Here is a 131,012-nt window from a genome sequence, read left to right on the forward strand (position 1 = left end):
CATCCTAAGACTAAACCACGTTTAACGTCATACAACTAAGATAAAGACCTTTTATGTGTGTGTTTTGTACCTTGTTCAAACTGAAATACTGTAACATAGTGGCTAGTTCCATTTAAATTGAAAGCATGCAGTGTCTAAACACTTAAATATATGCAAACAGTGAGACTCAGTTAGAATTCCAGACAGCCATACTCATTCCACATAAATCTCTCAACTTTACGGAAATTCCTTATGAATACATCGCGATAGAAAAAAACCTCTTTTGTAGGTCCAGGTACTGGGCAAGTTTATATTGCAGTCATTTCTACAGTTTTCAGAGACATGAAAAATTTCTAAAACAAGACACTACTGCAGGACTATGCTGGATTCACAACTGTTGCTTTATTAGTTAAGTGGATGCTCAAGCTGCTGATTGTTAGCATGACCATCTGTTTAAGAACTTATTCAGTGCAGCCTGACAGCCAGCTTCTGAAGACAGCTGTAATTTCTCATTTCCAGAGTAAACATTCTTTCCCTTCTCCATTGCGAGCAACCCCAGTTCAACAATGCCTTTATTGGTTTAGATGAGCATCGGTTTGAAGTCTTGGCTCCCTAAAACAACTACTCTAGAATTAAACTTGTCAGCTACTTCGCAGAAAGGAGACTGGCAACCACCACTTTTAGACAATCTCTAGTCTGTTCAAGAGCAGCTCTGAAGCTCTTAAAATTGCCAGACTTCTGCTAACACAGTGACTACACTTTCTTGTTAGCTAATAATGCTGAAGACAGACATCATTCTGAAAATGAACAAGAATGGAGGAATTAAAGGATTCAGTAGAGAAGTACAATCTATTTTATTATAAAAGTAGTTACAGATACTTTAAAGCAGTTTGGATAGACTTTCTCTTCCCACCTACACATTTATGTTGCGAACACTTCAAGCTAGATGAGAATCTAGTTGGCTTGTTCTGCAAACCCACAATGACTGCACAGGTACAAGGAAGAAATTAAGCAGCTAGCGAAAGACAGAGAACAGTGGAGTTTGTTTCCATAAGCATAAACTTTGTTTGAGATTATAGACATACAAGCCTGGCATATCAACTGTTGGGTGTCAAAATTCCTGATTTTTAAAATTTTTCCCTTTTTTTCTCCACATATTGAACTGTAACAGAGTACGTTTTCTGTTCTGCTCATGTACAGAAGTCTGAGCACAGGTTTAAGACTTCAGTAGGAGCTGGCCTTCTCATCCAGAAGCACACATTCTAACTTGTGGTAGAATGTTTGAGGGCATATTTTTTCCCCTGAAATAATGAAATAAAATATTTTCTGTTATTCAGTTATTTGAAACACTTTCACATTCTTACCTTGGAGAAAATGAGAAAGACAGTATATAAAAACACAAGGTTGTGTTTTGCTATTGGCAAGTACTGGCTGTGTTGCAGGGTGAAAAGAACTGCTCCTATCAAAGTCACCTTCACAGGGCTGGAAATCAAACAAACAATGTCAATTTCTTTTCTCTACAGTGAAAGATGCCATGACCTGGAAAGCAATAAATGTTCTTAGCATGCAAAATAATTATTTCTGAATAGAACTAAGGACAAATTGTGGTAACAGTGACAAGGTCCAAAACCTAGCTACAATTAAACTAAGACTTTCACTTTATATACTATTATTATGCTTTCTGTCCATAACATGGACAAGCGTCAAGTTCAGCACTAGTTTACATAACCAGCAATTTCATATTTGACAAATCTTCCTCAAATAAATGCCTCTATCCAGACTCTATAGGTCAGCTTGCCTCCCTTCTTCATCTCCCAATACTTACTGAAGAGTTAAATCACAAAGCTTGCACTATTCAGACTAGACTTAAAAACAGGTTCCTCTTCTATACTCCAGGTGTTAGTTACTCCAAGGAATTGCTTAAAGTGTTGAAGAACAACATAGTCTCAGTCCACTGTGACACTTCAGCAGCAATAGGGTTGTAGTCTGCTTATACGTGACTTGAGCTAGGCCTATGTTACCCAGGTTTTGCCAACATAGCTGTGTTGACTTCTGACACATGCAGAGATTTACAACTTTTAGCTATCTTCATTGTGGTGGTAAATCCCTTGCTAGGTATGCAGTCAGAAAACAAGAGAACATTGGTCAGTTATCTATAGTCATCTGAAGAAACAGCAATAATGTTCTGGGAGAAAAACTGTGCATTTTTTAATCTGCATCTACATGTGACGTGTACAGGTTGCATTCCTGTTATCACAGAGCATCTAGTGCTCTTCACCATCTTTTGAGTAACTCAGAGATGTGCTGCATCAATATCCTGCTTAGGAAGTCCAAAAAACAACTTTGTTTATACAGGCACTTCATTCATTTGCAGAATGTTTTATCCATTTAACTCTGTAACTATCTTCTATTTAATATTCTTAAGCTTTATATATTAAACAAAATTTTCAAAATAGTTTTTGAGTTACTTTGAACCACATCCACCATGGAAAAAGAGAATATATGCAAGCATTGCCACAGTCAGTAAGCGCTGCTCTAGTGTTGTACCTGTAAGTGCAGTGTTATTTCAGTTTACAGTGCTATTATTGACAGTGACCTCATCCTTTTGGAAGTCTGCTTTCAACACTACCACTTAGGCACTGACAGAGATATTCTACATACCCAGACTTTCAGAAAAAGCCAACAACTGACAAGAGCCACAAAAAGTTGAAATATTGCCAAAGGAAAGGCTAATTTCTCTTCCGTTATTCTGCTGCTAAGAGTGGCTGCAGAAAAGGAAGATAACTTTTTAAAAAATAATATTATTTATAAGGGCCTGAGAGTAACACAGAAAAGATCAAATTAATTTTAGGAAATTAGCATGGTGAGCTTATCTTGACTTACAATAATAGCTTGACTTTTTAGCCTGTCTTAATTCTTATTTGCTGTACAGACTGAACTGGGAGCCATGTAATAGTCCCATTCTTTCCTTCTGCAAGAGAAGTAATGTTTCCTGTCGTGTAATACATTTTTGCTATACTGAACAACCAATTCGCACCTTCTCAAATAATTGATATCTATGGAGGAAAACAGTACTGGCAGAGAAAGTATGAATGGCAATGCTCAAAGGAAGTCATCTTAGTGATGCTCAGAACATGCACCAAAAATGCAAATTTCGCTTGTATACTTCTAGTACCTCTGTTTATTCATTTTGGATAAAAGACAAGTCCTTGTAAGACAAACTGAGCCAATACTGCTTTCCAGCAACTTCCTACTGACTCAGTACTGCTTTCTGAGAAATAATTTTTGTTGACTCATCTTCCCACTTGGTGTTCTTGTGCTGTGAACCTAAATGATTAAAACGTCTGCTGAAATTACCAAAGATCATCACAAGATACACATCCAAACATTGAATACAAACCTGTCCTATTGTTTGTTTGGCTTTTTTTTTTTTAATCTGAACCACTAAAAGTGAGTTTCAACACAAGGAGATAGCAAACCAAAAGTTATCATTTTGCAGCCTTTTTCTAAAACTTACTAGGACATCTTCAGTAGTTCATTGGTTTCAGGTTTCCACACTCCTCTCACCAGCTGCTCAAAGTTGGAAATTAGGCCACCACCAGCTCCTGAAATGACAGAGATTTACAATAAGCCTTCGGTGATTGCTACCACTACTGCACAACCTATTATTGCTCCAAACAAAACCAATTATACCAGGTATCGAGTGTGGTATCCAAAACTCAGACTTAAACAGCCTAATCCAATCTTTTATACATGCGCGACTTGAGCAACCAACATGAAACCTAGAGGTTTAGCTACTTAGAAAGAACCTCATGTTCACCTTTTGTCATAGCATCTGAACTGATGTACTCATCACTACAAACACCTGAATTGCCAAAGTATAATAAATCTCCAGAGAGGCTTGTATCAATCCATTCTTAATGTCATCATGTATGTACACAGAGAGAGTCTCTATAAACTACAAGGACTCTGCGTAAGTGAAGTGGATATATATTTTCACATTAAAAGAATACAAAACGTAAGGAGGTATTAGATACTTTGGCCAGTGAGACTGGTCTGTATTGTAACCTGGGAAAACAATGTTAGATCATCACATTAACATCTGTTGTTTCCCAAAGCAGAACAGAATCAAGCAAATAGAAACAAGAGCTGCACTACTACTTCCCAAAGTGGTTCTAACATTGTGACTACAAATGCAGCTGTAGTTTCCAGAGTCATGCTCCAAACAGCAGGCAGGCCAGAAGGTTTGTTTCTGTGTTTTACGTCAGCTAATAGTTACAACCCAAAAAGCTCAGGAAACAAGTTCTCTTCTTCAGTCATGTAAGGAAAACAGCTTTGAGCAAATATGCTGTTGGAAAGTTTAGTAATAGCACTGACGCTACATGATTGCCATCAACCGCCCCTCCTGCAATTCCTCACAAGACCTTCTGAAGAGATAAAATGAATTTTCCCCAAAGTCATGCAGTGTCACCCTTAATCCAGGCAGGAAAACTGCTGCACAGGCTTTGCCCTTGAGGGGACAACAGACTGTACGAGAACTATCATATCCAGTACAGCAAGCAATGGAGCTACACTTATGCAGAAGGGCCAGCCATTTAAATACCACTCCAAAACATCACAATCCATCAGAACAAGATGTTATGCATGTTACCTCTGGCCCAGCCCACAGCTACCATGACAAGCCAGGCATCTTTGAAGTGACTGTCTGCATGTGCAACGCCAGCTGTTATCTTCCAAGTTCTAGTCACTTCTTTCATTCCTGCAACCAGAAGCCGAAGAGGCAGAAAGGCAAAGCACCGATAGAACAAGTCTTGTGGGCAGTAAAAGAAAAGATACCTGAAAATCATGAGAAAACCCATCAGCAGCATTCAAAAGTTTTTGCTATGGAATAAACTTTCTAATAACCTTTAAAGATATTCTTGGAATATGACTAGCACTGCATGATATCCTACTGATAACTCACTGTCTTGTGTGGCAGACATAATGGAACAAATCTGAAATGCTTTTGAGCATGCTTGAGCTCTTGCACCAAAAACATCAAACATTATTTGAAATTGTTCTTACTGGGCACTGTTCAAGAAAAGAATCCATTAAAGCACATGAGAAACAGCTTTACATTTTACCATCTTTTCTATAGCTTACCTACCATGTTTTTGTAATTCAAATTATTAAATTAGTGTCTGACCAACTTTGTGTGGTTTGTTTTTTCTGTTTTATTTTTGTGGGTTTTGTTGGTGTGGGGGTTTCGTTTGTTTGTTTGGGTTTTGATTTTTAGGGGGATGACTTTAGGTGGTAAATTACATGCTGACACCATGCTTTCATACTGATAGGTACACGGAATTATACAACTTCAGCAGGAATGCCTCCCCTAGTTAGTGTCATGCCAGACAAAATACACAGCTATTTTTAAACACATTTCACGTCTTAGTAACCACTAGTTCTAGCTTTTCCACCTTGCCAATTACAATCACATTTGTTCTTTCAAAGTGTTGAAAGCACAGTACTCAAAATTTAATAGTATCTTTTCTCAACTTGCTTTTAAAACAAAGTAAAGATGGCTAACAATGAAATCATAAGATGACGGTAGATTTTTTGAAAAATAGATTATGTGGTAGTTTATTGCATCTTTTCAACCATAAACAAAATTAAATTCTTACCGAGACATTCAAGGTGTCAAAACAAATAATCAAGACTAAGTACCTAGATTATTTCAGCACTGGAATAAGAGAGCAACAATTAAGTATGAGCAGAAAAAGCCTTTAAAAAATTGGAAGGGTGCTTTTTCATTTTCTAATAAAAAGATACTTGCCTGTTGGTTTAGGCTTCTGAGCTCAACCCTCTCTAACAAGAATTTCTAAAGCTGCATCTTCTTCTTGTTTACTCAGGCTGCAATGCAGAGATGCACCTCTCGTATCTGTTTACTTCATTAAAAATACTAGCAGATACCACAACTGGGAAGGGTCATGCTTCACAGTTAGAGATTAGGAAGAGATTAGAAATCAGGACAACTTTCAGTGTTTGGAGCTTTTTTTTTTAAAGTGCTTTTCCTTTATAACAGAATGCTAGGAAGCTTCCTTCCAAGAAAGGCCAAGTTCAGCTGGAGTCCTGTCCTAGTTATATATTTTCTTTTTCTGTAATGGATATAGTACTGTGTCACTGCAAACTTCTAAAGCTCTTCTGTTCAAGAGCTCCCAGAGTAGAGTATGCAATAGCCTATTTCTCACCTAGAAGAAAGTTATTGGAATTTACATTAGTAGCTAACTGCTGCTCTGGTGTTTAGTTTTAGATTTACTTTTGAACTGCTTCTATTATTCCTTTTTTTTTCCTATTGTAAAGTCACATGCCTTCGTATGTAACCAAGGTCCAGTTGATATGAAGTCAAAGATATGTAGAGAGCATATTTTTTAATGGCTACTGCAAACACCGATTTTAGCCACGTACCCAACAAACAACACTAACCAGAATTAATTTACAATTGCAAAATGTGGGTTTAGGACCCTGAAGCACAGGTAACTGTATTGAAATTACACTACAGTCCCTCCACAGCATTTTTTACTGTAATTTCTGCTAGCAACACCTGCTAACAGCAGATGTCGCTATCCTACAGACTATTTAGGAGTATTTCTCAAACATACACAACTCCTTTTATTTCCAGTTTTACATACAGCTCAGGGAACTTTGTTTCACATAACTTCGGACTGAGGATTAAAGTCATTATACCTATGAAAAAATAAAATAGTAAAACTAGAAGCTTAAAAGGCTTCATAATATTCATAGCTCCTCATTAAAACCTCATTTTCTTTGTGTACAGCAAATCATATGTTAAGTTCAAATCACATTTTATTTATGTGTGCTCCTAGCTTGTGCCATTTATTAAAAGAAACAGTCACGTTGCCCACATCAGATTAATATGAAGTATAAGCAGATTCTATAAGCTTTGTTAATATTGTACTATTTATTGCACATTATTCATTTCACCAAACTGCCTAAGTGAAATCTGTCATCTTCCCTTACAACATGAAGGCCAGAATACTCATACACAGATATACACAGACAGATAAAAACAATTACTTTCATTTTAAAGAATTTCCAGTTATAAAACCTTCTGGGCTAGAAGGAACAGATACTAAAAGATTCCATGCAGATAACACTCTTCTAAGATAGGAATTGATATTTTTAAATTCAAAAACCCACTGCTGCTCACAAGTTTTAAGTTAGAGGGTTTCTTCAAACACTTTCTGGAACAAACAAACTCTACTGGAAGGCTACATTTATATAAAAATAACTCCAGTGCTTTTGCAAGTTCCAAAGCAAGCCAAATTGCTGCCTTGTTCACATACCTGACTTCCTAGTCAGCTCGTTACTGTCTTCTACTACAACACCCATCCATTTGGAAAAGAGCAAAATCTATATTTAAAAAAATGTCAGAAAGCAAAAACTAAAGAAGAAATAAGATCTGTGTAACAGATGTCCAGTTACAGAAAAAATTAAAATTTTTACATCAGAGCTCCTGCTGAAAAACTAGACTGCATTTATTACATATTTATATCCATAAAAGCAGTAACTCAAGTCCACTTCATTCCAAAATAATGTTTTCAGACGACTGACCAGGAATACTATTAAAATCTAAGGCAAGTCTGTTCTAGTGACTGAGCATTTTTGTTATACAACAGCCATTAAGAGCTACTCTCTTACAAGCATAATATTCATATACAACAGGACCATAACACCTGTTTTGTTGCAGTGACTTTCTGGATGAAGAGACAGCCTCCAAATCGATAATTTTTTAAAGTTAGCTTCTAATCAACATGGAAGCTAGATGGTATAATCTCAGATTACAAAGCATAGCATGTTCAGAACCAATACTACACATCTAACTCAATTGTGGCTGCTTACCAGACTGAAGATGCCAGTAGAATATTTGTGCCCTTTGCCAGAAATGCTACTGGAGGTTCTGCAAGCATCAACGAAGACAAAACTGAGCCACCAAAGCAATAAAGCATAGCACTAAACCAACAGGCAATAGGACTTCGGACTGACACTTCCACAGCTCCTGAAACAAAGGAAAAAAAAAAAAAATAACACCAAAAAACAGAAATAAACATTTGAGAATCACAACATGTTTAAAAGTCAGTATTTTTCAAATCATTCAGTCCAACATTTTTCCTTTAGGTAATGAAAAATTTCACTGGACAAGTCTTCAGAAATACAAACTTCAGAGTACACCAACTTAAGCATATGCTATCTAAATAAAAGTGAAACACTGACACTGTGTTCTCTGAACATCTTTGGTGGGTTTTTTTATTATGACTATCTGTCTACAAAGAAAAAAAAGCTTTCAGACCATTGCTAATAATCTGGCATAGATATACAGTTGCTTTCAAATTTGTATTAAAATATAGAAGTGGTTTCCTGACCTAGACAGGATTGATACTGGTAACTTTTGGGGGATTATTCTACAAATTTCATTTCTGCTTTTGAGTGCTCATGAATTCATGGTCACTGTTCTCCTTTTTCCTTATAAAGTCCTGCTAACTGTGCCTGCTGACCAAAACAAAAGCAGTGCTCAAAACAATTGTTAAGAGTTTCACCTGCAAACCTGAACAGAGAAAAAAAGGTTACCTAATGCCATAGTAATAAATGTAAGTTTTCTTTGTTATAAAAATGTTCAGTTTGGTGTATTTTGTTTAGTTTTAAATGAATTATCCCTTTTAAATTGCAATTGAATGATGCCAAAAGAGTATTCAATATTAGATTATGCTGGAGGTAATGGGTAGTCTTAACCAGTTTCATGGTGAAATGACACCTTATTAAAGCCCGAAATCTCATGAGGTAGTTGTTTTGACTACTTCCTTCTACTTCAAGAGTCTGGTATTATCAAAGCTTCCCCTTTACTTGTGCAGAACTCTGTTTGCCCGAACTAGTTACATTTTCCATAGTCCAAAGGCTGAAGTCCACAAAAGTAGAGAATAAACATAGTATCTACCCCAAAATGAAATTTGACATACGTTTCCAATTCAGAGGAGAAGCTTTTGGGTTTTCAGGCATTTCTGTCAGAACACAAACTTCTTACCCAAGATGAGAAGGTCAAATACACCAAAGAGAACAGAGCACTCTCAATTCAATTTACTTCATACAATAGTACTAAGAAGATTGTTACAGTTTCAGTGCTGGCAGAGCTATGGCGTATTGCAGCACTATGTAAATCCCTATGTAACAACGAATTTATAAAAAAGAGTGCTCCTAGGCATTATAGAACATTTGACTATTAAATGAAAAAAACTACCTATTGTGTAATTTATTCTCCATAGAGCAGTACCTGGTGTTCCAAGCTGGTTATGCTCAGCTTTGTTAAAGCATATTATCACTTCTCCAAAGTAGCTATCAATTATGTTCATGTGCATAAAAGTAGCCCGCTAATGTTACTTTACAGTAAAAGTAAAAATAGGAAGTGGGCCACTACATCCAAATCCCATATAACTGAACATGGACCTGTTTTCACTAATGTATTTGAAAAGGGTAAGACACTTGCAGAATATTAATGGTTTATACTTACTACGTTAAGGTTTCCTCAATTTAAAATAAACAAATAAATAAATAAATCTAAAAATGCTGATAGCCACTGCATTCAGGAAAAAAGAAACAAAAACCAAAAAACAAACCAGAATTATATTAAGCAGACACTCACTGGTCCAAAAGAAGTACAGTACCTTCCTTCTCATGTGTAATTATTCTCTTGTTTGATGACACAGTCACATTACAAGCACTACTATATACTTATTTTATTAGTGTTAAAGCATTAGCATTAAGTATTAATTAAACTCTTAGCATTAAAGGACTGAATACTTTTTCTTGCAAAAATAAGACAATATCCTACCCCCACATTTGGCAGTACTCTCTCTGTGGAGTAACTCCGCTAAATGCTGCTGCGGCATTACAGCACGAAGTGACCATGTAGAGAAGAAGTATCCCAAACTTTACAGAACAATGAGAAAAGCCAGCTAACAGAGGCCGCCAGTGCAAATCACAAATCACAAGGGAACATGTGCTGGGAACTGGCATGCACGGCTAATAGATCAGCTGTTGCATTATGCACGAGCTTTAACTCCTGGACAGATGTAATATAGGATGTCATTTGCACAGTAATCGGGTTCTGGAACGAGACTGGTAACCAGATCACGACAGAAGGTTCCACCTCCAGGAACTGTCAACATCCATACCAGGTTAAAAAAAAATCTTACATCCATTGTGAGATCAGTATGCACCAACCTATCTTTCATTAGCATGAAGCTTCTCATCACCTTGCATTATCAGGGAAGTAATCATCTTAACATCTTACTGGCAGCCTTCATCAGAATATAGAAGTAGCTCCTCCCTCCACACAAAATGAAATATGACTGAGAGGTAGAAAACTCAGCTGCTTCTTCACTTCACCGGCTCTTTGGTCGGATTACCAGTATAACACAAGGACACCATTCCAGGTGCTGTGTCTTTGAACTTAACACACTGTATTTTATTTATCGCACACATGGATGTTCACTGCAATTAATGAAACACAGTTAGTGAGAACTAGTTCTACAGAAAAAATGCAAGATTCTCATTTATCAGGTTTTTAAAAGTTGAAATTGATTTCTACTGTACGTTTGACACTGTTTCTAGTCCAACTTGCCTTCTCTCCTACATCCTTTGTGAAAATATTTTCATAATTTTTCACTTCCTATACTAAAGGTCAGATTATTAAAAAAAAAAAAAAAAAATCAATTAAATGTTGGAGTTGTTTTTAAATTAGTCAGCTCTCTGTTCTCTTCCCAAATCCATTACCCTGCCTTTCAGCAATCACCATTTCTCTGCTCTTCCTTTCCCCCACGACTAGCAGCAAGTGGCTTCCCATTTTGAGGACATGTATAGGAATTACCCTTATCATTCCCAGATTGCCCTTTATGAGCAAGCTCCACAACAAAGCATGTAAATTTCTCCATTAAGATATTACGTGTAAAAGCATAAGAGACTGGAAACTCTACTGGACTTCCAAGATTTTTCTTTTGATCAACATTAGAATGTTTTCAACTCAGACACCAGTATTTAGCAATTCATACCTGCTTTCTAACAAGGAATACACCAAACATAGAAGGCAAAAAATGCTGATGTACATTTAAAGCCTATCTTAGTGTTGCTACCTAAATTGTGACTAGGATGTAACCTTTCAGAAAACAAACTCAACTTTAAGCAGGTCACATGTTTTCAAACAAGTGGTCATTTATATTTGTCCTCTGATGCATCCTGCAAAACTAATGAGGCATCATACAACCATGCAAAATATGATCCACCAAGGGGCCACTAGTCCTGCAAATAGTATACTTCAGAAAGTAAAGACAAGGTTTCAAAATGCAAAGACTGTTGTTGAATAGGGTTTTAAATGCTGTTTCCACACAACAGCAAAAAAAAAAAAAACCAAACCCTTGCAGTAAACTCTTTCTGTCAGCAGAACAGGATCTGCTTTAACCTTTTCAACATGTTCCAAGTAGGCAATCAGGAATACACACTTAAGGACCAAAGCAGAAGAATTTGTAGAAGTTTTTCTAACACCCCTATTCAACATAAATCAAGCTAAAGGACTTACAGAGTCAGACTTAATTCAGCAACTAAGCAAAAATTTGAAATCACTGGAAACATGCCAAAGAAAACTTGCAAGGACAAAACTACCACATTCCTTCCAAATACAGCACATCCTCAACCCTCAACACCTTTTGCTGTTCTTCCATCCCAAAAAAAAAGAAAATTGCCAGTTCTACAACTGACTGGAGTTACAAAGGAGCAACTACTAAGCGATCCCAAATGCGATAACCAAGAACACTTAGTTTAAAATACCTGGAAAGCAACACTTGAGTTTTCACTACTGTAGTTCACTCGCACTCACAACTGAGTAAAATCTAGCTGGGACTGGAAAAGTAGCAGTTTAGCATGAGGCCATCCCTGTTACAAATACCCACATGAATATGATTTTAAGCAGCGTGAGGGGGTTGGTATTTTACTGAGACAGTAATCAGAGAGAAAACAAAAATGGCTCCAACTTGACCACATACTTCTTGCATCACCAGACAGTTAAGGTCACCGAGTTATTCCCCTGTGAATATATAAAAAAGAATATATAGTAATGCCTAGAGAATATTCATCAATTATAATATACCCATTCTGAGTATTTCATAATTACTTCTGTTTCAGTTATGATTTAATATCCAGCTCAAATGGCTTCCAAGTGAGCAACAGACCAGCAAGCAGTCACCTGAATTACAGTTATTAATTCAAAGTATTAGAGGTTGCTGAAGAGTTCTGAACTTTCCAGCTACTAAGCTGAGCAGAAAAAAAATACCAGCATGGATCTGATCAGACTTCTTACACCACTTCTACTGTTCAGCAGTGCTGTCCCACTAAAGCTATGCAGATGCTAGGAAAGCAGAGAGACTCCTCTCATGCTGCTCTTTACATATGTCCATTCCAGAGGAAAGTTTAAAGATATTGCATGGTAGTGTCAAATGTGTTCAGACAGAAAGTCCCTTTTTGAATGGAACGGTTATATTACACAATGCCACAAGTCAGCACCCAGAAACAACTCCGGTAGCAGAAAAAAAATTTGGTGAAGACACTTGCACACGTAAGCATTTTATATCAGCCTGCACAGTCTGTGAAAAGTCACTAACACACAGCCTGCCCACTGGATTCCCAAGCTATGTTTCCTACAAGACAGAATTGCCTTAACAGCTTCCTGCATAACCAAGGCGTGTGGAGGATATAAACTCATGAGTTGAGCAGCTGTCGTCTCAGATCTAATACCCGACAGCAAGTCATTAGCCTGTGATCTGCAGTCCTTCTCTGCATGCATAAACCTAACTTCAGAGGGTCCAGCCCTTTTGTTCTTGGGACTTTCCAAATCTTAAACTACAAACAGATTTTCAACAATAATCCTGGTTAATTTCATCAATGCCTCTAGTTCTGAGAAAGCAAGAAATGTTCAGCTGGGTGCTTCCTATGCAGTTCCTGCAGTCAATTAGACATTATTTATCGACAGACTAATGAAGACTGCAGACAATCTTATTTGCAGTCTTAGGGACTAACAGAGAACACCTGGACTCTGCCGCCAGCAAAGTGGGGAGAGACAGGCCGGCCTCCAGCACAGCCCCAGCGCTGCCCCGGCTCCGCTCTGCACAACGTTCGGCATCAAAGCTCAAACTTCTGCTCGCGGAGTTAGTTCTTGCTTCAGAGCCTGGAGGAGCGCTGGCAAACCTCTCCCTCCACCAAACGAAGCACAAGCCACCTGAGATTTTGTGGGAGTAAGCACAGGAACTGAGGTCTAGCCACTCGCCGTCATTAAAAACAAATAAAATCCAAAACCAGTTTTTTTAAAAAAAAAACAACCAACACTGTCTAGCGTTTTGCGGGCTGGACAGGCCCCGAGGCCATGAGGTGCTCTAACACCCCACCCCGGGCGGGACACTTGCAGGTCTCGCAGATTCCAGCGACAAAGCCCGAACAGACTCAGGGCACCGCCCGGCATCCCCCCGCCCAGCCCCGCTCCCGCAGGCCGCCCCGCTGCGGCACCCGAGCTCCCCTCGGGCTGCCCCCCGCCATCCTGTCCAGCCGGGGCTGGGGCAGCCGGCGGCAGGGGGCTTCTCGGCCCCCGCCTGTGGCCTGGCCAGCCCGGCTGGGGGACACGGCAGGCCACGGCGAGAAACACGGGGCAGGGACGGGGAAGCGCAGGGAGACAACAGGGGAACACGGTGGGGACGGGCGAGAGCTCCGTCCCGCCCCACCAACCAGCGCCGCTCACCCCGCTGCTCCTTCAGCGCCATGACGGAGGCCACATAGTGCGCCAGGTCGAAGAAGGGGAACATGGGCAGGCGCGAGAAGAGCAGCGGCACCTGCCACAGCTCCATGGCCGGGCGGCGGCGGGACGGAGGAGCCGGGAACGTCCGCTCAGCGCGCTGGCAGCGGCCGCCCAGCGAGGTGGCAGCGGCCGCCCCGCCCCGAGGATGCTTGGCCCCTGTCGGCCGCCGTCCGCCTCACGCGTTCACGCAGCCGCGGGCCGATGGAGGCAGTGGAGCGGCGGGCGCCCTGTAGGCGGTGGCGGGGGCGTGCGGCCGCTGTGTCTGGCGGCGGTAGCTCGCAGGCCTCGGTGCGCTGGGCTTGTGTCTGTCCGGATCTGTTAGTCCGGCAGAGCTCGGCCAGGCCCTCCCCAGGGCCTGAAGGATGTTCCGCCGCGCTGCCAGCTCGGCGGCAGTTCGGGGTGACCCCTGCGATGGCCGCTGGGAGCTTGTGCAGGCATCGCCTGCAGCTCTTTGTCCCACCCGCCCGGGACCGCAGCCGTGCGGTCCCGCTGGGCCGGAGGCCTGTGTCTGTGTCTGCAGGCTCCCGGGAGGATCGGCACCGAATGCTGCGAGGTGTTCCCCCGAACACTCTGCCCTGCACCTTGTGCCGGCAGCCTTGAACACGGCACCTGGCTGGTTGGCCTTGCCTTTTATAGCCGTATTTCGCCTACGTGAACACTTGATATCTGTACTGGGTCTTCTGTTTGCCTTGTTTTAGAACATCTTGGTAGTCCTTATTCATGATCAGCTCCAGGTTGGTTGTGGGCCCCTTTTCTACGTTTCCCACTTCTTCCCTGTCATACTTGGCTGCAGCTACCTGTTCTAATGGACAGGTCACTAGACTTACCAGGCATGTGATACCTCCTCTTTATCCTTCTTTTCTTCCTTTTCCTTTGCCTTTGGCTTTTCGTTTTTCTTTTCATCCCTGTAGAATGTTCCTTCAGTTCATCAAGAGTGTTTAAGATTATTGGCATGGGTGCTCAAACATGTGGTCTTTCCCTGGTTGATTTAACCTGTTTGTCACCTGATTGCATTTATGTGTACCATTTATGTATCCTGGTCAGACCTCACTAGAAACCCTTTTAATACATCTTTACATCCATTTTGATAGTGAAGGCCATTCATTGTTAACTGTTTTGTCTTCAAAAAGCAGATCTCTAACCAGTTTTGCATCAGTCCTACAGTATCTCAAACAAAACTAGTTTGCTCATGAGCACTCTCCCAAGTGAAACATCAAAGATCTGTATGCTCCGAGATACATAACATCTGAGTTTCCTTTATCCGCCAGACTGGCTAACTTGAGATAAAAGGAAATTATGTTGATAAATTATGTTGATATGATACATGTAAGTGATTGCTGGTCTCATTTTTTTCAGCATATTAACTTTTTTTTTTTTTTCCCCTGGGGATGGAAATTAAGTTTGCTGTTTTGTGAGTCCTGTTTTTCCTAATAAGGGAAGGTATAATTTTTGCCTTTTCCGTTCAATTTCCACAAGCTGGTGAAAAGAATAGCTAATGGCTCTAAGATTTGAACAGTGTGGTAAAGTTAATCAAGGTAAGCAGTCTGAAAACATAACTTCCACAGGTACGTTTGAACTTGTTTGCCTACCAAGAACTAATTTCAGGAAATAACTGGAATTACTGTAAAATTAGTTGGTGAGGGGGAAGGGTTTATGCAGGGAAAGATGGCAAATACCTCAACTTATCCCAGAATAATTTTACCTTGCCTTGAATAGATAGCCACCTTTTCAGTTATTTTCCTCTTATCATTACCATATTCACAAAATAAGTTTTCCTTATTCTCAACACCTATTCCTTTCTGTTTGTCCAGTGACGCATTTTCTCCTTAACACTTGCAACATGTGTTTGTACCTGGTTTCTGTTTTCTGGACATTTCCATCCTGCACTTCATCTGCATGAAGAGCTCAGGATTTAGCCAGAGTGATCTCTTACTGTCACAGTTTGATTGCAGGGTGACAATAAACCGTGGCAATTGCTTTGTTAACCCCCTCTTCCCCCCAGCCCCCTTCATCCCCTGGCTCCCCACTAAGGACAGGTGATAGGAAGGCAAAGAAGGACAAAGAGAGAGAAAGTTGGGAAAAAATAAAAATGTTTTTCTAATACTACTAATAAAATAAATAAAATAATGCAAAATATACAAAACCAATCTTGAAAATCCTGGCAACTGCTCCAGCAGCTGTATAGCAGGCACCTGGAAGTCCTGGTCTGGACTCTGCAGCCAACCAGAACTGAATTTAGTCTGTCACTAGACCTCAGTTTGCAGGGATGAGTCGCAAGATCCTCTCCTAATGTTGGCCATAGTCCAAGAGAAAAAGGGACAGGCCCTTGTGATCTCCCACTTTTATATGAAGTATCACATGAATGGGATGGAATACTTAGTTGGTCAGTTTTAGGCACCTGTTCAGTTTGCTCCTCCTTGGCCCTCTCACAGGATGTGCATCCTTATCAGCGACCTTGCATTCCATTGCTGTGTCTACCAATGTATCCAACTTCAGAAAAGTGCAGTTACTAAGAAGACTTTAGTTGAAAGGAGAATTCGCTAAAAGAGAAACTTGTCTTGTTTTTAACAAAACCAGGGCACTTACCCATCTTATTGTTAGCATTTCTAATCTATATTCCCTGTTGTGCTTATGTGCAGATATGGAAATCACAGTTTGTTTTCTATACCAGAATATTGTTTTGCCACAATTGGTAGATGGTAAGATGTAATAAGTTAGTAGCTGTGTTTTCTGGCAGAAATCAGTTCAGCATCATTTTGTTTCCCACTAAACAGATGCAGCTGCAGCAACAGAGTAGTTACTGACAGTTTTATGCAATGTAGCCATCCTCTATGCATAGGTTGTAGAAATGCAGACTGTTTCTTCTCCCTGCAGTACTGTTTTATTCCCACTGAGTGGCGTCAGGTTCATTGCTAAAAAGTGAAAACTCTTCAGACTATGTTGTGTATGAACATAGAAGCAGAGGGAGAGAGATGAAAATAGCAACGACCACAACGAATCTATAGTGACACAAAAGAAAATCATAATTTGAGCAAGCAACTTGTGCATGATGGCAATGTCTGCACTATAGCTACCACCGTGCCTGCAACTCATGTAAATATGCCAAAGTTCTAAAATGCCAGCAATGCTACTGCTACCAGTGCTATCATGTAGCAGATTGACAATGGCTACCTGAACCTTTAGTCGGGTCTTGTTTCAGGGAGTCTTCACTGCACCCGAAGCATTGCTTTGCAAAGTAGAGATATCTAGTGTGAAGGTGGATCTCAAGCCACCTTCACTGCACTTATGTTGGAAATGTGTGGTAACTGACACAAGTAAACTAGAAAGAAGTTCTGGTGGGTTTTCTGCCTCCAGCACCAGCAGGAAATAAGAATAGCATTTCCTCTATGTTTGCTGATAACTGAGGAGAGATTCCTGAGATTTCTGCGTGTTCAGGGTAGCATCGTAGCAAAGCATAGGACAGAGGAACCCACCAAAGAGAAATCAGATCAAGGAACGTAGTCTGTGCGGTAAAAGTAGAATAACAAATAAGAAAACTTAAAATTGACCATTGATTTTCCAGCTGTCCCAGATATTTCAGGAATAAAGATAACAAAGGATAAGCACATCTGAAATAATACTGTTCAGCCTTGGACCAAATGTGCTGATTCTGAGAATCACAGAAAGTTGTAAGCTGGAAAAGACCCAAAAGGATTATCAAGTCCAACTCCTGTCACTGCACAGGACAATCCCACAGTTCACACCATGTGTCTAGGGGCATTGTCCAGGCTCTTCTTGAACACTATCAGGCTTGGGGCTGTGACACCTCATTGGGGAGCCTGTTCCAGTGCTCCACCACCCTCTGAGTAAAGAACCTTTTCCTAATGTGCAATCTAAACCTCCCTGATGCATCTTCCTGACATTCCCTTGGGTTGTGTCATTGGTCACCAAAGAGAAGAGATCAATCTCTGCCCCCCCTCTCCTTGTGAGGAAGCTGTAGCCGCCATGAGGTCTTCCCTCAGTCTCCTCCAGGCTGAACAAACCAAGTGACTTTAGCCACTCCTCATACGGCTTTCTCTCCAAACCCTTCACCAACTTTGTAGCCCTCTTTTGGACACCTTAATATCTTTTTTTATAGTGTGGCATGCAGAACTGCACACAGTGCTCCAGGTGAGGCCGCACCAGTGCAGAGCAGAGCGGGACAATCACCTCCCTCGCCCGGCTGGCAATGCTGTGCTTGATGCACCCCAGGACCCGGGTGGCCCTCTTGGCTGCCAGGGCACTGTTGGCTCATGTTCAACTTGCCATTGACCAGAACCGCCAGATCCCTCTCTGCAGAGCTGCTCTCCAGCATCTCGTCCCCCAGTCTGTATGTACAGCCTGAGTTGCCGTGTCCCAGGTGCAAAATTCAACACTTGCTCTTGTTGAATTTCATGCGGTTGTTGATTGCCCAGTTCTCCAATTTGTCCAGATCTCTCTGCAAGGCCTCTCTGCCCTCGAGAGTGTCAACAGCTCCTCCCAATTTTGTGTCATTGGTGAACTTACTTCGTATTCCGTCAAGTCCTGTGTCTAAGTCATTTACAAAGACATTGAAGACTGCTGGCCCTAAGATGGATCCCTGCAAAACCCCACTAGTGACTGGTCGCCAGCTCCACGTAACCACATGTACTAGAACTCTTTGAGCCCAGCCCATCAGCCAATTGCTCACCCACTGCATTGTGTGTTGATCCAGCTGTATGCTGGACATCTTGTCCAGGAGGATACTGTGAGAGACAGTATCAAAGGCTCTACTGAAATCCAAAAAGATCACATCGACAGGCTTCCCTTCGTCAACTAGGTGGGTAATGTGGTTGTAGAGAGAAATTAAGTTTGTTAAGCAGGACTTTGCCCTCATGAACCCATGCTGGCTGAGACTAATGGTTACATTGTCATTCAGTTCCCAGAACAATCTTCTCCATGATTTTGCCAGGAACCCAAGTGAGGCTGACAGGCCTGCAGTTGCCAGGGTCATCCCTGTTGCCCTTCTTGTAGGATGGGACAACGTTTGCCAGCTTCCAGTCATCCCAGACGTCTCCAGATTCCCAGGAGCACTGAAAAATTGCAGAGAGTGGTCTTGCTATGACATCAGCCAGCTCTTTAAGCACCCTTGGATGAATCCCATCAGGGCCCATCGACTTGTAGGGATCTAGCTGGAGTAGCAAATCTGGTACAAATTCCAGATTGATTGGGAGTTTGTTGTTCACACAGCTGTGGTTTTCCAGCCCAAGGCTATGGGGGCCCCCAAATCCATCTTCAGTTTTGAAGACTGAGACGAAGAAAGCGTTAAACATCTTGATTTGGTCTATGTCCATGTTAATAAGGTGACCATGTTCATCGAGTAATGGGCCAATGTTATTTCTAGTTTGCCTTTTGCCATTAAGATATTTTTAAAGGCCTTTTTTATTGTTCTTTGCAGTATTGGCCAAGTTCAATTCTAATTGAGCTTTGGCCATGCAAGTTTCCTCCCTACAATGGCAAGCAGCATCTCTGTAGTGGTCCCATGTTGCCTGACCTTGCTGACACTGACCATGTAATTTCTTTTTTCACCACATTTCAGGAAGATCCCTGCTCAACCAAGCTGACTTTTTGCCTCACCTGCTAGATTTTCATCATTTTGGAATTGCCTGGTCTCCTGCTTTTAGTAGATGGTACTTAAAAAACAACCAACACTGATGGAGCCCAGCTATTCCCAGGGAATCTTACTAAGTAGTTCTCTGTGCAACCTGCAGTCTGGTCTCCTCATATCTAGTGTTAAAGTCTTGCTGGCAGTTTTCCTCCCATTAGCATAGATTTTAAACCTGACTTCTCCATGATCACTGTGGCCAAGGGAGACACCAGTCACCACTTCTCCCATGAGACCCTCTCTGTTAGTAAGTATCAAATCTAGGAAGGAACCTTTTCTGGTCGGCTCCCTTAGTACCTGCACCAAGAAGTTATTGTGCAGATGCTTCAAGAATCTTCTGGACCTGTTGGTCCCAGCTCTGTGATATTCCCAGCTGACATCTGGCAAGTTGAAGTCCTCCATAAGGACAAGGGCAAATGACTTGGAGGCTTTGCTCAGTTCCTTAAAGAAAAACTCATCAGTGTCATCATCCTGGCTGGGTGGCCTGTAGTAGACACGCATGACAACATCTGCTTTATTTGTCTGACCCATAATCCTTACCCAGAGACTCTCAACTTTGCCATCACCAACTGCCAGATCCATGCACTCCAGCCCCTCTGCTACATACAGTGCCACCCCCACACCTCTCCTGCCCTGACTGTCCCTTCTGAACAGCCTGTAGCCATCTGTCATGGTGCATCAGTCACAGGATTCACTCCACCAGGTTTCGCTAATGTCAATAATATCATATCCCCGGGACCAGGCCAAGGCTTCTAGTTCATCTTGTTTGTTCCTCATGCTGTGCGCATTAGTGTAGAAGAACTTCAAGTGTGGTTGATTGTGCCCTTCACCTTGTGGTGCAGACTGAGGAATCTCTCTGTCATGCATCTCCTCAAGCTTTGGTGTGCCATCCCAGTGCTCACCACTGATCTGCATCCTCCCCCCTTTCAACCCTATCAATCAGCCTTGCTATCCCCTGAGCAAACACCCTTTTCCCCTTCTGTGGGAGGTGCATCCCATTGGATCTCAGAAGACCTGGCGAAGAACTGACCATCCCATGGTTGAAAAATCCAAAGTTCTATCAGTGACACCAGTCACAGAGCCACGTGTTTATTAGTTGGGCCTGCCTGTTCCATTTTGTATTCCTGCCTGCTACTGAAAGGATAGAGGAGAAAACCACCTGAGCACCTGAGCCATTGATCAACCACCCCAAAGCTCAGAATTTCCTTTTGATTGCATGAAGGCTTCTTTTTCTTAACTCTTCCCTGCCAACATTAAAAACCAATAGACAGTAATAGTCAGAGGACCTTACCAGCCTGGGGAGTTGTTAAGCCCCATCTTTTATACTGGTTCCAGGGAGGCAGCAGACTTCCCTGTGGGTTGGGCCAGGTTGGGATATCAGGCCCTCTGTTCCCTTAAGAAGGCAGTCACCTATGACAATTACCCTTCTTTTTCTCTTGACATGTGAGATTTTAATGTGTTTGCTGGGTTTCATGCAGGGCGTTAGGTTGCTTAGAGGACCCCTCCTTCCCAGAAGGGTTTTCATCAGCAGCATCAGCTGCTTGCCCATCCAGTTCCAGGGCTTCATACCAAAAATGGTGCCTTAGGAAAAAAAAGAGAAAGGAGGACTTCTTTAGTCATCAGTGTGCCTCAAAAATCATATATCTGTAATATTAATACTACTTCCCAAAATAAGGAAATTAGAAATATACCTGTTTTATGGATAATTAAAAAAACATTTATTTACCTTTCTTAGAATATCTCTCAAACTCAAGTCTGCATAAGAATCAAGTCAGATGAGAACAGTAATCTCTGCCACATGTGAACATGGACACTCCTATTGTCTGCTGTCATCCTGCCATGTTTGTAATTTTCAGTCATCTGCCACTCTGCTGTCTGTTTACTTCCAATCCAGTTCCTGCACTGCTCTGTAGTTTTCTGCCTCACTCATATTTCCCCATTTTCAAAGTTTCTTATCCCCCTCAAGCTGCTTACTTTCATCTTTTAGTACATTTTCTTCTATTTTCTCTCTAGCACCATGTATTAATCAATATTGCCTACTTTTCAGTGTCAGTCTTCACTGTTATTATCACATTCCCAGTTTTCTTGATTTACTTGCTTTCTCCATACCATCCTCAGCATTTAGTCACGGCTTAGTACACCTCTCAGTCTCCTGTCTCTCTCAGAGAATCTGCCTGTTCATCTCACTGTTGTCACCTTACTCTGGTGTATGCTTTCAGTGCTTATGTACTCAGGCCTCACCTTTACCTCTTCATACCTTCCAACTTCATGTTTCACTACTGTTACACTCTTTGTTTTCCACAGTCTTCCTTCAGCAGGTCACTTTCTCCTGTCTCCTTTCAGTTTTTTATATGAACTTGTTTGCTAAAGTGCTTTGAAAAATACTAGCTGACAAAAAAAAAATCATAGGAAGTTCGTATGGCCATTTATCTTCTACAACAACATTGGTTTATTTTCCTTATTTGTTAGTTGATGCCAATCTAGATTGCAAGTGGAGAAATGGAAGTGTATTTTAAACTGAGCAGTAGCATTGCTAAGACTTACATCCACCTCAGATTCCTCTTCTCTCACACCAGATTAGATTCTCAGAAATATGTAAGAATCCATTTAAAATTTATCTTCTTCTCAAGCTTTAAAGTGGCAGCATTGTGTTGATTCCTAGGTGAAGCCTGGGTTTGGGGACCAGAGCAGCTTGTTGCCAATGCTGCCAGGAGCTCCCTAAGCACATATCCTTAGGTTATGTTCACACAATTAGGCAAAGCATGTGCTTCAGGCTCTTGAGTTACATCCTCCATGTATTTTTTATCTTTATTGTAGCATATTTTTTATCTTTATTGCACCATACCCTTTATATGTTTCCTCTCAGGACTCTTTCCTGACCAATTACAGCGGTAGCCAAGCTGACATTGGTAAAATCATGTTGGGGACACTGTCAGCTTCTGTGGAGGTAGGGTCCATATTTAGAGTTGTGAGTGTGTGTCTGCAAAGTCACTGCCCATTATTTGGTAAATCTCAAGTGCAGTGTCAATCTAGCTGGACAGATGAGGTTGTATGTGCTCAAAAGCTGTCTAGTGCCATAGCTACCATCTGATGAACAATTTGCAAACCATACTTCAACTACTAGATTCTGGGAAGGATTAGTTAAGGAGAAAGAAAAGCAACCTTCAACAGGAAACAGACTTCTCATTGTGCACCTTCATTGTATATTCTCCGTGCTCCCTTTCCTGCTCAGTAGTGCAGACCAGTTTGGGACACTCTAAATTGCCAAAAGCAGCAAGGAGTTACCCAGAGTGTGCTTTGTTTGACAATACAGACGGCTTTTTTTCTTAACTGACTTGAATCCATTGTCTGTGTTCCCCTCACCCATACCCTCTTTCCTGTCCTCACCATCCTTGCCCCCAGCCCAGCAGCTCACCCTCCACAGATCCCGTTACAGTCTTTGGGTTTATGAAGTACAAATTAGCATAATCAGATTAGCTGCATCGGGTTGTTCAGCATGGAGCTGAAGAGGAAGAAAAAGAAAAAGTGGTTCACAAAGAGAGGCCCTGAGGAGGGCAGAAGGGGGTGGTATTGCTGTTGTGCTGTGGTGCTGAAAACTTGCACCTGCATAGCAAGCAGATCCTCTTCTTACTAAGGACTCTTAGGTGGCATTAAAGCATAGGAATTAATTGAGAGGAGGGTAAGGAGGCAGAGAAAGGATGACAGAGGAGCTGGGATGGAGAGGAGAGTTTCTATTAATTGAATTATCTGGTCTGGAAACGTATGATTTGTTAACAGTGGAAAACATTGTTTGATTCCTATTCACCATGGAGAAGAGATCAGTTTGGTAATCTGGCCTATCAAGATAACAGTTTTAGAGTCTCTGCAGGAAACTGATAAGAAACATAGTAGAAAATAGGAAACTAGCTAGGGGCAGGTGGGATGTGGTTTTTGTTGTGGGGTTTGTTTGTTTGTTTGCGGGGGGCGAGTTGGGTGGTTTGGTCTTTTTGGTTTGGTTAGGGTTTTTTGTTTTGTTTAGTTTTACCCTGGGGATTTTCTGTGGTGAGCTTGCATCCCGGAGAGTAGTAAACAATCTGTTTGACTGCCTTAGTGCCTGCCCTCATTTTCTCCTTTCTGCCCTTGCTGGGAGATGTCCTCCCAGACGACTCAAGAGCCAAATCCATAGTGACAAGAGGTTTTAGAAGCAGCTAGGGGCTTTATATGCTTATGTGTTCAGGAAAATGAGGTGACATGACTTGAAGGTGCCTGTTTAAAAAAAAAATAAAATCTTCAGATAGCATCAAAGGCTACTTCCAGGTTGCCAACTCTTGCAGCAGAATTCTCTGACCAGTCACCTTCATCTTTCTGAGATATCTTAGAAACACGCGTGGACAGAAATTACAAGAAAAGGACACTGAAAGCAGTCATGACAACCCTAAAATGTTTTAAATTGTCCCCTCAAGATGAAGAGTCTTACTGACAGCCTTTAGTCCTATACTTTTCAGTACTTCACAGGGTCAGGAAAAAGCAAACATAAATGTCACGATAAGTCAGGCTTTGAGGCAGTATTTATGGCAAGCTCCTGGCTGACTGGAATCTGCAGTTTTCAAGAACACAAACTGTCTTTGGTTTGATTTACCTTAACAGCACTTAGCAGAGAACTACTGCAAGTATTTAACTGATGAAGTTGTGATAAAAAGTGAAGGAATTATTTTTTATTATTATTTTATCAGCATTTTCATTAATTTGACTTTAAGGCAATTATTTACAACTATATTGTTAAGGAAAATATAAAACATTCAGATAATCAAAAACATCATCAATGTCTGTATTGGTTCAGCCACCTATGCTCTTGGGAAAAGTTTGAAATTAACAGGGGCCACCATATCAGGGCTTTAAGAATTACCTAACTAGCAGATTGTTAGAAGTAACAGAAACAAGGTTCTGGTGTTATTTTCTGTAGATGATATATAGAGAAGTAATACAGAACAAGTCGATTCCCCAACAACAAGAGTAGTGTCAGTATGTCAGACATTGGAGAACCATGCTATTTGCTTTCTTCCACTTCCGCTATCACTGACAATTTGTCTTGTTTTTGTTCTTGTCATTTTTCTTTTTCCTTAGTCTGAAAGGAGAAAAATTTTGATTGTAAAGGCAAAATGTATGGTTTTCCCTTTCATGTGACCTTAAGTGGACTTCAACATGGACTTCAAGGAGATGATAAGGGTAAGACAGACAAACAGATAGATAGATAGATAAATAGAAAGGAAGACATACAGACATATGTATACATATATATATGTTTTCTAATCTGCTCAGCTTTTTGGTTCCAAATTGGCAGGTAAGATTATGCTGCTGAAGTTACATTTGCATCGAAATCTGAGAGCTGGGGAACACTTGTTTGCATTCCACGTGTCTGTGCAAAAATGTGGCCTTTTGACACTGGCTGTCCTGTGCCAAACACAGTGTCTGGGCATGTTCACCAGACAGCAAATGGCTGCTCTTCTGTGCCTGAAAATTTAGGGAAAATTTTTGCAGCATAGCTCAGGAGGAAGAGCCAGAGTGGGCAGCTCCCTTCAGCATTATTTCAGTTCCTGTTCAAGTGGTGGGAACATTTCCCACCCAAGTGGACTGTGCCAATACTGAGTGCTTTTGGCAAGTCCAACCTGCCAGGCCCACTTGCCCTGTCAGGGACTCTCAACAGACTTTTTACCATTCAGTCCCATAGACATCACTGCAGAACCAGATACTTCCTTCTGAAACACCTTTTAACAGGCAGGCAGTAAAACTCTTAAGTCACAGCTGGCCTGAGCTTCTGTGGTTAGCTAGGTCTACTAGCCTCCGCTCAAGGTGCTTTTAGACATTGTATTTTCCTCTCTAGAGTCCTCAGGTCTTTCCAGTAACTCTAAGGCTTTTTAAAGCTTGAGTTTAATATGATGTAGGCTTGCACTGGGGGAATTTATAGGTTATATTTTGGTTGGTTGTATCAGAGCACAGTAATTCTGCTGTGATTTGAAAGGAAATTTAATATTGGCTGCTCGTAGACTTTCTCAGCTCTAAGACTGAGCGCTGCTGTCTACTGCACTTTCCCAAATACAGTCTCCAAGAGAATATCAATGCTAAATGTTATCTATACCCAAGGCTGGAGGCAGAACACCTCCCTGGAGACTTGTTGACTGCAGGGCATCATCCTTTAGCTTTCCATTAAGGTTTTAGCCTATCTGAGAAAGAGTTCGTCTTTCAAGGTGCAGAGCAGGGAATTTCAAAGAAAGTGAGAGATCTTCCCCAAGTCTGAGATATTCAGAGTTGTTCACTGTGAGCCCTGCCAGCTGTAATGGGACAAAAGGTGGGTGCATGGGAAATGTCTCCTGCCCTGTGCACCTGCCCTCTGCATCGATTCGTCTGCAGCCCAGTGCAGTCCATGCTGAGATCCACAGGAGTCTCACTGACTTCTTTTTGCCCTTCATCCTGAGTCTCTTCTGTGCTATTTTGTGACAATGATGCTTGGTAGGAGAGATGTACCCATGGAAAGGCTGGTGGCTTTTGGCCTCTATTTTGGCTTTCAGTGTCTGGGGGTTCCCTTTTACAAAAGATGGTCCCAAAAATGGCTTATTGCAGGGCCCTCAGTTGTGCACTGTTGGATTTGTAATCTGTAGATGGATGGGATGTGCTTTCATTTGCACACATGGCAAGGGGGAGAATATATGGGATGAGACTAAGTCTTTTCCTTAAAGGGAAGAGCTGGACAAGCTCAGAGTGCAATGAAAATGATACCTATGGCTTACGGACACAACAATAATGAGTAAAGTCAACTAGATACATGTATCAAGCAGATACAGGGCAATCTGTTTTCTCTAATCCAAATAGTTATTTGATCTGCTTCTTCCACCCACCTTCTCCCCTCTGGTTCTCTCAGCATCTGCTGTATTAAAAAATACAATTACACCCCTGAAAAGTGATGAATTTAAACTCTGTCACTTTGTCAATGACCTTTAGATTTAAGACTGGCTCCCAAGTGACCCCTGCCCCACAGGTCAGTAGTTAAGTCTCCCATTCTCTCTACCTCCTTTCATCATCCAGCTTTCAAAGAACAAAAGTCAGATCTGCCTTGTTCACACTGCTTCAGCCATGATCACTGGCTATCATTCCCTAGCAGCAAAGAAATTTGTAGGAGACAGTTTGATACTGGAAGATAAATTTCTAAATGGCTCATAAATCTTATGCCTCTGAAACACACCAGTCCTGCAGCTTCCACTTGTTGCTCAGAGCAAGATGCTGAGATGGATCTTAGTGTCCTAAAACAACTCTGTTTTGCCATTTGGCTGGCTCAGGAGTCCTGAGAATCTCCCTCTACTATGCTCATCGTACCCTCCTCTCTCTGATTTAGACTCAGTACAACAGGTCTGCTGAGTACATGCCTCACCACAAAGTCTTCTTTGGCATGGACAAAACTCCAGAAAAAACAAGGCACCATGCAGATCTAGCATTTCTCTGCACAATGTTCAGTGCTAGATGCAGTGTGTTCACATCAGTCAGAATTTGAATCCACTGAATCTCAGGCCAAAACCTGACCTTCCTCCAACCACAGGCTGGCCATCACTAGAACTGATGCACAAGACTAGAGCGTCCTTGCAAGACACAGTTTCAATCTATTTCTTTCCTTAACTAACCTTCAATTACACTCCATAGCCACAAAGGAGATACTGAGAAAGTAGACATGATGAAAAGCAGTTTGCAAAGCAGGCTTGTTCCTGGTGATACATGGATTATTTTTAAGGACAGTGTGCATTGCACCTGTCCTGGCATCAGTTCTCATAGGTTCTGTGATAGCTGGTGAGTGGCACTTTTCTCCTAGCACCCAGGCTCTGAAGAAAATAATCCTTATTTGACCTGGAATGTGGAGCTATATTCTTCCATTGGTCCTAGTGGAAAATGCTCGCTGGGATTTTTGCATCACAAAGGCACATGAGGAGAACTGCACCCTCTGTGCAAGTGTCGTGGTTTAACCCGAGCTAGCAATACAAACACAATAGCCACTCATTCACCCTCTTCCCCACACCCGCCACGCCCCCAACAGGAGAGAGAATAAAAAGGGAAGGGAGAAACTTAGATTGAGATAAACATAGTTTAATAAAATAACAAAATACTAATACACTACTAGTAAATAGATATATAAAAAATAGAAATAAAAGATACTCAAGGCAATTCTTCATGAACTCTGTTCACAACTGAGCAGCCAATCCCAGCAAGCCATACCTGGCCCTAAAGCCAATCCTAGAGAGAGAAAGGAGAGGAAAAAGGCAAAAAAGCCCAGAGGCCTCTGCAAAATGGCAAAAGGCCAGACTAAACATCCCGACTGAAAACTCTGCTGATTCCAACAGAAAGACCAAAGAAGAAGTGTGAGAAACCAGAAGGCCCCACTTTTAAATCTGGAACATGACGCTAATGGGATGGAATATTCTCATTGATCAGTCTGGATGTCAGTCAAGCTCTGCCCCATTTCTGCCCCCCTTCCTTGATGCCTCACACCTGTGGGCAGAGCACTCAGAGTGTCCCGGGCTCTCAGATCACAGCAATTAAAAACATTAACTCTGTACTGGGGTGTTATGTCTTGTTCTCAAACTAAATCAAAATAATGACCATGCTAGCTATAAAAAAGAAAGGTTTCTAACTGCATGAAGAAAATTAACCCATTTTCAGTCAAACCAGGACAGCAGGTTAAGCGTAGCATGGGTTGGAGTGAGCTATGACTCTCTTAACTTTGCATCATGCCTTTCTGTACCAGGAGATACCAAAGATGCTTTTAGAATATATTACCTTAGCTGGTCTTCTTTGCAATGTTGACAGCCATATCCTCATCAACAAAATTATAAAATAAAAAAGAAAAAAAAAGTACTATTCACACAACACTATTTAGCGCCACAGTTTACAACTGTGAGGCTCATTAAGGACCATAAGAATGGGGACATTTTTTGCAATTTATACAAAGATTTTGCCACTGCTGCAACATATGTGAGACATTTTCAGTCAGTTCCAAATGGCTTGGTACATCTCCATGCCACAGGCTCCATTATCACATTAGCACAGCACCAAGTTAACATGGCTATACTATGCCCACTTCCAGAGCAGGTATTGCCACATGATCCTGAGTGTACTAACTAATTTGGCATTACCTGTTGTAAACAGAGGGTCCTCTCTAAGGTGGCATTGTCCTGCTTAGTATAAACACACATTTTGAACTCACATTTTCTGATTTCATAGTTTTTCTTTATAAAATCTTGACACAATACCTTTCTCAGGCGCGTATTGTGCAGAAATCCCTCTCTTCATGTACCACAGAGCAGCTTTAGGTCTGTGAAATACCCAGTTGAAGCGTGAAACTGAAATTTGCCCTGTGTCCCAGTGATTTCCCATCTTTTCATCACAACTTCTGCAGCTGTTATCCCAGTGATTCCTCTCCCTATCCCAGCTTCATATTCAGTTGGGGGATTGCTCCCACCTGATGTTAACTAGAAAGAGCAGCTTTGCATTCTAAGCTCCCCTCAACTTTGGTTGTTTTTATTTATCTGAACCTAGACTCCAGTCCAAGTCTGTAGGTTGTGCCTATCTGATCATCTCCAGATATAATGACAGACTCAAATCACCGTATAAATCAGTTACTTAGCATGATTTCTCTTTTAAAATTGAATTGATTAAATCTTTTGAATTGTGAATATTTGGAAGACAAACACAACAGTGTTGCACAGCCAAATTTTGTACTTTTCAAGCACTGGTCGTAAATCTTCTTAGCATGTAGATTGAAATACAATTCAACCAAAAAGTGTAGGAAATTGTAATAAACAAAGAATTCCTGTCATTCTTCATCATCTGAGAATGTTGTTTCTAACATCAAGACTCTTGTATAAGTGCTAAACAGCAAAACAACCCTCTACTGGAAAATACATTGTAATGTTTTTGGCATGTAAAAAGATATTTTAGAGAAGTTTAAAAAGACAAAGATTAGTTCCTTAAATAATTTATTTGGAATATATTAAACATCAAATAACATCATATTGTACAAAATGTGATTGGGTACACTGTGTTCATGATCATGCAGATAAGAAATCCACAAAATGTGAAGAAGAAACCTGACCCAAACAAAAATCTTTGGTAGATAGATCTAGTCAAATACATGCTGAACATGAGAGTAGACAACTTCTAAATGGAAAGAAGAACAAACAAAGCATTGATATTATCCAAAGCTATAACAAGAAGGGAAGATTTTTATGATAGAAAATATAAAAAGCATGTAATGTTAGAAAATGTCAAGGCTTTCTTCTCCTTCCCTGGACAATAACTCTGCTCACAAGATGTTTGGGCTTGCCTTGCTGACATGTGTTTCTTAGGATAGCAAGTGGCTGATAGACCAAATAGCACTTACCACACCTTGCCAGTAAGTGCTCTCATCTACTTCAGCTGATTTATCCTGCTGTAACTCCCAGTAAGTCAACAGAAAGCAGGGAGGAGGACTTGGCTCATTACCCTGGAGGTGCTCTGCAGAAGTGTCTGTGACTCCATTTAGTAACATGAAAGCAGGCAGAGGTGGGGAGAAAATAGCACTGATTTTATGGACCATGAAAAAAACATTCAGTGTATTTCCATTTAGCTGTTCTCCAGTGGAGTCTCAAGCCCTGACAGCTCAGAAATGCAGGGGTAAGCAAACTGAAGGTTATCAATGTTCGGAAACAAAATGAAATCACCATGAACAATTTTGGGTTTTCCTTTTCTTTTTCCTTTGGTCAAAATCTGTACACTGGCAAACCTGTGCTTTACAGCACCAGCCCTGGATGAGGTAAGCTTTATTCCTGTCGAACACCCAATACATGCTTAGCAGGAGCCAGCCTTGGCTTCTTTTGTCACCTGATGGTTGGTGAGGCTTTGAAAGGCAGCTCAGCTTTGGGTGCCAAATCCCCTCACACAGAAGTGCTATTTGTGTTACATGCACAAACCCTATCTCTGCTTCCTGAAGGCGGCTCATTGTCTCAGGGATAAACCGAAACAGCCCAGGGATGTGCCTTCGCACATGGCAGCTCCATTTCTTCACCAGTGGTGGATAGTTGTCTTTTCTAAGCATTGACATATACCTTGGTCCACATGGAGATCAACAGGACCTGTGTCAGTAGGAGCAGGATCTGACTAGGAAGCACTTCTACTTAAACCTGGTGTCAGGTTTTCTGCTGGTCTGGGCAACTTTATGACATGCATGAGTAGTCCAGACCTCTGTTGGCACAGGTTATAACTTAATCAGGAAATTAAATAATTTCTGGTCAACAATCCACAATGGTCACCTTCATGAGACCTCTCTTCATCTTGCTTGGCATCTAAACACCTGCAGCATGATGGCTGGAATATCCTGTGGGGAGGTGACCCAGTGAATCAAGTGGAAGCCCATGTAGGATAGTGTCCAGATGCAGAAACCTCAAGCACAGCAGGTGAAAGCAAAAAGTTTAAAGGTAGCCAGCTGGGTATGCAAGCAGCATACCCCTAGTCTTGTCTGTGGTCTTGGTACCCTGCCTGGGCCAGACATCAACCCAGCTTCACTTAGCCCAGCATCACAGCACCAGGGTGTTACAGGTGACAGCAAAGCTGAGTGCAGCAGCAAAAGCAGAGCTGTTCAGCAGGTTAATGCTGAAGGGGCACTGCAGTCCAGCAGCGGTGAATGCCCAGCAATCTTCTGCCAGGCCCAGACATGCTGCAGCTCCTTCTGCACTCTGACATAGGAGGGGGCACTGCTCACTGACATTTCATGAAGGTTTTCACAGTGCCTCATTAATGCCTTTCACCTAGGACCTCCCTCCCAAAAGAAGACCTACACCCATAGCTATAGCTGTTGAAGAACAAAGATATTTAGCTACCAATCTGTTTGACAATATTTAAGGCAGCTGGAACATAGCTGATCAACTTTCTTGCCTTGCACACTGTCACTGCTACAGAGGAGGTTTACCACGGAAACTCATCTATGACTATGTCTACTCTTATTGTAAATTGACATTTTTCTTTCAACCTTATGTTTAAACTTTTTAATAGCATTTTGCTCTCACACTAAGGATCTCTCCAGTATGATGGAGAAAGATGCAGCCAGGTTCAAGGGCTAGGGCTTGTATTTAAAAAAAAAGAGCTGGAAATAAGATCCACAGTCTGAAGAGTCAGTGCAGTCAGCCCCTGGAACCACTGTTGGAGAACTGTGGCAAACGTTGCATCTCTCAAAATCTTTCACTACTGAGGCCAGATGTCTGTCTTGGACAAATTTTGTGGTGCAGTCGTCATTCTTGAGCTCAGCAGAGTTTCCTCATGAAAGAATAAACTGCTTCCATGCCAGAAACACTGGATGAATTTCTATGGCCTGATTTATGGAGGACCTCAGGGCAGAAGGCCCTTCTGTGTTGGACTCTGCTGTAGCAGCAGTAAGTCATTCCAAGGGCTGCAAGTTCTCTGTCCAGTCTTGCAGGTTGTTGGCTGACCAAGGATTTTCTTTCCTATTAGATAAAAATATACCAAATAAGCCAGTAATAAATAATCACCGTAACTAGAGAAGAAACCCATAGATTCTGCAGAAAGAACAGGTCTATCAGACTAACACCAAGTCTGCTAGGGAAATGATGTCTCTGACCAACACTCTACGATGTTGCTGCTCACGCCAGGAGATGAGACTCCACAGTTCTCTATCAGAGTCAGCTCCTCCATGCTTTGCAAGTGTGGGGCTTGCTGGAAGAACTCCAGGATGCTGCCCCGTGCTGCTACTGCTGTCTGCTGCAGGCCAGGCTCCCCCAGGATCTTGACAAGGAAGTTGATGTATCTCATAGCTAACCGGAGTGTCTCATTCTTGCTCAGTTTTTTGTCTGGTGGGTGGGTGGGAATGAGTTTCCTCAGCTTGGCGAAGGCGCTGTTAACATTTTGCTGCCTCCATCGCTCCCTGGTGTTGGTGATGATCTTCCTTGTCATCCTCAAAGTGCTGCAAAGTGAAGGAGATGGGGAGTGAATGCTTGATACCCCTGGCTTTAACACAGTCTGCTGCTATGGGGACACTGTAACATCTGGGCCAGCAGTGAGCACACGTTAGTGGTGCCAGGCATTTCTAATTTTTGCCCTCTGTGGCTGATGCCCTTGTCCTGCATGTCCTGCACAGACTCACCCTAATCTCTAAAGTCATGTGCCCATTCACAGCCATGATCATAAGCACTGCAGCTACAACCACATGCAAGAGTCCAGTAGGGACTTCACAAAGGAGAAAACAGAGTTTAATTTCCTCATACAAATATTTGGTACTGCTATGAGCCCAGCTTCTTCAGGATCCTGAGAGCTCTGCTGCATCAGAATTCCCAACAACCAATGCACTAGTCATCCTACCAGGCTGCGTGAGGGACACCTGGGCACTTTTTGTGGGGGAAGACAGGCAGGCCCAGGGCAGAACTCATCCATGCTTTCCCAGGCCCAGTTCACACTTTCTAGGGGTCTGCTCCCAACTACCCCAAGCTTGGTGACCCATGGCTGGAGCTATGCCAGGGGAACCTTCATCATGAGTCTTCAGTGAGCAGACAGCCAGCACTACAGACATATGTGATTATGGTTATTTCAGGAGACTTATCCAGGGAAGCAAGTCTGGTTCCCTGCCCAGCCCACACTGACTGCTTACTGCTGGTGGCAGAGGCTCTTCAGTCAGATCCATCCAGGTTTCTGCTTTAGCCTTTGAGGGCTGCCAAGACTAAGCCACAAGTGTCATGAGTGCAGGCTGCAGAGGGAAAGTGCGATTCCAACAAACTTGCAGGCATCCTGACCAGAAGAGTGCTGTACAAGGGGTGCACAGTAATTTTAAATGCCATTTACCAGAAAGGTCACTAAAAGCTCCTGGGGTTGCCCTAACCCTGCTGCCACCACCATTGGAAAGGTCTTCCTTTCTCTCTTGCAGCCCTGCTGGAGACATTTCTCCATTTCTGAAGCTGCTTTTTTTATGCTAATGGCACACACACAGTTAGAGCAGGGAAGCCAAGAGACTAAAGGACAAATGTTTCCACTTACCCTCTTATGCATGTGAAAACCTCAGCTTTTCATATTCATTGGCAAACCCATTCTTACAGCAGTGTCGTAGGGGACTGGAGAACTGGGGGATAGCACCCTTTGCCCCTAGAAAGAGGAAACTTTAGGGTGACAGCTGAGCTGTGATCCTATGTCCATATGAAGCAGTCTCGCACCATGCAAGACACTCAGAGTTCACCCAAGTATGTGGTAATAGCCTGGGTGAATAAAGAAATCCCACCGTGACTCAGAAGTTAATTGTTGTGCCCTGGCAGGGAGACAAGACACAGCAGACAGAGAAGTTCCCTCCCAGATCCTTCAAGTGCCAGTCCAGCACTGATTACAAATCACCAGGGAAACACAGTTACGGTGTCGTAAATCGTGTTGGGGCTGTGTTCAGAGACCTCAGTCAGAGATGCAGGTAATACAGGTGCACCCATGTATACTATATATGGCTCCGCCCATGCCATCCATACCTCATAGGCTCCTCTCAGCCATAGCCTTTACAGAGCTAACATATTTCTATTTTGGTAGATATCTCAAATTACGGTCAGGCCCAGTTGTCTACTCTGCCTTTAGGGGACAAGAAAACTGTCTCATCAAAATGTTCTTGCTTCATGAGAGGCTCATTTGAAAAACAAACCCTCATATTTCAGGTTACTGAGAGTTTTTCATATTGCTGTAGACTTACAATGAGACCCATTGATAGATCCAGATGGGTATTGTATGTCTCCTTTTTTTTTTTTTTTATTGTTATTGTTCTCCTAGTCTGTGTATTTCTTTTAGTTCGTGCTATGGGAACAAATTCACTTGGTGCTTTGCACCTAAAACAGCTATCATGTACCCTTATGGCAAGAATGCTGCTGCATCAGTGATATGGATTATAAACACTGTTTTCCAGTGATCCTCTGTACTGCAGCATGTTCACTCCCCGGGGCAAAACTTTTGCTTTTTACAGTTTTATTCTTCCAAGCAGGTGCTTGGATCCATGTGAAATTCAGAGTGACACCTGCTTCTCTCTGTTCTGTTTTTGGTGTTTGTTGGGGTTTTTTTGTCTGGTTGGTTGCCTGATTGGCTTGTTGCTTTTAAGACAAATTTATCCATGCACAAAGGCAGTTATTTTTTACAACATAGGGAAAGTTATTTGGCCTTCCTTTTTTCTTCTAATGAGTTGAGGGGACTGCATTTTGCCAGGCCTTTCAGTCTCTGCATTGTACTTCTGGTATATGGGTCTGGGTTTGCTGGATGTCTCTTTTATCTCGGCTACAAATACCAACAGACAGTCAGCTCCTTTCCTTTCTCCTGCTGCAGACAGTCCCCAGTGCAGCACTTCAGGAAATCGGGTTATCATCCAGCCCTGATGCTGTGAACATGTCATCTTGTGCTGTTAGCAGTATTATTGGTGGAAAAATAACCCCAGCCTACTTCATATCACGCTTTCTTTGTCTCTCTCCTCTTGCCTTTGTAAAGGACAATACTACATTTGTGGTCACAAGCCTTGTTGGCAAACAGATGCCTTTGTGAGACCAGCTCCTGCTTTACACTTCAAAAATGTGTGTTTGAATTTCTGACATTTATGCAAGATCAGTAAACAACAGCTCCTTCCCCAGTGCCTATTCTTGTGCTGGTAGCTCTATGGGAGCTTCGTTTCAGGCATAATCCACCTCCGTACAGCTCTCCACCTTAAATTCCTTTCTCTTTTTTCCCTTTGCTGTTGTGGGTTTCCCGTTGTTGTCCTCAGAGTTTCAGACAGAAACATAAGAGAAAAACGAGCCCAGTCTAATCCTGCAGTAACTGTAATATTTAAGAACAGCTTCTTTTCTCTGTCACCTAGACATCCTTCAAGTTCTCTGTAACCACAGCACCTTACAGTTAAATTACAGTCAGTTTACTGACAAGGGATCTGATTTCCATTCCTTTTGTCTAATTCCCTTCCTCCTCTTCCCCCTTCCTGTTCTCTCCAACCCTCCCCACCAAGCTTGACTTTCGAGAAGATGTAACTTGCAGCTTCAGGTCTTTGCTAATGTTGCACATATGAGCAATGTATTCTTTAGCTTTCTCTGGTGCACTGTGCAAAATATGTATGGTCTAGTGGCTGTGTGCAGCTTACATCCCACTGTTGCATTTTAAATCTGTGCAGAAATCAGCTGGGTTTATATATCACAGACAGATAAATTGCATTAACTTGCAAGCCTGGATTTTATGCTTTCTGGTCACCTCCCCTAACCACAGGTTAACAGCCCCACATTTAGCTGGCAATAAAAGAACCCCAGGAAGACAGCAGTTTAAATTATAATTCTTAAATTCAGCTTTTAGGAATGTAAATCCAGAAAGTTACAACATTTTCACTGAGGCAATTACTCTGCAGAGCAAAATGTCGCCACTGAGGGCAGGATTTAGCTTAGATCAAGAAGATACATCGAGAAGTAGTGGGTAAGTACGGTTTCATGAGCTAAGATTCACATCGGCAGCGTGTAAAGAGAATTGTGCAAGGAAATGACCCCAGCCCAGCAGTGAATCTGCTTCAACAGCCAGAATAAGAAAAAAACAAATCACCACCACCTACCAAACAGATAACTGAAGCTCTTTACACCCCCATGCCTCCCACTTTGGAAAAAAAAAAAAAAAAAAAAAGCCTGGCTAGGGTTAATGCAGCTGCAGACGGCAGGGGGCAGGAGGGCTGGAAATACTGGTTGTGGTTAATGTAGTCACAAGTGTCACCAGACAAAAGACTAAACAATAGAAAAGATGAAGATCTCTCCCTCGGTAGCAGCAGTTCTCACAGCCTCTCTATGCAAAAGCAATTCAGGCAGCAGCAGAGCAGCTTAGACACAAAGCACCATCTCTGCTAGGACATTCCCTGGCAAACGGTGCGAGTCAGCAGTTAATGTCCGAGGGCCTCACCAGAAGACCAGCACTCAGTCATAATTATCAGGCTGCTATTAAATAAAGAGCTTGAATGAGAAGGTTCCTCCCTCAAGTTATACCTTTGACCTCAGTGAAATTAAATTCATGTTGAAACTGGCCACTGGAGACCTACTCCTGCAAATCTTAATCAGACTGCAGATGTTTGCTGCCAGCAAGAATTGGAGTGTTTCTAGTAAACCTGCAGTGGCCACACTGTTGCTCCACGGGTGAAACTTGGTGCTTGCTAAAATTGGTTATTTAACACATTACCTTGGATTTTAAGTCCCCTCAACTCTTAAATAAATGGCAACAGAAGAGCAGATGGTGCCTGTTTCCCATATCAGGCAGGTGCTTGTGAGCCTGATCTGCCACAGGGAGCAAAGATTCCCCAGCTATCACTCCTCACTGTCGTGCTTTGCTCACTTTGCATCAGTGTGATCTGGAGAAGAGGAAAAAGAGGAAGCTCATAGTTTCTCTCTTCAGTTTCATGTGAGCCTCGGAGCATGGGACTCAGCTCCACACAGAGGGTAAGATGGAGCACGGTTGTCACATGGTGTTACACTGCCTATTTGTAATGTGTGAGGGTTGTTTTTTATTTTTCTTTTCCACCATTCCCAAGAAGGAATAAAAATCCAAGGACTTCCTTTGATTTGGGAAGGGAAGGAAGGGGAGTGAACAATACATCCCAGCTTGACAGCTTGCAAGCGAGCACCGCATCTCTAGACACCGGCTCTTCCCTCCCAGCTTTCCTCAGCCACCTCTCACCATCAACACATCCCTGTATCTCGACACTATACTCCTCTCCAAGTGCCTCCCACCTGAAATCCCACAGGTGCACTGGTGGACAAGGGCAGGGAGTGAGTGCAGTGCAGTGAGCTGAATGCTGGGCTGGCAATCAGGGGATTGATCTTCTGTCCTCACTTCTGCTGTTCCTTTGCCTCAGGCAAATTATTTGTGTGTGTATGTGTTTGGTTTTTGTTGTTGCACTTCCATGTCCCTTCTGCCTGTAATTAGTTTATCTCAGCTGTGTGTGTGTGTAAACATCTCAGGCTTAAGTCAGCCTTCGTGTTTGGGAATACTAGTCTATGTGTGATCACGGTTACAAAAGACAAGTCTTTTGCCTGACCCATTGTTGCCCCTGGGTTGCTTAACTTTGTAATTTTGTTGCCTTCCTAGACCGTGCAGATTTCCACCTGTGAAGAGAGCTTGCTGCTTTCTGAGAAATCAGCCTGGCCTGCAGGCTAGATAACCTGGAGACCCTGGAATCATGCCCCCTAAGGCTGCCTTGGGAAAGGTAGGTCCATAAATGTGCTACCACACAGCAGGCATTTGGGGGAGCACAAAATGTGCGGTTAAGAACTTGCCAATAGTGATGAGAAGGTCTACTCAAGGAAGGGCTTCCTCTGCACATGGGAGTGATTTGGGGTTTGGGAGAGGGTTGTTGCTGTTGTTTGTTTTATTTTCTTTTTGCCTGTGACTGCCCTCTTGTGAATGCTTTTCATGTTCTTTTGCAATTATGTCAAATTATACCATAGCTCTGCACAAAACAAAGAGCCCACGCATGGACTGCAACATCTTATGCTAAATGGAGGTCCAGTATATTGATATGGACATGGCAGCTTGCAAAGCTGAGAAAGGAACACTCTTCCAGGAGGTTTAGCCTTTATTGGCTAAACTTGCACTTGTGTTACTTTCTGTTCAAGAAAATCCAAGAGTCTTTCTTGGAAAAGCACTTCTCTGTTCTCTTTGTCCCATCTCCAGTGAGGAACTCTTGTTTCAAGGTCTGAACTACAGTTCCAGTGTGTTTCCTTTAAATACAGTCTCTGTCAAATTAACTCACCAAATACCACATACAAATACTACCCTTGTGTTTCAGGTTAATACAGAGAAGAAAAACAGCTTGGTGGTCTTCTGGGAGTTCTTCAGGGACTCATTTTTTCCAGACCCAGTGAGCAAAACCCTATTCCACAAAGATACTTGCTCCCACCTCATTACAGCACTTCCTTCAGCATGCCTCTTCTCTGCATCTGCCACTACGAGGCAGTAAGGTAGCTGTTAATAGCAGAAACATGTCCATTTGCCTTAACTTCCTTGCCTTGCCTGCATATGTAGGAAAGTCCACATCCCTCTTGCTCAAAGTCTGTCATGTAAAGGGGTGACCAGATGCTGCATGACTTAAAAGACCGTCTGCAGCAACTCGTGCTGCTACATGAGTTGCTAGGAGCAGAGAGAGGAAAATAAGTGCTGTAAGGATATTAGCATCAGGGGGAAGGTTGATCTTGTATTATGTTTGGATATGACACCCAGCAAATATTTGCTTTTGCTTTTTATCCAGGTCTGCTCTGAGGCTGATAGCAAATCTCTCTGTGACAACAAAAGCAAGACTGTAAGTTCGACAGCATCGCGATAGCTGTATGCAGTGCAGTTCCTACCAAACAGAAGTTAAAACCAATCTACTAACCAACATGGTATCGCTATAGGAAATACTTTGACCCGCTGTGCATAAGACGAGAGGTCACCATAAGCCCAGAAAAACAGAACTACCATGGCAAATGTTAATTTCCAAAAGTGTGATACAAACCACTGCAAGGCAAGGACCACAACCCTGTTTTCCCCTAAATGTCATGCTGTTAACCTCTGTGGGGCTACGCCTGATAGAAAGATCAATAGAAAGATCATCCCTGCCTCAACCACACTCTCAAGGGCACCTGCATTTAGTCCCCAAGCCTCCTATTTGGCATGTTGAGTCTGTGAGCACCTGATTTCTTGGATCAGCTGCTCATATCACAACTTCTTTAATGATTTATGTAAATAGGCAATAAAAACAAGCTGCATTTATTTTAGTTATTTTTTGTGAAATGATACAAAAACACATGGTGGAAAAAGGTTCTAGAAATCCTATATCATTCTATACTGTTATATGGAAATCAGGAAGCGTAGAGACAGCTGCTTCAGAAAAATGTTTGTTTTATTTTTTTATTAACTTGCTTGGGCAAATGCAGCTTTATGCACGTTACTCCTGGAAATAAAACATGTTCTAGATTGGCAGTTTCAACTTTTTTTTTTTTTTTTTTTTTTACGCTTCTGAGAATTATTAATATTTACCATCAGAAATGCAATGAATAAAATTTCTAATCTTTTCCTCCTAAGTGAACTACTGAACTGAGCAAAATTCAAAAGCCTATGTATTTTACACACACATCAGCTGTAAGACAGACAACCAATAAAGTAGTGGGGATATTTTTAAATCTTTGAGGACTGAAATTTAAAACTCATTCTTTACATCTTCACCTTTTGACACTGTAATAAGATTTCCACACAGTCTAGTGCATAAGCATACAGTAAAGTCCAGCGAATGCATTATTACGTCTGGTTTTGCGAATAATTTGTTTAAAGTATCAAGCACCGTTGGAGAATTCTGTTAAGTTTTAGTTCTCAAAGTATATGATGCTTCGTGTAATCATTTTGTACCAGTGCAATAACTCTGATTTACAGCAATTTGCAGTACTATAAATGAGTTTGCCTACTGCGTAATTAAACAATTATGATGTAAGAAAATCTGGTAATAGTAGGAACAGTGATTTTAAAATCCCATTAGTTTACTCCATGATGACAATGTAAACATCAACATTTCTTTCAAAAGTAGTAAAACTGATTAATAATTTCTCCTGGCATAAGGTCTGATTCACAGAGTCTCTGAGGATACTGAAATTTTGAAAAGTCCATGCACAAAAATGAGGCAACATGGTTACCTTGCTTGATTAAATGTAGCTACCTGTAAGTGGCTCTTTCTGTAACTATTCTGTTTGCTAGATGAGGTGACTCACCATTAACTTTTTGATTACAAGGTCCAGAGATGCCGTGATAAGAAAGAAAAATCCAATTGATGGTAAAAGGCTATTGCAGAAATTCTTTCTTTTAAGAATATTCCCTGCTCCCAGAGGAAACTGGGGCATTATTAAGAAAGTCGCAAGATACACCCAAACAGGGTGAGGCAACACTATAAAGAGGATGTTGTCACTTACTTTTCTGGTCACGGGTACTTGCAGCTCTTGAAACCTGCACCAATGGACAGTAAAATCGGACGCTTCCTATTTTTCTTTCCCGACTGCTTTCGCAGTGCCCGGCCACAGAGCTCGCTCTCCCTGGAGTCAGCCTAGCACCAGTCCTGGCTGCCTCATTTATAGAGTAGCACGTCCTTTGTCTGGCGCGTGTCACCACTAGTCCTGGCAATCCAAGGAGCTTGTTTTGCATCTCCCAGGAGATTCTCTCTATCCTGCCTTTTCTTTTCTCACCATATGCCCTCTGCCCTTTTCTGGGGCTGGTATGGGGTGGTAGCTGAGACTGTGTTTACTAGCCTTAGAGCAGCTCCGGCTGGGTCAGGTGCACTTTGTGGGCAGGGATGGAAGCTGCTTGTGGCAAGAATCTTAATCTTTTTGTCGTCTTCTTTTTTTTCAGGGGATTTTTTAACGAATTTATTAGTCAGCTCTGAGCTTGTAAGTGTTTCCAGAAACAGAGACGCAGTGCTCATTCAAAAACCAGCTTTAACATAACTCAGTACTGAGAAACAGGCTAGTGTATTTCCTGTACTCCTAAGCAGGAGATTGCTTCTCTGCTCTGGCAGTAAGTGTGGTGAGGTTGTGGGGGTGACCATGCACAGGCAAATTGATCCTGCACTGCCTTTTTTGGGGAAGGCTCCGTGTGCTTAGGGTCACAGCTAGCACCTTCTGCAGCCTGGAGGAAAGCTAGAGCTGCTGCAGTCTCAGAGCTGCCCCAAAGTCTGCCTAAGTCTGCATGACAACAGAAGGCTGCAGGTATGAATTTGCACATCTGTCAGCTTGTCCTTCACTTTGGGGCCCACCCAGTGCACTAAGGGTAGGTTTATTTCATGCTTTTACAGCAAAGATGAGCCAACTCCATACCACTGTGTCTAGGATGCAGGGTCAGTGAAACAGACTTCTTTCTGCACTACTGGGGTGGCCCCAAAACTTCCTCTCTGCTCAGGGACAACAGACAACCAAGCTGGCATCTGATTGGGGGAGAAGAAAAGAAATTAAAAAAAAAAAAGAAGGCTAACATTATCTCCATCAGCTGAGCACACACCTCTTCATCCATGACAGAGACTGGACCATCCATCCTCACGCTTCCTCTGGATGACAACTGTCTCCACAGGAAAATAGTCACAAAATTGTCCCAGGCACAAGCCAATAAGGGCATAACTTTCTTACAAACATAAAAATACTTTGGGACCTATAGGACCTCATCTGCACCTCCAACCACTTTTTCCTCAGGTGCTGGAAGTTTGCCTTGGGTGGAGGTAAGAGTAAATAGGGACAACCAGAACAAGATACTGATTTACACACTGGGAGCAACAGGATACTAAAGGAGAGGAAGGAATGGGGAAGGAGGAGCCCCAGCTAATCACCCCACTAAAATCACAGGGCAGTAAAATGCCTACATCCAGGATAAGGCAGCTTTAAGCACACTCCACCACTTTCCTCTGCCAAACCTCAATAATGTTCAGCTCTTGTCCGTACTACCCTATCCAGAACAGTAAGCTGGCTAGGTAGGGCTCATCTACCAGATTTTTAAAAGCACGGCGAATGTTTTGTTTAACAGGATTTTCCCCATAAATACTAACTAACCAGTGGTGGAATGATGTGGCTGCTCTCTGGAGAGAATGAGCCCCAGGTCCCTGCCGGGGCAAGTCATTCCCCACAGAGCTTGACTGGAGGTTCAGTGCTTTTGCACAGTAAATTAAGAGCAGCACTACTGCCTGAAAGCTGTGTCAACTGCTCCATTTACCACAAGTGTTATGTTAACTAAAGGCCCTATTCCGGAGGGGCCTTTGGCCTCACAAAAGCCTAATTTCCATGTAATTTACATTGGAAAGTTGCAGAGTGCTTCTTCTCCCTGTCACACAAACCCATTATTTAACCACAATTTGCCCTCAGACAACAGTAGGGAAGGGGGCTTGCCAGTCCAGAAATGGGAGGGAGCTACAGCTCTTTATTGCTTACTGCTTGAATATTTCACTGCTTAGGGTTTTCAAAACCTGGCCAGATGAAGGACTATAAAATATGCAGCCAGGGAAGTGTCTGTCCTTGCAGGGAGAGAGGCTGGATGGGCTGCTGTGCACTCTCACTCACGTACCATAGAAGAAAGCTGGATCCTGCCCCTGTTGCTGTCAGATATGGGTTTCACCCATGCCTTTTCCAGAGGCAGGTTCATGGCGAGAAACCTGTCTCACTGGGAAAACAAGGGACATCATAGCCCCCCCCAAGTACTTTGGAAAAGACCCACCACATTGCATGTGCTGAAATACAAGCTGGCAGGGAAGAAGGCTGGCCTGGCTGAATAGAGAGCTGTGGCTGGAACTTAGGAATGAAAAGAGAATTTATAACCTTTGGAAGGAGGAGTAGGCTGCTGAAGAGGAATACAAGAATACCATGAAGTTATGCAGGAAGAAAATTAGAAGGGCCAAAGCCCCACTAGATGTGAGCCTGGCTACTACTGTAAAAGGTAGCAAGAAAAATGTTTCTATAAATATATCAGCAACAAAAGGAGGGCTAAGGAGAGTCTTCATCCCCTGATGAATGCAGGGGGAAACATAGTGACGGAAGATGAGGAAAAGGCTGGGGTACTAAATGCCTTCTTTGCCTCAGTCTTTAATAGAACAGTTATGCTCCAGATAACCAGCTGCCTAAGCGACAAGGACAGGGAATAAAAGGAAGCCCAAATAATCCAAGGGGAAATGGTTAGTGACCTGCTACACCACTTAGACACCCATAGGTCTATGGGGCCAGATGGGATACAAGGGTGCTGATGGAGCTGGTAGAGGTGATCACTGAGCCAATTTCTATTATCTATCAGCAATCCTGGCTAACTGAGCGATCAGGCCCAGTCAGCATGGGTTTGTGAAAGGCAGGTCCTTTGACCAACCTGATCTCCTTCTATGACAAGATGACCGACTTAGTGGATGAAGGAAAGGCTGCAGATGTTGTCCACCTAGACTTCAGTAAAGCCTTTGACACGGTATCTCACAGCATTCTCCTGGAGAAACTGGCAGCTCATGGAATGGACAGGTGTATTCTTCACTGGATAAAGAACTGGTCGAATGGCCGGGACCAAAGAGTTGTGGTGGATGGAGTCAAATCCAGTTGGTGGCCAGTCATGAGTGGTGTTCCCCGGGGCTCAGCACTGGGGCCAGTTCTGTTTAATCTCTTTATCAATGACAAGGGGATCAAATGCACCCTCAGTGAGATTGCAGACGACACCAAGTTAGGTGGGAATGTAGATCTGCTTGAGGGCAGGAAGGCCATATAGAGGGATCTGGACTGGCTGGATCACTGGGCTGAGGCCAATTGCATGAGGTTCAACAAGGCCAAGTGCTGGTGCTGGGTCGTGCACTTGGGTCACAACAACCCCAGGCAGCGCTACAGGTTTGGGGAAGAGTGGCTGAAAAGCTGCCTGGATGAAAGGCATTTGGGGTGTCGATTGACAGCTGACCAAACATGAGCCAGCAGTGTGCCCAGGTGGCTAAAAAGGCCAACAGAATCGCGGCTTGTATCAGAAATAGTATGGACAGCAGGACTAGGGAAGTGATCATCACCCTGTACTCAGTGCTGGTGAGGCCCCACCTTGAATACTGTGTTCAGTTTTGGGCTCCTCACTATAGGAAAGACATTGAGGTACTAGAAAGAGTTCACAGGAGGGCGATGTAGCTGGTGAAGGGTCTGGAGCACAAGTCTTCTGAGTACCAGTTGAGGGAAATGGAACTGTTTAGGCTGGTGGAAAGAAGGCTGAGGGGAGACCTTATTGCTCTCTACAACTACCTGAAAGGAGGTTGTAGCATGGACGGTGTTGGTCTCTTCTCCAAAGTAACAAGTGATAGGACAAGAGGAAATAGCTTCAAGTTGCACCAGGGAAAGTTCAAATTGGATATTAGGAAAAAATTCTTCACAGAAAGGATTGTGAAGCACTGGAACAGGCTGCCCAGGGAAGTGGTGAAGTCACCATCCCTGGAGGTGTCTAAAAGGCACATAGACTAGGTTCTTAGGGATGTGGTTTAGTTCTAGAGTTAGGTTATGGCTGGACTTGATGATTTTGAGTGTCTCTTCCAACCAAAATGATTCTATGATTCTTCAGTGGTACAGCCCCATTCGAAGGTCTCCTCATCAACCTCCTGTTGCATGAGGGAAATATTCCTCTTGAACACCTATGCCAGCCCAGCTGAGGCTCTGCAACCTGCAGCACCTGGGAGGTTCTCACCTTCCCCTCGCTCTCCTGCTCCCCACTGTCCCTTGGCACCCTGCAAGCCCAACTTCTTACCTCCTCTGAGAGGCCACCACAACAAAACTTGCATCTGCTGCAAGTACAGTGGCACTTTCTCCTGCACTGATGGGACACACCAACCCACTGTCAGGCCCTATGCAGGTGGGCCCAAGTACTGAGCCAGCATTGGTGTTAAGTCATTGAGAATACTGATGGCACAGGGATGCTGACTTTTACACCTACTTTAAGGGTCTTTTCCACCCTTTCAAATTGCTCCAAAGGGGTCCTGCATGAGTGTCTGCTTCACTGTCTCTTTATTAAACTTCCTATTGAACTGTGACTCTTGACAGTGATGAAGCACAACAGTCTCATTCAGCTTCCCCTACATATGTGGCAGTGGCATGGCAGCAGGGGGAAGACACTATCAATCCATCCCTGCAGTCCTGGGATTACTTTTGCCTAGAACAATTCATAGCTGCCAAGATAGTATAGCTTAGTCAGGGGCAAAGAGAGGGGAATAAGAGCTGTAAAAGCAATATTGCACCCTGGGCACGCTCTTCCTCACAGAAATTTCTGCCACAATCCATCCTGACAGTTTCCTTGGAGTGTGGGAGAATTCTTTACCTGCAACCAGTCTGGTTTTTAGCAGCCACCCATTATCCGTTAATGAAAAGTCAAGGGGGAACAGAATATGTTTTGCAGTTTGCACTCTGCCTCCAGACTGCAGCTGAAATTAATATGTTTGCTGGTATAATATAGCCACTTCCCTCAGAAAGTAGATTTCCAGTGCCCTTACAGCACCAACGAGGAGTGTGGGGAACATTCAATCTGCAAACAGAGTAACTAGGGACATGCTACAACTGTTGTGTCTGCAGTTTCAGAAACTGCTGTTTTATTCAGGCAGTGCTCATGGGCCCTTACTGAAGTGCAGACCCACTCTGCCAGGCAGGTACTCATTCTTCCTAGAAGAGAGAGATTCCACGGCAAGTTTGATGAAACAAGAGCAGGGAGAGACAAGAAAATGTAGTCTCAGCCCTGTCATGGGTAAGAACTGAGGCTGGAGAGGAGAATGGGTGTGGACCTCCTCCAGACGACATGTTTTTTCCCTATTTCTGCTATCACCACAGGCATGCTTTCCCACCAGAGGCAGTGCCGAACTCATATTTAGTGCATTCACTTTCTGAAGAGACACACTAGAGTCAGCATATCAACTTATTTCACTACCAAAGATACCAGTAACATCTAAACCTGGATGAAGCAACAGACTGCCTTCATTGTCAGTCATTAACACAACAGCATTTACACACGTGCACCTGCAAAGCAGAAGATGTGACACTTGGCCACTTTGAAGATGTCAAGAGCATGTGGGTGTTTGCAACGTGTGAACATCCTCAAAACAGGGTTTCCCATTTCCCTTTCTGAAATTTGGCATGCCAGGATTTAAATTCCAGCCTCTGAAATATCCTAGGGGAGTTAGCCTAGTTATTCCTCTTTCCAAAAGGAGCAAAGCTGTTCCTGGCATATGTGACTGTGTGGTATGCAAGTGGGAGAAAAAGGTTTTATCCTGCTGCTACACAGCTTCCAGGGACAACAGAAGCCTCTCCAAGACAGCATAATGCTCAGATGGGGAAAAAAAAAAAAAAAAAAAGGTTTGTTTTTCACTTCGTACCATGTCTTTCTCCAGCAAAATTGTTAGTGCAGATGAGCAGGAAATCAAAGAGAATCCTGCTCAAATATGGACAGAGATTTCAGAAGATGGGCCTGAGTTCAAATTATTTTTCCCCTTTGTGGGGTGACCCCATTCAGTTTAATGAAAGCAGCACACAGAAATTGATGGACAGAAAAAGGACAGCAGGAGGCTGCAAACACACAGCCACATTCTCAATGTGAATTCAGAGCCACGCTCTGCAGATGGGAACAATAAGAATCAATTATACACATCTGGGCTCTTTCCCTTTAAAATAAAAATTTAGATCAATAGATTTTGGATATAGTGAACTGGAAGAGGCTGCTTGAGGTTCAGAACAGCAGCTGCATGCAGACTGCTGAAATATTCAATTTCCATCATACGAAGCTTTTTGAAACATTTTGAATGTCTCAATAGTGATAACAAAACACTCACATCAGGGGGTGCTTCGAATTCTGGCCACACTTTTCAACTTAATTCCAGAAGCCAAGAATCTTCTCCTTTTTAATGCTGAAACTTGCTGATAACCTTGAAGAAAATGTTTAGCCACAGGAGAAACTGAAAACCTAATATTTCTGTAAACCTTCCTCTGGCAGCAAGAGAGAAGAAACAACAGCTCACTTTCACTCTGCCACAGACATATCTAGACATTAGAAGTTCTTTGGAAATCACTTAAACCGGAAAAAAAAACAAGGCAGTCATCTCAGAGAATCAGCAGCTGCCATTTTCACTGGCACACAGTACTGACCTCAATCAGGTTGCATGCAGCAATAAGGCCACCACATAAGCACCACTCAAAGCAAGGATTCAAAGAACCGCAGAGTCAAATATAAGAAAACCTTCCTTGGCAGATTATAAGCCCTGAAGTGTCTTTACCACAGGTGTGTTTGTGCCTCCTACAACAGCCCTTAAACTAATGACAAAAAGCAGGAACTGAGAGATTAAATTTCCAGTATGACTTCAAGCAAAACACTCAACGCCCAGTCATGTTCATTCAATGCATTGGGAGTTGCCAGGATTTTGCATAGTCTGGCAAGTTCTCTTTCTTCATATGAAACCATGCGGCTTGCTTTATGAGGTGACCTCTTGCAAAGAACAAGGGAATTTGCTCTCAATCTCCCTAACATATCTTCATAGTACAGATTGCTGCTTGGGAATGCCTGAGGTTGAAATCCATATTTAGCGCCAGAGACTGCTTCACTTGGAAGACCAGCAGGGCATGTATGTGCAAATTGAAACTTAAGAAGCCCAGCCTCTCAGTGATTCATTATGATCATATAGGCTATTTCACATAAAAACCCCAGACCTGCTCACTATTCTGACTCTGAAAGGTAGCTTTCTTCCTCTGCTTTTAAAGTTCTGCCATCCTATCTTTTCTCAGTCATGAATATATGCCCTTATTGCTGCCTTGATGGTAGAGAGATGGTACAATTAATTTCAAACTTCATTTTCAATTGCTCTGTTTCCATTGTTTTTAAATACATGCCCATGTTTCAGATGCTCAGCTGTTGTAAACTGATGTACTTTCATTGGTTACTGTAGAACAGCACTGAGCCATAAAATGCAGAAATCACTCCTTTACTCTTTCAATTCACCTGTATTCCATCATATGACTGTGCTATACATTTATTTACTTTCCTTTGGCTCTACAAAACCAAAGGAGACAGAGGAAGATAAATTTCTGGCAAAATTTCTCAAGGTGACAACTGTGCAATCTGTATATTTGACCACTGCATTTTCAAATAATTTTGCAAGGTCAGCCAGAAGCTCCCAACTGTTTGGACCAGGGTGTCCATTCCCTGCCTGACGATAAGTATTATTCCCACAGAGCTGATGTCCTAGCCTCTCACATCACAACACAGGGAAGCAGTTCTATTAACACCAGTAAAGTCCTTCGTGTACACGTTAGCAAGTTTTCAGCCTCACTGTGTCACCTGAGTTTATCAAACCACGACATGCCCCATGATTAGCTTGATCCATCAGAGCAGCAGGCTCTGAAATCTGTATGTGCAATGTTTTTAGTAGCCTGTAAGTAGTCCTTCAGACAGGTTTGCCTACCCACTGTGAACAAGATGTAAATATGAGGATTCAACAGTGTAGAGAAGGACTTGGGAACAAATTCACTTGATGATCAGTGAATATCAAAAGGCCAGTGGAAAACCCTATCTTGGGCGTAAAACCTCATCTCCAGTGCGTTGCATCTGCCATGAGAGAGGCAGCCCCATCTTTGTCACAAACAAAAGGAATTGCCAAATAAATAAACTCTCAGCTCCTCTGTTTCAGTTGTAATTGACCTCTCTCACATTCCTCAGCTTTCTATTCCAGTTTGTAAAACAAAGCAAAACAAACCACACACACAAAACAAATAAATAAAACAAACAAAACACACACACACACCCCCCAAAAAAAAAAAAAAAAAAAAAGAAGAAAAGGAAAAACCAACACACAGACACACAAAACCAACAACCACCAGTCCTAGCTAGATGAAAATGCAGTAACCTCAGAGACAAATTAAGTGCCACGAGCTACATTTTGAGTACTGGTGAAACTTGAGTAAGATGCTGTTGTGATTGCCTGGGCTTTTGGCAAGTGCTTCAGGAAGATGTAATCCTGTATGAAACCCAGAGTCAGAGGATGTTATTACCTTGCATGTGCTGAAGCACAGATACAGGTTTTAGGTGACAGAGTGCCTGCATGTACAGGCTTTGCAGACACAGCTTCCATGGCCATTTTTGATAATCCGTCCTTTCGTTCAGTTTGGTCACTGCAGTCAGTGACTAAGGCCAGAATGCTGACAGAATGCCTCTCAACCCTAACCTTGTTTGGGGTGCTGAGCTTTACACTATGAATGAACAAACTCGTAACACATCATGAGTGCAAAAGAAAGGGTGGAAAGTCACTTTTCTGCAACGAGGTCAGGGATGCTCTTTCAGTGTACCAGAAGTAATATCCCAGGACAATGCACTGGCCTCTGGGAACGTATCAGCATTGCCCTCCTCAACCCATTTGGTTGGAGACACCATTAATACACTGGCAGTGCCTACTCCTGACCTTTGGTTTGCGGGTGTCGCCCGCTGTTTTGCAGAGCAGGAACGCCTATGCCTGTCTGCAGAGAAACAAAGCCTGGCTCTGCTGCTCCTTGTCTCAACACCCTCTGCCCAACCTCTTTCAGCAGTGCTGCCTTTTTGCAGTTTAGATGTTCCTTCTTAGAGTGCCTTTTATTTTGGGCTTGGAGAGCAGGGAGACAAGAGATGGGATAGGGATGCTGAAGTAGTAATTTACATAATCTGATTAAAAGAGGATTATCCAATGGCTGCTGAACAGCCTTAGTGTGCTTGAGCTAAAAACCTTATTATTCATTGCTCTCACCACCCTGCAGGATAGCTGCACCTGCAGCACCAGCTAATTCTCTCCTGGGGACTTCAAGGAAGGAGAAAAGCAGGGACATATTCTATATAATGATCTGGGGGAGGGTTGAGGAGCTGCAGCTTCTTGTGTGCAGTCCCTAACTGATTTGCCTGCGTTAGTCTTCAGGAAGCTGAAAAGAAAGCTGAGCCGGTTTGACATTATCAGGAACAATCATCACCCTTGAAAAGGGCCAGCCTGTGTGGGTCCTGCCAGTTTCCTTGAGGGTAGTTCAGTGGGATTCACCCAGACTTGCCACAGAAAGGATCTCGGTAGAAGGGTCCTGCACATGTAAGAACCAAAAGTGCAGTTTCCTCTGTGCTCACCAGTACCCTGCTCAGATGGGAGCAAATCAGACCCAAGTCTTCTTCTAACATCACTAGGGAGCTTCTCAGGGTGTAGCCCACACCTTTGCCTTCAGGAAAAACGCAGTAACATGTTATCTTTTTATTGCCCACACACTGCCACATGGTCCAGTTATCCAGGGACTTGGCTGAGGTGCCATCTGTGGGACGGGCAGCAGGACCAACCAGATGAACCCAGCTGTAGACTTAGGAGAGAAGGAATAAGCCCACAAAACAGCTCTCCCACAAACACAGTCCACAGCCTCCTATACAGGAAGTGGGCCAGCTAAAAAAAAAGCTGAAGAGAAGGGAAGGCAAATGCCATAGCTCCTTGGACATACTACAAAACCTAGCAGCAAATACGGGCATCAACTTGGGCTGAGTCAAGATCTCCCAGAAGAAGATGGGGAGAGTGAAGTTCAGGCCCTGGCAAGACAAGAAAATTTCAGCTGCTGGTTTCAACAGAACCAGACCTATGTCCCAAATGCCCACCCATGATGAAGGGGTTAGACTCCAAGCTGAGAAACATGTTAACTGGAGAATGAAAGGAACTGGGGACACAGATGCCCAGATTAGGGGAATTACCAGGTAGCATGAGCTGGACCCTCCAGCAGACATTCACATCAAAGCTAGAGAAAGAGGAAGACTTTGGACATTTTTTCCGTTCTACAGAGGGACATCTGTAAGTCTAGGCACCCGTAAGAGGTTTTTGAGACTTGCAAGGAAACACCAACTGGACCTTTTGAGCAGAAAAACACTCAAAAGGGAAAGAGGTAAAACAGAAGTGAGGAAACTTGCACATGTTGGTGGATAAAATTCTGTCTCATTCTTCACTGTTGTCACTTTAGTACGGGCTTCTTCTATATTTTGGAATTAAAAGGCTAGGACCTGGTGCAGATCATGTGGCATCTCATGGTGTCCCACCACAGAAAAACCAGCAGCATCTGTTTTCTCCATCATGCATTCCCAGGGATGAACTTTTATATATATGGCCAATAGCTTGACAGCCAGAACAACAAATCTTCCTCACAGCTGTTATTACTTTTTCCATGCTTCTGTTCCCGGAAAAGACAACAGAGCTATTTAGCTGCCATCCATTTCTCATGTATACAAACTTGACTCAAAGGAGTTACAGAAAGTACATATACAGCATGAACAGAATTAAGAATAAACCTTCTCCCGAGCAGCAGGCAGACTTCTCACCATAAATCTTCAACTTACAGATAGTGGCAGCTTCTCCCCAGCACACAGCAGGCAAAGTTATGGAGAAAAAGCATGCCAAGGAAACATATTCAAATGTCAGGGACAGGCTCTGCTGACAATCATTAAAGGAAGGGATGCATCTGTGCATGTGAGGAGATTCCACTATCTCTAGCATTAAGAGGTGGCTTAAACTTAGACTGTTCTTCTCACAAAGATGCAACAAAACAGGGACTTCTTCGTTTTTTACTTTCCCATCCCTGCTATCCTACCTCTATGCCCCTCCCAGCCCACTCAGGCCCCCTGCACAGCTGAACTGTTTCTAAACACATGGCAGTTCAGCTATAAACCCCCTCGTTATTTATCAGTTTGGAAATCAGAGCCATTCAGTTCACTGCCAGTAAATGGCAATGATTGGAAGGAGGGAGGGGTCAGCTTGTGTGCAGCTCTTCATTCTCTATTCATCATGAAAAGGGGATCACTCCAGCTAACTGGCTCGTGGAGATAAGGATTACAGACTATCTGCATTAGACTGATAAGCCAGGTTTGCATTGCATAAAGATTATTTGTTAAGAACCTCAGTAAAATCAAATACACTCAGAAGGCTTATCAGCACAACTCATTTCCACTCACACCCCTCTGCATGCCCATGATGACAATTTTTTTCCCCCTATAAAGAACAGTCTCTGCTTGAGTCCCAACTCTGAGGCAGACTGAGGATGAGAATTACTGGAGGAGGGCCAGAGAGGACAAGGAAGAGTAGCCTGAAACATCCCAGCTGCAACTGGTCACTGTTAGAGTCATGGTCCTCATCTGCCCTATGTGGGAGGACAGCAATTCCCACCTGGTGGGTGGTTTGGATTTGCCACTTCTGGTGTAAACTGTGACAGCTGGGCTGACATCAGCAGCCCTTACTCTTTGTACTAACTAAGCATCAGATCAGCAAGGAGGAGTTTATACGTGTTTCCCTCTACTTCATGTTTTCCTCTTTCCTCACATAGGCCCCTGGCATGCGAAGTACTGGGGAATCCCAAACTCCTGGCAGCCTTCCCTCTACAAAATGGCCTAAGTCAGGCATTTTTCTGTAAGCTAGACTTGCTGAATAATGGAAGACTATTAGAAAAGCCCCTTGTACTCCCCCTTTCCCCTTTTTCTTCACAGCAATTTCAGCATTAGCAGGGAATGTACCAGATCCAGGACTGTTCCATTTGGATAGTGCTGCCTTTCCAGGTGGTAGATGCCCATTTCTGCTCAGATCCTGGGTGTTATTCAGGTATCACATAGCAATTCAGGTTAAATCCCTCTCCAGTCCACCCTGGATCCTGAGATCAAATATGGCTCCATATTAGCTAGAAACATCTTACAACAAAGCAAGGTGGTTTTGTTCTTGTTGTTTGGTTCAGTTTTTTTTTTTTCTTCCTTATGACTCCAGCAATTGTAGAATGTTCTGAGATGGAAGGGAACCACAAGAATTACCAAGTCCAACTCCTATCCCTTCACAGGACAATCCCACAGTTCACATCATGTGTCTGAGGGCATTGTCCATTCACTTCTGGAACACTGTCAGGCTTAGGGTCGTGACATCCCCCTGGGGAGCCTGTTCCAGTGCTCCACCACCCTTTTGGGGGAAGAACCATTTGCTAATGTCCAACCTAAACCTTCCTGGCACATCTTCCTGACATTCCCTTGGGTTGTGTCATTGGTCACCAAAAAGAAGAGATCAGCACCTGCCCCTTCTCCTCCCCTTGTGAGGAAGCTGCAGGTACCGTGAGGTCTCCCCTCAGTCTCCTCCAGGCTGAACAAACCAGGTGACTTTAGCCACTCCTTGTACAGCTTCCTCTCTAAACCCTTCACCGGCTTCATGTCCCTCCTCTGGACACTCCCCAGTAGCTTTATATCTTTTTTATCCTGTGTTTCCCAGAACTGCACACAGTGCTCCAGGTGAGGCTGCACCAGTGCAGAGCAGAGTGGGACAATCCCCTCCAAAATCCAGTGTTCAGCAAGCAATTCAACTAGAGCAGAAGTAATAATTCCAGAGTTGTGAAAGGCTGAAATGCAAAACAGATGAACAGATTGTTCCTTCCACTTGCCAACCTTGGGAGAAAAAAAAAATCAGCAAACTCTTGTAGCTCGAAGGGACCTTTTCTCTCTCCCAAAGCCATGAAGGACAGTCCAGTGGAAAGCGTCACATAGTGCACTTCAGAGTCAAATCTTCAGCTAGCGTGTTGTTTATTTCTGATATCCAACCTGTGGGCTTTGTCTTGCAGCCTCCCAGGGAGGCACAAGGTGTCACTGAGTGAATTCTCTTGCCTTATGGGCATGGAGATGCCTGTTCCAGCCAGAGTGACCTGACCAAGCCCTGGGAAGGCACGGCCAAAGCTTCGGTGACTGGTGTGAAACACTGATGCTGAGCACAAGACAAGAGATGCGGAGATGGAGTGGGCAGTGGCTCTGTGGCAACCCCAGACACGTGTGCTGGGGCCTCAGTGTTGCTGGGTGAGTGCTGTGGGCAAGGATGGTCTGTCATAGTGTCCCCAAGTGATGGATAGTGATGCCCCTCAGTGGTGGGTTCTGATGTCACCTAGTGATGGACTATGACATTCCGGAGCAATCAATTGTGACCAGGCGCCCCTCACTGCTTATATCCGGGGCGTTGAGTCTCACCCAGCCGTCTTGTGACTGCACTCCAGCCGAGCGAGTCTGCAAGGTTTGGAGTGTTGAGCGAGGCTGTTGTCGGTGCTGGTGCTGTGCTTGGGCAGTTGTTCTTGCAGCTCTCAGTGCACAACCCCAGAGCCACTGGAGGATTTTCCCCGGCCCTGCCAGGTTGAGGCAGCCGGGGCACCCAGGAGACAGCTCGCAGCAGCAGAGGTGAGCTGGGCAGGGACACCTCACCCTGGGGAGCTGGGAGGGTTTCCTTCTGGAGGCACCTGGGCATTCCTTCCACCCCTCATCGGGCCAGCCAGTGACCGTGGCCTCTCTTCCTTTTCCAGCACAACACCGGCTGCTGCAGCACCGGTGCGAGGGAGCAGCTCCACATCCCCAGCTCCCCCCAGCCCACCGCAGCAAGTGGACAGCATGGCCATGGAGTTGCACAACCAGTGTCCCATCTGCCTGGACAGCTGGGAGGAGGCCAGCTACGTGATGCCATGCCTCCACCAATTCTGTTACGCGTGCATCCTGCGGTGGGCACAGAGCAAGCCTGAGTGTCCCCTCTGCAAGAGGAGGATCCACTCCATCATACACTCAGTGCAAGGGGACGACAACTTTCAGGAGCACGTCATCTCTCCACCTGCAGCACCATCCCTTGTCACCCACTTGACAGGAGCTCCTGGACATCGAGACGCCCACAATCTCCATGGTCCTGCAGCATCCCAGCCATCAGCTGTGAGGCCGGTACCCAGGGCCCCTGTGGGCGGCCTCCACCCCCACGTCTGGGCGTTGCTCTTCCGACAGCACCCGGTTCTGTTCCGGCACCTGGTGCTCTGGCTGCGATACCAGCTGCGGCGGATCTTCGAGGGTGCCCGCCGGGAAGCAGCATCGGTGCAGAGGCTGGTCGTGTCCAGCCTGAGCCTCTTTGGCCCAGACGAGGAAGCCCTGTGCCAGCTGCTGTGGGCTGCCATGGGCCTGCACACGGTCAGCTTTGTGCGCTGGCTGATTGACACCGTGGTGGCGCGGTGCACCAACGAGGCCCAACGCTGGATGGGCCTGAGGGACAACTGGGCTGCCGAGGAGCGGGAAGGCAGCCCTGAGGCTGCCCCCGGCCCTGTTGCCTCCCAAAGGGGCTCTCCTGCCCCCAGTCCAGCCCCCTCCAGCAGCCCTGACAGATCTGAGGCAGAAGAGCTCCCCAGCACCTCCTCGGCTGCCCTTCATGGGGGTCCCAGCAGCACCCGCTCTGTCCCCGGCCATGCTGCCTCCCAGAGGGACTCTCCTGCCCCCAGTCCAGCCCCCTCCAGCAACCCTAAGAGATCTGCGGCAGAAGAGCTCCCCAGCACCTCCTCAGCTGCCCTTCGTGGGGGTCCCACCAGCACCCGCTCTGTCCCCGGCCCCACCCACAGGGACCCAGAGGAGCCACGGGAGAACCCAGAGGAGCCACGGGAGGATGCAGAGGAGGCTGGGCCCATGGCCTCCACTCCCATCCAGGGCAGCCAGTGCTCCCCTGAGAGGGCCCGGCGAGCCCCGAAGAGGAAGGCCAGCAGCCCCGAGGAGTCTTCTCCAGCCATCAAGAGGCCACGCCACCAGCAGCACTAGTGTGGCCCAGGCTCTGCCAAAACCAGGGCTGGGCCCGCAGCTGGGGCTTGTGCCGGCCCCCAAGGGGACTGAGAGACTAATGATCAAATAATACAATACATATATGAAAACTACAGAAATAGGCTTGGTGTTTCTAACAATGCGGTTGGCGTTGCTGTGTGTTTCTAACAATGCGGTTGGCATTGCTGTCACCACTTGTATTGGTTTCTCATGTGGCCAGAAATGGCCACCAAGAGGACTTGGTCCATACCTTCCCCGGGAGCAGAAGTGTGGATGACTGTCCTGCAGCCATGCCAGCCTCCTGAGCTATCTGTTGTGTATTCTTTTTGAGCACAAAGGACTCCACTTGTGTTTGGAGATTATCTCTAAAGGCCTGATAGTCCTTTTGATCTCCTTTCCTCTTCATCTGGGCTCCCACAAGAACTGCCTCCTGAATCAGCCACAGGTTTCCCTCATGAGGTCCAGGGCTATTCACCTTTCTAACCCCCACCAAGATCTTGGACTTCTCTGTATCACAGTCGTTACAGTCATGGCTCCTATTCACTATCACAGCCCTGACCAGTTCTTCCTTGTTCCTAAGTAGCACATTCAGGACAGTGTGCTGGGTCAACTGGGATAGGGTTAATTTTCAAAGGAGGCTGGGAGGGGACACAGCCAGGACAGTTGACCCAAACTCACCAAAGGGATATTCAATCCCCTATGAGGTCATGCTCAGTATAAAACTGGGGGGCCAGCCGGGAAGAGAACTCACTGCTTGGGGAGTCAAAGTGTGATCCAGTTTCCTTTTCTTTTTCTGCAGTGGCAGAGCACGTGATTGTATTTGAGTGTGAGCTGCTGTCTGGATCTCTGTTTATCTGGGGTGGGGGTTTTGGTGTGTGTTCAAGCATGAGCTGCAGTCTAGTGTGCGCAATTGCTGCTCAGGGGATTGTTACTGTCTCACACAACATCCTTGTCTCTAAATGGGAGAGATACAGATTTGATGGGTGGATGCTCTGGTAGCTGAGGAACTGGCTGGATGGTCACACTCAAACAGTTGTGGTCAGCTGCTCAATGTCTGGGTGGAGACCACTGATGATTGGTGTCCCTCGGAGGCCTTTATTGGGACCCGTATTATTTCATGTCTTTGTTGGGAACACGGACAGTGGGATTGTGTAAACCCAATGAAGTTCAACAAGACCAAGAGCAAGGTACTGCACATGGGTCAGGGTAATACCAAACATGGACACTGGCTGGGCAATGAGTGGATTAAGAGCAGCCCTGCAGAGAAGGACTCGAGGGTAGTAGTGAAGGAAAAGCTGGACATGAGCCAGCAATATGCGCTTCCAGCCTCAAAAACCAACTATATGCTGGGCTGCATAAAAAGTGTGACCAGCAGGTTCATGGCAGTAATTCTACTCCTCTACTTTGCCCTTGTGAGACCCCACCTGGAGCACTATGTTCAGCTCCAGAGTGCTCAACATAAGGAAGATATGGGTCTGCTGAAGAGGGTCCAGAGTAGGGCCATGAAGATGAGCTGGAACACCTCTGCTATGAGAACAGGTTGAGAGAGTTGGTGGTGTTCAGCCTGGAGATGAGAAGGTTCCAGGGAGACCCTATAGCAACTTTCCAGTATATACAGGAAAGATGGGGAGTGATGCATTATCAGGGAGAGTAGTGATAGGAGGAAGGGTAACAGTTTCAAACTAAAAGAGAGTACATTAGATATTTGGAAGAAATTTGGGTGGTGAGGTACTGTAACAGGTTATCTAGAGAAGTTGTGGATGCCCCATCCCTGGAAGTCTTTAAGGCCAGGCTGGATGAGTTTTGAGCCATCTGCTCTAGTGGAAGGCGTCCCTGCCTATGGCAGGGGAGCTGGAACTAGATGATCTTTAAGATCCCTTCAAATCATTCTATAGTTCTATGATTTATCAGGGTGGCCAGAATGTTTTCTTCAGCCTCCCTTTTCTGACCAAAGGCTCACCAATGTATACAAATACTTGAAGGGAGGGTGCAAAACAGAAGGATTCAGGTTCTTCTGAGTGTTGTTCATTGACAGGACAAGAGGCAACAGGCAAAACCTGAAACACAGGAGGTTCCTTATCATCAGGACACACTTCCTCATTGTGAGGATGACTGAGCATCAGTAAAGGCTGCCCAGATCCAGAGGAGCTGTGGATTCTTTATCCTTGGAAATATATATAAGCCACCTGGACACAGTCCTAAGTAAGCAGCTGTATGTGGCCCTGTTGGAAAACAAGGGTTAGGCCAGATGACCTCCAGAGGCCCCACCACTCTCTGATTCTGGGATTCTGTCTCAAGTCAGAGATCCATACATATCCATAACATTTTTACCCTGATGCTACCTGGCAAACCTGGACTTTCTGAAATATGCACTATAAATCACTCTTAGGATTGCAATCTAATCTTCAGAGAATAGCACCCCTAGCCTGCTAATACTACCTCTTATTTCTTGAGATAAAGCTATTCCACCAGCTCCCTCAGGAGGCTGAATTGTACAGGCCAAATATTGAAATATTGTTTAGATCACACACACACACACACAAATTAGAAAACAAACAAAAAACCACCAAACCAACCAACCAACCAACCACAACAAAACTCAAACACAACAAAGAAAGAAATAACAAAAAAACTTCCTAAATTCAGTCAGGCCCTCTTCCAGGTGACAGCAAGAAGACACACAATCAGTTTCTTTCAGACATTTATGGACCAACAACATTCTTGAAGGTCTCCAAGGATAGAGATACTATGTCCTTCCCCAAGCTATTAACCCCTCCTTAAATTCCAAAACTTTCCCTACAGTCCAGTCTGAGCTTCCTTGGTGAAATTTAGGGTTCTTCATCCTTGCATTGTCAACCAAGTGAACAGGATGTAGTACCTGCTACATCCTTCTCAGCCTAAACAACCACACTTCTTTCAACATTTCCTTCTAGGTGGTTTTCTGTAGCCCACTATTTTCCTCTAAACACTCCCCAACTGATCCACCACCTTAATAGGCAAGGCTGCACTGATCTTCACACACTAGCTGAAATGCTGAACATAATTACAGAAGTGTCATTTCACTCTTCTGCAGATGCCAGTGCTCTTCCCCACATCGATTTCATTTGGTTACATCCTGTGTAACTATGTATTCAGCTTGCTATCAACCACGGGTCTAAATTGCTTTCTGTTTCAGAACTAACCTGAATCTTTGCACATAGAGTACTGTCTCCGACCTACTACTGCCCTGAGTGATACCAATGTTTCATGTTCCTGCAGTCTGAAATACAGGAACATTGTACCCACCATGTTCAAGCTAATTATTTTGATAAAAGAAGGTATTCAGAAGTTTTAGGGCTGGAAGAGGAACGCTATGAGCTTGCATATGTGTAAAGCATCAGGCATAATATTTCACCTAGTAAATTCTGGATAAAATATGTGACTTCTCCAGTAACCTGCAGTAAAGTTTAATTTTTCAGGACAACAGGCCCAACCACAACAGGGTTAGTTTCCCTTCTTTAAGAACAAAACTTTCATTGTCCCTTATTTAAAGTGAAAGCTCTCACCCATGCCCCTTAATTACAGCAGTGACTTGGATTTCAAAAGACTAATTCAACTCAAAACTCATGTGCTCTGCTGCAGCCTAAATCAATAGCACATCTACTTATAACACAAGCATCAGTAGAGAATTTACCATTAGGCAATCTAATGCTATTAAACAAGATTTTCAGCTGACGTAAATCAGTTGCTGGTGCCTATTTACTGAAACAGAGGATGTAGATATTAGATACAAGTGCTAGTCTTTGAAGGGTTTGTGTGCAGTTTTCCAAGTTACTGCATTTTGTTCTGCAATAATGTGATAGAATTACATGGAGAGAAAGAAAACATGCCTTAACAGTGAGGTAGCTGCCCCTGAACTTCTTGAACTGCTGGGTGAACTCAAGAGAATTCTATCAGTAAGAAAGCACAGATCTAAGCTCCTGGAAGTCACTGCATCATTATGGGAGGAAAGGGAAAAGTGGAAAGAAGACTCTTCATGGTCCCTTCTCTTCAGGCAACACTGTTTCTTCAAACTTTGTAGTTATTTCAGAGCTTTGAACATCTTGCTACCCTCTTCTCAACCCATGGGCATTGCTTGAATAGGCTCTCTTGTCTTTAGCAGTTACACATACGGAATGTGCTTTGTTTGTCACCTGAAAGTCAAGGTACTTTGCGTGTTGTTGCTTAAGACCATAAATGCACGCCGTTAAATTTAGAAATTGCCCTGTACTCCAGAGCACTTTCAAAATGAAGGTATTTAGTGTTTAGGAACATAACACAGAATTAAGAATCCACTTCAGATGTGGAAATCCAGGAGAGCCTAACAGGAAACAAATGCCTAAATCTGTGTATTTCTGTGGGCAATTGTAAGGTTTCAGCCTCAGAGCGTGCCTTCAAAGAGCACCAGTTCCGCAATGTTTACACCGCTCCTTAGGATGCAATCCTCAAGCAGAAAATGTGCAGCCAGGGCACTGCACAAGGCATGACAGGTGACATGCAGAAGCTGCAATGTGTTCATGCAATTCAAGGATCCTTTTTTCTACATATGGGCACCTGCTTTATTTGAAGTATCTTTGTTGTTTTTTAATAGAGATGCTTGGACACAAGTGCTCAAGACAGACAGTCAATAAACAGTGTAAAAAACAATTCGAAATTTTTCTCTGCGTGTTATGTCACAGTAACTGGAATGAAGTGTGTTAATTGCTGCCCAAGATTACTGAACAAAGGATGAAACAACATCTTGAGTTGCAAATTAGACTCTTCTTCTTAATCAGTGTTAAATATCCACTTGTATGTTCTGAAGAGAAAATATTTTAACCTGAAGAATAACTTACAGGTATAATCAAATATTTAAGACACCCTCCCTTTCAGGGACATGCATTTTTTTCCATTAGTCTTTCTATCTACAAAGTCAACAATTTGACAGGATTATAATTTTCTGATAGTAGCTTTTCTTTCACTCTTAAACATCTATCACATTTGAAAAACTTACAGGCTTACTGTACATTACTAAACAAAAAAGTTCACAAGAACAGAGTTATGAACACAAAAACCAGAAGGACATAAGCCTTCTTTTATTTTAAGGAAAAGGACAAAAGAATTCTACCTGAAAAATTATTCCTTATGATGTAATGTTTACCAAGTAAACTGCATTAGCAGGATTTCACATCTCCCTCTTCTCAACTGGGCAAAGTTAAAGTTACCACACCAACAGAAGAGCCAACATGACAAGTTGTTGCCAGAAGTATAACCATTTACTTTAGGGCTTCAGTGACAGGAGACTGTTGAACTGGGAGGACTGGCAGCAAGCAGCACACTCCAGGACAAAAACAGCAGGGAAGCCCCGGAGTGTACCTGGAATTATACAGTAGTAAAACCACCACATGGTAGCCATTTCATCTCTCCAGAACTGCACACATTTGAACAGACAGCTGAAAACTGCAAATCAACAAACACCACAAACCACAGACTCAACCTACCTCTACCCAGCGAAAGGTAGAAAAGCCCCGATCCACAGATAACCCTTCTGCTTGAGCAAGGAAAGAACAGATACAGGTTTGATGCAAGTCAAGATGTGCTCTGTTCAGTACCTTGGAACTGGTTCACAAGTACTCCTCGGTCTGTACCATGTAGTACAGCAATAGTAACTAGTAGCTCTAGCGCCCTTGTTTTCCCTGCACAGCAGAATTGGAATAAACTCAGACACACATGTTCATATGAAAGTTATTATCCCTCTACACAGCATTGAAGCAAGCTTGCTTCTTTGACACACAAAGCACAAGCAGAAGCAAAAGGAAAGAGCTGTCAAGCTTCCACCTTCTTCTCATCCATAGCCTAATGTTACACTAACACTTCATTTGCAATTATGCTACTGAAAATTTGATAGAATAGTTGGTATTTGTACATGCTTCTACTTACACTTAGAGAAAAGAGCTGTGATTCCCTGAGATCTCTGTTCTGTGAGCCCATGTTAAACAGAAAACTATGCATACCCCCATTTCTATCTACCTGCAAGAAAGCAAGGATAGCTATAATTTTCTAAAATTGAAATATCAAAACCAGAATATTTGTTTTTTCATGGGAAAGACATCCCTGTGGCATGTACCTTCCTGCTCTTAAAAAAAAAAAAAAAACAGGAAAAAGAAAAAGAAGATAACATTCCCTGCCATAATTGCCTGCAGTGGTTAGTTCACAAAAAACCCAACTGTTTTTGGAAGATCTCTGACATGGACAGTTTCTCTTTTCATTCATTTACTATTATACCATTACCTCCTCCGCATAAAGCAGGTTAGTCACACAGGTTCTGTGTAACAGAAAAGCTCCACTCCCAACAGCAACATGGTACCTATTGTAGGGATGGATGTATCAGTCTCAAGCATGTTTGAGGTACTCATAACTCTGGTCTTTAAAAGTTAAATATTCACAGGATCTCCTCTGAAAAAAAGAGGGATTTTCTCTGGGATTTTTCCATCCTATCCCTGTCTTCAGCTTGAGAAGTGAACAGTCTCAAGGTTTTGATGATACCAGGAAAGTCTAAGCCACCTGGACACTGTTTACATTTAAAAGGTCAATGGCCCATAAGTTCACTACAACATTTCTTCTCTAGTCCCTTGGTTAAGCTTTTCTTTCAGCTTCCCTTCTCTTCAGTTGCCACATCCTGCCTTTAATCTTTTCCTTTAGCTAACAGGAAAATGGACAACGAAGATGAAAAAAATACCTCTTAAGCAAATAAAGGTAAACGATTCCTAAGGAAACAGATGAGAAGTTACAAAAGGAACAGATCTTGACGCTTCTGGGAAATTACAAACTGACAGTTTCAAGGACAGCAGGCATGTTCTATTAGCAGGTAGGTGGTCAGTAGATTTGAATTACATCGTCCCATTCATCAACAGGCCAGACACCATTGTACTGCACGTTGGACGGTGAGCTCTTCCAGTCCCACATCTTCACAGGAACCTTCCAGTCTGGGCCATAGTTGGCTTCAACATACTGACGGGTTTCACAGGGCACATGTACCTTGAGTTCTACAAATTCAGTCCAACACAGAGTAAACTTTGGGAAGAGATACCTGTGTCACAACAAAAGAACACGGTCACTGGCAGAAGACTGAATTGCACCCCTAAATAAGTTCCTGGAGAAAGCAAGAAACTGCAGCGAGTAGCCATGTTACATTTATAATATTTTTTCTTATTGCATAGCTTCCTATCTATGAAATATTATTTACATGCTGGACTGGGGGGGTTCTTATCAATAGTAACCGGATAGCATTTGCCACATGTTCTTATGAAGGAGCATTTCTAATTCTTCTCCTGCTTAGTCTCATATCATTCTGCTACCTACAAGAAATCACTTAGTTTCTGTCTCTACTTCTCCACTTAACCGGATTTAACAGTTACCTCATTTAGAAGGGTGTCAAGAGGATGATCGATGTTATTTGGTAGCGGAGATTTTGAGAAAAGCAGCATTAAATACTTTACTACAAATCAGGCCTTTCTACTTTTCTTCAATCTTACCAAACAAAGGCATGCAATTCCCCTTCAGTACTGTTCTTTAAACATGGTGCCAGGCTTGCAGCAGATGCATAATTAAGATACAGCTGCCACCCTGTACTTTCTGAAATAATTTCTGCCCATTCAAATTTCAGAAATAATTTATTCTATCAAACTGACCTTGTTCTTTATCTGTTTGTTTTCTGTAGAAGTGCCAACACAAGCTCTACCTATAAGTATGCTTACACCAGTAGAACTTCACAGGTAATTTTACAGTTTGATCAGAATGACATCCTACAGGAGCCCAGTGTCAGAGCTGATGTTTTAAACAGATAAATACCAAAAGACTGTGTGGTGTTTCTGCAGAGGATCACTCACACTTCTGAAGCTGTGAATTCTTCCACTAAAAAAAGTAATGTTAAAATTCCTTTTTGCAGGTTAAATGAAACCATGAGTACTTACACTTTTCAAAAAATAAGGTTGAAACATTTGTGCATTTGCATGAAGTAGAAACCTCAATTGTTCCTCTAAGAATCAAGTTAATTTTATTTCTAAGCACTGCGCAAACACTTTCAGAAAATAAAACAACCTTGCTTTTATGCCTTAAATGGAAGAAGTAAAAGATTTGGATCAAGCACTTCTGGATATATATGCAGAGACTACTGATTAGCTCTAAACTAAACCAAAAAGTAAATTTTAAAAAGCCAGTTACCAAGGGGAAAAAAGGTAAACGAACTTTAAAACTGAAATAATATAGCCACTGGAGAATGAACTCTGAATAAGAATTCTAAGGCGAACCAACAGATAATTTATATAAACTAATCTGGAAATCAAAAAGTCAGTTGGAAATTTCACCAAAATAATAATGTGTTATTAAAATCAAACGTTCACATTCACTGATGAAAAAATGTAGCTTTCAGTGACGCTTCACACTCCTGGAATCCTTGCTTATGGTTTGCTCCTTCCAAGTGGCTGGGATAAGGCTGCATACTGCTTGTACACAGACACTGCTCATCATTTTTCCTTTCAATTTTAGTCTCATCAGTCTTTGGACACAAAAGTACTGAAAAGGTTTTATGCTTATGCAAAGTCCTCTATGTTAAGAACCTACAGAATTAACAGATTTTAAGGATTAGTATAGATTTGATTCCCAGATTCAGTTTTTGTAAATACTTATTCTCTGCAGAAGAATGCAACATGCAACTGTCTAGCATTAATTTTGTAAACAAACAGAAAGTCTCGATTTCTGTAACTCCAAGACAAAATAAGGAGGATTTACATGCTTGCTTGTGTATGCAATGCTGACCAAGTATTTAATTTAGATGAAAATTCAGTCCATACAGTCAGACTTGTAAGGTTTAGAAACCAGATCTCAAAGGAAACGGAGACTAATGAAAAGTATTTTAAAGACTAAATGAGAAATACTTTCACTCTTCACTACTTTTATTTAGCAAGATGTATAGAAAATATGCCTGTGAAAATATTTAGCTTTCTGAAGAAACTGTCTTTTACCCTTTATTTTTAAAAGACATACATATCTCGGAATAGATATCTACGATGATCTAGTAGCAACCAATATATCTTCTGATACACATAAACAGCTGGTGAGATTCCTTTAAAATTGTTAAAGTGGATTTAGGATTCTGCATAATCAAATGATCATTTCTGTTTTGACTGCCCTCCTCATTTTACCTTCCCCCAAAATTTTGGAAGGGTGGAAGACTAAGAAAAATTGAGGGTCATTCTGGTGTTGCAGGCATTCAGATCAAGCACGCTAAATCATCACATCTCACAGATAAAAAGCTGTGATCTTTTTTCCTCTTTCTCAGAAGGTATTTGGGATAATACATATATTGAATTATTCGGCTAAGCATTCTGAAAAGCATGTTCTGTCAGGATTTGGGGCCTTTATAATAATAAACAAGCAGTTCCCTTGCTCCATTTCTGTATATATTAAGTACAGTAAACTATGCCTAAGAAACACCAGTTCAGAATCAGAGGCTTCCTTATGTTACTATGTCTAAGAAAATTAGTTCTTATTGAACTAGAAAGACATGTTTGTAAACCCTGAAAAAAATTACCACCAAAAGTAAGTACTAGGCTACAAGAAAAGGAAAGTGGTTTATCAAAGCTGGAGTTCCCAAAGACCTGTGATATCCTAGAATACAGGAGCTGGAGCATAGCACTGTTTCACATCTGCCTTCTATTCTCATGCATTGGACCAGTAATATCTAAAAGGAGAAAAAAACAGGTCTCAAGTACCCAAGATCTGATGCTACAACAGAATTTTGAAAGAGCATGTCAGCTCCACAGGCATGGAAACATACAGCAATTTAGACAAAAGAGAAGCACAAAGAAAAGGAAAGGAATTAATTGGTCAGCTTCTTCCTCCGAATGCATTATACAAGATCCTCTAAAATCTTATATGGAAAAAAAAGACATTAAGCCCACTTTGGGAAACTATAAATTGTTGCTGCATTCTAAGAAAAACACTCCGCAACATACCACATTTTCTGGGGGTATATTTCAAGGATTGTTCCTTCTGTCTACTTTAAGAGTGCCTTTTGAGTCTGGTCATCAAAATATCTTCCCCAATCTTTGTTTAACCTTTCAGAAGAAAGATAACTAAGACAAGGGCTCAGACATTATCACCGTCTGGATGACAGTGTTTGCTAAGTTCCCATTAGCTAAATATAGGCACACACTGTTCAGGCAAAATATCAACAATCATTAAATCCTACAGAAGTCAACAAGGTTTTCAACTAGCCTGCAACTATCTGAGTTAAGGTGGGTGACAGAAATAAATCTAATTTTCAAAACCTACATGCAGTTTGGTGAGCAGATCAGGAAGCTGTTGTACTTATTTGTTGATTTAACACAGAAAGGTATGAGGCAAGAAATGTGGGATCCTATTTAAAATTCAGTTTTCAGAACATGAATAACAACAAGGTCTGCAGTAGTCTTCTGCATTGCTGTCACAACATTACACTTAATAAAGTATTCCAAATCATCACCACAAAATCCTAAACTATGGAGTTTACTTTGCAAGGATAGTTGACACTTTCTGCCATCATGCTCTGTCATCAAAACAGATGTCTAAAAATTCATTTTTTACTGCAAAATTAGTCTATGTAACAAATACAGTTTCAGAGACTTCCTTCTCATCTTAGCTGTTTATTTAACTCACAGCTTGTCACAGCCCACATAAGATCTGCTTGATATATGACATATCAGGTTTGCTTTATATTTCACAAGACAACTGACATTTGACAAACCCAGTATATATATCTAGTAAAGCACAGTACTGTTCTTCTACTTCTCTGGTCTCAAAGTGCAAAATCTCCACTGATTCTCTTCTGTTAACTGTCTTCCCCACAAAGAGCATGGCCTTTGCCAGGCAACAACATACAATGCATAAAATGCCAACACTAAGCACTAACTTGTTCCATTTCTTTGCTATTAGAGGTACAAATCCAGTTCATACTTAAATTTCTTGCCCGATTTGGCCTGAGTTCCTCCATTCCATATGTGGTCATCCTCTTCATAGAAGAAAAAAATATCAAGTTTCACATCATCATCTCCCTGGAAAGAGAGTTCCAAGCTGTCTTCTACCTGTAAGACAAAAACACATACTGTATATACTCAGAAAAATACAAGGCCACTTGTTAGCAGGTTTCAGAAAGCAATTTTTTTTTTTTATCAGGTATGCAGAGTGACTCCTATCCTAACTGAAGAAAATACACCAATTCTGCAATTCTCGTGTTTTTTTGATGCCTTGAGAACACTGGAAATCTGCATCTCCGTGGGACTACCTTATCTTTCCTCTCTTTAGCCCCAAAAGCTTCAGCACCATCTCCTTGTCCTCTGCCACAAGCAAAATAATCTCAGTGAATAAATACATTAGTAGGTGTCTTCATTTAACAGATTTCCTCTATGATAAAACACTCCATAGCACCAGTAATGAGGTATCACTTGAACTATTACTGAACTTTCATGCTCCTGTAATTTTGCCTCCTCTCTCTACCATTCTGCAGCCCACACTCTGAAAAAGCTATCATAAATAAAGATCCACATAAGCTAATGATGAACAAGCTCAGCACCCACCTCAAGCCAACCTTTCCTTTCTGCTAGTTCTACAAACAGGGCTTCAGATAATCTGAAAGCTATCACCAGTCCTCCCATATGATGAGGCCCATCCAATCTCAAACACTAAATTCTACTTTGATTTTGAAGCTTCCCTAGCACCACTCTCACAGATCATACCTCTTATAAACTTAAGAAAAATTTATTCTGAAGTGGAATTCGCACTCCCTAAACAGGGCTAAACCTAATAAGAAAAGTATTTCCTCACACAGTGTCCAACATACAAAAATCAGTAAAATTGTATGTTTAGGTAAAACCCTAGTAAGTAAATGTCTACTGAGGAGACTCAAGATACCACTTCTACATAAGTAATCTGCAGTTGTACTCCAACTTGTGAATCTACACAAAGCCAAATGAAATAAATTGTTCATGATTTACGTACCTTGCCAAATTTGTGCTTCAGTGGTAATCCTGCTTTCTGAAAGGCCGGAACGATATCTGCTTTGTAGTCCCTTATGAAGACTCCTAAATCCACATCTTTGCTGTGAGGAATGACATTGCACTGTCTATACCAGCCTGAGTTTAGAAAAACAACCCAAAACAAACCTAGTTAATTTAGGAACATAATACATACATAAACAGAACAAAAGCAATATAAAAATGAACTGCCTTAAGGTCATTAGGCAAAGATCTTTGAATGAGGCCATAAACAAGACTTCTGCCTTTCTCTAGTACGAAATAAACCACATCAATGAAAACTAATATTACTGCACTTACAGTTAGCTCTTTCCTCAAGAAAGTCAAGAATGAGAGAAAAAAACCCTAACTCTTTGAATGATAAAATATCTTCAGTTTCCTAATCTAAATGTCTTTAAAGAAAACGTATTCTTTATTTGGGTCCAAATCTGATCAGCAATGAACAGTTAGAGGGCTACAGATGTGCTTTTCATTTGAAACTATTATTTAAATAGTATCTGAGATGTTAATCATCCTTCAAGCACTACTGCAAAACAGTAAGACAAGAAGTGGGACATCATTTTGCCTGTTTCATCAAAGCAGCTTTTAATAGCCATTCATTCAGAAAATTAATTATATTCTCTAGGACGAAACAAATACAAGTCAAATGCACACACATGAGCTTCCAAAACCTATTTCAATAACATAAGAATCTTCACCAGTGATAACATTCTACTTCCATCTTCAGCAGAACTGAAAATTTGCAGTAATTCCTCTAACAGGCTGCTATTTTATTAAAATGACATGGTTTAAAATAAATAAATGTGAATTATATCTTAAAAGTCAGTGATAAGCACCAAACTGGATGGGAAGAAAAATCACATGAGAGACTACATGGACAGCAGAAGTATGTGCCCATCACTGTGCTTTCCAACTAGCATTTCAGTAAACCTAAGCCACACAATTTAGATTACTGAATACTTTCTAAGCAGTGATCAGCACTACACAGATAATTGCTAATAACATTAAATGCTTCACTGGAGATTTCCTCCACATCTCCAAGGTTCAAACTTCTAAAGAAAGACAACTTTGTCTGGAGCAAAAAGGTATATTTCAATAGCGCCAATGCCACATTATTACTTTGCAATCTGGTACATTTAGTTGCTAACATCAGCTGACATCACAAGCACTAGAGGATGAAAAGTTTAAAACTTCAGATGGGTTTAAAAATGCAACATAACACAAATGTCTTACCAAGGCATGTTCCACTGCTCAGCCAGAACTTTACTCCTAAGTTATTCAGTGTCAGGGCAGCCAGATGGAGCAAGGATTTTGCTTTTTTTCTGAACTCCACTGCATCAAGAGAGGCATCATCAGGATACAGCTGGAAGGCAAAGGAAGAATAAGAGAGCTGTTGTCTGAGAGCAAACTCATCCCTTAATTTTTCAGTGTCCTAAGAAAAAATGATCTTTAAAATTTTACTTAACTGATATCTGGGCAGTATCTGTTTTCACCTATAAAGACCAGTTTGAGAATATGTACTAGAATGACAAGTTAAAATTTTAACTCTGAAACATCAATCTTCAGTTTTTTCAAACTGGCAGAATGTAAAGTCACAGTAAAATAGAGTAAGAAATATGTATTAGACACTGATTCTCAGCACTCCGCAAAAACACAGATGAACCCCAGTTCTGAACACGGTGAAGCCAATACCCAGAGCCCATGGGGAGAAGGGGGATAGAATCAGTTTCTTGCAGCACATCAGTTTACTTGGCGCCACCACGTGTTACAACTGGATCTCGACAAGTTCTGCTCTATAGCAGAAACAAAGTGAACAGAAAATCGTGCCAATCTTCCAGGTAAAACTGTGGCAAAATCTGCAATGCAAAGCCAAAACCAACATGGCAGTCTGGGCAAAAATTACTGAATCAAACACTGGAGCAATGCATCATTCAGTTTGACAACTGATTTCATTAAGAGCTCTCAGGTAACAAGCAGCTGAAATGAATACTTCATTTTCAAAACAGATGCCAGCTGCTCATTTCAATATTAGAGCCCCTCAAGCATCTGAAGAATGGAAACTCTAGTGTCCTCTTTTTTCCCCTTTCATGAAATCAAGAGATGGCTGAAATTCAGTGACTTGATTATGACTCCACAATCTTAATGGTGGTAACACTTAAGCACTTTGTATCTCAGTCATTTTCAAGTTAGGACAAAATGCTCCCCATACTGCAGAAGAAAGTCTTCCACCATCTGCTAAATCAGGTACCAATATTCTAAAAATAATGCTTTGAATAGTGGTGAAAACATTAGCTTGGTCAAAAAGCAATGAAATAAGTCATTTCAGAATTAATATACCATTTCAAATAAAACAAACTGGAAATGTGGAAGAGCAGTGCACAGTTCAAAAGAACATAAAATAAATTATTACTCAGAAATCTAAGAATTGCCAAAAGGAAAAATTTCAGCCACAAACACACAGAAGATCTTAATCTTAGTTACACAGAATCTATTTAAAAGTAAAAATGTGTGATAACTATGGACATGTTGGCTACCTCTTCTTTTTCAAAGTTTTGGAAAGTGGCAAAAAATGTCCTTACAAGTAAGAAAGACAGACCATGATATTCAGTTCAGTTTCAGTTTTATTACCACTTACTAAACTCTGTGGATTGAGTCTCAGAGGCTGTATTTAGCCTTATGTATGTGAACAGTCCCATCTAGGTAAAAAACAATGAACTGGTCAATCAGTGAAAAAGTATGTTACATCTCAGAGACACTACCTCATTACAACTAACCTGAAAGAAAGACCGAGCTTCTCTGTACCTACATTCAAGAAATCTAGAGTGTAACATCTCCTCTAGAAAACTGGATGGATTTTTTGGAATTTGAACTTTTAAGTCATCAATGGAAACAAGGAGAAGTTCTGGCCTGCAAGGAAAGAAAGATGATACATTACCCCATTCAAATCCTTTACAAACTACAAGACACTTTTTCCTCTAGCTCAGGTTAAAATCTTAATATATAATGCTGGCAGTGATTCTTCTATCCAAATACACCCAAACATCATAAAAGAAGAGCAACAAGAACGTAAACAAATTCCCCGTGTACTTCCAAATTTTGTTCAAAAAGAAATTTGATGCCTTTAAGTCTATAGTTAGTTTGTCAGATCACAGATTCCCTTACTGACTCATGACTTGCACTGTATTTGTTCAGAGCTGTTGTTTGGTGTATTTGAAAATTTAGACTATTTATTTGGTTGTCTAACGTATGGTATGCATTTAAGAACCAAATTTTACCCTGTACTTTCAAGGCTATTTGCATTTAAAATTTAGAAACTGTTCAGCCTTCACAATGAATGAAATGTGACATTCAACAGCTTACACAACCAATTTCAAATGTTTAGGCACACAACTGGTACAGATTCCACATTTTAAAAGGAAGAAAGAATGGTGCCATTTTAAAAGAAAAAGTTAAACAGATTTATCTTGACCTGTATACACACATCCTACAGGAATACTGTTCTCAGAGCCTATTGGCATGTGCGTGGTTTCAAAAACAGTGTCAAGATTTGCAATGACCTCTATTTCCTGAAATACTGCCATTGAAAGCATTGCAAGAAAAAGACTTTTACAGTAATTTTACCAATGTAATGCCAAGTTTAAGCATAAGACTATGGAAAAGTAACATCACCATTTCAAACATTTATGCAAGAAAGGAGTCTCCTCAACATGTTAGCAGTATGGATTAGATGCAATGGTTGGCACATGTCTTTATGGTACAAATTTCACTACTCTTCATTTGAGTTAACACTGATTATTTGGACAATTACTGAAAGGATTTTTGTTGCTTCCCCTTTTCATCTAATGTTCCATACCTGTATTCAACTTTTGTGTACATATCCTTAGAGAAAGAACACCAAATACATACCAGGTAGTACCAAATCTCCTGCCACTTTCACTTCACCCGTGTTGATAGCACAGATGGCTACCAACAGATTTCAAACTTTTAAATATATTAACAGTAAACCACAGACTCCAGCAGGAGATCCTCTGGTACACTCAACTGCAGTCATGACTTCTTCTCTCAGCTTCCCACCTGTTCCAATCTAGCTACACAGCAACTTCAACTAAATCATAGTTCCTAACGTATAACTGGTGGGAAGCTCTTGTTTTCAGATAGCAGAATTGGACATACCTTCATACCTTAATCTACCAGCACTTTGAGGTCTGAACTATACATGAGCTACATTTTACAACTTCACTTTAGAAAAGCGATTAATTTTATATAGAGGATGAATAAGTTATTCTGGAAGTGCCATAATGACTTTTTGCCTCCTCTGTTTTGAACTCACTTTTCATATGCTCCAGAGTAGCGACCAAAGTGGAGTTTCCGGAAAGGCACAAAGTTTCTGTCCATGTGTTGCTTGAGCCTCAGAGGGCCATGCCAGAGATAATTGCCACTCCTCTCATAGAAGACCACCAGGTGAATGGCATGAGATGCCAGTTTAAATATGTAGTGCAAGGGTATTTCAATCCCAGATAGGTCATCCATCCCATCCAAGCGGGGGTCCTTGTTTATAATCTTTAGCCACTGGAACCCCATTTTCTCAGCAGTTTTAAAAAGTCCCGCCTAACAATGGGAGAAAGGGAGAGATGGAAAGAGAGAGAGAAGCTAAAGATTAGAGAAACCAAAACTGAATGCTAAATGCTTGTTATTAACTGACTTTATTCTCAATTTTCGTTTAATAATCAGACTTAAGCACAAAATACTCCAAAGTTTCTAAGACCTTAAAGATCAGCAACCACAAACAATTTTGTCCCTCAAACTACTCAATAAAACAACAAATAAACGTTGTAAGCCATGCCTGGACTAAGTTTTCGCCTTCCCACAGCACCCTTCTCTGCACTCTCAAATGGTTCTCTAAAGTTATTCTTGTGCTGAACTTGGTGTCTGTAAATCCCTGAATAATTATATCACTAATACAAAAACAACTACTGTAAAATCTTATTTTATTAAGTACATAAACATTCATCTAAATCTCACCGAACTCTGAATACGGCACTAGGTATCACGTTTGTTTATATAGAAAAGGGGAACGAAATTCTGGCTGACAAGAAAAGAATCAATCAGCATTTGAAGATGCTTTCAATTACCCCCCCGAAGTGTCTTATGCAGACATACCAGCTTCTCCTGTGCATGCTACAGATATTGTCTAGGAGCCATAAAGGAACGTAGTGTGCTGCCACAAAACCTTATGCTCAGTTTCTTCAATTCCTTTACAGTTATGGGTGAAACAACTGCCTGATCAGATCGAGAATGCCACCACTCTTCACTTGAGTGGGACTCTCTCAGTAAAACAGTCACAGATCATTTTAATGTCTTGTGATTTTTCTTAAAAAAAGAAAAATATAAAAAAAAAAGCTGTTTGTCACTGGTACCTTTAGTCTGTATAAATTAATCTAAAAAATATTTCCAGATGACATTTAATTGAGGAAATAATCTTGTATTCTATTTTGTCCTTTAACACACACTACATCTCTATTTTTAATACATCCATTTAAAAATCTCAGAACTCTCAAGAAAAGCAGAGATACCAATACACTAAGTGACAAAAATAAAACTATAGTAAGTACAAGGACATACTAAAAGAAATGTCCACCAGATATTATAATCTATCTAGCCTTGCCACATCAATACCTACATTTCCGCTCTGACAGATACCCAAGCTTTCAATTTATTATGGCTGTACTTCCATTGCAGGTTTAAGGTTTTCCTTCTTTCTTTCTAATAGGCCACTTTCTTTTCTTGTCCCGGTTTTGTTAAAAACAAGGCCGGTTCTCTTTCAGTGGTTTTTCTTTTAGCTAAGTTGTTCTAGGTGGCAGTACTTTTCTGAGTTTTAGCCTGCATACTTTTTTCCTAGGACGCTGTACTCAGTGCTGATAAGAAGAACAACGGAATGCTGAAGAAGCTCATGTTTAGATTTATTACTATGGTAGCCAAGAAAGACTGGTAAGTTTGCCCACGTTTCATTGTGAGAGGGGCGTGTTTGAGGGGTGAACAGAACAGGTGACTAGAACTGACCAACTGAGGACCAATTAAGTATTCCATCCCATAATCATCATACCCCCTACATAAGAGGGTGATCACAAGGGTCACGCTCTCTTCAACCATGGTCGGCACCTGGAGAGGACCCTGCCTGTCTGCCTATGATCTACAGGCCTCAGGCCCTGCATCCCTGCAACCAGGTTCCGGTTTGCTGTGCAGTCCTGCCCATGACTTCCGGGGCCCTGAGTTGCAGCTGCTGGAGTGACGCCAGCTCCACATCGAGCATTCAAGATTGGTTTTGTGTATTTTGTATATATATTCTCTATTTATTAGTAGTATTAGTAAACCCTTTAAAACTCTCCAACTTGAAGTCTAAGTCTCTTTTCCTTCCCTATCATCTTTCCAATAAAAAGGAAAACGGGTGGTGGGAAGCAAGAGGGTAACAGGGAGCACCTGCCACGGTTTATTGCCGCCTTGCCTTAAACCTTGACATTTCTCTTTTTGGTATGACCTCTTACTACAAGCATTTATTAATATTGCAGACAGCTTCTAAAAACTACTGGTTATCTGTAAATGACTCTCAAGTTTCCTTCACCAATACCTTTAGGAGACTTCCACACAATGAATGCAGAGTCCTTAATACAAACATGAAAGCATCATGTCACAAAATCATTGAACAGATGAACGCACTACAACACACAAATGTGAGCTGAATAAAAGGCACTTACTTCATGTTTCCATGTTTTGTCCAGTAGTGCAAATGTAGTAAAGTCTCTTGGAGCACAAAAGTACTTGCATTCCGGACTAGGACCTTCAGGAGAACTTCTGATCTGTTCAATGTCTTTAGCAACCAGTCCCAGAATGAAAGGATCGATCAAATACACTGGTATATTGTAACTGGCTGCTAAGGCTAGGAATTTCCTAACCACATGCTGTTTGACAGAGGATAAAATCACAAGTTAGAAACACCATGGCTTACTGCCCAAGCTACCTGCTCAGCAAGCTGACCCTGGCTTTCCAATTGAAGCTCTAACCTTTCTCCTGACCAGCAATGAGTCTGTTCAACAAGGTTCCACAAGGTCAACCTCCAGTTCTGGCATGGGGCTTTGGCTTCAGAGAGGCACAAAACATGAATTAAGACAGAATGTGGATCAACAAACAATTTAGGCAGCAACACTACAAGTGCTGTACATGCAGAGACAAGACAACCATCTTAGTGATTTCAAGTGGATGCGGAAAGGTAAGCATCTAGCATTATTTGTGATTAAAACCAGCAGAACAGACTAATAAACAGGAAGCAAATCTGTGCAAAAAATGTGCTTCCTTCTCCAGCCTCATCACTTCTCCAGGGGAACAGGTGCTTTTAGCTAAAACTTAAATAATTGGTAGAAAGAGATTGTCATGATGTCAAGCAGCTAACAGAAATGCATTCAAATAGAGTATTCTGGATGGATCACAAAGGGACTCTGAAGAAAGCTTGGAGCGCAACAGGTCCCTGGCAGGATTGTGGAGCATTTTGTTTTGTTACTAGTGATCCTGTAAGATCAATTTAAAGCTTAATGAAAACTCTGTCCACAGACTGGCATATCAGAAGCCCACTTTGACCATGTCACCTAACACCTAGTAGGTAGGTCCAAGGGGCACCACCTCCAATTATAGTGACACGTTCCTAGAGCAACCAAGCAGCCCACAGAGCAGTTGATTTGGATTATGCCCCAAAACAACTCTTAACCACAGCACCTTTCCTCTTGCTAAGCAAGAACAAGGCATTAAACAGCTGTTTTGCTAACTAGAAACATTATCATATTGCATCTACAGAGAACGGCAGCCAGCTCCCAAGGCATTGTTCTCTTTAACCATCTGTGCTGTTCTTTTGCTGGGTGATCTGTTAAATACTTCTGTAAAACTGTTTTCAAACAAATGCTAACTACAAATATCATAACTGAGCTTCTGATTCCCTGAGGACAACATGATATTTTGTTTGTATCCCATCTTGCAAACCCTAAGTGAGACAACAAAAACCACCCAATTTCAACTATCTAATGGCACTCCTAAAGCTGCTCCTGAACACTGGAATACAGCAACTGTTGAATGCTGAAATGTAACATTTTCCTGCTTGTGAAGAGCTTTATGACCCAGCAGAACCAAACAGGTATTCTGTGATCTGAGACCTGCAGCCAATTCTTTCACCATGGTACTGACTATCAAATTAGCTGCATGTCAAATAAGTCAATCTTTTCTGTATCCAGTCTGAAAGAACACAGAAGCCCAGATTAAATCTTCTGTATCAGAAAGAACAACTTTTTCTGTTTAAAATACTAATAACAAAGGCTGCTAAGCTGTAACTGCTTCTCTATTTTAAACTCATGTTTTGAAACACTTCATAACTTTATTCAGTGAGGAGAGTATCTCTTCGTTCTTAATACCAGAAAATTCCCAGTGCAGAGGAAAGAGAACTGGACCCCAAGTTTGCAATTCCGAGAGTTCTCTGAGACTTGCAGAAGAACTGTATGAAGCAATGACATTGTACATACCCATCTAGCGATATCTTGGCCTGACTGGCTTCCTCTGACTTTGGAAAAAACAGTTCCATTCTATCAAAACCAAAAAATGAGAGGGAAAAAAGAAGAAATAAAATTTAAAAAAAGTAAATTTCAGTTGAATCCCCACTCAGGACTTCTTAAGAGGACATTCAGGGGCATTTATCCAGATAGCACTTTATAGTTCAGGCTTTAGTTATATGCCTCTGGTCACTCAACACACTGAATGCGAAGCCATAAACAGCTACTCTAGCTTAGTGTATTTAGGACAAAACAAGCATTGGGAACTTAGAGACATGCAAATACTGCATGATCGGGCCTCAGGTTTCTAAGTCAATGTCCCAGCAAATGTAAAATAGGAAGGTGACAAAAACAGTTCGGCAAATACCCCGTGGGAAAGACAGCAGGACTCAGTCTCTCCAGATGTAATCTTAGAGAATTAAATGTGAAATAGAGTATATCCCTATCATAATGCCAAGGTAGCTGGTGGCTCAGCTTTTAGCTTTTCAAGAGTATGCAGAATTTCTCATTCACAGCCTTGTCATTTACAATACAAAACTATAAGAAAGAAGTAATGGGTTGTGGTACCACCCAGCACAAAGGCTACCTGCATTTATTAAGAATGTCCTCACCAAAAGAAAACAAATTCAGGAAATATGATACCTACATGGTTCTTCTGTAAAAATAAAATGAACACTTACAGTTGCAAGGAGTTCCTTTGTTGAATCAGCATTGCAACTGTGAACTGTGAAGCCACCAAAAACCAGTGCATTTCACTTGTAGTAACATTTACCGCTGCTACAGAAAAATCACACTCAGCTAAATATTCCACGGGTGGTATAAAAGCAGGATTTGATATATAACTTTTAGAGAAGTGTGAAAGCTGAATCACAAAGCACTAAGACAACTGCAGAAAAAGCACGAATTTATTTTGAAAACGCCACTTTTGAAAAACATGCAACCAATAAATGCTGCTTTCCTTGTTTCTTCAGAAGAGCCCTAAGATAATGCTTGGTTTGACCTTACTATCAATAAAAGTCACTTATCAGCACAAGTAGGAAGCATTGCACGCCTGCCACCAGAAGCTTGCCCGGGCAACATGCCAATATTATAGGAATCGCCACCTATATGAGGGAAATTCGGGCATAGTATTAACGCTGTTAAAGGGTCGGAAAAGAGTAAGCATTATACTCGGCCATCCCACAAAGCAAGCCTACACAGGACAACTCTCTCATACCTTCTGCGACAGGTAGAACTTGTAATAGTACAGCTGGAAGAGGAGGAAAACCAGGCTGGTCAGAGAAAGGAGCGCCAGGACCACGTTCTTATTGATTTTCTGCATCAGTCTTCGGGGCGCTCACCGCCTAGAAGCAGCGCGGCGTCGCTCATCTTCTCCGGTTCCGCAGCTCCTCCCCGCGCGCTGGCAGAGCACGAGACGCTGAGCAGGCCGCGGCGTCAGCTGCAGCCCCAGGCCCGCCACCGGACGCCGGGCGGCCCACGGGAGCCCTGCGGACCCGCCGCGGGGGATCCTCACTCGTACCGCCGATCCTCTCCGCGCTCACACCCACCGGCCGCGGCGCCAGGGCAACGCGGCCTCCTCTCCGCCTGCCCGCCTTCACCCGCGATGCGGTGCCCCACCAACCGACAGCGCTCCGCAGCGGCCCTAAAGCACCGCCCTCCCCCACGGGCGCATGCGCGGCGGGGCCCGAGCCCCCCCCGGTCTTAGGGCTGCGCCGGAGCTCGGGCTCAGGGCGGCCGGCAGCGAAGGTCTCTCGGCCCCGCCCCACCGGGACCTTCCTGCTTCCCCCCGCCGTCGAACCTTCCCCGGAAGAAGATAAAAGGAGGAAAACTCAGGCACGTCAGGTTTCAAATTTCTCTATTAATACAAAAAGCTCGCGTCACACACAAGTCAAAGACATGAAAACAGCGCGCGGGCACTAAGGCCGTTCCGCCGCTTCCTGCGAGCAGTGAGAGGCCCCGTCCTCGGGTGCGCTCCGCAGAGGCGAGGGGCGACGCGCTGGCGGCGAATACCTGAGGTGTGGCCGGGGGAGGATAGGGTACCCCCGCAGCAGACCCCAGCGGGTGGTGCAGCGGCGTGGGTAGGCGGTGCAGAACTCTGGACGACGGCGGTGGGGCAGCACGCAACGGAGCATCACCCTGCTGGGCCCAGCACCGAGCCTTCGCCCCGGGAGGGAAAACCCCAGCCAGGCTTCCCCTCCTACCAGGGCATTTACAATATTCGAATTCAAGCGAGGCTCAGGCAGGGGGGAGATGATCAACAGAACTTCTTACCAGTGTATGTCAAACTATGCATCACGTTCATAACTCGTGATCCTTATCAGGGTAAGAGATATTGCTGAGTCAGATGTTCTTCCTGAGGCAACCTGTTAAGTTTCCTCAGTCTGTCTTTGAGTGTGAGAGGGCATGGAAACAGGAATTGTACATTAGCCTCTACTTTTTCTGCTCAGAGGATGGCTAAAGAAATAAACCTGTCACCCTCTACCATCCATATTTGATATTTGGAGAAGCACCAATCAGCAGGATGCTTTTAAAGCATCCTTTCTGAAATTAACACCTCTAGCTGCAGTTCATACAGCTTCCCACAGAAACAATGAAAGCTACAGTTTTCTGATGTACTAAGAACTGAAGGGAAGCCTTCTGTTCCTTACAAGTTAGTCTGAAGTTATTTTAACTCTGAAAGACTACCAGTAATCAATTTAAAAAAAAAAAAAAACAACACACAACTCATTTTGGTCATGAAGAAGATTACTCCTGTCTAGCCACTAAACAGGATCAACTTCAGAGCAGAGAGGCTCCAGGAGTATAAGAAATAGTGTTAACAACTGGGCAAAATCACAGACCCTCAAAAGGTCAAATCCATTGCCAAAGAACAACCCTTCCAACCCCTGAAGTGGATTCCCCTAGGAAAAAGTAACTTCACAGGCTTGCACATATCCCTTTCTAGCTGCAGGTATAAAGAGTGCACCACCTGCAACAAAATATCATTGGTACTGGACAAATATAGCTCAGAAAAAGAGTCTAAAAAAATCTAAAGTGCTTAAGGCAATTCTTCATATCCCCATTTACTAACAGAAAAAAAAAAAAAGGACTAGCTGTTAGCAGCTGAAAAACTGACATCTGTGCAAACTATTACAAATTTATCCTTTAAGGGTAAAAAGTCACAAGCTTATCTAGAACATCAGTTAAACTAAAACTTGTAAGTCACAAGTCACATTATGAAATACTCCAAAATTTCTTCAAAGTGTTAAAGAAAAATTACATTTTTACACTGTGCATATCAGATTATCTCACAGGTTGCACTACATCTTGCTAACACACTTCATAATTTAAATGCTTTTATGTAGAGTTGGAGATTACTCATGTTTTTTTCTCACTACACATTACCTTATTGTAAACATTCCCTTTCTCTCCAAACAGGGAAATTTAAATACAAACTGTAGCTGAACAGCCAAGATCAAGCTGATGACTGGACAGTGTAAACAGGCACTACCCTATTTAGATGTCTGCTTACCCCTATCCTTCAATAGAACAAGTCCCAAAACAAGCAGCATCCACCTTAACCCTTCTCTCTCTAAATACCACCAGGTTCCAAGCACGCAGGTCTCACTCTCTCACATAGAACTGAACTTCAGTAGCTGAGCCCCTAGAACTGCCAGAGATGTTCACTGCAGTACAAAGGGAAGAAGTGAGGAAGAAAAAATTAAGATTACTACACAGACTGCTTGGATAATAACATTCCATAAATTATCTGTGAAACAGATTCAGATGCTGTTCATTGAAAAAACATGCCACCTTCCAGTATCTTTGTTTCAAGACCCAAAACACTAAACTGGCCAAGGAAGGCACAGTTAAACTGGGAAAGGCTTTGCACTTTCCTCTGCAAAACAGATTACAGCTACTGTTGTTCACAATGCAAATATTTAAAGATGCTTAAGTTCCAATATTAAATGAACATTAAGGGCTAACCATCCTGTCAACTTCACAATTTCTCAAGAGAAACAAAACTTTCTAGAGCACGTACTGAAATTATGAAAAAAATTTAAGTTTTCCACTGAACATCATAACCAGTTTATTATGAGTTGTTTCAAGGAATTTCGCCTTCTCTTGAGAAATCTTGATGGAGACAAAGGACCCACTGATACTAACAAGATTTAACATGATGAGATGGTCATGTCTTTACAGACTAAGAGATGTACAGAAGAAAAAGTACCTTGGTGCTGTAGGAAAGGCGCCAATTCATGATAGGGTCTATCAGTGTGAATTTGAAACAGTTTTCAGGTGATACTAGGAAAAAAATCCTCAGTTAAGAAACAGTTGATTCAAGTATTATCTGAAAATTACTTCTAGGCTCCTGGAGTTCATTAGAAGAGAGAAAGCAGATTTCAACAGTCTATAATACACAAGTAAGTCCCACTGAAAAGTAAGATTTTTCCATAAAGAATATAACATGATTTTTTTTTAGCTCTCCCAATAATTTGAGTCATTAAACGATTACTACTAAGCTTCCAACTAGGAGCTGAGATGAAGGAACAGCCAGGCTCAACATTTCATTAGATTTGTGAACGAAAATGTATAACCACAGATCCAAAAGTAAACTGTATGTTACCTGGCAAACCATTTTTTCACTTTCTACTTTTTCCTTGCCCTTAAAAAGGGGAAAGGGTTAAGTTGGAACCCATAAAGAGATCCTTTAGAATATAATCTGCTGAACAGTAGTCTCATAGCTACATATACATGGCATACGGTACAAGGCTACCAAGTTAAAAGTGGATGCTCTATATATAAGCTACATTTCTGCTGGATACAGAAATCATGCAATTTTTTGACTTCTCTGGTTATCCAGAAATTTCCAGGAATCCTCACTAGGCTAGTCAAAACAACTAGAAAAAATGTGTGCCTGGGCTCAGACGGTACCACCTTATCACCAGGAATTAAGTGCTGCTTCTGCTCAAAGCCAGCTTAGATATTGACACAGATGTTTGAGAAGTCTTAGCCAGCTCTGAAGCTAGCTTAAGAAAAAGCAATAGCAATAGCTCCCCCACCCCCACATCTTCTCCAGGGAGATGCATCTGAACTGAAGCTCTCATACACTTGTTCCCAGCTTCAACTGCATTGCAACTTTTCTACTTGCAGACAAAGATTCAATTTCTCATTCACATTTGTCATTCAAATCTGATGAACAATGTGAATTGCTGATTATAAGAATCCAATTAATGCCACAAAACTGAAAACCTGGTATTCTAGGATTCTATGAAATGATTTACTCATCAGAAATGGGATGATTTTGTATCAGAAGAAAAATCAGACTGTTTTTAGTATTTCTTTATATCAGGACTAAAACTTCTTATGAAATTCTTTCAAAATCATATATGCTCTGATATTTCGCAAGGCTAGGTGAGCAAATCAATATTATTCTGAAATGCACATTTGATACCACAAGTTCTAATGGGAAGCTCAGTAACAAAATACATAGTCAAGTAATTCATTTTAGGAGAGATAAGGAAATGGTATTTGTTATATTCTTTATAGAGAAATAATATTTGTAACAAAATTAATATTCAAGTCCATAATAAAATGCTTAAGTACAGTATTAGAAAAGTACATAGTTACAGCTCGTGATTTTCCCACTTATTTTTCAAATAGCCAACAGTTCCATCTTCTCTCAGAATAGTCACTAGGTTCCTAACTCTTTAGCCCAAAACATTTGCACTATCAGTACCCAGGCCTTACTACAGCAACAGGTAGCAAACCCACTTCAATCACAAGCTTCTGTAGCAGCTAAACAGAAAAAAAGAAACATTCAGCAATAGAAGATTTTAATAGACGTTACTAGGCGATATTGTTTAGGCTGCTTGTTGAACCACTCAATCCATTTTCATTTTTCTGGAGTGTTTTCACAGGGCTTGGCACCTGCAATCCAGTATTCACAGTGAGCCCACCACACCAGATCTAAGAAAGAAGTGGGAGGGGGGGAGAGGAATCAATATTCTGAACACTATGAAGCATCTACATCTCTCTTCTCCTATCAATGGAAATAATATGAAACTTATCCTGCAGCTCCATTTGTCTTCTCACTTGCTCTCTAGCCACAGCACTCTGTAAAACATTCTAATCACACACAGCTAGTTTTTAAGACCATAAAGTCTAACATGCTTCACATGCTATGCTTTATGACAAAGTTTATAAACAAGTCTAAGACCACAGAATCACAGAATGTTAGGGATTGGAAGGGACCTCAAAAGATCATCTAGTCCAATCCCCCTGCCGGAACAGGAACACCTAGATGAGGTTACACAGGAAGGCGTCCAGGCAGGTCTTGCATGCCTCCAGAGTAGGAGACTCTACAACCTCCCTGGGCAGCCTGTTCCAGTGTTCTGATACCCTCACTAAGAAGTTTCTTCTCAAGTTTAAGTGGAACCTCCTGTGTTCCTGTTTGTACCCATTGCTCCTTGTCTTATCATTGGTTGTCACCAAGAAGAGCCTGGCTCCATCCTCGTGACACTCACCTTTTACATAGTTATAAACATTAATGAGGTCACCCCTCAGTATCCTCTTCTCCAAACTGAAGAGACCCAACTCCCTCAGCCTTTCCTCATAAGGGAGATGTTCCACTCCCTTAATCATCTTTGTTGCCCTGCGCTGGACTCTCTCCAGCAGTTCCCTGTCCTTCTTGAACTGGGGCTCAGAACTGGACACAATACTCCAGATGTGGTCTCACCAAGGCAGAATAGATAGGAAGGAGAACCTCTCTCGACCTACTGACCACGTCCCTTCTAATACACCCCAGGATGCCATTGGCCTTCCTGGCCACAAGGGCACAGTGCTGGCTCATGGTCATCCTGCTGTACACCAGGACCCCTAGGTCCCTCTCCCCTACACTGCTCTCTAATAGGTCATTCCCCAACTTATCACAGTATCACAGTATGTTTGGGATTGGAAGGGACCTTAAAAGATCATCTAGTCCAATCCCTCTGCTGGAGCAGGAACGCCTAGGTGAGGTCGCACAGGAATGTGTCCAGGCGGGCTTTGAATGTCTCCAGGGAAGGAGACTCCACAACCTCCCTGGGTAGCCTGTTCCAGTGCTCTGTTATCCTCACTGAGAAGAAGTTCTTTCTCAAATTTAAGTGGAACCTCTTGTGTTCCAGCTTGATCCCATTGCCCCTTGTCCTATCATTGTTTGCCACTGAGAAGAGCCTGACTCCATCCTCATGGCACTCACCCTTTATATATTTATAAACATTAATAAGGTCACCCCTCAGTCTCCTCTTCTCCAAACTAAAGAGCCCCAGCTCCCTCAGCCTTTCTTCATAAGGGAGATGCTCCACTCCCTTAATCATCTTTGTTGCCCTACGCTGGACCCTCTCCAGCAGTTCCCTGTCCTTCTTGAACTGAGGGACCCAGAACTGGACACAACACTCCAGATGTGGTCTCACCAAGGCAGAGTAGAGGGGAAGGAGGAACTCTCTCGATCTACTGACCTTGTAATACACCTGAGGATGCCATTGGCCCTCCTGGCCACAAGGGCACAGTGCTGGCTCATGGTCATCCTGCTGTCCACCAGGACCCCCAGGTCCCTTTCCGCTACACTGCTCTCTAATATGTAATTTCCCAACCTATACTGGAACCTGGGGTTGTTTCTGCCCAGATGCAGGACTCTACACTTTCCCTTGTTAAATTTCATCAGGTTATTCCCCGCCCAACTCTCCACCCTGTCTAGGTCCCGCTGGATGGCAGCACAGCCTTCTGGCATGTCAGCCACTCCTCCCAGCTTAGTGTCATCAGCAAACTTGCTGATAGTACACTCAATTCCCTCGTCCAAATCGTTAATGAATATATTGAATAATATTGGCCCCAGTACTGACCACGACTCTCTGGCTTCTTTCCTTCAGCCAGTTTGCCGTCCACCTCACTACCCGTTCATCCAGTCTACATTCCCTCAGTTTAGCTGTGAGGATGCTGTGAGAGACTTGTGTCAAATGCTTTACTGAAGTCAAGGTGGACCACGTCCACTGCTCTGCCATCATCCATCCATCTTGTTATGTCCTCATAAGAGTCACTGAGGTTGGTCAAGCACAACTTCCCTTTGGTGAAGCCATGCTGACTGCCCCTAATGACCCTCTTATCCCTAATATGCCTTGAGATGCCACCAAGGATAAGTCGTTCCATCAGTTTTGCAGGGATGGAGGTGAGGCTGACTGGTCTAGAGTTACCCGGGTCCTCCTTCTTGCCCTTTTTGAAGACTCAAGTAACATTAGCTTTCCTCCAGTCCTCAGGCACCTCTCCCATTTCCAAAAACTTGACAAAGATGATGGCGAGTGGTCCAGTAATGACCTCAGCCAGCTCCCTCAGCACCCGCGGGTGCATACCATCCGGACCCATGGGTTTATGGATGTCCAGACTGCATAACTGCTCCCTAAAGATCTAATACTAAAAGACTTGCTCCCCCAAGGAAAACTTATTTGAAGGCCAATGCACTAGCAGCAATTACTTAAAATGACAATGAAAAGCAACAGGTTCACTATGCTCCAGTGTCTGAAAGCAGTACCTAGTTTTAGTATGACATGGCAGAATTATGTCAATGTAAACATAGTACCAAAGTATTGAGTTTTGAGGAGCTTCAGGAGCACAGGTGCCAGTGATCTCTATTTTACAACTGAATTACATGAAAGAATGTATCTCCATGTTTATGAATAAATATGACAAACTACTTAATTACCGCTGTCAATTCTATTTTAACTGTTCATGCTAACACAAGCAGTGTAAGACTGCTATCACTGAGTACTAGGGGCTATATGAGATGCAGACTAACAGGCTGAAGTGTGGCAAGGAAATGTTTCCTTGGATGCTTTAGGAACTAAATTTGTCAGCCTTTGCAATGCATATATTCAAGAGCTAGAGGAATGACTAACACATGCACCCCAACCTCCCTGAAGCTATTCTGTTCCCTGAATATTGAAAAGGATCAGTAAGGCAACTTGCTTAGCCATCTCCCAATAAACAGCTATTGAAAAATCTAGACCCCTATTGTCAGTACATCTAAGCAGAAAGAGAAATTAGGAAAAAGGAATTCTATCGGATGCAAGTGAAAAATCAGGTGTTTGGAAATGCTAGCTATAAGGTTGCCTGTGTAAGTTACTTCTTTTCCATTCCTCCTCCGTGCCCAAAAGTAGAAAAACTTTATTAACTGGTCTAATCACACTTCAAAATTGCCATGCTGTGTTTTCTATGAGAAGAATTAAAAGAGGCTAGAGATCAGTGCCTAGGCAGTTGAGTTGTTAGTATGAACTAGCATGCTAGCCTCTTCCAGATTTCTAAGTTTTTCCAGACCTATGCCCTGCTCCCAAGTAACTATGCATGCAATGGCACCTTTCAACACACCTGAGGCCTCCAAATTTAGTTACTTTTTAAAAAATTACTTAAATTCTCAAACAAAAAAATACATAGTAACTATTCCTTTTCCTGCACATTTTCTGCAAGATTTGAGTCTTCAGAATCACTGCAAGTTTTTACTGATTAGAAACAAAAAAGTTATGAAGACCAGTGAAAATACTAGCAGGAAAATCTCACTGAGCTTTTAAGATTTGAAAGGCAGAATCTTGTATCTCAGAGGGAAGCACCTGGAGTTGTTCTGTCTCATGACACCTGCTCTGACAACTTGCAGCATCTGGGCATCTATCTGCATCAGTTTGAGTCAATTACTGTAGCAGGCTCATCAGCTACCAGGACATGCTATTAGTTTACCCTACAAAAGTGTAATTACTTTATTTACACAGCCAAGACATCCAGGTGAAGAGTTCTCCTATTGGAGTTCTATTATAAGTACCATATAAAAATCAAAAAGAAAACAATTTTTTTTAAGAAAATATTCTTCAGCCAACAACAGTGCTCCAAGTTCCCTCCTTTAAAAAACAATGAAGTCTTCAGTAAACTGGATTCAGTACTAGAAAAAGAATGGAGTTTTATAGATACTGACCATGAAGCCTGGTAGTAACGGCTGGGTAAACTTTGTTCTGAAGGTGTATAACAGCTCCTTTGAGTTTGCATTATAAAATGCAAGGTGACCTAAAAGAAGAAAACAAGTTGAAATACACGTTTAAATGCTATTGCTGTATACCCTTTTGTAAAATGGATTCTTTTTGAGGGAAGGGTTTCCAGAATACACTAAATACAGTTCACACAGGTGAAAAATTCTCAGTAGCTCTGTCATATAGATGAACCAAAATCATTTGACATTACAAGCACTACTGCACAAACTGCTCTGGGCCTTATTTTCATAAAATACTATATTAATCTGGAAGTAATGTACTTCTTTAGCTTTGTACTGCTTCAACTTGACACAGACAACTAAGTAAGCTTTTAGCTAAATTTCATAAGATTGTAATTTACCTCCATCAAAGTCGCAATACACTCCTATTCTGTCTGGAACAGGTATATCGAGAATCTTGGTCTTATTGTTATGTTTTGCTGAAAATGTGGTTTGCAGCCAGTTGTTGATATGAATGCACCAGCTTGAATTAGTCTTTCCCAGTTGGTCAAATTTCCCCAGGTTTCTGTAAGTTACTCCCACACTGTAGGATTTGCAGTCCTTCTGAACTCTCACTTCCCAGTAATGCTGTCCACTTTCAATAGCAGTATCTCCTACCAAAACAATAAATTTAGTCACGGTAACTAAGGGTACCTTGCAACTCTTCCTTTCGTACATGCATCAGTGGTGTCTTCTGTTTTATTTAAGGTGAAGGCTTAGAAATAAAAAGAAATCTGAACTATAAAGAAGAAAAAGTTAATGTACAAGAACACAGGATATAAATATAAAATAGAATGAGACAGGTTTGACCTATACTCACAGAGATATTTAATATCATTTAATAACAGTGGATGTCAGTCACTAAGAGCTTTGTGATAAAAAGCTTCAAAAGATTTGAAGACACTTGCTGCAGCACAAAATTCTGGTGTTACACAGGCAAAACTACCTCCATCCAGGAAAGCATCAAGTACACAGCCTTGAATAACCACAAATTTTCCCTCAAATTCTTACTTAATCTGCCCTTCCACACTTGGGAGAGAGGTAAAAAGTTCACTTTACCCAACACTGTGTACGATTCACCAATAAAACGATCTCTGCTGCCCCTCGCTGAGGATCTTGGGCTAATAGATGTCCTCTTTGGAGACGATGTACTACTTCTAAGAAAAAAGAGAACCATTCAAGATTTGGATGCAATTACAGAAATGCACACTCATTTTCCTGAGTCAATTAGGGTGCAATAAACATCTATAAGCTACCGAAATGACACAATAGTTCTGCCATTTAACACCTCTAACAGTATGCATGCACAATAACTGAAGAGATGACAGCCAGAAAAAAATGCATGGCATTGTAACAAACAAATTCAGTGTCAGCTAAGACAGGAAACAGGAGGGGAAAAAAGCAGATGTGTGGCACGTGGTTTGAAAGAATGCTGTACAAAGCAGTACTACACAGAACCTTAGAGAATTCATGTTTCTGATATTTTGGATAAGATTTCTAGCAAGAACCAGCTACAACAGTCAGGTAAGTATGACTACACTGCTGATATTCAATGCTGAAATGCCTGATTTTCATTAAAATTTAAAGATCAGCGAATGGGAAAATAGCATCAGTTGTGCTAAAGGTAAGTTTTTCAGCACGTTTGACTTGTACAATGACTGAAATGCCCAGAAAAAGTGCAACCCAATGAAATGAGAAAAATTTTGATGATTTTATTTCAAGATACACACTGAAGATACTACAAAACTCAACAGCATCAAATCTAAACTCAACTTATATTCAAAAAGATGTAGTGAGATTTGCAGAGTTTAATGTATCACAAGTCTCCTCAAAAAAAAAAAAAACAAACATGACCACCACCAAAAAGTGTACTGAAGGGTGGGGATTTTATTTGACTACATTAGCTCTATCAAAAACTACAGAAAATAAAATTCTGTCACAACACATTGTACTGAGAAGCACACAGCAGCTCCTCAAGAATCATTATAACATTTAAGAGTCCAATCCAAGAAAAGCTTAGATTTTTCTAATCATACTTTTCAAAAGCATTCTCAGGAAGCAATAGCAAAATAAATGAAGACGCTTTGCTCTGGAGAATATTCTAATGACCAATCAGTTGCATAAAAGAATAATTTTAACCTAATGAGGTTTTCAAACATTTTATTTTTCCTCTTATGCCCTTAAAAATAATTCCTAGCAATTTAACCATTAAACAAAATGAAAGCTATCTGCAAATTACAGTGAATTGTAAACCTCAGTAGCCAGAGGATCATGTCTGGTTATTATTTTAAATGCAATCAATAGTAAAGAATTTTAAATTCTCAGAATTAACTATGCAGTTATGTATGAAATAAGACTCCAAAATACACGTGTGATAAGTGATTTTCAAATCTTCATCCTCCACAGTCTATCATATATCAGCCTTACAGTTACCACACAGAACGGAAAGTTCTCTCTCCAACTTTTCCTCCAACCACAATTTGGTAAAGCTAATTGCTACTTAAATGTCCGCTAATACAGTGAAATTTAGCTTGTTTCCTTTCTGATTCATTCAACGCTGATTTCAAGTTTTCTGGAATTTTTCTCAAATACCATTTCATAAAGGGTTAGAAAAATGTCCTTTTTGCCTAATATTTTCATTAAAACAAAGTCACATGGGAATCAAAAGCTGACTGTGATTAAGCTGTCGTATATAAGTGTGCAAGAATCTCTGGTTCATCTTCTATGGTTGCTTTTATTCCAGTTACAGAAGTCTACAAGAAATGAGTGATGAAAAGTTGTTTACTTTAGCATCACCATTTAGCATATAAGTTTGCCAGTACTGAGCAGAAAACAGCAAAGTTTCTAAATTGCTTGGAAGAGTTACATGAAGGAGGTAATTGTATATTGTGCACGTGAACCACATCAAATGCTTTTGAATTTTGTTAACATGGAGGAAGCTGTAGTTTACTTACCAAAGAAAAAGGTAGCAAGTGATAGCATGAAAAAAAGACAAAGCCAAGAATTAAAGCAGAATTTCAGTGGGAACCATCACCCTTTTCAGATTCCATCCTGCTTCAAGTGCAGAGATTATTCAGTCACACTTCCAACAAAAGCTGCTGAAATTTTTCTATCAGATTCTGTATCAGTTATGCAGAAAGCAATGTGGCCATTTAGAGAATCACCATAAAAAACATGCAGGAGCTTTGCTAGTATTTTCTCAAAATTAGACAATTAAAAGTCCTCAATAATGTTTATATTGTTCAAGTCTCCTATAAATGGCCACTGCATGTGCTTTGTCCACTCAAAATCTAACAGCCTTTAACAGTTCAGACAATGATATTAAATATTTGGTATAAAAGTTTGAAAATACAGTTGGTTGGGGGTTTTTGTTTGTGTGTGGTTGGTTTTGTTTGCTTGTTTGTTTCTGCCCTGGAGGATGTCTCCCTCTCAATAGGGAAAGGCAGTAAATTTTATAGCAAAAAGTCAGTTTGGGGCCCATTTTCCAATACAGCAGTCTTCATTAGCTCATGTAGTAACTGCTGCATTTCTTCTACCATTCACTGACCAGATACTCTCATCTTAGGGTTAAAACTGTTGCCTACAGCACTGCATTAGTCTAAATTTTCTCATCCATCCTAACAAATAAAACAAACATATTCCAAGCCATATGTATACTCTTTTGGAGAAGAAAGGCCAAAGACCAATATCAGAAGTTGTCCATGGAGGGACAGCAAAAGTTATCCAGAGGCTTTAAGAATAAAGTCTAATAAATATGTTACAGATCATTAAGCATTTTATTGCTGTTGTATCTTTCCAACACTTGAAAGCTGCACATTTGATGTTTAAAGCAATTATATTGCAACTTCTCCCAACTATGGAGCTAGCTTCAAATTTTCCTTTTAATGCAGACACCATTACAGATACTCTTAACTTGGAACAAAAGCCTCCTGCAAGAACCAAAGCTCATCTAAATCTCCTGCTAATAAAGGTCAGCCTGAGATGCAAAGTTAAACATGTGACCATGTCCTTCTAGCAAAGCAAAAGCCAGAACTAGGGAAATTCTTTACTGACAGCTACAGAGAGATCAGGCTGTAAGACTCCCAGCTTGTTGAGGAAGTAGCTGTATCTCCAAGACAGTGCTAAAACTTAGCTTGGCAGAAATTGGTACTGTTTGAAACCTACAAGACATTAGAAACCCAGGCATTTGGTTAGGTCACAGAACTTCTAAACCAGTGAAAAATACGAAGAGAACAAAAACAGAAGAAGTAGTAATTTCTCAAACAGGTGCTTTATTAGAAAAAGAATGAAAAAATTAACACTAAAAAACACAGTTGCACAAGGAACAGAAGAATATTTTAGCTGCGTTTACAAATCAGAAAAGACTCATTCGAACAATTGTTCTGCCATGAAGCTTTTTATGTGTGCCATCAGGCTAAACATCATCTTTGAAAGTGTAAAAACACTTATTTCTTTTCCTCTGATGTCCAGCAAGAACTGCAGCAGAACTCCAGAGGCAAAGAGATTTTTGGAATTAAAGAAAAGAAAAAAAATTTGAAGTTCTCAGAAAGGAACTCTTTCCTGCATTTGTAAAAAATTCAGACTGCCGTGAGGTTCCAGAAGGTTAAGTAAGAATCAAAATATCTGTAAATAACAGGAATCTTTGCATCAACACTAAAGAAAGCACTTCCAATCGCTGCATATCAGGCCTCCCATGCACTAGGACACATCCTCCAAAGAAGACTGTTTTTCAGTCACTGGAAAATATATACATAATCTCTATGAATTCAAATTAAACTTCTAACTAATTTTTAAAAGCGTGTGCATACTGTTACTGATAAAGGCTATTAGATTTATTTTTCACTACATCAAGCACAGGGAAGTAGCAAAGACTACCAGAAAAACTAGGTGCTAGATCCTAGGAAAAAAAGGTATATTATCACCTTCTATTGCTCTTCAACAGAGGATTCTGGCCACTGTTGACAGAAATAAGCAGTCATTAAACAACTGTTCTATTACTACAGTAAGTTATCGCCACTTTTAAGACACCACTAAAACTTATTCTACCATGCTTCTGGCACCATATGCCCACAGGGAAGGTATTTGTTCACAAATTATCTTAAGCAGTGCTCTTTATACTGAAAAGCGCATGCTGGAAGTCCATTAATTGTCTTCGAGGCATACAACAACAGCAGACACCACAGTGTATAGTGCCCTTGTTGAAGAGTTGGCCAACCACATCCCAGGCTGCAGGAGCAAGACAACAACCAGGAGACCAAGGCAAGCAACTGTTCCTCTTAATTTGGCACTTGTCAGACTGAACCTGAAGTCCAGTGTCCAGGTCTGGGCTCCTCATGACTATACACTGACATACTAGAGCAAGTCCAGTGAAATGTCAACACCACAATTAAGGGACCGGTGCACAGGAAAACAATCAGGTTTGCTCAGCCTCAAGAAGACAAGAGCTAATTGCTATCTTCAATGACATAACAGGAAGGCACAGAGAAGATCGAGCCAGGCTTGATCAGGGCATACACTGATAGCTGAGGGGCACCTGGTACTCGTTGCACCACAGGAAGTTCCAGTCAGATATCAGGATATCCCTCCCCTCCCATTAAAGTGGTCTGGAATAGAGGCCAGAGGGTTAACACATTCTTCATCCTTGGATATACTCAAGGCTCAGCCGGAGTAGACTGATGTAGTGATGTTCACCCAACCGTATTTATTCAGTGATCCTGAACAGCACACATCCAAGTGCCTAACACTCAACCTACTAAGAATTCTGTTGAAGTTACTTAAGAACTTTTCCTAGATTAAATTAGCTGGTAAATATGTTCAGGGCTGCTACTTTTACAATAATTATATTCCATTATCCATTATCTTTTGCTATCTAGTTTGTTTTATTGGTACCTTTTCCTTACCAATGAGGGTTACGAGATAAAAAATTCAAACATCACCTGTAAGTACCGATTTTATTTAACATTAGCTTTTTCAAAAGGACACAGCAGCCAGCTCTTTTTTATAGTATAAAAGCTGTCTATCCACAAGCACTGACCTGCAACACTACTAAACATACAATTACATCACTGCTTACTGACATTTACCTTATCTACTGTATTGGGCTGGCATGGCAAGGTTTTGGTAGCACGGAGGCTACATGGGTGGCTTCTGTGAGAAGAAGCCAGAAGCTCCCCCTATCAGTGATGGTGGTAGTGCCTGTGATAACATATTTAATAATGGGTAAAAACTGCTACACAAGAGCATCTGGGCAAGAAGAATGAGAATATAGCCACCCTGCAGCCCATGGAGGAACCCACATTGGAACAGGTGGATGTGCCCTGAAGGAATTTGCAGCTTAAGGAGAGCCCACACTGGAGCAGGTTTGCTGGAGCAGTTTGTGGACTGTCTCCCATGGGTGGGGCCTCAAGCTGGAGAAGAAGAAGAACATGAGCAAGAAGGAGCAGCGATATGAACTGACCACAACCCCTGTTCCCCATCCCCCTGCACCACACAGGGGAGTAGGTAGATAAGTTGTGAGTAAAGTGGGGTCTGGGAAGAATGGAGGTGGGGGGGCAGTATTTTAAGATTTGTTCTTATTTCTCATCCTACTCTGACTCTTGATAGACAATAATGTAAATCTTACCAAGTCAAATCTATTTTGCCCATGACAGTAATTGTGAAGTGATCTTCCTGTCTTTATCTCAACCCATGAGCCTTCCATTGTATTTTTCTTCTCACTATCCAGTTGAAGAGGGGAAGCAATAGAGCAGCTTGGCAGGCACCTGGATGCAAGCCAAGGTCCACTCCCACATCTACAATTTATTTTAGTCCCTTGAATGTAAGCCTAATAAGTGTATTTTAAAAAACACTTAAATTCTTTTAAATTATTAAGACACATTTCTAATAGCTTCCACAAACAGGCTCTATATATGTGTGAAGAGGGAGAGAAATGAAAAAAATAACATTTCTTCCAGAGAAAGATTTCAAAGTGAAAATTCCTTTTGTGTCCCACTGTCCTCAAGTGCTTTAAGTCCCCCCGCCCTCTTCTCTTAATTGCCAGACGAGACATCCCAGAATGTAAAGGTTTATGAAGTTAAGGTCTTACCTGCTTTTATTTTCTTTCCCTTTTATTTTTTCTTGGCCTTTGCCTCCTGTAGGATCCCATTCAACATAGGTATCTTCAACTTTCAAGTTCAGATGAGATGACGTACTGTCCAAACTGAACACAAAAGCTGGTCAAGACAAAATGCAAAACAGTGAAATGGTATAACGTTATCTCCCAACAGTGGCTATTCACAAAAAGTTAGAGAAGCACTAGTAAAACTGTACCAGAGCAGTATTTAACTTAATAGAAACATCAGTTTTTTAGTCTGATGCTTGTAGTCAAGGTAAGGAGCTTTTAAATAGAGCCCAAGTATCTACCTTCAGAGTAAAGGTTACTTCAAAGTAAGTTTTTTCATCTTGATAATGCTGCAGTATCAGTAATTTCATTCAGCTAGTGCTTTCTGCTAGCTACAGTCTACTCCATAGATTCTTACAATCCTGAATGTTTTCCATTCTCTGCAGCACTGATTCTCCAACAAGGTGTTTATGATTAATAAGATTTGCAAATTGGAGAAAACTAAATCAAGAGGGTACCACATACAGACAGACATGAACTGTGAAGTCACTTGCAGGTACAAGTACAGTAGAGGATGCGTGCAACTAGAAGAGACTTGGTATTTGCTACAGCCAAGCCCTTCATCCAAGAAAACAAAACTAACACAACATGTCAAGTCCCCTAAAGTTGTTTACTTATGGAGTATTCTGTGTCCTAATACCATCAGATATAGTCTGACTCTGAAAGTATACTTGCGATTTCAAGAGATTAGAGCTCAACGAGTAAGGTATGCACATGTACAAGGATACTGAGTTTCTGTGTGCTGATTATTAAAGAAAGTGAACAAAATGTTCACACAGAAATAACAAAAATAACATGGGAAGCAAGGTAACTGCCCAAACAATCACAATCAGAATTATTTTTCTGGTACTACAATAAGGTATGTAAGTGACTATTAAATGGATACTAGATATCTGACAATGACTGTTGTTTCTGAATATTAGAAGTGTTCTATACAAGTTACCAGAATGCACATCAGCACTTTCAAATTGCACATAGCTTTGCTTTTATGAAGTAACATTCACAACTCAAACTGTGTAATTTAATTATCCAGTTCATATCAGGCATTTTGCCCTTTACATTACAGACCTGGCTATAATTAAAATCTCAGGATCATTATTTCCCCCGTAATAGTTAAGATTTGTGTTCTTTAACAAAACATCACTTCCAAGAAATTTTTCATCTAGTTTATTTACAAAACCATCTTAGGAAGCCACCATCCTCAGACCAACTGATTTCTAACACAGTGACTTAACTTCAGCAATTTAGAGCTGCCTATTTTTTTGAATATTGACCATGGCTAGAATCTACAACTACAAAGTAAAAAAAAGTCCTTTTCAGCACCTTCTGTTTACAGAGAGCTATTACCTGCCACATGTTAAGTATCAATAACCAGACAACTACACACCAACTGTTTAGATGCTCTAAGAGTCCTATCAGTGCTCAGTCAAAACATCCATCTTCTCTTGCTATGTGTTGGCATGATGCAGTGGCACATAATACTGTCAATCTACAGTTCAAAACAACCAGTGTCAATCCCTGTTGGAGAAAGTTACATCACTTCCTTATTTTTAGTGTCTGAATGCTAAAAGGCCAGCTTTGTGCCAATGAGCTTCTCAATCCTTTGCCAAACTGTTTGCTTTGCTTTTCACTTATGACACCTTTCAGCAGGCCCATACAGAAGCAGACTAAACATAAAAGTTCCTATATGAAGGCAAAACAGTAAGAGCAGTGTTCTGACTACATCTAAGGTTAGAGTCTTTCAAATTTTACCTTTGGTTTCCAGAGTCACAGGATCAGAGTATTCCCCTGCCACAGCTTTGTTGCAAGCTTGTACTCTCAGGTTCATGTATTTTGTATCAAATTTCAGTCCTGAAAAGTAAATGTTTAGAAACTTTAGATGAGATTAATTACTGACAAATTTTACAAGACTAAAATCTATTTCATGTAACTGTTCTCCATTTCCCTCAGTCTGCAAAAAGCAAGCTTAAATATCAGTGTGAACTTCACTTAATGCACAACTTTTTACAAAACCTCAAAGTCAAAATAAAAGGCAGAGCCATTATTGTACAAAGCACTCAAGACTAATATGAAACAATGGAAGCTACATTACATACAGGAAAATGGGTATTTTGTATAAGTTCCAAGCATAAAGAGTTTAATAAATATTCTTGGGTCTGAAGTATAAAAAAACTTTACCTGATAACGTATATTCAGTGGCTTTAATATAGTCTATGAGTTCCCAACGTTGTTCATCTTTTACTCGTGGAAGCCCATCAAAGTTGGTTTTCTTGTACTCCAGTATAAAATGATCAACTCTACTGTCTTCTTCAGGCATTCTCCATGCTACTGTTATGCAGTTATCAGCAACCAGACATGCTGCTAGATCTATCTCTGGAGCTTTAGGGACTGCAGAAAGATAAATATACAGTTCAGTTTAAAGAAGTTAATGGACTAAATACTAATTTGTTCTCCTTGGATTTATAGAGCTCAGAAGTTGCCCTTGGCCCAGGAACACTCATTCCTTTTAGAGAATCTATTCCATTAGCAAAGTACATGCCTATCATATTAACTTAAAAAGCATTTTACACAACAAATACACATTAGCTCTAGAGCGAACATTTGCATCACATTTTCTAGATGTTTGTCAATAAGTTCACCTGCTCCCCTTCTGGAAGCAGTAAATATGGCATGCTGGAGTGGACTTAGAATTCTGAACCTACATTTAGAAAAATACTACACAGGAAGAATATTCTAACCTAGCACTACTGAAACCCACCATTTTTCCCTTCACATCCCTGCAGTTGAAGCCAAGCAGGAATTACACTGAAACTAGTGGTATAGATATAAAAAACTTGAGAACAGCAGACTGAAAGCACAAATATTCAAATCTGTACTGGTTTTGGCTGGGACAGAGTTACATTTCTTCACAGAGGTTTGCATGGTGCTATTCTTTGGATTTGTGATTTAAACAGTTTTGATAACAGATGTGTTTTAGTTGTTGCTAAGCAGCATTGAGACCTTTTCTGTTTCTCACACCACCACATCAGCAAGTAGGGTGGGGATGCACAGGAAACTGGGAGAGGATATAGCTGGGATAGCTGACCCAACAGACTAAAGGGATATTCCATACCCTATGACATCACGCTCACCAATACAAGCTGCAGAAAGAAGAAGTGGGGGGGATGTTTGGAGTGATAGCATTTTGTCTTCCCAAGTAACTCTTACATGTGACAGAACTGTGCTTTACTGGAGATGGCTGAACGCCTGCCAGACAATGAGAAGTAGTGAATGAATTCACATGTGCAGCTTTTGCCTTACTTATTAAACTGCCTTTGTCTCAACCTACAAGTTGTCACTTTTACCCTTCTGATTTTCCTCCCCATCCTCCTGCAGCAGGGGGGACTGAGCAAGCAGCTGTGCAGTGCTTACCTGCTTGCCAGAGTTAAACCATGATAAATTTTCAAGTTGTTAATCACACACGTTTCCATCAAATTTCAAAGTCATCCAACAATAATTTCAGAATAACATCAGTAAGATCTCTTCTCAGGCAAAATAAAAATTGAGATGAAGACAAGTATTTCAGAACACAAGCCTGTAAATCTCTTCTTCGACAAAAGATGAGGACAAGTACCCATAAATTTAGCTAACTGCCCCAATTATTTTTGTCATGGTATAATATAAGCTACCAGATGGTCATTCCAAACACATGAGAGACAAAGTCTTCAATCTAATTCTGGCAAGCAGTGTTCAAATGCCTTTGTTACCACATCAAATCTGTTTTCAACTTCCCCTAACAGGACATGAGTATTTCCTGATGTATGGAGTTCTACCAGTGCTCAATGCAATTTCACTTGAAACAGTTTGAACTATCCATATTTGGTCTCATTGACAGCTCAGCACTACAGTAGAAGAAAGCAAGATTGATACAAATTAATACCCAGAGAATTAGTGTTCCTGTTTACAAATCAAAGGCACAAACAATTTAAATTTCTACATATTTGATAAGGAAAATGCATGTATAAGAAGGGCCATACTAAATAGTACCTTCATGTAGATACAAGATTTTGTTCATGCTTGCTATTAGATCTTAACACTCCCATTCCTGTTAAATAGGTGCACTATGATCAGCTTATCTAGCCTGTTCCCTCACCTGTGAAGTACAGAGCAATGATTGCCACCCAGAGTTTAAGACTAAAATGTGAATATCTGCCAAGACACTGCTAGCCAACCATCAAGAATAACATTGGTAATTTACTACACCTGCTACCACATACTGTATCTACAACATGCAAGACAAATGGGTAGAAATGTAAACTGATGCTGCCAAGTCCATAACAGATTTGGATTAGTGACCTAGAGACAAAACAATTTACATCCCTGCCAGCAGTATTATTGTCAATATACTCTTGGTATCAGTCCAGGGCAAAGTGGTTCAAATAGGAAAGCAATATGAATAAAAAGCTGTGAAAGATATATACTGGAATACTGCACTTTCAAACAGAAACAAATAAATGCATCAATACACATTTTGTATTGTGGTAATATCACTGCCCTAGTAGATTAGCCCTCTCTTGCATTTCAGACCCTATCTACACTCTTGTGACATATTAGCTTACAGTTCCATGCATAATACTACTGCAGACAACTAGGACTTTAGAGTATAACTAAACATCAAGCTAGCACGTACAGCCTTGAGAAATTTAAGATAACTTCAGGAAGAGGAACTGACAACTCAAGAAAAAAAAACAGTCTGGAAGACCTATTCTCAATTCTGAGATCAATGCTATTTTCTGAAATGCTATACTATGCAGAAATTAACACAATCAAGCTTGAAAACTCTTTTACCCGTAAGGTATCCATCTTAACATCCAATGAATGAGTTTAGGTACTCTGAAAAATTTGCTTATTAGGGTGCAAGAGGTGTGGTTTTCTTTTGCTTGTTTTTGTAAATATAAGTTACTAATGTAGTAACAAACTAAACTCACTGTGTACAGTTTTTACCTGGCAAAAACTTTACAGCCTGGAGCATGCGCCTTTCCAGAGTGAAGTCCACCATCAAATGAGACATACTATCACTGACCTTTGGTTTCAGAGAAATGCGGAACGCTGAAGCCATTGTGACTCTGAAGTCAAGAAAGCATCATTAGCAAAATGTGTTTTGCATTGGTTAAGTCTTACAGCCATTTTCAAAAACAGCAATCAGATAATCTCTATTGTTAATTTCAAACTGTTATTCAAAATACTGATCAAAGAGCATAAAATTTTTCTAATAGATAACTGTTTACCATTCAACACAGACTCCAAAATAGAAAGTTTTGCTAGTGTGACTGTCTCAAAGAGAATATCGTGCAACATCCTAGTTGTTTTGTATTACTAGGTAAAGCAACTAGAGAAGAGCTTAAAACTTCTTTTACTAGTGAAAAAAACTTAGATAGGAGACAACACAAAACTCATCACTTTACACAAAATCAGGAAGTACGAAAAATCTAAAGCACCACAGAATCAGGATCACGTTTTATATACTTAGAACTATGAAACTTAAAACCTTAGTTTAATACAGTCCAAATACTTTTCTTCTGGGTGAGATCCACTCGTTAGCTCCAACAGGGAACATGTTTTCACTTCTTAAATATTGCTTAGAGATATTTATAAATAGCAGTGAACAAGCTGAATATTCTGATTTCATATCTACCTCTGATCTCATCAGGGGAGGAAGAAATGTTTAGATAGCAGACACCACCTTACTTTGGAAGATCCAAGTATCAGATCAGTCTTACAAGAGACACCAAAGCACAGCTGTCACTTCCAATTTTGAAGTCCTAGCTTAGTATTTATTCTGTATAGTCCTAAGACACTCCTATACTCCATCAACTAGACAGCTAAAAAGAGAGGAGGACAAGTCTCTTGTATAGTTCTGCAACTCTGAAGACAACAGGCCATACAGAATTTGAACAACCTTGATTCAGACCACACAGGTCCTAACTCCTGCTTTAAAAAAAGAGATTTTTAACTAGAAAGTAATATACACACCACAAAAGAACATCAACTGTAAAAACCTTGTATTCAATTTACACCTTAAAGGTGGAACTTTCAAAACACCTAATAGCTCACAGGTAGTGATACGCATTAAGTACTTCACTATTACATATGAGAGATTGTGTGCTAGCTACAAGTACGTTAAAGAACAGCAAAAAAAAACCCAAAAAATTAGGTAGCGAATAAGGAAGAGGAAGTATAAAGTTGAGTATTAAAGATATAAGCATGTCAAGAGTGACAAGCATAACAGTTTGGGGATATAAGACAGTTATGGCAGTGAAATGAACCTCATAAAAGAGATCAATTCATTTCACGCAACAGAGCTGATGTTCTGAAATTCAGTATGGGTTGCCTAGCAGAATCTATTGCCAGCCAGACAGGTAGAGTAAACCTCTTAAGGAATAACAATCCTCTTGTTAGCAGTAAGAGAACACTGAGTAGTCTGCTTCAGAAAGCTTTTTAAATTCTGCTTAGGCACCGATCTTAGAGAACCAGCCACAGTTGACTAAAAAGGATTAGATCACACAGCATTTCAAGAAACTAAAAGAGTAGGATGATGCTTATCACAGATAAAAAGTGTTAAGATTCCTGTCATTGCCACTATCCCTCTGATCTGTTAAGGACACTAAATCGTTACCCTTGTGTGTACACATACACAGGCACATTGCAAAAAGAGTCAGAGGCCACGAATACATTGCAAAGAGCAAGTTTTATTTTAGTTACCTCTCTACTGGGGGGTCTCCCACGCCACATCTGAGCTCCCAGACAGAGGTGACACAAACAGGGATGCAGGCGCTGGTAAATTCAGCCCTGCTGGAAGATCACTGGGCCTGCTGAGCTCGCCTGTATTTCAAAGCTTCAGGCAGGCGCAGCCTCCCACTCTTTCTCACAACAAAGCAGGAATCTCAGACAGTGGTAAGTTGCCTAGAGTTTCTCACAGGCCTATGTTATCTAACACAGAGGTTCTACTCATCAGGCACACATGGTCAGTAAAACAGTGTGATATATGTGCTTTTTCTACAGGTAGGTGCAAGTCACTTGAGTGTATTTACATCCAACTAATCTCCTCACCAAATCTTCCGCTCTATCCCCATACACCTTGGAAAAGATTAATTTTTCTAGCAATTACTTATTTTACACAAAACTTCATAGAATTTTTACAATCAGATCCTTCACTGAAAACCTGTAAACTGAAAGCCAACATATTTGATACATAAAAGCAACATACGCTGGAAACACCTTGTGAGCCATCTTTCAAAATATTAGCATATCACAAGAAGTTTTCTGAGTGAGAAGGTCACACTCTCAGAACGTAGTTATTCTTCCAAATGAAGAAAAATGGTCCTAGCATTTATTTTGAAACAGTAAAACAATAGTTTGAAGACACAGTTCAAAGAAAAACTACCAGAAATAGCAATTTCACTGACATCAGTCAGTGTCACTAGAAATATTTCAACAGCTATAAGACTTTTTACATTCAAAAAGAATATTAGTTAGCAAACGTTAGTAAGTACTTAAAACAAACAATTATATTTTCTCATAATTTAAAGGGACAGAATCAGCTTGACACATTATTAAATTCCAGCCATCAGGTATTAATAATAAACCAGAAGCTTATTAAGTAATTATAGACTGTATTAATGATATACTTATATGTATTTAAATAAAAAATAATAATAATCATCATCATCATAATCATTGCTGCAGGGCTCTACTTCCCTGTGTTAAAAATAGCCCTCTCTTTATTAAGGTATGAAAGGTCACCAGTCTGCAAGGAAAAACACTACAGGAGAAGCATAAAAGATTTTAGTTGTCTTTCAAAAGTCATATTGTCACAACAAACACTTGGGAAAGAGTCAATGAATTTATATATGCTGACTATGACCCTTTCAAAATAAAGGCATTTTTAAGCATTTTAAGATTAATTTCAAGACACAAAAGCGACAGACTTTGTACTGTACCTATCTTTGATCTGTCTGGCAGTCTTGATGCATGTCAGGGAGAAGAGAAAGAAAGTAGTTAGTATTTCCATGCAAATATCAATGGCAGCAGCATGCAAGAAGTGTATGACAAGCTCAGCTGTATTTGTCAGATTTGAAGCTTAAAATGAATTTAACAATTGTATCCAACTACATTTTCCTATAGAGCATGTTAATAGTATAGGTTAGAACTGTAACCTGGGAAAAAAAGATCTCAAAAACCACACCAAACCAATTCCAAATTACTCAAGTTTCCAGGTGTGACTTTGTCTCTTCTAATTTCTCTTAATCAGTTAAGTTACTCTCCACAACATTTTAAAAGCTACATGACCAAGTCAGTAATACCACAGTATTTTCTGTGATACTGTAGAGTGCTTATTAGTGGCACATAACTATACCCAACTTGTTTGGCTATACGTAATAGTATGTATACTCTGACACAGAAGAAAAAAATACGACTTGCTTTAACTTTTCCTCTGAAAGTCATTGTACTATTCCAGCAAACCTTCCTAAAAGGCTCTCTCCATGCGTCCCTGCTCAAAAACACAGAATGTAGTTTTTCACAGAATTTAAATGACACCACAGAAGCAGATGCAAAAGTGGTGATGGCATATTTCAAAGATAAACATTAACTGGCATTTGGAAAGACAAAATCTCTGTCCTTCACCAAGAGGAACTGCAAACCTAAGACAAAATCTTATTGAAGCAGAGATGGCTTAGTTAGGTGTGTTGAATCTATGTTTGGAGTTCATGTTCCTACTTGATCTAGTTGCTATTCAGCTGAACTATTCTCCCTTCCAAAGAGGAGACAAGAAACATTAGGCAACTTCTCAGTTTAAAATCAAACTGAAATGGAGGACTTCCAGTTTTTTCATTGAACACACTGCACACTCAATGGATAGGGGTGAACACACACTCACCACCAATATATCACAGTTGTCCCTGCTGTAAAACCAATTTTGTATTCACAAAGTAGGAAGTGAAAAAAGTGTTTCGAAATAATTTAGCCTAAGACATAGCTTTGTTTTACCTCAAACCAAAGTTACTGCAAAAACTACTGACTGATTTTCCTACATGTAGAGGAAACTGTAGTTTTCTACAACTGTAGAGGAAAAAGAGCTACTGAAAAACAAGAGCCTTCTTCATAACCTCTACATCTTGCAGAACATGTGGTACCCAGCACTCAATGAACAGTCTTCTGCAAGACCGTCCTGGACTAACTCATTTGAATTTAGCTTGTTTCCAGGCTACTACCAAAGAAGGATATCAGCCCATCCCAGATGAGCTGTCTAGCAGTGTCAAATCACATCCTATTTAACCACTGAACCCTCTTGTGTGCTGGCACTCATGTTCTTTTGACTTCCAGGTAAGCCAGTTTAGCGAATAAAGCCACCAAAAATCTAATATTGAAAAAACGTATTAAAAAAAAAAAAATCACAGAACACAAGGTTGGGAACACAAAGATTATCTGGTCCAACCTTTCTTGGCAAAAGCACAGCCTAGAAAAGATGGCACAGCACCCTGTCCAGCTGAATCTGAAAAGTGTTCAATGCTGGTGAACACACCACTTCCCTGGGGAGATGATTCCAATAGCTGATTGTTCTCACCATGAACAATTTCTCTCTTAAGTCCAATTGGAATCTCCACAGGAGTAACTCATTACTCCAATAATCTTAGTTTAGTGTTATGCTAGTTTCTCCTGAACTGATTTACTAGAGGATCCAAAGAAAACCTGTGACAATAAGAGACAGTCAGAGCTGGAGCTGCCCCTTCAGGAATGCTTGGTATTCTTAGTAGGAGAGCAGTAGATTTAGCTAGCGAATAGCCAAGGCAATATGCCTTAAATGCCATACCCAAAGGCACATTTACAAGTGCAAGCTACTGTAATACAAATTTCAAATCCTGGATATTAGAGTTCACTGAATTGGATTTCAGTGTCTTAAGGCTCAGACGCCAAATTTAGAGAGACTTTCTCCCCAGAAAACACTCAAATAACTTTCCTTAGTATATTTAATTTAAAAAAGCACTAGAGATATCTGAAAAGGAACAACTTGCAATTAATTCAAAGCAACATTCTGCATAATGCTCAAGAGCTATCTTCATTTTTACATATCACTATGGCAAGACAGAAGGGACAACTCAAACTGAAATGCTAAGAAAAATACTCTGTTTAGTAACTGTCACTGTTCAAGAAAAAGAAGTCAAAGTTGACACTCTGGAAGCACAACAGCACACGAACATGATGCAAAAGGTGTAACTGGCAGAGTAAAATGGTTTTTCTGCTTGCTCTTTGTGGAATATATGTGGAATATGTATATGTGGAATACTTTGTGTCCTTGTTCCTGTTAAAATGCAGAAAGGCAAAAGCAATCAGGTCTTGGATTTGGTGTGGCTGACCCCACTACTAACATGAGGATAACAGCAAGCCTAGTATACTGAGTCTGTGTATATGTAGAACTGTTTTATTAATTTGTAAGCATATTCTCCCAGTTAGATACATGTCACCTTATTTGCAAGTCTGCTGTAATAAAGTACATATTATTTGTATTGGAATCATAATGTGAGGTCCAAATCAGGCACTTGCCTACACAATATACAAATCTATTAGAAGGTTTTGGGGAATAGAGGAAGAGTTGCCCTGAATTCAGTTTCACAGGATGTTTCAGGAGAGCTTTAGAGTTCAGGGTTGCAAACTAAAGTTTGCACTAAGTTCTGCAAAAGAAACACCTTGTCATCCACAGATGGCTACAGCTAGAATATAGAGACTCTCTGCAGGTATATTCTAATACTACTGGCCAACTGATGGGTCACTTGCCACAGCTTTGAGCAATGGCCATCACACATTTTGTAAGTGTTGGTTCAGTTTTACAGAGATTTATTTACCCTCACTTTCTGGGCTCACTTAGCTAGCATCAGTGCAGATTTGTTTAACACAGACAGCTGTCCAGGAGAAGGCATTCCTTTCCCTCCCCTCTCACTCTAAATAAGAAAAACTTATTTTATTAGAGATTGCATAAGAATTCAAGACTGTAGTGTTTGACTTGGCCTCCTCAACAGAGCATTAACTGTATTTTTACATGCCTCTCCAGTATTTCTGCTAAGTTTGCAGGGTCCAGTACAGTAATGCAAAGGGTATTTCCAGCTGAGACAAATACCAACACCTGCCTTACGCACAACATGTTTTCTACCTTCAAGAATTCCTCAGGGTCCTTTATGTCCAGTGACTGCACAGCAAGTTCCAGCAGCTCTTCAGAACTTTCTAGGGCATCATTACACTGGCTAAGCTGATCCTGAAGTAAAAACAAAGAATAATTTGATGTATTCACATTTTAAAGAGTGGTTTATAAACCAGCAGTACTTGAACCTTGTGATTTTGTTATCCATTTTTAACAACTTGTTACCTTATCTAATGAAGGCTACTACCTCTGTCACATCATGATAAGTAGAACTTCACTGTGCTTGGAAAGTGTACAGAGATACATGGCATATCCTATAAATCCAAAAGAAGGAAAAGTCAGACAGGAGATGAAGTCTGACTTAAAAACCAGATTTCATTTTAAGACCTGGTTCTCCCAACATCAGGATTTCAGAAGCAAAGAAATGCTTACCTCTGTGTGCACTACAATTTCTATTTACAGACCTGCACTTCAATGAACTGATATTGTTTAATGTAGCAGTAGCCTTGAAAAAAACAATTATTTTATTCCCAACCAGCTCTAAAATTTTCACAAGACAATCCTGAAAATCAATATTGCTGCATAACAAATGGGTATAGTAGAGGAAGGGGAACAGAGGAAGAAGGGCAGAAATTTCTTTCAGATTACCTAAAACTCTGTCATTAGTAAACTACCATTTCCAGCATGTAAAACAGACCACAGAGAACTTCCAGTATTACATACTATGGATACACCCCTAGAAAGACCAGTTTTGACTACACTGAAGGATCCTAAACATACTGTAGATTAAACAATATGCACATTTCAAACCTGACAGCAGTTTTTGCAGTGCCATTCAAACTACAGCTGTTTTTCTACTCATGTGAAATTTACTGTAATATCTCAGAACAAGCCAAGAGCAAGTAATTATTTTTTCTTTAAGCACTTCAGGAAAGAGAGCTTGCTCCAAAGCAGTCACTGTCTCAAATGCAACCAACAGTTGCATCAATTTTCAGACCAGACCACTCTCAAGCACTTCAAAAGTGTAACTAGTTTTGGCAAGTGTGGCAAGTTGACTTGGGCCAGTTACTTCTTGGATTTACTGATAAGAATAAAACAGCAGTAAGGGAACAGTCCAACAGCTAGAAGTTTGTACGCAGTTTTCTGAAGTATGCCCTTAATGCAAGCTGGCATTCATCTAAAACAGCTGCTCTCCTCTTTGAGTGATATCCAGCACTCACAAACTCAGATATACAATGATACTGTCAAAACATCCCAGGCAAACACCTCAAAAGAGAAAAGTAAATGGCCAGAGGCATTTTTAAACAGCTTTGCAGAAATGGCATGGTAACTGAATGCTTACATTAGCATCTCACTGAGAAGCATTAACATTTGGAAGTTGAAAAGAAATACTTCAGTGTCATTAAAATATACTGCCCCAAAAATGTAGCAATGTATTTTTCAAAGCAAGAGTTTAAGGAGAATTTCTAATTTTCAGCCTTAACTTCCAAAGAAATTATTTGGGAGGAATCAGTCTAAAAATTAAATCCTCAGCCTTTTCACTCATTATGTAGCCCCAGTATTTTAAGTTAAAACTTATTCTCAACAAGGACATCTAGTCAACTACAAAAGGCTAATTACAGTACAAACACTTCAAGAGGATAATAAATTAAGCAAGTAAATTCCTTTAACAGGATGTTTATACCTCACTGAAGTTCCTTATTTCCTTCATACAAAGTTAATTTCCAGTTCCAGTAAAAAATAACAGCTTGGACTAATACATTCAATGCAACAGTTTTCATCTTTTAGTTTGGTTTGGTAGATTGAGTGTTACGAAAAGCACGCCTGCAGTGCCTCAGTTACAGAGGAACCTTAGTCTGTCATCAAGTAAAGAGAATGTCCTTGGGCCTATGACTAGAGAGCAGCCTCAACCAAAAGATAATTAGGGCACTTAATATCTGTGTCAGTGATCTGTAACTTCCACTTGGTTTCATCTTCTTCTGACCAAGCAGCAACTCAGTTGTTCAACACAGACACCAGGCAACAATTCTTGATAGAGCCGTACCACTCAAACAAACTTTCAGAAGAACTCGGTTCAACAACACCCAAGCTTGATCAAATCAGATTAATTATCAGAAAATTAACAGATAGTAACAGAATTAAAAGAAAACTTAAATGTTCAAGTCAAACTGCCAGATGAGTAACTATCAAACCATTTTTCAGCTATAGAATCATTACTTGCAAGATTCAGTTTACTTTTTCTTCACTAGAAGATAGAATAATTGATAGATGCCACAGCTGAATTTCTTCTGTGAGCTGGTCATTTAGAAGCACTTTCTTTAAGCATTTAAGCCCTCAGTGTCCCTGGATGTGGGTAAACCTCTGTCTGTTGAGAAGCTTCAGAAGGACTTAAGACGGACATCTGGGGAAAAAAGATTAAACTGGAGATAGAAGAGTGCACATACGTGTTTAACTTAAGTTGTGCACCCAGAAGTTCTGGAATATTTTACACTCAGTCTTTAAGTATGAACATAAAACAGTCCTTAAAGAAGTCTGTGGGATTTGTTTCCAGACACTGCTCCTAGAACTTCTTTAAGCTGACTAGACATGAGGTGAAGTTTTTCAGAAACAAACATCTTCCTTACTGCTTTGCATAAGCAAGAAGAACTAGACAGAAGAATGTTGCAACTAGGATCATATAAAGAAAATAGCTGGAGAAAGAGCTTCTGCTTAAAAGATTTAACTGTCCTTTGGTCCCACACAACCTGTCTTTCTGAAAGCTAGAGAAAACTTGATACAGGCTACTGGAAAAACAGACTTTATACAGAAAGGTATGTTTGTTTCTATTTTTCTGAAACTGATTGGAAAGATTCGCTGGCATGAAATTGTACAACTACAAACCGGTGAAGTTCATGTAGTAGGTTTAGTAGCAGGCTCCACAGTAACCTGTGCCCAAGCAATTCCCACATGTCTTCTAGTGTGCATATACAATTTGCTTGATATTAACAGGTGAAGGATGGTCAGCTCTGTCAATAGGAGACTAGCCTCTGTGCTTAGGATACCTGGTATCATTCTTGACTCCAAATTCAAACCTGAGCAAATCACTTAGGCATGTTTACAGGATCAAATGCTCATATTCCAAACTGGAGAAAGAAACCAGTTTCAGTCCAGAAGATATTCACAAGTTTGAAGGCAGTAAACATATCCAAATCTTGCTCCTATGCAGCCACTTGCCACCTGTAAGTTCTACAGATAATATCACTTTCTTTTTACATAACAAGGTTGAGAGCATAAATATGCTAGAGACTATAAAGTACCCTAGAAGAAGGGAGCAGGAATACTTATATCAAATAACACATTTACCTTGCACTTTCTGCATTTCTTGCAACACTATCAAAATCATACTTTCAGCTGAGATTTAAAATAGCAGTTTAAAATTGTTTCCACTTAGCTGCAAAAATTTACAGAAGTAGTTACACAGTTACCTGTAGGGTTTGAATTTTAGAAGCCTCTTCTTGCTGAATAGTGTTGGTCATACTCCCCTTCATCTCATCCAAAACAGAATACAGACCGTCAAATTCTTCATCCAGCTCGCTGATTGCATTAGAAGAGTTTATCTAAGACAAGAATTGAAATTGCTGCAATTTGTACTGGAGAAAATGCAGACTAGTCTCTTAGACTGAAAATCACATTGTTTGTCAAAACATACTTTACTATGACTATTATATTCTTTGTTACTGTTCCTCATCTTATCAAGGGAGGAAAAAAAAAAGAATGGTGGGCACCTCCTAAGCAGATTTCACATCAGGAGCCTGAAGACTGAAATCCACGAAAATTCCATTATATTCAAACTTGTTCCCTCTCAAAATTATATATGGATTGCTAGATGTTTATAAGGAGATAGTTATCCAGCTCCATATAAAATTTGTTTCATTTGATATCAAAAACTGCACTCAAAAAGCCAGCTTAAACATCTGCTAGGTAACTTCCATTTCTGCAGTTAAGTTAGCTTAGCTTTAACCCATAACAAACAACTTAAGGCTTATTGATGGGCTAAAGGATCATAAACCTCATCCTGGTGTAGGTGCTCTAAAAAAACAGGTCTAACATAAGCTTCACAATTTACAACTACCAAAAAAAGAAAGAGCAAAACATTTTCTCTCAAGTATCAGAAATGGTATCATTTTTCAGTCTGTCAAGCAGACTAAAAATCTAAAAAAGAGACTACTTCCAACTAACAGGCGTTTGAGATCTGGCATCAAAATCCAGATTCTCTCATCCATACAAATTAAATCCTACAACAGCTTTTGGCACGAAAAGCAAGAACATCATACCTTTCAATTAGAGACAAACTCAAAAATAAAATGCTTTTCTATCTGGTTCCAACATGATAATACATTTTAAACTGGATTCTTATAGCCCATCCCTTATATACTAACCAAACAGTGCAAAACTGACAAAACTGGAAAGCTGTTCCCCTCCCAGCTACAACCTATGAGTCTTAATATATATATATATATACCTGAACATTTTCTATTGTATGGTTCAGCATGTCAATGAAGTTGTGAATTTCATCATTTTTGTTCGCAAGAGTAGAGACAATCCTCTGCAGGGTCTCCTAGAATTACAAAAAGAAGTGACAGAAGTTGTAAAAGAACCTTTTAACTTTTTTGAACTATCACCATTTCAACATACATAGAAACTCATTGCACACATTCCAGTTGTGGTGAATTCAGCTCTTACTCAGATGGGATCAGGAAATACATTATGGTAGAAAAGAGACGATCAAAGGTCTAAGAAGCATTCCAGCAAACTAAAAATCTCCAGTTATTTGTTTAAGCGAAATAAAAATGATATGTGATACACCACCATTTCACATGCTTTGCTACCAATGTTACTACAACTCCCATGTCATCTAAACCAGACTACCTACTGGCATCACACTCTGCCATATATAATTCTCCAGATGAGAAAGTTAGTGCCTGTGCAACCAAATAGAGAATCAATTTTAAAAAAAAAAAAAAAGGTAAAAATTAACACAGAAGAAAAACTATTATTCTCTATTGCCAAAAGAAGCTCACGTTAAATAGTTAATCTGACTTTTTTCTATATACAGAATAAATCTGTAGCAGTGATTTGTAAACTTATCACAGAATCACAAACTTATAGAATAAGTGTTAAAATATTATGGTGAATAATTTATATATAACAATTAAAGGACCAGCTGAGGAGGGAACTAAAAAGTTTCTGTTATTTAATTCAGGTTGCTTGATAATAAGTTCTAAAAACAAAGCTGACCCTGAACTGCTATATTTGGTTCTTAGAAAAAAGTGAAAGCTAGCTTAATTACAATTGAGACATTATTAATCAGCTGGACTCAGAGTTTCAAGCTGCTGAGTTTAACATTGTTACTTGACTACATTTAGGAAATTGAGGCATCGGGAGCTAATAAGCACACCTTAAAAACAGCCAGACTACCAAAAAGATGCTGCAGAGGTCCCTCCCATAAGCAATTTCTTAATAACCCTTTAGTACTTAGATCATATTTGTTTGCTAAAAAGCAAGAAAAATAAATTATCCTTTCACAACATCCACAGCAAATGTTGACACTACATCCTGTGTAAGGAATCTGGTACTCCAGCTCATTGCCTGTTTGCATAGTGTCATGCTCACAAAGTTAAGCCACTAGCAGAGGAAAGTGAAATTTTACTGCTTTTATCACAGGCATTGTGACAGTGTTATGTAAAGACATAATGCATCGGTGAGCAATGATCAAAATTAGAATTCTAAGAAAGAAAAACAGGACCTGACTGGCTTGTTTCAGAAAGAGTATAGCCAGTTTTGATCACTTAATTACAGAATCTTTTCATTGCCTGGCTAAAACTGAACATGTTTGAGGACAACTTTGTGCATATTAAACTGGCAGATGAAACACCACTGTCCAACCAGCTGCTTTTGCATTCACTACTGACCACAGGCAATTGTTTTTGCATGTCAGACAGCCCACAGTTAAGCCTTAGATCCTATAAACATAACTGTCAATTTGGATGAACAAGAAAACTCTCAATCCTCTTTCAACTAGGATTTTAGTGCTCAGTCTGTTCCACCACATGGAAAAAAATAAGCCTTCTTGTACATATTACTGAAGAACAATGCTTTTCTTTTTATAGTTATATATGATTAAAAGAAGAGACCTACATGTGAAGATCTACAATGCTCAGAAAGCCTTTACAGAGTCAAATATATGGCAGCAACTAGAAGACAGTGTCAAACAAGGTCTTGCACTACAACTAAAGGTAAAGCCAATCAACCAAACAGGGATTAGTAGGGCTGTTATAAAGTATGCTATAAATTTCTCCAAACAGAAGTTTCACCAGTGTTGGTCAAACATGAACAAGATTAGATTACTTCTACAAATGCAGATGAAAGAGTCCTATAAATATCAACCAGCTGTAGACAGAATTTTTCTTCAACACCAATGCACAAGTCAGCTTTTGGGAACCACTACATAATATTTTCTAATGTAATTTTCTAATCACTAATACATAACAAATAGATTTTCTTCTGAACATACCAAGACACATGCCAAATTCAAAGCAATGCACTGTTGCCATTTCTCCCTTTAACCAGAATTTCTGAGAAGTCACTACAACTATATGTAATTAAAAGCATGCTAGAAAAATTACCAACATAAGCAGCAGCTGAGGCTTACATTCTAAGTTACTTCAAGCTCATTAAAGCTTCTTGGTATTTCTACACTGTAGGAAACTTACATCTATGGCACACTGACAGACATGGTACTTCACAGAATTCTATTATGAACAATTTTTTCATTATTTTCTCTCTGGTTAGCACATATAGAGGTCAGTTTCAAATTAGTTTTAAAAACATCATGGCACATTCATTACAGAAGTTGTTTTTGCTGCTGTCAGTAAGCTTAATACTGCTCTTCACTGTTCTCCTTCTCTGAATTGAATTTGCTCTTGGCAGAAAAAAAAAAAAAGGAAGTATATGGCATTTTTAAAGTAACTGTGGATATACGTGGGATGAAGAACATAGAAGGATATGGAAAAGGAAGCCCTCCCACATGTGGTGGCTTCTAGTCTTGTCAGGAACATGCAAGTAGACAACATACCCTTTTTTGAATAGCTAGTCAATAACATTGCATAGCACCTGTTGAAACAGGTACCTCATAAAAGTTAAAGAATAAACTTGGATAAATGAAATAATTACATGAGTTCTGCTTAAGAAACAAGTTATCAACTTGCTCAAGATCACACTGAAGTCTTATTACATGATTGGATGCAAAACAGAGTTTCTGAAGCAGCCTCAGGCCTAGGACAAAATCCTGTGTCACACAAACCTTCATGTGCAGACTGAATTTCAAGCAAGAGGACTTACTTAGGCTCCATTAATTTGATCTTCTGCACTTGTCCACAAATTGAAGTTGCCAGAGTTTGAAGGAGTACTTAACACACTACCAGTGACAACAGCAAATTAACGAAGTATTTTAAAATATGAGATCAACTGTAATTTTACTATTGTATTCTGAACCTCTGAGCAGCACTGAAATTCAAGTATGATCAATGATGCAACTCAAGAACATCCACTCAGAGCACCCACAACAACTACAGCCCCCATTTACTCCTTCTCTGAGACTAATCTTACACAAAGCAGGCAAAGGCAGACTGACTCAAATTCACATCGTATCTACTAGAAGTACACTCTTTGGCATTTCACATCTCACCTTCCAAAGCCTAGATGCATACGCAGTGGCAGTACACAAACAACTACAAGAGCAAGCATCTGTGATCTACACATTTCAAGCCATGAGCAGCACTAGTTACCCAGACCTTACTCCCAGTTTCCAAGCTAAGGATAGTCTTCACAGAGACAGTAACAGAAGCCCTTTTGGATGACAGACTGAAAGCCGAAAGGCTGAGTCAGAACTTTTCGGAGAGAGTATCATTTTTAGAAAGCCCTGCACTTGGCTTGACACATGCCTGCTCCTCAGTGATTCCCCTGAGGGAGCAGATAACAAGTAAATGAAGGAGGTAATTATAGCGCAGCAGGCACAGGCAGAGAGAGAAAAAAAAAAACACAAAACTTTTATTAATTAGTTACCTTCAACACAGGATTACATCAATGGGAAACAGAAGGGCCTATGTATACCCTGTAATTACTTATGACAGCAATACACAGCGTGAAGGAGCTCTACACCAGGGCCGCACTTTATCAAGAGACAGCAACTGCAGCGGTAACACGAAGCTAGCGGACACGGAGGGGTCTCCCGCAGCTCCGGTGCCGCTCCACTCAAGGCAGGTTCCCGAACTCTTATGGCAGCCCAGGGAGGCTGGCGCCTTTCCCCCTCTGCTGCCAGCAGACAAGGCAGCGTGAAACGTTTAACTCTTCACCCGCTGCCTCTCTCCTCAGGCAGCCAGGCCGAGCACCGAGCGACGCCGACAACCCGGGAAAATGCCTCCGCTTGCCTCGTCGGCGGCTCCTGACCGCAGCCCCCGCGCCACAGCCTGGCGACACCGCCAGTTGCCCACCTTTCAACCCAACCCAACCGGCCGCGGCCGCTGCTGCCGCCGCCACCAGCACTCACTCTCTGTTCGTCCATGATCAGCGAGGAAGCACAGTCAGTATCGGGGCAGAACCGCTATAACGTCCCCCTCCCCGCCCCCGTGCCACAGCGCGTGCGCGCCGGGATGCGCTCAGCCGCCCGCGCACGCGCGCTGCGCCCCGTTCCCTCCTCCCCTGTCCTGCCCCCGCGCACGCCAGCGGCACGTGTGCCGCGCCCCCCGTCCCGGGGCGGGGCGGCTGGGCATGCGCAGTCGGAGCTGGCACCCGGAGACGGGACTCGAAGGGAGCAGCGGGTCGGTGCTCGCGGTCGGGCTGCGGACCGAGGTGCTGACAGGGCTGCCGGGTGTCTGCGGCGCTGTCGTGAGCCGGGACGCGCATGTCGCTGCGCCTCGGGCGGCAGGAGGGAGCGGGGTGTCCTTACTCCGGGGCCGGTGTCGAGCTCCGGAGGCGGGCACTCTGGAACCCTCGGTCGCCTCCAGGGCAGCTACGAGCCCCGGACCCCGCGCAGCCCCCGGTGCACCCCATGCTGCGCGCTTCAGAGAGGCGGTGCCGTGCAGCCGGGAGCCCGCGGCCGGCCTGGGCGCCGTGTGGCACCGCAACAGTTGCTGCAACATGTTTTATTATAAATTTTGTATCATATTTTCATATTCTATATTAGATTGGGTATCCTGTCAGTCAGCTTTGCTTTATCTCAGAGCTTACTGATCCAATTTTTAAATAAAATTGTTTCACTGCAGTGTTGGAAAGAAATAGTAATTTCATAAATATGACATTTTGTAGAGATACACCCATAAAACAGCCACTGGGCTGAATTACAGCGTTATGGCTTTATAACAGCTTTGAGTGCTGTGCTGATGTTAGGAAAAAAAATGCTTTTCACACTGGGTGCGCAACAATGGTAGCACACTCCTAGCGTGGAAATTTATCACAGTGGGAGATTTTGCCACCTACCAGTCAAGGTATCTCTTTAAAGACATTTATGTCTTTGTGAGCCCTATCTCTCCATGGTTTTAAGTGCTCCATTGGCACCACCGTACTAGCACAGGGCAAGAGGAAATGCAGAAGCAGCAAGGCCCCGCTACCTGCCAAGAGGCCTAGCTCCTGTCTTCCCAGCTCTGTCCAGAGGTCTCCTGGGGCTGTTACCTGGTGTGGGCTGGGCCTTGGCCATGGTTTGAACTTTTATTGTGTCTCCCAGGTACCTGATATCTTATTTGTTCAAATGTACACCCGCGGCCTGTTTCCTGTTTCCATTTGAAAGCAGAGGAAGAAAAATCATACCTGGTTGTGCCACGCCTCAGGGTGATGAGAGGCAAGGAGTCTTACACCCGCAGGAAAAACACTGAGCAGCTGGCTACTCGCAACAGACAGCTTGGCTGTGCCTTGCATGTCTGCTGATTTCAGCGGTCCTAATGGAAAACCTCAACAGCCTTTTGTTTGAGGAGCCCCCATAAATATCTTGGAATGGTTTTGAACACTTTGGAGCATGGGGCATGGCAACCACTACAGAAATCAGCAGCCTGCAGCTGCTGGGGATGTGCCTGGTACCAGTAATGCCAGCCTCAGGAAGGGGCGCATTTGGCTCTGAAGCCCTGTGCAGGGTGTTGGCGTGGGGGTTTAAACTGATTCATGAAGCCTGGACACCCTGGTGTGGGACCTGGTCTGCCCGAAGGAGACACAGCATGCAGCAAGGTGTCAGGCAGAAAAGCAGAGGGACCACCCCAGTGATTTAAACAAGACTTAGACAGGGTACGAGTTGGACACCTTAATCTAAGAACAATAAAGATATTCCTGGCTTTGTTCCCAGCAAGCTAGCTGCAGATAGCAGAGCTTGACAGAAGGGTTTAGGTGCGCTGTGCCCGGAACTTCCTGGGAGTCACTGTGCATGGACTAAGAGATCATGACAGCGCTGCTCACCCAGTTCTGGATTATTGCTTCATTACCTTGATGAACACAAAAGCCTCAGAAGTCAGTCTGGTGATGGCTCATTATTTTAAATGTAATTACTGCAGTGCTGCTATGATGAGTCAAGAAAATAAGATTTGTGCAATTTCCTTCTGCCCACTAACAATATTAGCTGCAGTTAAAGAATTCAACTGAGAAATTTTGATTAAAATGCCCCCTGATATTGCAAAACTGGTAGAGGTGCTCCTTTCTCAGAGTGTCTTGCTTCATACCAAGAACAGAGGACAATGGGCAGAGGAAAACAGGCTTTCCCACTGTTCTTTCATCAGTTAGCCACTGCACTGAAGGAAACACAAGTGAGGTTTTATTTATGTACATGCTGAAAAGGCTGTGGCTATCAAACAGGCTTCATTGTTTCAACAGGCTCTGCAACCATATAATTAAAATATACAGTCAAATATTGCTGGGAAGGAAGGAAGGAAGGAAGGAAGGAAGGAAGGAAGGAAGGAAGGAAGGAAGGAAGGAAGGAAGGAAGGAAGGAAGGAAGGAAGGAAGGAAGGAAGGAAGGAAGGAAGGAAGGAAGGAAGGAAGGAAGGAAGGAAGGAAGGAAGGAAGGAAGGAAGGAAGGAAGGAAGGAAGGAAGGAAGGAAGGAAGGAAGGAGGGAAGGAAGGAGGGAAGGGAGGAAGGGAGGAAGGAAGGGAGGAAGGAAGGAGGGAGGAAGGAAGAAGGAAAGAAAGAAAGGAAAGAAAGGAAAGAAAGGAAGAAAGGAAGAAAGGAAGGAAGGAAGGAAGGAAGGAAGGAAGGAAGAAAGGAAGAAAGGAAGAAAGGAAGAAAGGAAGAAAGGAAGAAAGGAAGAAAGAAAGAAAGAAAGAAAGAAAGAAAGAAAGAAAGAAAGAAAGAAAGAAAGAAAGAAAGAAAGAAAGAAAGAAAGAAAGAAAGAAAGAAAGAAAGAAAGAAAGAAAGAAAGAAAGAAAGGAGAAAGAAAGAAAGGAAAGGAAAGAAGAAAGGTGGCATGGTGTGGGAATAGCAGGATGTGCAGTTCCAGCTAAAGGGCCTTGGACAGGTTATACAGAAGTATGTTTTTTCTGAGTGTAAGGAGTGGTAGCCCAGGCCAGTGAGAATGATATCTCAGCCTAGAAAACTGCCCCTGTGTGTGTGAAATGTGACCGTTGGGCCTGGGTGTGTGAATGAGAGGATCAGAATGCCACCCACAAGATATGCATGGGAATGTGACTGAAAACAGTCCCAACATCAGTGTGGTGTGTTTGGGATAACATTTTTTGAAAAAACACCGTGTCTAACCTCTTGGTCCATGCCCATATCTGTAAACCTATAAATTGAGAACTGTTAACAAAAGTGAGCTCAGCCTGGGTCAGCTCTGCGTAGTTCTGCTCTCGCTGCTAAGAAGAACTCTGTGTCTGTGCGTCTGTCTGGGTCTGTATGCATCATTCCTCATCATTGCAGCATGGAGCATCTCCTTGATCAGCCACAGCTTCTGGATTTGGATATTTTAGTGTTTGCCTGTGTGGAAGCCTGACTTCTGTGAACACAGTTAGCTGAGAAGGTGATGGATGCACAACAGGCTCCCCAGCAGGTGGTTCTGTAGCTTGGAGAGGGGAGTGTTGCCAGCCTGCTGATGAACCACAGACTATTCCCAAAGACCAAGGCATCCTGCACCATGCAGATTAATTTTGTGGTTTCAGTGAAAGAGCCTATACATGCTTCACGTGCTCCACATGTTCTTACAAAGGTTATTATCTGCATGTGCCCCAAAACATGCTTTAAAACATTTTTGAAGACATGAGAAAAAATCATAGCTCAGCTAATCTGTTAAACACCTTGTGTTCTTCTCCGGAGTACCTTTTACTATTAAATTCCACGTTTTTTTTCCTCTCTCACTTCTTATTCCCATATCAGTAAGTTTCATACACCCTATATTGCTACCGTATGTGACTCTCTCACATAGACCACATAACATCGCACACCTGTATTTTAAGTCAGCTCCTCTATGCATCACTCTTGGACCATATTTCCTTCGGGGCAGGCTCCTAAAGTCCCTGGCTCCTAGCACGTGTTGTGGTGTCAGAGGAATCACAGAGATCCTCGCAGCTGTGCCCTGGGTCACAGTCTTGTTCAGATCAGAAGGGCAATAATAAAAAGTGTTGTGTGACTGGAGAGGAAACTAAACAGAGATGGTTTGTGCACATTTTGGGTACACTTAAGCCTGCAGAAAATACCCCTTCAGTGCCACAAATTGTCACAGAGCCCATAACTAGGACTGAAAGAAAACAGCCAATCTCCATCCCAGGCAACTGGCCTTACACTAAAATACACAAGCCCAGTAAAACTAGTTCTGCTAATGCCAGGTTGTTGCCCTGTGCTGGTACCTGCTCTCTCATAGCACATCTGCACCTCAGCCTGACACAGACAGTTGTGCCATCTCTGCAACCCTGCCCTGCTTTTAGTTTTTTCTCCTACCACTGAATCTTTCTGTTGATTGAGGTAGGTTTCAAAAGAACCCAGCTTGGTTGAGTTTGGCCTTTAATTCAACTTCACTGTTGTGAATCTCTTATTTTTAATTTTTTTCTTTTTCCTTTTTTTTTTTTTTTGTTTGTTTGTTTGTTTTTTCTTTCTTTTTTCCTCCAGAGACAGAGAGGAACTCTTCAGGACACAGGAAATATCTGTATAGGTAGGACATACCCATATACATCACTTAAATAAAACAGATCCAAGGGATTTCATGAGAGCTGCTGTAAATAAACAAAAGACCCATTATGTGAAAATGAAGTTACTTTTATTGCTCAGAATTCACCCATCCATGAAGACGAAGGCTGAGTTCCTCATATCACGTAATTTTTCTGGAGTTGCTTCTCTCATGCTGATGCACCTCTTGGAAAAGCCTTTGACCCAGGTTGAGAAGCAGTGAATAAGTACATTTTCTTAGCTATCACCTATGAAGACTTGGCCCAGAGCCACACAGTCCAGAAGTCATTTCACATTTTAAAAGCAGATTTTGAGAAGCCCTGCAGCCAACCAGAAGCAGAAAGAAGACAAGCAGAGTGAGGAGATAAACAAGGGAGGAGCACAGGCAGCAGCAGGAAAAAGAGCAGAGAAGCAGAGCTTATTCACGTGGCATAAAAGCAAGTACACCTGGGAAAAAAGGTCTGCTGCTGACTATTTGTCCAGTAGAGAAAGAGAAGGGGAGGTAAGACATAAGGAAATATCAGCTCTAACCTTTATGGAGAGAAGTGCCAACATACTTCAGTGGAGAGACCAGTTGTGGTTTGGAAGAGAGGGAGCATAATTAGTAAGATTTTCAAGGTTGGCTGCACCTTGCTGGGCAGTACAATCGGCAGCACTCCTCTGGCCATTACAAGTAAAGGAACAGTACTTTTTCAGCTTGCCACCAGGACCTCCCCTCTCCTTATCAGAGGTTCCCAAAACAAATCACCGGCAGACTGCTGCTAGTGCCAGGGTCACCCCTGCCATGATGTCCATGTTCAGGCAGTGGGTAGGTGCTGGTGTGCCATGAAGGACACAAGGCTCCCTAGGATTAGCCTCTCTCCTCTTAATGGGCTCAAGATCTCCTAATCCTGTTTTTGTGCTGCAGACTAGTTTGCCCTCCTTGCCTAGGGCAGTCACATGTCCTGCATGCTCTGTTGTCCCCTGCAAAGTGGTTGTCAGACACAAAAGATTGGGTTAAATGAAGTCCCTGCCTTCTGCTGGGAAAGTCACCTGGGTTCTGGTGACAGGTAGGTGGCCACAAACACCCAGCTGATGGCATTGTCTCTTCTTCAGTCTGCCAGGCCAGAGGAGAGTGCGGATTACCAGTGTCTAGCAGGAATGCTGTAGCTCCAAAACATGGTGCATGACCCGTTGGTTTTATCTGCTAGTTACAGTTAGTCTGCTGGGCAGGGTGGTAGGATCTGAAGCTCTTTGCACAGGAGGAGGCTCTTGCGCACATGGAGAGCATAGACTGGGTGTGATGGAGTTGAAGGCTGTGGCATGGACATCAATCCTGCATCTCCTCTTGGGGCTGCAGGTGGTCTGAAAGCCTGAGACACTGAAGATATCCTGTGCCCATAGTGGTCTGCCAGCTACCTCTGCAGGGTGGGATGGCCCCCCAGATCAGTGAAGCTCCACAGGTTTATTCTGCCTTGTGATCTTCCCTGAAGGAAAATGTGCTGTGGAATTCACAGTTCTGAGGGATGTGGGACAGCTGACGAGTGAAGTCAGGACCCTGAAATTTAGGAAGGCCAACCTGCAGCTCTTCAAGGAGTCAGTCAACAGGTACCCCTGGTAAACTGCCCTCGGGGACAAGGGAACCGAACAGAGCTGGCAGATCTTTAAGGACAATTTCCAGCAAGCACAAGAACTTGCAACCCCCAGGTGTAAGAAACCGGGTAAGGAGAGCAAGAGGCTGGCATGGCTGAGCTGAGACCTGCTGGTCAAACTAACTGGCAAGAAGGAAATGCACAGGCAGTGGAAGCAGGGACAGGGATCCTGGGAAGAGTATAAGGACACTGCCCAGTTGTGCAGAGATGGGGTCAGGAAGGCCAAGGCACAGCTGCAGCTGAATTTGGCAAGAGATGCAAAGAATAACAAGAAGGGCTTCTACAGGTATGTCAGCCAGAAAAGGAAGGTCAGAGGAAGCATACCCCCCTGATGACCAAGACTGGCAAACTGGTAACAACAGACAAGGAGAAGGCTGAGTTACTCAACAACTTCTTTACCTTAGTCTTCATTGGCAAGCTCTCTTCCCAGAATTCTTGAGTGATTGAACTGCAAGATGAGGACTGGGGGAGCAAAGTGAAGATCAGGTTCATCACCACTTGAGAAATCTGAACATTTATAAATCCATGGGACCTGATGAGATTCATGGCAGAGGCCTGAGGAAATTGGCTGATGTAGTTGCCAAGCCACTCTTCATGGTGTCTGAGAAATCATGGCAGTCAGGTGAAGTCCCTGGTGACTGGAAAAAGGGCAGAAAGGAGAAACCTTGGAACTACCGACCCGTCAGCCTCACCTCTGTGCTTGGGAAGCTAATGGAACAGATCCTCCTAGAAGCTATGCCACGGCACATGGAGAATGGGGAGGTGATTCGAGACAGCCAGCATGGTGTCACCAAGGACAAGTCCTGCCTGACCAACTCAGTGGCCTTCTATGGTGGAATAACTACAGCAGTGGACAAAGGAAGACCTATGAATGTTGTCTGTCTGGAATTGTGTAAAGCCTTTGACACAGTCCCCCACAACTTCTTTCTCTCTAAATTGCAGAGATTTGGATTTGATGGGTAGACTGCTTGGTGGATGAGAAACTGATTGAATGGTCACATCCAGAGGGTAGTGGTCAATGGTACAATGTCTGGGTGGACACCGGTGACAAGTGGTATCCCTCAGGGATCCATATTGGGACCAGTACTGTTTAATATCTTCATCAATGACATAGACATTGGGATTGAGAGCACCCTCAGCAAGTTTGTGGATGACTCCTTGCTGAGTGGTGCAGTTGACACACCTGAGGGATGGGATGCCATCCAGAGGGACATTGACAAGTTTGAGAAGTGGACCCATGAGAACCGCATGAGGCTCAACAAGGCCAAGTGCAAGGTCCTGCACCTGGGTCAGTGCAGCCCCCAGTATCAGTACAGGCTGGGGGATGAAGGGATTGAGAGCAGCCCTGCTGAGAAGGACTTGAGGGAATCGGTGTGTGAAAAGTTGGACATGAGCCGACAATGTCCACTTACAGCCCAGAAGGCCAATTGTGTCCTGGGTTGCATCAAAAGGAGCATGGCCAGCAGGTCGAGGGAAGTGATTCTGCCCCTTTACTCTGCTCTGGTGAGACTCCACCTGGAGTCCTGTGTCCAGCTCTGGAGCCCTCAGTACAGTAAAGACATGGATCTATTGCAGAGGGTCCGGAGAAGGCCACGAAGATGATCAGAGAGGTGGAACAGCCCCCCTGTGAGGACAGGCTGAAAGAATCATAGAATGTGTGGGATTGGAAGGGACCTCAAAAGATCACCTAGTCCAATCCCTCTGCCGGAGAAGGAACACCTAGATGAGGCTACACAGGAATGTATCCAGGCAGGTTTTGAATTTCTCCAGAGTAGGAGACTCCACAACCTCCCTGGGCAGCCTGTTCCAGTATTCTGTCACCCTCACTGAGAAGAAGTTTCTTCTCAAGTTTAAGTGGAACCTATTATGTTCCAGTTTAAACCCATTACCCCTTGTCCTACCATTGTTTGTCACCGAGAAGAGCCTGGCTCCGTCCTCGTGACACTCACCCTTTGTATATTTATAGACATTAATGAGGTCACCCCTCAGTCTCTTCTTCTCCAAACTAAAGAGACCCAGGTCCCTCAGCCTTTCCTCATAAGGGAGATGCTCCACTCCCTTAATCATCTTTGTTGCCCTGCGCTGGACCCTCTCCAGCAGTTCCCTGTCCTTCTTGAACTGAGGGGCTCAGAACTGGACACAATACTCCAGATGTGGTCTCAGCAGGGCAGAATAGATAGGAAGGAGAACCTCTCTCGACCTACTGACCACGTCCCTTCTAATACACCCCAGGATGCCATTGGCCTTCCTGGCCACAAGGGCACAGTGCTGGCTCATGGTCATCCTGCTGTACACCAGGACCCCAGGTCCCTCTCCCCTACACTGCTCTCTAATGGATCATTCCTCAACTTATACTGGAACCTGGGGTTGTTCCTACCCAGATGCAAGACTCTGCACTTTCCCTTGTTATATTTCATTACATTTTTCCCTGCCCAACTCTCCAGCCTGTCCAGGTCCGGCTGGATGGCAGCACAGCCTTCTGGTGTGTCAGCCACTCCTCCCAGCTTGGTGTCATCAGCAAACTTGCTGATAGTACACTCTAGTCTCTCATCTAAGTCACTGATGAATATATATATATATATATAAAAGGAGTTATATATATATAATATATATATATTCATATATATATATATATATAAAAAAGAGTTTTTTATATATATATAAATATAAAAAGAGTTGTGGTTGTTCAGCCTGGAGAAGAGAAGGTTCCAGGGAGACCTTATGGCAGCCTTTCAGTACTTAAAAGGGGCCTATAAGAAAGATGGGGACAGACTTCTTAGCAGGGCCTGTAGTGATAGGACAAGGGGTAATGGTTTTAAAACAGAGGAGGGGAGATTCAGGCTGGACATGAGGAAGAGACTTTTTACAATGAGGGTGCTGAAACACTGGCACAGGTTGCCCAGAGAAGTGGTAGATGCCCCATCCTGGAGACATTCAAGGTCAGGCTGGATGGGGCTCTGAGTAACCTGATCTGGTTGAAGATATCCCTGCTCATTGCAGGGGGTTGGACTAGATGACCTTTGAAGGTCCCTTCCAACCCAAACCATTCTATGGTTCTGTGATTCTGAGAGTGCAGTTGTTGCCAGGGTCTTGCAATGGAAAGCAGACTGTTCTCCTCCTCAAGAAAACACCTATGCGTTGTGCATGCCTTTCTTCCAGAAATAGCTGCCTGCTGCTAATACAATTTTGATGTGCCTGGCTTGAAGTGCCTGCCATTTGCTGGCCAGTTGGTCAAACTGGCAGCTCCAGCTCACTGACAGGCATTTATAATTGAGTTTTTTACTGGATCCTCCTTGGGGCATGTCTTCTTCTGAAGTAGCTGCAGTTTTGCTCATGCAAATAGAGTTTATTAAAGCTGTTGGGGCCACATGAAGAACTCTGTAAGAGATTTAAAGAGCAAAGACAAGGCAGAGGGATGGGAAGTGCAAATTTGCAAGCATTTTCGCTGGCTTTGCAGTGGCTTGCATTATCCCAGGGCTTGTGCTGCGTCCCCACAAGCACCCCCAGACCCAGGTATCAGTAGCACCTTGCAGCATTCCCTGTCCCCACCCATGTCCCAGGTTCCCTCAGTCCCTGCTTTTGCAGGCACCTGCCTGGCCCTGTGCCCCACAGCCCTCATTCACCAGGGGATGCCAAGGGTCCTCACAGAAGAGGACACCATAGGACCACTGTCATTAAAAGAACTTGCATGTATGGGTGATCTGCATGCTCAGAATCATGTGGGTCTACTGCCCGCCAGCTGTGGTCTCTCGGAGGAGGGGTAGATAAGAACATGTGGCACTACAGCCTACAATTGTCACTAACTGAAGGAAGTTTTAATTTAAAAATGCCAGGTACTGAAGACACTAATCACTTTAGGGTGCTCCAGGGTTTCAGTTGTAAAGTGCAGTAAAATCATGCAGAAATCAAGACAAGTCTTTTCCAAACAGGAGCTGGTGTGGGGCACATAACTTCCTCTTGTCTTCTCAGAGGGAGCACTTGAAATAAATCATAGTATTTGAATTATAACTAGACCAAAGGCAAAACACACTCTAAAACAAAGCTTTAAAGTTGTTTAGATCTCAGTTTAGGCCATCTGAGTGAAATGTAAACAGATTGCTGCTTGTATTTATGGTTTTGTTGCCTTTTGCAGAGTGCTGTGCCAACAAGGCACACTGCATCCCACACTTTCACTTCAATGGTGCTTGAAGAATGAAGTAGAAAATAAGGCCTCTCGGTCCTTGTTTGAATCATGTTAGGGTAAGATGTTTAAAAGCACTTGAAACTGCATTTCTGTCCTCCACATTGCTTGCAGTGAAATTAAGGGAAGACAGAGCCAAGTGCAATTGAAATTCCACTAGTTACATTTTGTATTAGAGTGGGACTGCTGGTTTACCAAGCAATGCACAATTACCCACTTACACAGAGACAGGAACCACAGCATGGAGGTACAAGGAAGTAGATATGCATCTGTGTTCTCTGTTGCCAGCATTTAGCTCCAAAGCAAGCAGATTAGAGCTTAAAATAGCAGCATGGTCATCAACTGATCTTGTAAAAGTCAGGGCAGAGATTTGAAGCTGTGGTCCATCTGCCTATCTTCAGTGAAGTTATAGGGGCAAGACAGAGTTGCAGGATGAGGACAGTTAAATTCCCCAAGAGATGTTTGAACTGAGACAGACAAATTTGATATGGCAAAGGACAGAGGAAAGGGGGAAAGACGAGGAACATTGTCCCAGATTGCAGGAACAAGAGTCAGGTTGAGCAGCCACAGCTGTATGGCACCTCAGGTCTGAGCTGGAAGACCAGAGAGGTGTCAGAGAGGGAAGGTCTGGTTGGGGGACAGGTGAAGATCACACAGGGTGTTCAACGCTGGGGCCAAGAGCTTGCTCTGGGAAAACAAGAGGGAACAGTAGAGAACTAGAGGAGTGACCAGGAGGCATAACCAGGGCTCTGCTCGAGTGACAGTGTGGAGGAAAAGAAGGGACGTAAGGCACACAAGAGAAGGAAAGTGGCTGAGGATATGGACAGCAAAAGCACAGACTGAGTCTTGCCTGTGACATGGAGATCCCCGCTATGTTCAAAGAAAATGAAAAAATAGGACCAGAGTGATTGAAGTGAGGTAAAAAAGGTGACTCAGGCAATACGAGCCTCAAGGCCAAGAAGAGAACTATAAAAGGGTTGAAAGTCACAGTTCTGCATCTCTGTGAAGGCAATGTTGCATGTTTGTGTGCCCCCTTAGGAGAGCAGCAATGGAGGATGGCTCTGACCCCTTAACTTCCCATCTCCTGCAGCAAAGTGCAACTGTACAGTAGAAGACTGGCAGAAGGAAAAAAAAAACACAGTGCAGCTGGGCATGATAAGCCATAACTCTCCTTAAGCACAAGAAGCTCAGGAGCGTGAAATTAATTTTATGACCCTGTCCTACATTTACCGTAACTGAAACACAAAGGGAGGTTATCACCTTTGCCCAGGAGGCAAATTTCCTGCTACCTCTTGGAGAGCAATAGCCTCTGGTGCACTGCCTTGGGTCACATTCTGATAAGCTAGTGGGAGGAGGCAAGGATGGGAGCTGGGGGAAGTCAGATACGGCAATGCCAGTGCCTTGTGCACCATCTCCTAACTTTGTTTAAGCCAGTTGAGAGGCAACCTTCTTTATCTGTCCATGCTCCTACTAGCACTCATAGGCTGGCTGTGTCCAGCACCGGTATCACACCAGGTGCCTGGATCACAGGCTGCAGGGGGACAAATGTCGACACAAGTCAGTCCCCTCTCAGTGGAGGAGGGAGATGGGGGCACACACCATTAGCATCTGTCAAAATGTCTTTGAGCTGGCAGTAGCCCTTTAACTAAGACAGTAGCAAATGGCATAGTAACCCTGGCACAGATGTGAGTCCACCCTTGGAGCAGGCAGAGGGGGCACTGAGATTACCGAGATTACAGAGGGCACGAAGGGTGGTTTGAAGCCATATCACCCCGCTGCAGCACTGCAGCTCATGTCAGGAATAGAGCTGTCCCAAACTGGAGCTGGTCCAGGAGATGCCTTTGAAGACTGGAAACGTTGCACCAGGATTATTTTTGTGGTGAAAGATTTCATGTCACAGGGTCTCAGTAGACAAATTGCTCTTTGCTGGTTTGTTAGGGGCCTAGAATATATATAAAAGGGAGCAATTTTCTCTTGCAGTAGAAACTAGAGGCGAAAGAAAATGTTGCAAATTCGTTTCAGAGAGCTGTACTCACATCTCCCAGTTGGGACAGTGGAAATACCATCGCTGAGGGCCTTCCAAACCCTGGGAGCACTGTTCATCCATACATGCTGTGGGAAACAGTTGCACATTGCTGAGGCATTATATTAGGTGCTCTAATGAGCTCTGAGCTGCTAGGGTGATCTGGCAGCCCCAGCAAATGCCATTTTCTATGAGCTTCCTGAAATAGTCTGCAGTGAAACGAGCACATCTGTTTTGGTTACCTGATCCTCAGGCAGAGGGGAAAGAGCAGGCCTGCAGTACCCCAGAGAAATAAATACGTCTGTGTGAGCAGAGTTGAACTGAATGGAGTTATTTATGGATGATACTGCAGAGCTGAGCCCACAGCTGGGCAGCCACAGTGCCTGTAGCAGCTGAGGTCCGTGTGTGGGAGCTGTGGGCACCCTAAAACCACTGCAGCAAGCACTCCTCACCATGCCCTTCTGGCCATGCTTGAGTGAAGGGTATGACACACAAAATTTGTGTGCCAGCACAGATCTGAGCACAGCATTCTACAGATACATTCTGCCCTGTGACAGCCCATGATGAAAATCACTTATTTGTAACATTGTTTAATTGAACACACAATGAGTTTCAGGGAATATGCATTTCCTGTGATGCTATTTTGGTGTCAAAATTACTCTGTCAGCAGCCTACTTAAAAAAGGATTATGATGAAGCACCAATCTTATTAGCTAATTGTGCTTGCTAGTCTATGGTTGTGTATTTCATGGCCAAATTATAATGGTTGGCTGATGGGCTCTGCAGGCAGAATACTTTTAATTCCCTCTGGATTTTGTGGCTTCAGAGGATGGAAGAGAATAGCAGATGAAGCTGTTGCTGTTTAGGCTCATCATGCTGCCTGTGCCTTGTACTGAGCTGTGCCCTTAGGCTGAGCAAGTTGGCAGGACTCATCTGGAAGAGTGAAAACACAGATCTTTTATCTGTTTAGGCTTTTTTATTACAAAAAAAAAAATTAACCCTTTTGCTCAGGGAAGCTGCTCTCTTGTTGTTGTAAGATAAGGGTACTTCAGTGTGAATTGCTTCTCATTTAGAATAGTTTCAACCAGGTAACCTGCACAAGCACACCATAGGTATGCCTGCATGTATGTGACATGCACAGTACCACTTGCCTGCTGTGTTACCACTACCACAGCAAGATGCTGTGTGTCCTGGCCTGCACTGGTGCACGATTTCTTACCAAGAATTCTTAACAGTTTTTTTTATCAGAACAGGCAGTGACATCTTTGCCCCCTTGCAAAAGTAAGACTCTCAGGAAAGGGTCTCTCCAGTAGCTCCTTATGTCTGCTGCAAATCTGATGATCTTCAGGCTACAGGGGCTAATCTGTCTTCATACAGTTTTCCCAGACACCCCCATGAAAATGCTTAATTCTAGCCAAAGACGACCTTTTTTAATTGCCAGCAGGAGCAGCAGTTTTATTTGCCCAGGGTAGCTGTAATTGGTAGAGGCAAGCACAAATACTCACTGCACAAAGAAATGCACTGCTGCCATGCCTCCAGTAAGTGAGGCACAAGTACTGCTCTTGAATCTTCTCTGAGGTTTCCTGCAGCCTGCTTCTGAAGAGGGTCTTTGTATTCTGGTATCTCACGTCCTGCTTATAGCCTTTTCCATATTTATTGGCTTTTCCACTGCCTTTTCACTACTCACTGCTTTTCTAGCCTGATCCCTCCAGAAGGGCTAGCAGGAAAACTTCTCCAAGAGCTCAACGGGTGAGGGCATAGCTACAAGGTGCAAATAGGCACTCTGCAGCGTAGACACAGAACAAGGCTTTGCCATTGCTGGGACTTACCCCAGTTGATGTCTTGCCTCTGACTTGGCAGGTGATCAGTCCATTCCTTCCTTCCTCCCACTTCCCTCACCGTGTCATGGCTTAGGCCCTTCCAGAGCCCAAGCACAGTTTATGGAGACATATCAAATGTTCAACTTACTACTAAAAACAGCTGTCTTGCCCCTAGGCTCAAAAACTTGATATGCACTTTTTACTTGTCTTGTTATGTGCTAGTTCTAAATTAAAACCAGATTAAGATTACGGTAAGATTGGGGGCCCTGGTCCATGAAAGCAGTGATGTGAACATAAATGTCAGGTTTGTGTACAGTTCTCCTACATCCTTCATTCAAGCTTTGCTTCTTTATTATTTCTTTATGAAACTTAATAGCTATTCAAGCCGTGCATCTTCTGGGAAATTCAGACCTACACACTCTTGTGCTGGGTTTTTTGGGAAGCAAATTCTATTTTGATAAAGCTCTCAAGCTTCCTCTTCATCATAAACAGAGTGAAACTCAGATGCTCCTATGGCAGGCTGGCCTCCTGCTGTGATGCAATACAGGCCCTTCTGAGGTTTCTTGTCCTTGTGTTGTCTCACAAGGAAGGGATTTAACACCAGAGCTTTCAAAGGCAAGTGGTGGTGCTCCTTGCCTGGAGGCAGCAGGACTTCTGTACTCATGAGGCAGTCCTCCACAGTCCTCCTACCAGACCTTATAAAATGGGAAGCAAACTCACACTTCGAAATTCCTTTACTTTCTCTAGCATGTTCCAATGTTAGGTATTAAAGTCAACTTTTATTGTTGTCATTAGGAGTAGTGCAATTTGAAGACGTTTGAAAGGATCCAGCAGTGCCTTCAACCAAGTGTATTTCTCTTCCTGTAGAAAGCAGAGCATTCCTGGCCTGGGATCTGAGAGATCTTGCTTTAGTCCAGTTCTATCATAGAGTGCTTTGTGCATGGTTTGCTTCCCATTATCAGAGGCTTAAAAACCAAAATAAACACTTGGGTTCTCTTCTGAGCCATCCCTCCCCCTTCTGTGGGACTGACATAGTTACTGTTCTTGTTGCTCCGTCCTTGCATTGATGAAAAGTGAGGGCAATGAATCTCAACACAAAAACACAGGATAACTGAATGGTATCCTGTGCCAGGAAAGCTTTCACTGAAACCAGAAGTGTTGGAAACAAATCAGTAGATGACTTATGGTGAAAGGAAGTCTGGATGACTTCATGAATCTAGTGAGCTACCAAGGCCCACTAAAGGACTAGAGCATGTTTGCTAATGGAGGAATGAATTTTTAGATATTTAAGCATCAGAACCGGATGAGTCTCAGGTGTCCACGTCTGTATCATTTGCTTGCAACTTCTGCCCAATTCACTGCCTCTTGCAGCTGCAGAGAGGCACTTTCATATCCCAATTCCTCACATAGCCTTACCTGCCCCTGTTTCATTCATTTGCCCATTTTGCTGCAGTATCTGAGTGCCTACTGATCTTCAATGTACTCACCTTCACAGCATCCCCATTAAAGGGGAGAAAGGGAGGCACAAAGACAGCAAGTGATGAACCTCAGGCTACAGAGTTCTGTGGTGGAGCAGCAGTGTCTTGGCCCCAGGGAGGTGTCAACATCTTTGACCTGCCTCTCTTACCTGAAAGCCTCTGGAACAAAGACAGGGCTACATGGAGGCTCCACAATCAGGAGAGGTGGCCAGAACACCCTGCTCCTTCTGACATCGCCAATGCCTACTGAATGTTTTTTGGCCAAGGTTTGTATTCCTTCCAGGACGTAATATTTAAAACTAGAATACAGCTAAGACCTCTCAGAAAAGTAATTAAAGTCAAGAGCCATCTTATCACTATTAATGTTTCTGGGACTGTGGCAGGGTCTTACCTTTTTTTTTTTTTTTTTTTTTTAAGGGTATAGGGTCCAGGCCTGTGATTTCTTCTTCAAAGCATTGCAGTGTGAAACACTTGCTCACCCATTTATTTGTCTTCCACTTGATTACTGCCGGCTGAGGTAGCTAGAGAAAACAATTCAGCAGCTTCTGTCATAGGCACAATTTCTAGCTTCGACTGCTCTAGCAGGGATCTCAGAAAATCTGCTCTGGTGCTGGATTTTCTTCCACTTCAATTTTAGCATATATAACGTAAACAAATACTGAACGTTAGATGGAGATTATGGCAGTAGGTGTCCAAAAAATAGCTTTTTTAGGTCCTCTGTGTGTGGGAGTACAAGCTCCATCTATGTCACACATTCATACTTCAAACAGTAATTAGATATTTTAAGTAATCTCTCCCTGGGAATTAGCTCATCTCCATTAAACATCTAAACACCAGCAACTACAACTAGGCCAGCTCCTCAGTGGCCCTGGTGGAGGAAGGAACCATGCCAAACCAGCAGTGCAGCATCTGGCCCCGCTGGCTGGGAGAAGGATCCTGTTTGCTGCAGGATGAGGGTGCACACAGGGGCCCTGTCTCCCATGTGAGGGAGCAGAGCTCCTTCTGCAGCCAAGGAGCTGTGCTGTCCTGCAGGCAAGGAGACTGTCGGCTGTGGTGGGACAGCAAGGCAGGTCAGGAAACAGGGATTTGAGGAGGCATCTGCCCACACTGCTCTGCAGTTGCCAGTGCCAGGGAGCGGGTCCCAAGGCTCATGTTCAGGGGTACGTGCTCACTGCATGCAGTGTCTTGGCAATGGGAACCGCTGTGTGGCTGAAGGACAAATCCTGCTTTTGCAGTTCCAGTCCTCTCGCACCCACTAATAGCTTCCTGGGTTTTCTTGCACACTCCACCCCAGTTCTCTCAGGTTTTCCTTTCACTTCAAGTCCTATGTCCCATTCTGTTCTCCCTGCACACACTTCTCTCACTAGCCCTCCACAGCCCACCTTTAGCCCCCTTTTTTTTCCCCGGAAGCCACAAAACTTTTTGTTTTGGAGTTGGGGCAACTGGCATTCCTCTCCCCAGACAATCCTTCATTCCCTCACTGCTGGAGGGGGTAAGGAGGGCCAAAGAGCTCCTGTTCTACAGTTCCGACACAGGCAAAACCCAGTGGAAACCAGAGAGGGTTTTCATAACCTGTATGCAACGTGCCTCCTGCCCCGAACACCTCTGCTGATGAAGGGCGGTCTCTTTTGCTCCACGCAACTAAACACATCTAGCCAAACAGCTTCACCCTTAACGAACCATGAAAAAGACACTCTGAGTCAAGGGGACATACCTTCAGATGATCCGCAAAATGCTGAGACGTGCAGCAAAACACTTGGTTTCACAGCATGGGGTCCTGCCTGATGGTTTGCTGGGCCTTTTTATCCTACCTCTATTTAGTCATTTGCCACAATGGCTTGAGCCTTGGGTACAGAAGTGGCAGTGGGTCCCAGATAAAGTAAACCACCTTAAGCAAACGCAGTGCTGAAGTGGTTTGCAGCAAAGAATAATACAAGCAAGAAAACATGGTTCAGCTTGGTTTATTAGTCTATTAAAAATCTGGCAGTAAAGAAAACATAAATTTGCTGTGCCCATGGGAGAGAAAGGAAAAGCAAAGGAATCTTTGCAAGTGCACATGCCTCTGTTAGTAAGATTATACTGGTGCTCTTATTAATTCCTTCT

At 42.1% G+C, this 131,012-nt stretch overlaps 3 protein-coding genes across 18 annotated transcripts in view; all 3 read right to left on the reverse strand.

Annotated features, from left to right (window-relative positions):
* The window catches only part of TMEM38B (transmembrane protein 38B), a 17,334-nt gene extending 2,624 nt beyond the window's left edge, over nucleotides 1-14,710 (reverse strand). The window contains exons 1-5 of one of the 3 annotated variants that reach the window (XM_065861772.2): nucleotides 14,689-14,710; nucleotides 7,876-8,032; nucleotides 4,631-4,815; nucleotides 3,497-3,584; nucleotides 1,344-1,461 (exon numbers count right to left, since the gene is read on the reverse strand). In XM_065861772.2, coding sequence (XP_065717844.1) covers nucleotides 1,344-1,461; nucleotides 3,497-3,584; nucleotides 4,631-4,815; nucleotides 7,876-8,032; nucleotides 14,689-14,695 — 555 coding nt within the window. In that variant the 5' untranslated portion in view covers nucleotides 14,696-14,710. Of the gene's footprint in view, nucleotides 1-1,343; nucleotides 1,462-3,496; nucleotides 3,585-4,630; nucleotides 4,816-7,875; nucleotides 8,033-9,856; nucleotides 10,393-13,804; nucleotides 14,217-14,688 lie in introns of those variants that run through there. The other 2 variants (XM_065861771.2, XM_071802100.1) reach the window with 2 other exon arrangements.
* A 14,770-nt stretch (nucleotides 14,711-29,480) lies between these two features.
* FKTN (fukutin) lies at nucleotides 29,481-77,939 on the reverse strand. 8 transcript variants are annotated; one of them, XM_071802351.1, is made up of 10 exons: nucleotides 77,468-77,523; nucleotides 76,225-76,284; nucleotides 74,725-74,800; nucleotides 74,419-74,622; nucleotides 71,997-72,274; nucleotides 70,441-70,573; nucleotides 68,900-69,029; nucleotides 67,632-67,765; nucleotides 66,591-66,718; nucleotides 29,481-32,472 (listed from the first exon to the last, which is right to left on the reverse strand). In XM_071802351.1, the coding sequence occupies exons 5-10, from the start codon at nucleotides 72,245-72,247 to the stop codon at nucleotides 32,109-32,111; spliced, it is 1,140 nt and encodes a 379-aa protein (XP_071658452.1). In that variant the 5' UTR covers nucleotides 72,248-72,274; nucleotides 74,419-74,622; nucleotides 74,725-74,800; nucleotides 76,225-76,284; nucleotides 77,468-77,523; the 3' UTR covers nucleotides 29,481-32,108. The 8 variants fall into 8 exon arrangements, with proteins under 8 accessions (XP_071658452.1, XP_071658450.1, XP_071658451.1 ...); XM_071802349.1 differs by lacking the exon at nucleotides 74,725-74,800 and having other exon boundaries at nucleotides 77,468-77,930; XM_065860734.2 differs by lacking the exons at nucleotides 29,481-32,472; nucleotides 74,725-74,800 and adding an exon at nucleotides 60,358-62,685 and having other exon boundaries at nucleotides 77,468-77,921.
* Nucleotides 77,940-78,089: 150 nt separating this feature from the next.
* FSD1L (fibronectin type III and SPRY domain containing 1 like) lies at nucleotides 78,090-113,277 on the reverse strand. 7 transcript variants are annotated; one of them, XR_011736541.1, is made up of 16 exons: nucleotides 113,195-113,277; nucleotides 109,109-109,204; nucleotides 108,072-108,203; nucleotides 104,620-104,721; nucleotides 101,414-101,436; nucleotides 98,418-98,539; nucleotides 95,613-95,822; nucleotides 95,187-95,285; nucleotides 93,360-93,486; nucleotides 91,198-91,230; nucleotides 87,335-87,432; nucleotides 86,638-86,889; nucleotides 86,225-86,313; nucleotides 82,082-82,200; nucleotides 80,462-80,535; nucleotides 78,090-79,916 (listed from the first exon to the last, which is right to left on the reverse strand). XR_011736541.1 is itself a non-coding variant. In XM_071802356.1 (15 exons), the coding sequence occupies exons 1-15, from the start codon at nucleotides 113,207-113,209 to the stop codon at nucleotides 80,526-80,528; spliced, it is 1,521 nt and encodes a 506-aa protein (XP_071658457.1). In that variant the 5' UTR covers nucleotides 113,210-113,277; the 3' UTR covers nucleotides 78,090-80,525. The 7 variants fall into 7 exon arrangements, 6 of the variants coding, with proteins under 6 accessions (XP_071658457.1, XP_071658456.1, XP_065717765.1 ...); XM_071802356.1 differs by having other exon boundaries at nucleotides 78,090-80,535; nucleotides 87,335-87,426; XM_071802355.1 differs by having other exon boundaries at nucleotides 78,090-80,535; nucleotides 87,335-87,429.
* Between the last annotated feature and the right edge of the window lie 17,735 nt (nucleotides 113,278-131,012).

The sequence above is a fragment of the Patagioenas fasciata genome, chromosome Z (genome assembly GCF_037038585.1).
Source record: "Patagioenas fasciata isolate bPatFas1 chromosome Z, bPatFas1.hap1, whole genome shotgun sequence".
In the NCBI taxonomy this organism is placed as follows: Eukaryota; Metazoa; Chordata; class Aves; order Columbiformes; family Columbidae; genus Patagioenas; species Patagioenas fasciata.

Excerpts from the sequence above, each read along its gene's own strand:
- FKTN (XM_071802349.1), bottom strand. The coding sequence starts at position 77,572 with ATGCAGAAAATCAATAAGAACGTGGTCCTGGCGCTCCTTTCTCTGACC. Across the intron at positions 76,285-77,467 it reads AGTTCTACCTGTCGCAGAAG|AATGGAACTGTTTTTTCCAA; the intron begins GTATGAGAGAGT and ends TGGTTTTGATAG. Across the intron at positions 70,574-71,996 it reads TACTCTGGAGCATATGAAAA|GCCAGAACTTCTCCTTGTTT; the intron begins GTGAGTTCAAAA and ends CTTTCCTTGCAG.
- FSD1L (XM_065861693.2), bottom strand. Across the intron at positions 86,890-87,334 it reads TGAATCGTACACAGTGTTGG|GAGATACTGCTATTGAAAGT; the intron begins GTAAAGTGAACT and ends TTGTTTTGGTAG. Across the intron at positions 86,314-86,637 it reads GTATTGCGACTTTGATGGAG|GTCACCTTGCATTTTATAAT; the intron begins GTAAATTACAAT and ends TTCTTCTTTTAG.